This window comes from Dama dama, chromosome X (assembly GCF_033118175.1).
Source record: "Dama dama isolate Ldn47 chromosome X, ASM3311817v1, whole genome shotgun sequence".
NCBI classification, from domain to species: domain Eukaryota; kingdom Metazoa; phylum Chordata; class Mammalia; order Artiodactyla; family Cervidae; genus Dama; species Dama dama.
The window spans coordinates 100,465,560-100,577,101 of record NC_083714.1 but is presented as its reverse complement, the minus strand read 5'-3'; the positions used below and the strand labels follow the sequence as shown (position 1 = coordinate 100,577,101).

Sequence of the window (111,542 nt, the reverse complement as noted above, 5' to 3'; positions counted from 1 at the left end):
AAGTTTTTTGGGTACAGGGAGAGAGCAGCCACAAACGTCTTTTCTTTTCCGTGACATCCTCCATTGGCTTGATAGTCACCAGATCTCAGACGCCCTCCAGCTGTGCTGTGTGTGTGTGTGTGTTAGTCACACAGTTGTGTCTGACTCTTTGCGACCCCACAAACTGTAGCCCGCCAGGCTTCTCTGTCCATGGAATTCTCCAGGCAAGAATACTGGAGTGGATTGCCATTCCCTTCTCTAGAGAATCTTCCCAACCCAGGGATCTAAGCCTGGTCTCTTGCATCACAGGCAGATTCTTTACTGTAGAGGTACAGGGAAGTCTTCCAGCTGTCTGATTTCTGCCCTGATATCCTTATTATTACATAATAACAAAATGCTTACATCTCTGTCCCACATCTGTATCCTCATGCACCAAAAAATATATTTATGCAACAAACGACCTATTCAGAATGCACTCTGCTTAGGGACTAAGAGGGGAATATAAATAGGAGCTGTTGTGCCCTTACAGAGGTGTGAAAATCCAGGTCCAAAAGGATTGAAAATGGGAGGTAAAGAATGGAAAAGATGGTACAGAATCCACCTGCAGGGTTGGAGACCTGGGTTCGATCCCTGGGTCGGGCAGAACCCCTGGAGGAGGGCATAGCAACCCACTCCAGCATTCTTGCCTGAAGAGTCCCCTTGGATAGAGGTGCCTGACGGGCTACAGTCCATGGGTCGCAAGGAGTCGGACACGACTGAGCGACTAGGCACAGCATGTGACATAATTAAGAGTATGGATACTGGCTCTGACACATAGTGTGTGAAGGTGAGAAAGGTATTTACATCCTTTGGATCTGTTTCCCTATTTCTAAAATGGAAATTACAAGTTTACACTAAATATTCATTATGAAGAATAAACAAGATATCATGTGAAATAAGCATTACTTTCCAAATGGATTTGGCTTATTCTACTCCAATTTTCATTTAAACTTTCAAAATTTTAAATTTCATTTATCTTTACAAATACAATTCTCTCAAGTGATACAGATATTGAATTTTAAGCAGACTATAAGACTAACTTTTAAAGTGAATCGCACTTCAGAAACACACTTTGTCTAAATAAATATATTGACTCAATAGCGGTGCAGCTGGTATCAGACATAGTATCCATTCTAAGGTTGGTTTGTAAATGAGGACTGACAAGGCTACCCTAAGTCATAGTATGTAGTGAAAACTATGATCCTTGCTGTGTGTGATGACAAAGAAAATAAGCCGATATTCTGGTCACGCAACATCACACAACTCAACACCAGACTCTGTCACGTAGTCAGGCAGCCAGTCCCTAAGTAACACTGCAGGGGCTACAGGACCACACAGTGTACCAATGAGTTGTTAGTTTGTCACCTTCTAAGGGCTTGGCCAGTAAGGAGACAATGAACCCGAATGGATTCAGATTCTAACTGACAGACAGTGCAGCAGCAATATGCCCCTGGTGTCAGTTGCCGTGCCCCTAGTCCCACGGTTTGACACTGAATTGGAAGGCCTCAGTAACAGGCACTGCAGGTGGTGGGGCTCTGCCGGGAAGGAGCCCACAGCTGTGCCCTATGGACTGAGCAGCTCTGTAGTCCACAGGTGTACTCTCAGCTGGGGCTAGGGAGACCATCCTAGGTTCAACGGAAACCAGAGGTGGGTGAGTAGCAACTTTGTGTCACCTCCAGCTGGAAAAGGAGGCAGGTGAGAAATGGTCTCATAGTAGCTCTTCATCAGGCTGCTTATCTCCTCTTGCTGCAAGAGCAATCAGTAGATTTTCTGTCAAGATTCAAGTCAGCCTGCAGTTTAGCCTTGCCTACGTAGCCTAAGTGGGAACATGCAAGGTCACCAGGCCACCAAGACAGAGCCACACCCCTACAGTGTCTGGAACAAGACACAAGGCTTTATGTATGGTGCTACAAATATGACACCTATATACTGACTCCCACATGGAGGAGATGCTTTTCCTGTCAGTCATTAAAAATATCCCTTCATTTAGTAGACACACATTGATTACTAGCATGTTTCAGGACCTATCTGCAAAGCTTGCAATAACAAGACCAGTGATGTGAGGTGGATGATGGGAATATCACACTGGTGGACCAGACAGACACATAAACAGAAAAGAAGTGCAAAGGAGATACATAGGGAATGGACCTAAGGGGATGGGGGGACACAGTGAGTGGGGTGGCCAAGAAGCAGGAGGAAAGCTAGAAGATAAGGTTCATTGTAAGAGTGAAAGAGGTTATACATAACACAGTCGTGCTTTGACCCAGGCTGTGGATGAGAGTCACAACCTCCCCTGCATCACTGCCCCTTTTGAGGGTGACGTCTGGGAGTCTACAGATTCTGAAGGGAAAGGAGAAAGAAAATACGAAGTGCAGGGGGTACATGCACCCGCCTGATAGAGATGCAGGTGCAGGTTGTTACAGTAACCAGGTGGAGATGAGCAGAGTTGGATTTGGTGACTCAAGGATGAAATGTGGAAGTGAATGTAAAGGGAGAAAACACATTGAGAGGGGTAGATAGCTCCAACTGCCATTTCTGTAGCAGGGGAGGTGCTCCATTACTGTTGTGAGAAGGCTCCCTGGTCTGAGCTCTGGTAGGGAGTGATGAGCATTCTAAGGACCCATATCAAACCTAAGCAGGGGGCGCTGAGTGTGTGAAGACATAAGTCTCAGCCTTCACCACTGACAGACACAGAAAGCTTCTTATCCCTGCTGAGAGTGGGGCAGTGGCACCTTAGGGAAGCTCAAAGGGAAGGTGGAGGTGGTGGTGGTTGTTCAGTCGCTCAGTCGTGTCCTACGATTTACCACCCCATGACCAGCAGCACGCCAGGCTCCTCTGTCCTACACTATCTCCCCGAGTTTGATCAAATTAATGTCCATTGTGTTGGGCGATGGTATCTAATCATCTCACCCTCTGTTGCCCCCTTCTCCTCCTTCCTTCGATCTTTTTGCATCAGGGTCTTTTCCACTGAGTCGGCTATTTGCACCAGGCAGCCAAAGTATTGCAGCTTCAGCATCAGTCCTTCCAGTGAATATTCTAGAGTTCATTTCCTTTAGGATTGGCGGGTTTGTTCTCCTTGCTGTCCAAGGGATTCTCAAGGCTCATCTCTAGCACCACAATTTGAAAGCGTCAATTCTTTGGCACTCAGCCTTCTTCATGATCCAACTCACACATCTGTACATCACTACTGGAAAAACCATAGTTTTGACTCTACAGACCTTTGTCAGCAAAGTGATGTCTCTGCTTTTTAATATGTTGTCTAGGTTTGTCATCAGTCTCCCCAGGGGCTCAGTGGTGAAGAATCTGTCTGTAATGCAGCACACTTAGGAGATATGGGTTCAATCCCTGGGTCAGGAAGATATCCTGGAGGAGGGCATAGCAACCCACTCCAGTATTCTCGTCCAGACAATCCCCTGGACAGAGGAGCCTGGCAGGCCCCAGTCCATGGGGTCGTGAAGAGCCAGACACTACTGAAGTGACTGAGAATGCGTGCAACCTAGGTTTGTCATCGCTTTCCTACCAAAGAGCAAGTGTCTTTTAATTTTGTGGCTGAAATCAGCATCTGCAATGATTTTGGAGATCAAGAAAATGAAATCTGTCACTGCTTCCACTTCCCCCCCTTCTCTTTGCCATGAAGTGATAGGACCAGATGCCATGATCTTAGTTTTCTAAATGTTGAGTTTTAAGCCAGTTTTTTCACTCTCCTCTTTCACCCTTATCTAAAGGTTCTTTAGTTGCTCTTCCCTTTCTGCCATTAGAGTGGTATCATCTGTGTATCTGTGTATCTGAGCTTCTCGATATTTCTCCCAGCAATCTTGACTCCAGTCTGGCATTTTGCATGATGTACTCTGCATATAAGTTAAATAAGCAGCATGCCAATATACAGCCTTGTCATACTCCTTTCCCAATTATAAAGCAGTCAGTTGTTCCAACTCTGGTTCTGTTGCTTCTTGACCCACATACAGGTTTCTCAGGAGACTGGGCGAGTAGTCTGGTACTGTCCTCTGTTTAAGAATTTTGTGTATTTGTTGTGATCCACGCAGTCAGAGGTCTTAGCGTAGTCGATGACACAGAAGCAGATGTTTTTCTGGAATTTCCTTCCTTTCCCCATGACATAAGAGATGTTGGCAATTTGATCTCTGGCTGCTCTGCCTCCTCGAAACCTAAGTATATCTGGAAGTTCTTCGTTCACATACTGTTGAAGCCTAGCTTGGAGGAGTTTTCTAACCAGGAGGCTTCAGAAATTGGGGACAATCTAAGTGGAGAAGCTCAGGAAATTGGATGGTGTGAAGGAAGCCTGATAAGAGAGACAAGAAAAGGAAGATCTCCTTTCAATGTTGGTAGCAAAGTGGCCAGAGGCTAAACTATGCCTTCAAGTTCTTGTGTAGAAGAGTAGCCTTTATCTACAAAATCATAGACAGTTCTGTAAGAGAGGGAGGGAGAGGGCAGGAAGAGGGAGACAGACACCATGAGTGGATGTGAGAGACCCGTTAGAAGGGGGTTGACAATTAAATGGAGGGAGGCTTTGGACTAGAGCAGATGTGGTGGAATTGGGAAAAAGTAGACGCATTAGACATTTATGAAGTAAAATGGACAGAACTCAGCAAGAATTTGGACTTGAGGTGAAGGAGAGGGAATTGTAAACATGTTTTAGACTAAGTTTCTGTTTCCTGTCATAAGAGTACAAAGATGTCATGGGGAATTCTGGAAGTTGGCCAGGTCTGGGCAGAAATCCAAAATGCGATTTTTATGTTTTTCAGCTCATGGTCTACATGGATACAATAACCAGTATTTAAATACTTAAAATTTCCTTTTCCTTTAAAAAAAAGTATTGAGGTTTTTTTATTATTATTACCGTGTAGTGTTCCTTTGTATACTCGTATACTCTTTGGTCTTTCTCTCATGTGTATACCAGTTGTTGAATAGTTGGATTGTTTCTAGGTTTGGCTATTAGGAATACATGTGTGGAATATTTGAGTACAGGTGTTTGTGTGAGCATGTTTTCATTTCTCTTGGGAAAGTTGTCTAGGAGTAGAATTGCTGGGTCATATAAGGCTTCCCAGGTAGCGCTAGTGGTAAAGAACCCATCTGCCAATGCAGGAGACTCAGGTCTGATCCCTTGCTCTGGAAGATCCCCTGGAGTAGGTAATAGCAACCCGCTCCGGTATTCTTGCCTGGAAAATTCCATGAGGAGGGGTCCTGGCAGGTTACAGTCCATGGGGCCCCAGAGAGTTAAACACGACTGAGCAACGGAACACACACGCACACACATACATGGTAATTTATGTATCGTAGAATCTAAACTGTGTCCTCTGTAGACAACATACACATGGATTTTTTTTTTAACTGTTCTCTCAATGTCTGCCTTCTGGTTGGATTGTTTTATCTATTGACATTTAATGTTGATACAGTCTTACATCTGCCAATATATATTTCTGTCTCATGTCATTTTGTTCTATGGTCCTCACTTTACTGCTTTCTTTTGCATTCAATGGATATTTTCTAATGTAGCATTTTAAACTCTTTACTGATTTTTCCACTACTTTTAAGTTATTTCCTTAGCTGTATGCCACCGTAAACATCTTACTTCATCACAATCAGCTTGAAATTTACACAAATTCTAATGAGATACAGAAACATTACTCCCATATCGCTCTATTCGGGTTTCCCTCTTTTCCTGATATTGTAATAATATGTAATATTGTAATAAATCCATAAAGGGTAAGTCCATTAATACACTCTTGTTGTTATTATATATAACATTATATGATGAAAAGCTGATATACGGCAGGATATCAGGTATCTATAGCTTCTGTTATATTCACATTCTTTGTCATGATTTCTGATTCTTTGCATATGTTTGTATGGATTTGACACCATCCAGACTTGTTTCCTTACCTAATACAGCTTTGCTCCCAACCACCTCCTTTGTGCTGTTACAGCGAATATATTACATTCCATGTGTCATTGGCCCAACGACAATTGGGCTTCTATGATGGCTCAGACAGTAAAGAATCTGCCTGCAATGCAGGAGACCCGGGTTCAGTCCCTTGGTGAGGAAGATCCCCTGGAGAAGGGAATGGCTAACCATTCCAGTATTCTCGCCTGGAGAATCCCATGGACAGAGGAGCCTGGCGGGCTACAGTAATGGGGTTGCCAAGAGTCAGACACAACTGAGCAACTACCACTTTCACAAGAATAATTTATGTGATATTGTTTTAGACAGTTGCTTTTTAAACACAGGAAGAAAGGAGTGAACTATGTATCCATAAAGAATTTTTGTTCATATAATTACCTTTACCTGTGCTCTTTGCATTTTCACATGGATTCTGATTAACATCTGAATGCACTTATAGCAGACTGAAGAATTTTTGTAGTTTTTCTTGTAAGCCATTTCTACCAACACATCCCCTGAGTTTTTTTTTAAATTTGGGCATACCTTTACTTTGCTTTCCTTTCTATTTTCTTAAGCCAGTTTATTGTGGTGTGTATGACATGTAAAAAGCTGTGTACACACCCGTGAACTCATCACCAGCTTCAATATACAAAACTGAACTGTATTTCTATACTAGTGGTGAATACTTCTAATAAGTAAGAAAATTCCAGTTAGAATAAAAAGAACTTAGGAATTGGTTTAAGCAAGGAGGTGTAAGATTTGTACATTGAAAATGACAAAACCAGTTGAAAGAAATTAATGAGAATTTAAGTAAATGGTAACTGATTATCAGTGGGCACTAGAGTTTCCTTTACAAATTAGCTGTCATTGTACACACATCTCTGAGCATGTGGGAATATCTCCTTAAGGCACATTCATCGCAGTGAGACTGCTGGATCAAAGACTTCCTTGGCTAAACAGACATATCTGGAGTACCTACTATGTGCACGTGCCTGACACTGTTCTAAACGCCAAGGAGGCATCACAGAATTGGACTAACACATGTCCCTCTTTCATGAAGGCAAATGCTGCTGAGGGTGAGGGCAGGATGGAATGTAAATTCTGATGAGTACTGCCACAGACCCCTGCAAAGGTGTTTTACCAGTTCACACTGGCCTCAGTGGGGCAGGGGAGTGAATATGCCTTTACTGGCATCTTGGCACCATTTGTAGGGTGGGAGGTCTAGGCAGGAGGCTGGACTCCTTATGTCCAGTTCCCTAGAAGAGCTTCAAGTCCACAACTAGGAATGATCCACATAGGGATTTCAGGGGACGTGAACACCCTAGGTGTCCATACCCTCGGTTGTGACATCACAAAGTGTATTTGTCAAAGCATGGGAGGTATCTGACCCTTTGGTGGCACTGCACCCTGAGTGTGCCATCTCTGACCTGGAGATAAGTCTGTGAGCCAGGGACTGAGGGTGCTGAAACCTTGAGAGGTTTACTATGTCTTGGGCTATGAACTTTGGAGATTGGAGAATGTGGGGTACCATGGTCTGAGGTCTCTTTGTGGTGGCTGCAGGAAACATCGTGACAGAGCTGTATGCGTTCACCATACCAGTGCTCTGTGCAGTTGGTGAGACCGTGTCCTATGGTGTGAGCTGTGTGATTGCGACTTCTGTGTCCAGGGTGTGAGGTCTCTGTGCTGTCGGGTTTCTCCATGGCCGCTTATGAAGTTGCTAAAATGCATGTCGGCCTGTATTCGAATTTCATCTCTCTTATTGAGTCTCCAGAGTTTCAGTTTGGTGGATTGTTTGGTGTTGGGTGTCCAGTGCAGTGAGGTTTGCCAGCTGCTATTTCCTTGGTCCATATCTGGTCGAGTGTATCATTGATATTTGGGTTTTGTGACCCATCGCGTGAGGTCCCTTCTTCTCCCTTCCCTAGCCTTTCCCTTCTCCAGGGGAATCTTCCCAACTCAAGGATCGGACCCAGGTCTCCCGCATTGCAGGCGGATTATTTACCAGGTGAGCCACAAGGGAAGCCCAAGAATACTGGAGTGGGTAGCCTATCCCTTCTCGAGCCGATTTTCCCTGCCCAGGATCGAACCAGGGTCTCCTGCATTGCAGGCAGATTCTTTAACAGCTGAGCTAACAGGGATGGAAACATTTCAGGTTGTGGTTGTTCAGTAGCTCAGTCATGTCTGACTCTTTACAACCTCGTGGACTGCACCACGCCAGGCTTCCCTGTCCTTCACTATATCCCGGAGTTTGCTCAAACCCATGTCCATTCAGGCAATGATGCCATCCACCCATCTTATCCTCTGTGGCTCCCGTTTCCTCCTGCCCTCGATCTTCCCCAGCATCAGGGTCTTTTCCAATGAGTCGGCTCTTCACATCAGGAAGCCAAAATATTGGAGTTTAAGCTTCAGCATCAGTCCTTCCAATGGATATTGATGGTTGATTTTCTTTAGGATTGACTTATTTGCTCTCCTTGCTGTCCAAGGGACTCTCCAGAGTCTTCTCCAGCATCATGGTTTCAAAGGATCAATTCTTTGGCACTCAGCCTTCCTTAGGTCCAACTCTCCCATCCATACAGGACTACTGGATAAACCGTAGCTTTGATGATAGGGGCTTTTGTCGGCAATGTAATGTCTCTGCTTTTTAACATGCTGTCTCCGTTTGTCATAGCTATTCTTCCAAGCAGCAAGTGTCTATCAATTTCATGGCTACAATCACAACCTGCAGTGGTTTTGGAGCCCGAGAAAATAAAGCCTGCCAGTGTTTCAATTTTTTCTTCATCTATTTGACATGAAGTGACGGGACCAGATATCATGATCTTACTTTTTGAATGCTGAGTTTTAAGACAGCATTTTTACTCTCCTCTTTCGCCTGCATTGAGAGGCTCTTTAGATCCTCTTCGATTTCTGCCATAAGGGTGGTGTCCTCTGTGCATCTGAAGTTATTGATGTTTCTAAAAGCAACCTTGATTCCAGATTGAGTTTCATCCAGCCCAGCATTTTACATGATGTACTCTGCATGTAAGTTAAACAAGCAGGGTGACAATATACAGCCTTTACATGCTCTTTTCTGAAGCTTGAATCATTCGGTTGTTCCATGTCCAGTTCTAGCTGATGCTTCTTGACCTGCATACAGCTTTCTCAGGAAGCAGGTAAGGTGGTCTGGTAGTCCCATCTCTTGAAGAATTTTCCACAGTTTGTTGTGATCCACACAGTGAAAGGCTTTCAGTTCAGTTCAGTTCAGTCATTCAGTCGTGTCCGACTCTTTGCGACCCCATGAACCGCAGCACGCCAGGCCTCCCTGTCCATCACCACCTCCCAGAATTTACCCAAACTCATGTCCTTTGAGTCGGTGATGTCATATAACCATATTATCCTCTGTTGACCCCTTCTCCCCGTGCCCTCAATCTTTCCCAACATCAGGGTCTTTTCAAAAGGGTCACCTGCTCACACCAGGTGGCCAAAATATTGGAGTTTCAGCTTCAACATCAGTCCTTCCAATGAACACCCAGGAATGATTTCCTTTAGGATGGACAGGTTGGATCTCCTTGTAGTCCACGGGACTCTCAAGAGTCTTCTTCAACACCGCAGCTCAAAAGCATCAATTCGTTGCCACTCAGCTTTCTTTATAGTCCAACTCTCATATCCATACATGACTACTGGAAAAACCATAGACTTGACTAGATGGACTTTTGTTGACATAGTAATGTCTCTGCTTTTTAATATGCTGTCTAGTTTGGTCAAAACTTTCCTTCCAAGGAGTAACTATCTCTTAGTTTCATGGCTGCAATCACCATCTGCAGTCATTTTGGAGCCCCCCCGAAAAAAATAAAATCAGCCACTGTTTCCACTATTTTCCCATCTATTTGCCATGAAGTGATGGGCCCAGATGCCATGATGTTAGTTTTCTGAAGGTTGAGCTTTAAGCCAACTTTTTCACTCTCCTCTTTCAGTTTCATCAAGAGGATCTTTAGTTCTTCTTCGCTTTCGGCCACAAGGGTGGTGTCATCTGCATATCTGAGGTTATTGATATTTCTCCCGGCAATCCTGATTCCAGCTTGTGCTTCTTCCAGCCCAGCGTTTCTCATGATGTACTCTGCATATGAGGTAAATAAGCAGGGTGACAATATACAGCCTTGACATACTCCTTTTCCTATTTGGAACCAATCTGTTGTTCCATGTCCAGTTCTAACTGTTGCTTCCTGACCTGCATACAGGTTTCTCAAGAGGCAGGTCAGGAGGTCTGGTATTCCCATCTCTTGAAGAATTTTCCACAGTTTATTGTGATCCACACAGTCAAATTGTTTGGCATAATCAATAAAGCAGAAATAGATGTTTTCCGGAATTCCCTTGCTTTTTCTCTGATCCAACGGATGTTGGCAGTGGGATCTCTGGTTTCTCTGCCTTTTCTAAATCCATGTTGTATATCTGGTTCTTCTCCATTCACATACTGTTGAATCCTAGCTTGATGGATTTTGAGAATGACCTTGCTAGCATCTGAAATGGGTGGAGTTGTGCAGTAGTTTGAACATTGCTTGGCATTGCCCTTCTTTGGGATTGGAATGAAAACTGACTTTTTCCAGTCCTGTGGCCACTGTGGAGTTTTCCAAATTTGCTGGCATATTGAGTGCAGCACTTTAACAGCATCATCTTTTAGCTTTTGAAACAGCTGGGATTCTATCAACTCCACCAGCTCTGTTCATAGCAATGTTCCTAAGGCCCACTTGACTTCCCACTCCAGTATGTTTCATGTTGTTTCACATTGGCACAACCAAATTCATCAAAAATTGTGAACTTGTGTTTCAGAAGCTTCAAGAATTCATACTCAATGTGGTTGCAAAATACCTTGAGGCCCAAAGTAAAGTCTAAACATTGAAAATACCTACATTCCTTTAGAAACATGTGTTTACAGTTTGAAGTGAAACCGGGGGACTCCTGAGTCCCAGGTCACGGAGCTGCTGGGCTGGAGGTGTGGCTAAAATGAGGCAGCCGCAACTTGAGGCCCTGTCTCTACGTGGAGGGAGGGCCTGCCCCCAGGATGAGAAGAACAGGACCCTCAGGGGTCTCACAGTCTTGCAGAGAGGCAGGCACATTGCTTCAGGCAGCAAATATTCATCGAGGCTTTTCTTGGCTCCCCATGCCAGATACAAGTGGCCAGACCACAGAAATCCCTGTGCTGGACTTGACTCTCCCCAAAGGGGAAGGGCTAGGGGTAGGAGGCACCCAGTAAACCCCCCTGATAACAACCCAGGGCATTCTACAGTGTGTTAGAAGGTGGTGGTGCTGTGATCAGATAAATGTAAGTCCTGTAAGGGACTGGTACTGTGGGCAGCAAGGGGGAAAGCTGCAAGTCACAGTATTGAACAGAGCCACCAGGGTGGGCTTTATTGAGGAGCTGATATTTTAACAAAGACTTGAAGGGGGAAAGGAGTTAGCACAGCAGACATCTGGGGTCAGGATATTGCAGAAGAGCGAACAGTGGGGATAAATGCTGGGGGCAGATACTGCCAGGAGGCCAGGGCAGCTGGGAGCAGGGTGTGAGAGCTGAACAGAAAGCGGGCACTAGATCCTGCAGCACTGGGTCAGCGTCTGCTCTGTCAGCGAAATGACAGGGACCAGCAGGGATCAGAGGTGCTGCTGGACGTGCCTGTGCCAGGCCTGAGAGGGAGGCAGAGGCAGGACAGGGGGAGACAGCTGAGGTGGGGCAACAAGGTGTGAGGAGGACACATGAGGGGCATCTCCGAGTGAGGCTGCCATCCTCCCCTGGACTCGACACGCCCTTCCTACCTGTGCTTGTGTCCCCGACTCCATAGACACCTGTGCTCTGGGCAGTGTCACAGACTCCGCTAACAGCCTGAGTTCATTCAACAGTCCATCGTCTGGACACAGTTGCGGGGCCTACACTGCCACTTGGTCTTTGGGAAACGTTCAGTGACCTGACCGGTGCTCTCAGGATCTTGACCCCAGTTCCATTCTGAGGCTACAACTGTGGCTGATGGGGCAACAGAGTGACCCACATGTGTGAAATGAACCTTGCAGCCTCTTTGATCAGGAGTTTCCAGAATTAGGGGTCATATGCAACATGCAGTCCTCCCCCGTCTCTAAAGGGAAAAGAATTTGATTCCACAGATGTCCTGCTTACTCCATTCTCCTGTGTCATTATTAACACAAAAGTAACTGGTCCATGAAGAGCTACTCTTTATTGACTGAGTATTTACCTTGAGTCCCGGTCCTTCATTTATTGAGGAAGCAATTCTAAGCAGGGACCAGACTCTATGTCTCCTCCTACTGCAACCGGATTGGTTATGGATGTCACCTGCAAGAAGATGACTGCCACGTGCTATGTGAGAAAAGCAACGGCAGGATCTAAATTATAGAACTCTGGGAACACAGAAGAGAGCATCTGACCCCTGCCATATGTCCGGGACTGGGATGTGGTGTGGGTCCCTGGTCAGGACACATTCTCGGGGGGGCGGGGGGTGGTTTCTTGAGGTGGCACTTTGACCTTCCACAGTTTACACACACACGAGCAGAAGGGCACAGAGCTGGACACAAGTGGAGCCAGACAGACTTTCATTCCCAGTTGTCTCCAGACCACCATGGCAGCTGGGTCATCTCCAGTGCTGTCTGCAGCCACTAAAAACACTTCTTGACCTTTGGCATGCCTCCCAATTCCTTATATCTGATAAATAGAGTGAGACTGGTGGAGACATAACTGGGGTGGGGGCTGGTTGCAAAGCCTCTCTGATATGGCAGAGTGTCTCCCTGCAGGGGAAGTTAAAGTCCTTCTTGGTGTTGCCTCTGGAGCAACCATTTCCTACCAGTGGACTCCAGTTTCTTGGCTGCCAGGCAGCTCCTCCTAAGGCACACACACAAAGGGGCTTAGGACCATTCAGAGTGGCTTTGCCCTACTGGGTACCTGAGTTTCGCAAGCGGACAGGAGACTGGGACGATGGGGGCTCTCCTCTCATGGAACAACATCTGCATCTCGGTAACTGAAACACAAGCCACGCGTGTTGTGGTCACTGCAGAGAAGACTGGCTTTGCACTCAAGAACGAGGGCGTGACTCCCAGATCCAGCTTTTACTGCATCAGCCACCTAAGCTCTTTCAGTTTGCTTCCTTGTCTATGAGAAGGCTGGGGTTCATCCTTACTGTCCTGGGTCTATGGGGAATAAAACCCCACATGCCCGGCTCCCACAAGCTCCATAAGCAGGCTCCAGTTGAGTCATTTACACTGTGGCCTGTGTTACGGACACATCAGTGGGGAGGGAGGCTTGCCAAAGCCCTTGAGAGTCTACTCCATCTTCTGGCTGGGGTGGGGGTGGGGGTGGTGGAACTGGTGCTGTGTCCAACTATGTAATTGGCTTTACATACCACAGGCACACACTTCATTTCATATTTAGGTGTGTTCTGCTCTGAGGAGTTATAGTGAATGAAGTCAGTCATCACACGTGAATCTGTAGCAGGTAGAATCAGCAGTGGGTTCGCTCCCGCCACTGGCCATCACAGGAACTGGCAGTTCCCTCCATGGGTTGATGGCACCAGGTGGAGACACCTGAGGAGTTGCAAGAAGGTGCTGTGACATTCCCTAGGAGGCTCCCCGTACTGAGCTGGCAGCTCATCCTTGCCTCCCCGATGACCACAGGGACTAGTAAATCAAACCCCTGCATAGGGAGGACGTGTTAATATACGTCATCTTGTCCTAACAGGAACTCAGACTATAGAGTGAAAAATAGTGAAAATCTCAGCAAACATAGTGCATGGGTGGGGCAGTTCAAGTTCTGTTCCGTGTACTGGGTCACTGACACCGTAAAGTGACATTTGAAATGTCCATGCTTCGGCTTATCCCTCCTCACTGTGAAGCTGGTGGTCACCCTGGATCCCTTTATGCTTCCGACACTGTGACCAAATTCCAAAGGCCACATTCAAACACAACAATGGGCCCATATAAAGCAAGAGGAGAGCTTTTCTGTCTGCATCCTATTCTTAGCAAGGACGCCTTTCCCAGGCAAACTCTGCCATCATTTGCATTTCGCATCAGCTCATTATGCAGCAGGGATTCATAGTGAAACCTCCACCACCTTCCATTTGGTAAAGATATCAAATCTGTTAACTGTGACTTTTCACCCAGGTACTCCCCAGGAAAAATGGAAATTGCTCTACCCAGCCTGACAGCTGAACCTAAGAAGGAATCAGGCAGATGAGGAGGGAGGAAGGGCATGTGAAGATGGAGGCAAAGGCAGGAGTGAGATTGTGAAATCGGTGGGTGTGGAGGGGGCGAGACGGGGCGGAGGGTGGGCTTGGGAGTACGAGTGAGCACACTGGCCATCTGATGACCAGAGAGAGGTCTGGGTGGCTGGAATATCAATTAGGGCATGGAGCAGAAGGAGGGGGTCTGGTGAAGATCAGGCATTTGGGGGCAGACCAGACCTGCTGCGCCTAGTCCAGGAGGCTGGACAGTATCCTAAGAGCAGCAGGCAGCCCTGCAGAGTTTTGAGCAGCGGTTTCATGCCCAGATTGCACTGAAGAAACCTTCCCTTCCTCAGGCAGCAGGACAGACCATGTGTTGGAAAGCATCAGGATTGCTGGTGCTTATCAAGGAGAGAGACGAGGGTGACCTGGCCTAGGGAACTCACTGTGCTGACGGAGAGAAGGAACAGAATCTTACTTAGACTGAGGGGGCAGAGAGGTGAGGGTTGATGACTGAGTGTGGTGAGAGAGAGGCAGCAGGCAAGGATGGCTTTCAGCATCTCTGGCCTAAGCAGCTGGGGAGAAAGCTGCCTTGCACTGACTCAGGTGACAGTAAAGGAGGTGCAGCTGTGTGGGGAGTCGGGGAGATGGGCGCAGTTTAGACATGTTGAATATTCCTTGCCTGTGGGACTCAAACACGTACTATCAGAACGACTTGGGGGAGCTGACCTAACTTCTCTGTGCCCATGATGCCTCATCTGTGATAGGGAGAATGAGACTGATAATTAAGAAAAAGACTCATTTCCTGTTTCATTGCTTTAGTCTAGGAGAATGTTCCCCTTTTACAAAGAAGTGCTGTCTTCCTGTCAGGTATTCTGTCTGTAAAATGGGAATGTATCTACTTATCCATATATCTGCTTGGTTTTACATATCTGCTTTCTGTATTTTCATCATGTGGTATTTATTGTCAACCGTAAAGAAAAATAAACTCAAAGGAACAAGTGTTTCTCGTCACATGCATGCAGATCGGCAGTCCATCCGCCTGTCCTTCAGACAAACAGTCCCCTTTAGAACCTCCAGTCTTCCTCCTGTAGCTCCTCACTCCCTCCAGGGGGTGGGTAGAGGCCTGTGGGAGCCAGTGTGTCTTACACTTCTCTTCCCTGTGAAGGCATCTCTGGTGTCCCAGAAGGTGCCTAGCACCTGATGAGTGCAGTCTCCCTGCAGACCTGTCAGTTGACTAGAGAAGTCTGTAGTCAGGAAGAGAGTGCTGAGCCTAATGTGTGGATCTGTAACCATCACTGTGTGGTGCCGAGCTGGGAGGTGATGAAGCCACAGATAACCTAGATTTGAATCAAGGTCCCACCACTTATTCCTTCTCTGACTTTGGGCAAGTTACTCACACTCTCTGTGACTCAGTTTCCTCAATTAAATAGGATGATGATCCTATTCTGTGATAATGACTCCTTTTTGCTGCCTACATTTAGATTACCAAAAAAAAAAAAAAAAAAAACAAACTTTTGAAAACTATAGAGTGATGTTCAGGTGTTGATTACTTCCAGAGTCAAAACGGAACCTGTCAACAAAGACATGAAAAGATGCTCAACCTCGCTATTCAGGAGAGAAATGCAAATCAGAACCACAAGTAGGTATCTTGTCACAGCGGTCAGAATGGTCAGCATCAGAATTCTACACACGATGCTGGAGTGGATGCGGAGAAAAGGGAATCTTCCTATACTGTTTGTGAGAAGAAAACTGATACAGCCACTATGGAGACCAGTGTGGAGATGTCTTTAAAAACTGGGAATAAAACCACCATGTGCTGTGCTCTGCTTTGTTCCTCCGTTGTGTCCGACTCTCTGCAACCCCATGGGCTGTGGCCCACCTGGCTACTCTGCCCATGGGGATTCCCCAGGCAAGAATACCGAGGTGGGTTGTCATGCCCTCCTCCAGGGGATCTTCCCAACCCAGGGATCAAAGCCGGTCTCCCACATTGCAGGCGGATGTGTTATTGTCTGAGCAACCAGGGAAGCCCATAAATACTGAAGTGGCTAGCCTATCCCTTCTCCAGGGGATCTTCCTGACCCAGGATTTGAACCGGGTTCTCCCACAGTGCACATGGATTCTTTACCAGATAAGCTACCAGGGAAGCCCATAAAACTACCATATGACCCAGAAATCAGACTATTGGGCACACGCCCTGAGAAAACTATAATTCAGAAAGACACATGTACCCAAATGTTCCTTGCACCACTGTCTACAATATCCACTATATGGAAGAAACGTAGATGTCTGTCAATGAATGGATAAAGATGTTGTGGCACATGTACACAATGGAATATTAGTCCGTTATAAAAGGGAATGAATTTGAGTCTTGTGCCCCACGGGTGCTCAGAACACGATCACCATCTTATGAGTGATGACAAGGTGAGGTACACAGAGCAGTGCTGCTGTTGATATGCTGTCGATTTGTTTGCTGCAAACAGCACACAGGAAAAAAGTGGCTAGAGCAAACCTCTCGGCTCAGTTTACATAGGTCCAGGGCTGTTTCTGTCTTTTGTTCCCACATTGTCCAGAACCTTATTGTACCAGAGCAACACTCGCCTTTCCCCTTCCTAGTGCATCACCATCATAGCAGCTGTATCTGAACTGAATTGCCAGTGAGTGAACACTGAAAATTCTAGGCTCAAATCTCTGTTCCTTCGAGCGGGTGTGGGACATCCTGTCTTCAATCCCAACTCGGACAGGAGTGTCTAGTGTCCGTCTCTTCCCAATTGGCTTCCCCTATATTCTATATCTCAGACAGTCCTTTACCTCCTGAGACTGAGTTCTGTCCTAGGCTATAGCTGCTTTCAGCACTGTGCTGAGGGCATTGATGACCAGGTGGGTGCTGGGGGGATACTTGTGGGATGAATACAGTTCGGAGAGCCGGGCTACTTTATTTCACGGGTGAGAGGTGGAACTTCCACTCAGGCTGCCATCAGCAAGATGGACGGTTTGAAGGTGCTGATCAGTGTCCTTGGGAAAGCCCACAGGAGCTCTGTCAACTCTGCTCTCCTCATCTTCCTCTTGCTCCCATAGCTACTTCTACTCCTTGCCCTCCCCCGTGCCCTCCTTTCTTCTCTCACTGCTCTCCATGTACATGTACACTGTGCCTGAGCCTCTCCTGTCTCCTGACTCCATGCTGTGTGATTGTCAGTTACCTTTCTGATTAGGTTCTTTGAGAAGATTTCTCTTTACTCACAATCCAGGGTGGATGCCGCAATACAGTAAACATCATGGGTCTCCTTTTACTCTTTTTCCTTTGTTTTCTCCTTTTGTTTTCTTTCCTTTTTCCCTTTTATGAGGAAACAATACAGTATGTGGGTATGGACACTAGCTCTGATTCTAGACAACGTTTCTTGCACATCTTGAGAAATTAAATTGGCTCACTGTGCGATAAAAGCCTCACCTGAAAATTGGTGAATTATTCTGAATATCGACCTAAACTGTGCAGGCTGTTTTTGTGAGTATGGAATGGGGCTATTAGAGATGTGCTGGCACCTTCCCTGGTGTAACAACTACTGAGTTGCCACAGGGCAGATTACAGGTCAGGCCTTACCTTCAAGCTTCACAAAGCACTTCAAGGTCACATTAGACATCTGTGTCCAGCCCTAGAGTTTCTTCCTCCCAGCCACAGTCCTCGAGCTTTTCCCTCACAGCTAGATGAACCCTCACCAGGAGGCTGGCTTCTCTGTTACACCTCTCCCACCTGGAAACCACTCACAGACTTCATCTTCTCTTGCGTGCATGATGCTGTTCCTGGTGATTTTTGCTTCAGATGGATTGGGGCTGCTCCTATGGCAAGGGAATGCCCAGGACTGATAACAAGGGTGTGATGTTTCCCTGCTCCCCTCTGGCATAAAAACGATCTGGGACCTGTGCCCAAACTCCTCTCCCCATGTCACCTCCCTCCATCCCACAGTTCACAGTTTACACTCAAGCTGGTTTCCAGTGCAGGCCCTACCAGCCCAGTCACTCTTCTTCAGCCTCAAATTCCTTATCTGTAAAATGGCAATAACTCTACCTGTTGGTGAGGTTTATTGGGAGGCCTAGTGGAGATAACAGATATAAAACACCTAGCGCCCGTGCCCTGGCAGGTGGAAGGCACTAAATAAATGGCTGTATCCTCTATCAGCTTCTTTAATGCACAGCATCTGGTGTGGGATGATACAGTGACTCAGTCAGTGTCTTTGGATTGGATTGAGAAAGATGTGACATATTGGGGGTGTATTAGTCAGGCTTCTCCAGAGAAACACAGCCAATAGAGAGAGACTTATTTTAGGGAATTGGATCATGGGCTCGTGGGTGCTGACAGTTCTGATATCCTTAGATATCACTTAGCTGGCTGGAAATCCAGGTTGCAGTCTAGAGGCCCAAATCTGCAGAACAGGCCAGCAACTTTGAGTCTCATGCAAAGTTCCTCAGGCTGTAGTCTTGAGGCTAACCTGTTTCATGCTCAGGAAGCTTCAGTCCCTGCTCTTAAGGTTTTTCAACTGATTGGATGAAGAAACTGCCCCCTACCCCCGTTATGGTGGGTAATACAATTCCCTTAATGTCTACTGGGAGAAAAGTATGACCAACCTAGAAAACATGTTAAAAAGCAGAGACATTGCTTTGCCAACAAAGGCCTGTCAAGTCAAAGCTATGGTTTTCCCAGTAGTCATGTACAGACATGATAGGGAAAGCTGAGCACCAAAGTATTGATGCTTTTGAACTGTGGTGTTGGAGAAGACTCTTGAGAGTCCCTTGGACAGTGAGGAGATTCAACCAGTCTATCCTAAAGGAAATCAGCCGTGAATATTCATTGGAAGGACTGATGCTGAAACTGAAACTGCAATATTTTGAACATCTGATGTGAAGAAGCAACTCATTGGAAAAGACCCTGATGCTGGGAAAGATTGAAGGCGGGAGGAGAAGGGGACAACAGAGGATGAGATGGTTGGATGGCATCACCGACTCAATGGACATGAGTTTGAGTAAGCTTCGGGAGCTGGTGATGGACAGGGAGGCCTGGCCGTGCTGCAGTCCATGGGGTCACAAAGAGTTGGACATGACTGAGCAACTGAACTGAACTGAAAATCTAGTGATAACAACGTGAATCAAGTATTCAAGTACATTTCTAGCCCTCCATCTATTGGCTAACATTTCAAAAACCGGGCACCAGAGCCAAGCCAAGATGAATTTTACTTTATTCATCACAGTGGGTAAGCAGTACACTGAGAAACATCACCTCTCAAACAGAATCTCTAGCCAATGGGCTATCTCTGTAGCTTTACTCCTCAAGGAAATTCTGCTCCCTGGCCTCAGAAGCCACGTGAAATAACGAAGAGACTTTGAAGCAGTTGTGATTTAAGCAGCGATTTGGTGCAATATCTTTATTCATTTGGGCCATGTGACTGCAGGGAATGAAATGGGATGGGGTGGTGAAGGAAAGGAGATGATGAATTTATTGCCCTCGCCACCTTCCTGAGCCCAGGTAGCCAGCTTCAATAGGTCTGACTGGTATCAATGCCTTTGTGTGTAGGCTCACTATTAACATCAGGTGTGTGGTACGAGAAACTTGGTGGGCAAATCAGATAGCATGGCCAAATATTCATTTCTCAGAGTGGATGGAAGGAGAAGAAGAAGAGTAAAGAATGATGAACCACAGGTTAGTTATGAATCAGTTTCTGAAATCTCAGTATTTCCTCACAAGGTGTGTGTGTGAATTCTTTTCTTTATCTGAGAATTGGCTTTCTATATGAAGAAATATCATTGTGAGAGACTCCTTGTGACATGTGAAAAGTGGTTGGGAGTGAATTGGATTAAGGTCACTTTCCAAATGTTTGACACTAAGTGTTTTTTTTTTTGTAAGGGGCCAGCCGTGTCCCTAAAGAACTGAACCGAGTGATTGAAATACAGGTTTCAGTTACTCAAATGTGAAGAGACTCTTTCTGGGATGTGTGTTCATCCTAGCCTGTGGTCGGTCACAGGCAACTCATAGGATTTGAACCGTGTCTTCCTAATGTCATTTCTTTCTTGTCCTTCAACACGCTGGAGGCCGCAGTAACGATCACTAAAATTTTGAAGTAAGTTCTTTGAGAAAAGTAGCTCTCTAGAAAACAGCAGTGCCTGGGAAGCCGATCTAAAGTTTTAACATAGCCTAGCTAAAGTTTTAACATAGAGGTTTAACATAGCCGAGTATTAACATAACATAGATGTAATTTTTGTTAGCTTCACCCAAGATATGATTATTCAAAGAATATAGAGATGCACCCACTTCAGTATCTACCATTGGATTTTCCAAATGAACATACAGTAAGATCGGCCTGGTTTTCTTTCTTATTGATTTCTTTATTGTTGGCTGCACTGAGTCTTTGTTGCTGCATGAGGGCTTTCTCTAGCTGTGGAGAAAGACTACTTTCTATCGGTGGATAGGCTTCTCATTGCAGAGACTTCTCTTGTTGCAGAGCATGAGCTCTAGGCTCATGGCTTCAGTAGTTGGAGCAGGAAGGTTCAGGAGTGTGACACACAGTCCTAGTTGCTCTGCTGCACGTGGAATCTTCCTGGACTAGGGGTTGAATGCTTGCCCGTTTCATTGGCAGGTGGATTCTTTTTTTTTTTTTTAATCATTAATTTATTTTAGTCAGAGAATAATGCTTTACAATATTCTGATGGCTTTTACCATATATCACCACGAATCGGCCACAGCTATACATGTGATCCCCCATTCCTGAATTGGGGGTCCCACCTCCCTCCCCATCCTATCCTTCTGGGTTGTCCCAGAGCAGCAGTTTGGGTGTCCTGCTTCATGCATTGAACTTGCGCTGGTCATCTATTTTACATATGGTAATGTATATGTTTCAGTGCTATTCACTCAAGTCATCCGACCCTCCCCTTCCCCCACCAAGTTGAAAAGTCTGTTGTATAGGTCTTTGTCTTCATTGCTACCCTGCATGCAGATTCATTGCTACCGCCTTTCTAAATTCCATATATATGCCTTAATATAAGTATTTGTCTTTCTCTTTCTGACTTACTTCTCTCTGTATAACAGGATCCAGGTTCATCCACCTCATTAGAACTGATTCCAGTGTGTTCCTTTTTAATAGAATAGTAATATTCCATTGTGTATATGTACCACTACTTCCTTATCCATTCGTCTGCTGATAGACATCTTGGTTGCTCCAATGTCGTAACTATTGTAAACAGTGCTGCAGTGAACATAGGGGTACATGTGTCTCTTTCAAATCGATCTGAAAGAGACATGTGTACCCCAATGTTCATCGAAGCACTGTTTATAATAGCCATGACATGGAAGCAACCTAGATGCCCATCAGCAGATGAATGGATAAGAAAGCTACGGTACAATGGTGAATGGTATTGTTTCCTTAATTTCTCTGTTTTCTCATTGTTAGTGTATAAGAATGCAAGGGATTTCTGTGTGTTAATTTTATATCCTGCAACTTTACTATATTTGTTGATTAGCTCTAGTAATTTTCTGCTAGAGTCTTTAGGGTTTTCTATGTAGATGATCATGTCATCTGCAAACAGCGCGAGTTTCACTTCTTTTCCGATCTGGATTCCTTTCACTTCTTATTCTGCTCTGATTGCTGTGGCCAAAACTGGTCAACCACTTGTAAAAGAATGAAACTAGAACACTTTCTAACACCATACACAAAAATAAATTCAAAATGGATTAGAGATCTAAATGTAAGACCAGAAATGATAAAACTCCTAGAGGAGAACATAGGCAAAACACTCTGTGACATAAATCACAGCAGGATCCTCTATGACCCACCTCCCAGAATATTGGAAATAAAAGCAAAAATAAACAAATGGGACCTAATGAAACTTAAAAGCTTTTGAACAACAAAGGAAACTATAAGCAAGGTGAAAAGACAGTCCTCAAATTGGGAGAAAATAATAGCAAATGAAGCAACAGACAAAGGATTAATCTCAAAAATATTCAAGCAACTCCTGAAGCTCAATTCCAGAAAAATAAATGACCCAATCAAAAAATGGGCCAAAGAACTAAACAGACATTTCTCCAAAGAAGACATACACATGGCTAACAAACACATGAAAAGATGTTCAGCATCACTCATTATCAGAGAAATGCAAATGAAAACCACAATGAGGTATCATTACACACCAGTCAGGATGGCTGTTATCCAAATGTCTACAAGCAATAAATGCTGGAGAGGGTGTCGAGAAAAGGGAACTCTCTTACACTGTTGGTGGGAATGCAAACTAGTACAGCCGCTATGGAAAACAGTGTGGAGATTTCTTAAAAAACTGGAAATAGAACTGCCATATGACCCAGCAATCCCACTCTGGGCATACTCTCCGAGGAAACCAGATCTGAAAGAGACATGTGCACCCCAATGTTCATCGCAGCACTGTTTATAATAGCCAGGACATGGAAGCAACCTAGATGCCCATCAGCAGATGAATGGATAAGGAAGCGGTGGTACATATACACCATGGAATATTACTCAGCCATTAAAAAGAATTCATTTGAATCAGTTCTAATGAGATGGATGAAACTGGAGACCATTATACAGAGCGAAGTTAGCCAGAAAGATAAAGACCATTACAGCATACTAACACATATATGTGGAATTTAGAAAGATGGTAAAGATAACCCTATATGCAAAACAGAAAAATAGACACAGATGTACAAAAGATACACAGAAAAAGATACGCAGACTTTTGGACTCTGTGGGAGAAGGCGAGGGTGGCATGTTTTGAGAGAATAGCATTGAAACATGTATATTATCTAGGGTGAAACAGATCACCAGCCCAGGTTGGATGCATGAGACAAGTGCTCGGGCCTGTTGCACTGGGAAGACCCAGAGGAATCAGGTAGAGAGAGAGGTGGGAGGGGGGATCGGGATGGGGAATACATGTAAATCCATGGCTGATTCATGTCAATTTATGACAAAAGGCACTACAATATTGTAAAGTAATTAGCCTCCAACTAATAAAAATAAATGAAAACAAACAAACAAATCTGGTTTCCTCGGGGTGTATGTCCAGCAGTGAGTCATATGGCAGTTCTATTCCCAGTTTTTTAAGGAATCTGCACACTGTTCTCCATAGTGGCTATACCAGTTTGCATTCCCACCAACCGTGTCAGAAGGTTCCCTTTTCTCCCCACCCTCTCCAGCATTTATTGTTTGTAGACATTTTGATGATGGCCATTCTGACCAGTGTGTGATGATACCTCATTGTGGTTTTCACTTGCATTTTTCTAATAATCTATGATACTGAGCATCTTTTCATGTGTTTATTAGCTATCTGTATGTCTTTGGAGAAATGTCTGCTTAGGTCACTTGCCTACTTTTTATTGGATGTTAGTTTTTTTTTTATATTGAGCCACATGAGCTGTTTGTATATTTTGGAGATTCATTCTTTGTCAGTTGTTTCATTTGCTATTATTTTCTCCTGTTCTGAGCACTGTCTTTTCACCTTGCTTATAGTTTTCTTCGTTGTTCAAAAGCTTTTAAGTTTAATTAGGTCCCATTTGTTTATTTTTGTTTTTTATTTCCATTACTCTGGGAGGTGGATCCTAGAGGATTTTGCTGTGATTTATGTCAGAGAATGTTCTGCCTATGTTTTCCTCTTAAGAGTTCTGTAAGTTCTGGTCTTACACATAGGTCTCTAATCCATTTTGAGTTTATTTTTGCATATGGTATTGGAAAGTGCTCCAGTTTCATTCTCTTATACGTAGTTGACCAGTTTTCCCAGCACCACGAGCTGAAGAGACTGTGGTTTATCTATTGTATATTTGTGCCTCCTTTGTCAAAGATAAGCTGTTCATAGGTGAAGGGATTTTTCATTGAACTTTCTGTTTTGTCCCATTGATTGATATTTCTGTCTTTGTGCTGGTACCATACTATCTTGATGACTATGGCTTTGTAGTATAATCTGAGTCAAGAAGGTGGATTCCTCCAGTTCCATTCTTCTCTCTCAAGATTGTTTTGAGCATTCTGGGTCTTTGGTATTTCCATAGAAACTGTGAAATAATTTGTTCTAGTTCTGTGAAAAATACCATTGATAGTTTGATCAGGATTGTGATGAATCTATAGATTGCTGTGGGTAGTAGAGTCATTTTCACTATATTGATCCTTCACTCGAAGAACATGGTACATTTCTCTACTTGTGCTATCTTTGATGTCTTTCATCAGTTTTATTTTAATAGTTTTCTGTATCCAGGTCTTTTGTTTCTTAGCTAAATTTATTCCTAAGTATTTTATTGTTTTTGTTGCGATGGTGAATGGAATTGTTTCCTTAATTTCTCTGATTTTTCACTGTTAGTGTATAGGAATGCAAAGAATTTCTGTGTATTAATTTTATATGGCAGGCACATTCTTAACCACTGGACCACCAGCGAAGTCCTGGCCTCCTTGTCTTTGGGTGTGAAGCTCTCTGAGATCTGACACACGGTGAGTTCCGGTGATCACTACCATGACCAGGAACAGGCCACGTCCATCACCCTGAAAATGCCCAGGTGCTGCCCCTTTCTGGTTTCTCCTTCCACACCTGAATCCCTGGCAAAAGGATCTGTGCTCCTTTACTACATTTTGGCCTTTGCAAATTTAAAATTCCTTATGTATTCTGAATATAAGACCTTTCTCATACCTGTGATTCACAAATATCTTTCCCCTAATAACAAACGGCTTCACTTTTCATTACAAGAGATGGGACTGAGGAAAACTACTTTTCCTCCCCACACTCAGGGCCCAATATTGTGTAGACAGCAAGTGCCCGTGAGTCTTCAGAAGTGAACATGAATTCTGCTGTCTGTCAGTCTGAGTTCTCAGCTAGTCCCCAGAGCTATATTTCTCATCTCTGATCCCCTACCTGAAGGGAAAATATAATAGAACTGTCTAAGGACAGGTGCTATATTTTTTGCTGTGTTTTTCCTCACACCAATATTTGCAGTATCAACCAAGGAATGACCAGCAGTTTGTTCTCAATATATGTCTGTAGACCAAATGAAAATACCTGATTTGTTCCAGGTGCTTTACTTTATAATTGTGTTGTGTCATAATACTGATACAGTGGATGAATCATTTTCTATGTGATACTCTCCCTTGTCATTTAGCATCTTATTATAAGAACTATATTATACATTTTTTAAAGTTTTCCAGGCTATTTTACATTCATTTGGTCTTCCCTGGAGGCTCAAATGGTAAAGAATCTGCCAGCAATGCGGGAGACCTCAGTACAATCCCTGTGAGACCAAGGGTCAGTACCTCGGTCGGGAAGATCCCCTGGAGAAGATAATTGCAACCCACTCCACTCTTCTTGCCTGGAGAATCCCCATGGACAGAGGAGCCTGGCGGGCTACAGTCAGGGGGTCTCAAAGAGTTAGACAGGGCTGAGCGACTACACTTTGACTTTACCCTCATTCCCATTATTTTATTTCCTTCTCCTATTGGGGATAGGAAAGCATCCTGCAAACCAGTGTGCAGACTACAATCTGACAGACTTGAGACCTGAACGGAGGGACACTCTTGGAGGAACCCGGAGAACCTGGACAGCTGACTCTTCTTCTGTGGGTTACAGTTCCCAAAGGCAAAAATGAGGGCAGTAATACCACCTGCTTCTGGGTGGTGTCCAGCATCAATGAGCCAGCAGGATCTTAGCTTGCCACTTGTCCCTGTCATGTTATTATTGAAGGTGGCTCAGATAGTAAGGAGGCAGCCTGCAATGCAGGACACCCAGGTTCAATCCCTGGGTTGGGAATATCCACTGGAAAAGGAAATGGCAACCCACTCCAATAGCAGTGTCCCATGGGCAGAGGAGCCTGGCAGCCTACACAGTCCAGTTCAGCTCGGTCGTACAGTCGTGTCCGACTCATTGCATCCCCACAAACCGCAGCGCACCAGGCCTCCCTGTCCATCACCAACTCCCGGAGTCCACCCAAACCCATGTCCATCGAGTCGGTGATGCCATCCAACCATCTTATCCTCTGTCGTCCCCTTTTTCTCCTGCCCTCAATCTTTCCCAGCATCAGGGCCTTTTCAAGTGAGTCAGGTCTTCGCATCAGGTGGCCAAAATATTGGAGTTTCAGCTTCAACATCACTACTTCCAATGAACACGCAGGACTGATCCCCTTTAGGATGGACTGGTTGGATCTCCTTGCAGTCTAAGGGACTCTCAAGAGTCTTCTCCAACACCACACTTCAAAAGCATCAATTCTTCGGTGCTCAGCTTTCTTTATAGTCCAACTCTCACATCCATACATGACCACTGGAAAAACCATAGCCTTGACTAGACGGACATTTGTTGACAATGTAATGTCTCTGCTTTATAACATGCAGTCTAGGTTGGTCATAACTCTCCTTCCAAGAGTAAGCATCTTTTAATTTCATGGCTGCAGTCACCATGTGCAGTATTTTGGAGCCCCCCAAAATACAGTCTGTCACTGTTCCCCCATCTATTTGCCATGAACTGATGGGACCAGATACCATGATCTTAGTTTTCTGGATGTTGAGTTTTAAGCCAACTTTTTTACTCTCCTCTTTCACTTTCTTCAAAGGACTCTTTAGTTCTTCTTTGCTTTCTCCCATAAGGGTGGTGTCATCTATTTATGTGAAGTTATTGATATTTCTTCTGGAAATCTTGATTCCAGCTCGTGCTCCCTCCAGCCCAGCGTTTCTCATGATGTACTCTGGTTTTAGGAAAGGCAGAGGAACCAGAGATCAAATTGCCAATATCCCCTGGATCATTGAAAAAGCAAGAGAGGGGGGCTTCTGCCTGAGGCCTCCCTCCCTCTGCCCTCGCCCGCTAGTCTGCCTGTCCCCCAGCTGCGTCGCCCTCGCCTCGCCCTGCCCAGATGTAAGGGGCCAGATGTCATGCTTGGGTGATTGTAGGAACAGAGGCAGCACACGTGGAAGAAGTCTGCAGAGTACTGTGGTCCTGAGAACACAGGCCTTCCTAGTTCATAATATTTTAGGGGAAGGTTCTAAACTCTGTCCAAACAAGGAGGTTATACTGGGAAATGGGAGACTTTATCATCATGTATTTTGAAGTAGAGGCTGGATGAAAATTTTTAATTGGGAATCTGAGGATGTGATGATTAAATTTAGTTTGGAGGTGCCCTCAAATATATCGTTCACCTTGGAGATCCTAGAGCCCTCAAAAGAAACTATTTGATAGTTTTCATGAATTAAAGCAGTGAGAATGAACAAATTCACAAATTAGGGTTTTATTGATACTACATAAAGCTTATGTTTCTTATTACATCTGGCAGAACTCATCAACTGATAGAAAATGTAACACTATTCAAATGTACTTTCTTTTACTTATGCTTACAAATACCCCTAAATTAAATCAAAGCTTCAAACTTCAAACTTGTTTCCAGTCCAAGCTAGAATGCTAAGCCTATATATCTGGTTTGCCCCCTCTACCGATTATTTACTATAACAATCAAGAGAAATTATTTACATCCCTGCTGGAAATTGAGAAGGGTGCTAACAGTATTCATGAAACCTTCCACTTTTCAGAAGCAGGTAATATGATTAAAGCAGAGCCACAAAGCACTTGCTGTTCACTGAACATGGAAAATGTGCCCCTTGGGAGCCAGGGTCTCCCAGGAATGAGGATCAACTCTGGGCCCGTTCAAAGCAAGGATGCTGAGCTACTCAGTGGAATGTGAGGATGCCTCTGCTAAGTGAAGAGAGGGGCGTTTAAGCGTAGGCTGCAGCAAGACATTCATATAAAGGGAAGTATGAAGCCAAAAGGACAATTCCTAGCTCTACTTTTATTACCGAATCCATGTATTTACTGCGAGAGAATGTGCATTCACAAATAAAACATGTATCTTTCACTTTTTATGAAAAATTATTTACATTAATAAATACAAAGTGGTATGAAAAGAACTGAGTCTGAGATTATCGGTACTTTAACTTTTCTTTTGACTGCTTTTTCTGTAATGAATGGCTTTTGTAATAACAAAGTTTTAAAAATTAGCCCCAGCAATAAAACTAGAAACAGATTAAAAAAAAAAAAGAAGGAAAAAACAAGAGAGTTCCAGAAAAACAACTGTTTCTGCTTTATTGACTATGCCAAAGCCTTTGCCTGTGTGGATCACAATAAACTGTGGAAAATTCTGAAAGAGATGGGAATACTTACTTAACTTATATGCAGAGTACATCATGAGAAGAGCTGGGCTGGAAGAAGCACAAGCTGGAATGAAGATTGCGGGGAGAAATATAAATAACCTCAGATATGCAGATGACACCACCCTTATGGCAGAGAGTGAAGAGGAACTAAAAAGCCTCTTGAAGAAAGTGAAAGAGGAGAGTGAAAAAGTTGACTCAAAGCTTAACATTCAGAAAACTAAGATCATGGCATCTGGTCCCATCACCTCATGGGAAATAGATGGGGAGAAAGTGGAAACAGTGTCAGACTTTTTTTTTGGGGGGGGGGGGGCTCCAAAATCACTGCAGATGGTGACTGCAGCCAAGACATTAAAAGACGCTTACTCCTTGGAAGGAAAGTTATGACCAACCAAGATAGCATATTAAAAAGGAGAGACATTACTTTGCCAACAAATGTCCATCTAGTCAATGATATGGTTTCTGCGGTGGTCATGTATGGATGTTAGAGTTGGACTGTGAAGAAACCTGAGCGCTGAAAAATTGATGCTTTTGAACTGTGGTGTTGGAGAAGACTCTTGAGAGTCTCTTAGACTGCAAGGAGATCCAACCAGTCCATCCTAAAGGAGATCAGTCCTGGGTGTTCATTGGAAGGACTGATGCTGAGGCTGAAACTCCAGTACTTTGGCTACCTCATGCGAAGAGCTGACTCACTGGAAAAACCCTGATGCTGAGAGAGATTGAGGGCAGGAGGCTAATGGGACAACAGAGGATATGATGGCTGGATGGCATCACCAACTCGATGGGCATGAGTTTGAGTAAACTCCGAGAGCTGGTGATCGACAGGGAGCCCTGGTGTGCTGCGATTCATGGGGTCACAAAGAGTCGGACACGACTGAGCGACTGAACCAAACTGAATTGAACTCTGCATATAAGTTAAATATGCAGGGTGACAATGTAGAGCCTTGATATACTCCTTTCCCTATTTGGAAACAGTCTGTTCGTCCATGTCCAGTTCTAACTGTTGCTTCCTGACCTGCATACAGGTTTCTCAAGAGGCAGGTCAGGTCGTATGGTATTCCTATCTCTTTCACAATTTTCCACAGTTTATTATGATCCACACAGGCAAAGGCTTTGGCATAAGTCAATAAAGCAGAAATAGATGTTTTTCTGGACGCTATTTTTGATGATCCAGCAGATGTTGGCAATTTGATCTCTGGTTCCTCTGCCTTTTCTAAAACCAGCTTGAACATCTGGAAGTTTGCAGTTCATGTATTGCTGAAGCCGGGCTTGGGGAATTTTAAGCATCACTTTACTAGCGTGTGAGATGAGTGCAATTGTGCGGTAGTTTGAGCGTTCTTTGGGGTTTCCTTTCTTTGGGATTGGAATGAAAACTGACCTTTTCCAGCTCTGTGGTCACTGGTAAGTTTTCCAAATTTGCTGGCGTATTGAGTGGAGCACTTTCACAGCATCGTCTTTCAGGATTTGGAATAGCTCAACCTATTCGATCACCTCCACTAGCTTTGTTCATAGTGATGCTTCCTAAGGCCCACTTGACTTCACATTCCACGATTTCTGGCTCTAGGTGAGTGATCACACCATCGTGATTATCTAGGTCGTGAAGATCTTTTTTGTACAGTTCTTCTGAGTATTCTTGCCACCTCTTCTTATCTTCTGCTACTGTTAGGTCCCTAGCATTTCTGCCCTTTATTGATTCCATATTTGCATGAAATGTTCCCTTGGTATCTCTAATTTTCTTGAAGAGATCTCTAGTCTTTCCCCTTCTATTGTCCAAGGGGTCTTCAAGAACCTGACAGGACCGAGCAACTTTCATTTCCACGTCACTTACACATTTTCAAGTCAAAAATCACTGTCATCATAAAATTCTATTTAAATACAATATTTCCTCTAGGATCAGAAGCAAGACAAGGGAACTCACTCTTTCCACCATTATTAAATACATCAGCTTATATTTTTTTATTGTAATTTTCAGTGTCAAAGGGTTTGTTCAAAGTTTTCACAAAGGGCTCTCTGAAGGGCTCAGTTGCAGTTTGAACCAGCCAAGCTGCCCCAGCAGAGAAAACTATCTGCCGCTTCTAATGGTAAAAAGGTTTCCTTTCGTTTTTTTAAAAGGCAAAGGGCGGAGGAGAAACGGGATGGTGACACTTGGAGCAACACTGCCACCTGCTGACCACAGAAACCAAAACGCCAGAAGCCCAGAAGAAAAGCCGTTTTACTTGGGTTTTCGTGGAGAGGATTGGACACTCTGGATGCGGAAGTTAAGGGGGAATCCCATGAGGACCAGAGAAAGGAAGGCAACCTCTCGAAGTGGCCCGGTTAAACCACCCGTGGACCGCGGACTCCAGCGGCTCGCGAAACCAAGGAAACTCGAGCAGAAAGGCAGAGTCTCACACATCCGGAGCTTGGTGGGCGGTGCTGTGCCGCGATTGGCTGTTTCTGGGCCTGCGCGGAGCAACCCAGTGACGCCCGCGCCAGTCTCCTGGCAGGGGTCAGTTGAGAGTTTTCTCCTGGACCCTGTTTCAAAGTCTTCATTGAGGAACCTGATGGTGCATGTCGCAGTCCTGTCGCCCACTGCCAAAGGCCCACAAGTGCGGAGCCCGTACAAGTCCCCTGTATTTCTCCTTCCGTCCACCCCAGGCCTGTGAACGCGTTCCTCCCGTCGTATACTCACCGTTCCCTCCGCTCTCACTATTCTGATCTGTCCTCAGTGCCCACGAGGCTCACCCGGTCACTCGGGAGTCTCTCCGTCCTCGTCGATGTTCCCCTCCTCCCCACCCGAGCATCCCCCTGCCCCCGGCCTCGGCCCCCAGGAAAGACCGCGCCCCTCATGGTGTCCTGTTTCTAGCCTTCCTCCCTCTCATCACCCTCAACATGATGTCCTGTCCTCCAGCTCCCTAGCTCTAGTGCCAGTGCACAGATACCAGTACATCCTGGAAACCCTCACCTCCACTACAACAAGTCCTTCCATTACCATCCGGCAGGCACCTCCCCGATCAGATCGGCTCCTTGCACACTCCTGACTATGCACTCCCTGCCTGTGTCTGAGCACCTGAGCGTTGAGGAGCAAACTTTACAGAAGTGTTTTTTCTTAAACCCGTGACCAGAGTAAAACTGCTGTTCGTTTTCACTCTCACCTGCCTACACTACTACACTACACAGTAGTAACCTTTCTCCATCCTAATGACCACCAGCCCCACCCGCCAATAATTCGCGGAGTAGCAAGCAGCAACTCAGTGGGATTTCTCAAGTTTCCCAATCCCAAAGTGCATGTTTCTGCCCTGGCAGTCTGTTGCCCGTCTGCCCGAGTCCTACTGACTGCACCCAGCCCCTCACCTCTCCCAGAATCCCATGCCTTGCACCTTCCCAGGGACTTTCAACCTGCAGTTATCACCCCTCTCGCCTGAACCAACACCTGCTCCCGCTATATTGCATCATTCCACAAAAAAGGGGGAAACCCATCCTGTTCTACCACCGTCTTCTGCAGCTACTGGCACATCACCAGTTGCCCTTCAGAACAAAACTGCTTCAAATTCTGCTGAGGTATTCTTTACTCAGCCCCCTTCCATGAAGCTTTTGTCCCAGTCATTCCACTGTAACTGGCCTTGTCAAGACCATCATTAAAATAGATACTTCCTGATACCGCAGATACTCTTCAGTGCTCATCTTAGCCAACATCTCTGGCACCTTTGGCATATTTGATTCTTGTGTTTTTTATCCCTGTGTTTTTATATTTCAGGGGCTTGGGGCTTCTGTGACACCAAAGTATCCTAACTGTACTTGACAAGGGACACATTCTACCCTATGCCCCCTTTGACCAGGATATTGTATGGGAAGTCTTGGGTCAAATGAAAGACAAGCCAAAGAAAACAGCATCCCAGTCACAGTGGGGAACCGCCCACAGAGGTAGCGGCAGGCAGAGGTGAGAGGGCTGAGACAAGGGAGGTGTGACAAGAAATGAAGAGGAAGACCAGGGAAAGGAGGATTCCACCCCATTCCCACTTGGGACTCACAGGGGGCACACTGCTCAATGACACAATGCTGTCTTTGGGCAGATGGGTGGCTGTCGTTTAGGAATTTCGTTCTCTGGAGCTGATCTTGGTGCTTGCTTTGCTGCAGGTGAGATCCAAGGCAGGGCTCTGCATCACCTGAGGGAGAAATGTGGAAAGGACTGAATCCAGACGAAACCGAAGCAGGCAATGGGCTAGGAGACCTTGCAGCTGAGGCTGAGGAGTGGACATCCCTGCCCAGGGATGGGCTGGACGATGAGACCCAGATTCAGAGGGGTCTGCTGATGCCAGCAGAGTGGCTGAGGCTCAGTCAGCCAGGGAGCACTGGATCCACAGCAAGAGGACGGAGACAGAAATGCAAGTTTCACCACCCCCACCCACGGGCAGTGCAGGTCAGCATCAACAGCTGGAGCCAGGAGAGGACAGTCATCTTTCCCTCAGGGACCGCTGAGGCCACTTTGAGGAACAAAGGTATGCCGTGTTATAGACTACCCCTCCCACATTACCACAAGCCTTGTAAGTGACACATACCCCTGCTCCATGGCTGAAAGAAGTACAGAGCATTTTCACCAGAATAGACTGAGCATTTTTATCTTTGGATATTCAGTTTGTTGCATGCAACCACGCTTTCCATGTTAGAAGCAACTTCAATAGGAGTTTTCTGGTGACTAACTAGTATGAACAGTGAACACTCATGAGGAAGATCAGATCAGCCAGGGAAAACAAATACACTAAAGTGTCCATGGAATCTGAGGAGCATACACTGAGACTGTGATCTCAGCAACCCATGCCCCCCACCACCACCCTGGCTCTTCCTGTGACCATGGGTCACAGAGGCAGAGTGGGGCCCAGAGGGAGAGGAAGGTCTTCCTGGAACTCCAATGCTGCTTTGAAACCACCACTCTCCCTTGACCTCAACGTGAATACTCACCTGTGAAGATCATTCCAATTCTCCATTCTGTCTTCTAGTCAACAGTCCTGATGATTCTTTTGGAACTGGCATCCTGGTCTCTTTGGTTTGGAGAACAGAAAATAGCATACCCTGGAAGCACACAGACCTCTACTTCCGATACGCTGCGTCTTTGATTCCTTCCAAGCCATGCTTCTTGAAAGTACAGACCACAGGAGCATCCTTATCTGGTTACCTCTTGATTCCTCCTCTGAGTACCCATCCACAGAACATCCCCTTGCTAACGTATCCCAAGAGCTCCATGGGCCAAACCGTAGTACCTGGTGCTATATTGGCCACAGACACATTCCGTCTTCAAAAACACTTTCCTTGGTCAGAATCCCTGACAGAAGCGCATCCTGGCTTGCCTCCTCCCTCTCAGTCCATTACTGCTAAGGCTCCTTGTGTGTCCATTTACTTTGATCCCCTCCTAAATTTTGGTTTTGCTTTCCTCTGGTTTCCCACCTCTGCCCTGTGCTCTTCCATTCTACACATAATCCTTGGGTGACCACGTCACCCCCGAGAGCTTTTACCCATCTGACTTGTTTTCATTAGTATCCCTCTATGCTGATGGCTTTTCCTATCTCCAGATCTAACTAAGACGTCCCAACTGGGCCCCACTTCCCCCACAGGCTGAGATGTATAGACCATCTGCACTCAGATGTCCCATAAGCACTGCAGACCTGCTAGTAGCCCCAGGCCAATGTTCCCTGGGGTGTCTCATGGATGAGCACAGCCATCCACCCAGTTCCTTCAACCACAATCCCAGACATGCTGCTGGGTGTGATCTTCACCGAGCCATGACTCCCCTGGAGCTGCTCTGGAAAAGGCAGACCCGAGATATTCCTGTTGCCACAGGTGGGGATCCGTTCCTCTCAGAGGCCCTGTTCCTACAGACACGCTCTGAAGGTGTCCTGAGCACAGGCCATCACCCTCTTTTGGATCTCAGAGAGAACCTGGCCACTATAATACATCTGAGAGGATGAAAGCCTTGTCTTTAACAGGACGGTGAGTCAGGACACAGCAGTGTAAGCCCATCATTGGGGAACATGCCAAAGAATGTCCAGAAGAGATTCCTAAAGTAGAACGTTTCGAGAGGTGGGTCTTAAAGGGTGTGCATCAAACAAGGGATTGCTTAACTGTAGTTTTCCCAATAAACGTCCTGTTCTTATTTGGTCTTCATCTGAGCATGGGAGTTAATTTGTTAACACAGGAAACAGTTTAAAACGGCAACTGAGCCCAGGCAGCAGATATGCTGACAGCCGATCCTTCCACATCAACATCAATAGCTACAATTCTCAGCCATCTTGAATCTTTTCTTGAAGCACTCTTTTGATCTGTCCAATGATGTAATCTCCACAGTGTTTTAGAAATGTATTCAACTAACTAGGCACAAGGGATCCTGACAAGAACTAAAACATACTGAGTTTCACTAACAACAGCAGGACTTTAACTGTAAAACTTTGGATTCAGAAACACCCAGCAGAGCAAGCACAAGGTCACTTTTGAAGCAAGTATTTATTTGGGCAAGTTGTCCCTTTCCTCAGCCTAAGGTGCCTGTCAAGCATAGCGGGCCATGATGAAAGCCTGCTTTGCTTGTAGAGAGTTGGAAGTTTTCGATGTTCGATTTCTTCCAGTAAGAATGGGTTCTGTTTCCACAGCTGCAAGCTCGGCTATCATAAGAGAACTTTTTCAGATAATGTTTACGCCAGGGCCACACACCAACCGTACTACATCACACTCTCCTGGGATGTGCTGCCAGCATCAGCTGTTGTAAAGCCTCTCCAGGGGAGATTTGATGCAGTGTTAAGATTGAGAAGCACAATCACATGATGCTTCACCTGTCCTGGTTTTAAATAGAATCCTCAACTTAAGAGCCATGTTTGCTACTAATGAAATTTTTAAAAAATTTGTAATTAAAAATTCCCTTCTGAGGTAAATTCCCTTCTGAGGGATTTTGACATATTTATTCACAGCCATATTTAGAACAATTTCAATGACTCAGAGATGTGTCATGACCCCAAGTCCCCTTCCTTACCAGACACTCAGGTGGATGGAGGGGAGGGAATGCCCCTCAGTCCTGGTGGCAGAAGGAGGATAGATCAAGTTCCATTGTCTTGGTTACTGCTCTGCTGAGCATCCCTCCTGGGTTGCTGAGCTCAGGCAGGGGGCCTCACACCAGGCTACAGGTATTCCTGTGACCAGAGGTTGGAGCTAAGGGCTGAGATCTGTTACCAGGGAAACGGAAGCTGGGTCCACGTGATTGGAGAAGAATGGGAAAACAATGAAGTGGAATTTCAGATGCAGGGTGGGTTCTGGGAGCCTGTCCAGAGCCACTGACTTGTGGTCACACAACGGGCCCCTTGAGTCAACACAGAGACACATTAGACGTGTGTGCTCCCTGGGGATTCTATCCTGATGTGCACAGTGACTGTTTCTGGAGGGAGCATCTAGCACACGTAGAGGAGGCCGGACCCAGAACGTGGAAGGAGCAGGGGCACTCCTCGTTGTTACAAAGCAATGGCATGTCTTTCCCCACATGTCTCACTTGGACATCTGCATTACCTTCCTAAACTGCTTTCCTGAGGTATAATTATGTACCACAAATCACACCCATCACTCCCAGGGCAATGACTTTTAACACCTTCACACAGTGGTGCAACCCCCACCACAGTGCAGGTGTGGAACACCGCCAGCGCCACTAAAGGTTCTGTGTACCCATCAGCAGTGGATCCCCAACAGGACCTGCAAGCCCAGGCATCCTCTCGTCTGATTTCGCTCTCTGTAGATTTGCCCTTTCGGGGCATTTCATATCAACGGACTCCTGCAGGAAGTGGCCTTTTGTGTCTGGGATGTTTCACTTAGCTTAATGCTTTGGAGGCTCACCCATGTGGTAGCAGAAAGCAGAAGTTCATCACTTTTCATCCATTTATGCTATTCCACCGTATGGCGACATACAGAATACTTTGTTTACCACTCTCCAGCTGACTGGAAACTCTCCATGTGTCAGAGACCAGAGAGCTGCACACCCAAGGACAAGCAGGCCAGGAATTCCCACGTGGTCCAGTGGTTAAGAATGTGCCTGCAATATTGTAACGTAGTCTCCAACTAATATAAATAAATTAAAAACATTTTAAAAAGTATGTGCCTGCCATATAAAATGAATGCACAGAAATCCCTTGCATTCCTATAAACTAATAACAAAAAATCAGAAAGAGTAATTAAGAAAACTATCCCATTCACTATTGCAATGAAAAGAATAAAATACTTAGGAATAAATGTACGTAAAGGAACAAGAGACCTGTGTACAGAAAACTATAAAAAAACTGATGAAAGCGATCAAAGATGACACAAAGAGATGGAGAAGTGTACCATGTTCTTGGATTGGAAGAATCAGTATAGTGAAAATGACTCTACTACCCAAAGCAATCTGTAGATTCATCACAATCCAGATCAAACTACCAAAGGTATTTTTCACACAACTAGAACAAATAATTTCTCAGTTTGTATGGAAACACTAAAGACTCTGAATACCCAAAGCAATCTTAAGAAAGAAGAATGGAACTAGAGGAATCAACCTTCCTGACTTCAGACTATACTACAGACTATACTACAAAGCTACAGTCATGAAGACAGTATGGCAGAAAGACAGAAATATAGATCAATGGAACAAAATAGAGAACCCGGAGATAAATCCACATACCTATGCACAGGTTATCTTTGACAAACGAGGCACAAATATACAATGGCGTACACAAAGTCTCTTCAACACGTGATGCTGGGTGAAATGCTCAACTACGTGTAAAAGAATGAACCTGGAGCACTTTCTAACACCACACAACAAAAGAAACTCAAAATGGATTAAAGATCTAAACGTGAGACCAAAAACTATAAAACTCTTAAGAGGAAACCGTACGCAGAACACTCTCTGACATAAATCACAGCAAGATCCTCTATGGCCCACCTCCCAGAGTAATGGAGATAAAAACACAAATAAACAAAAGAGACCAAATTTAACTTAAATGCTTGTGCACAATGAAGGAAACTGTAAGCGAGGTGAAAAGACGGCCCTCAGAATTGGAGAAAATAACAGCAAATGAAACAACTGACAAAGAAGGAATCTCCAAAATATACAAGCAGCCCATGCAGCTCAATACCAGAAAAACAAACAACCCCACAACAAGGGGACAGGAGATCTAAACAGACATTTCTCCAAAGACATAGAGGTGGCTACCAAACACATGAAGAGATGCTCAACATCACTCATTATTAGAAAACTGCAAATCAAAACCACAGTGAGGTATCATCTCACACAGGTCAGAATGGCCATCATCAAAAAGTCTACAAACAATAAATGCTGGAGATGGTGTGGAGAAAAGGGAACCTTCTTCCACTGTTGGTGGGAACGCAAACTGGTACAGCCACTATGGAGAAGAGAGTGGTGATTCCTTAAAACACTGGGAACAGAACTGCCACACGACCCAGCAATCCCACTGCTGGGCATACACCTCGAGGAAACCAGAAGTGAACAGACACATGTACCCCAATGTTCACAGCAGCACTATTTACAACAGCTAGGACATGGAGGGAACCTAGATGTCCATTGGCAGATGAATGGATGAGGAAGTTGTGGTGCATATACACAATGGAATATTACTCAGCTATAAAAAGGAACACATTTTGGAGAAGGAAATGGCAACCCACTCCAGTATTCTTGCCTGGATAATCTCATGGACAGAGGAGCATGGAGGGCTATAGTCCATGGGGTCACAAAAAAAGAAAAAAAAAAAAAAAAGAACACATTTGAATCAGTGCTAATGAGGTGGATGAACCTGGAGCCTGTTATACAGAGAGAAGTAAGTCAGAAAGAGAGAGACAAACACTTCTATTAATGCATATTTATGCAATTTAGAAAGACGGTAGCAACGATTCTACATGCAGGGAAGCAAAGGAGACAGAGACGTACAGAACATACTTTTCGACTCGGTGAAAGAAGGCGAGGGTGGGACCATTTGAGAGAATAATAGTGAAACATACACATTCCCATATGTAAAACAGATGACCAGTGCAAGTTCATTGCATGAAGCAGGGCACCCAAAGCCAGTGCTCTGGGACAACCCAGAGGGATAGGGTGGGGAGGGAGGTGGGACGGGGGTTCAGGAGGGGAGGACACATGTATACCTGTGGCCGATTCATGTTGATATATTGCAGAAACCATCACAATATGGTATAGTAATTGTCCTCCGATTAAACTAAATTAATGATTAAAAAAATAAAACAGAACCCACATGCCAATGCCAACAGGGAAGGCATTCAGTCCCTAGTCCAGGAAGATTCCACATGCCGCAAGCCAACTAAGACTGTGTGTCACTACTGAACCAACCGGCTTCGACTACTGAAGCCCTTGAGCCTAGAGTCCATGCTCTGCAACAAGAGAAGTCTCTAAAATGAGAAGCACATGCACTACCACCAGAGAGTAGTCCTTCTTCTCCACAACTAGAGAAAGCCTGTGCAGCAACAAAGACTCAGTGCAGCCACCAATAAATAGATAAATAATAAGAAAGAAAACCAGGCCAATCTTATTGTATGTTCATTTGAAAAATCCAATAGTAGATACCGAAGTAGGTGCATCTCTCTAGATTCTTTGAATGATCATATCTTGGGTGAAGCTAACAAAAATTACATCACAGGCTATATTAAAATTTTAGATCAGGTTCCCAGGCACTGCTCTTTTCTAGAGAGCTTCTTTTCTCAGAGAACTGTTACTTAGGAACTTTAGTCACTGGAACTGGGGACTCCACCACATACAAAGGCAGAAAGCAAAAGACATTAGAAAGACACGGTTCAAATCCTATGAGTTTATGAGTGGCCTGTGACCACAGGCTAGGATGAACACACATCCCAGAGTCTCTTCACATTTCAAAAACTGAAACCTTTATTCCAACCACTTAGTTCAGTTTTTTAATGCCACTGCTCTCCTCTTAAACAAACGCTTTGTGTGAAACATTTGGAAAATGACCTTAACCCCATTCACTCCCAACCTCTTGTCACATGTCACAAGGAGTCTCTCATGATATTTCCTCACCTAGAAAGCCAATTCTCAGATAAAGAAAAGAATTCACACACACACCCCTCGTGAAGAAATACTGAGATTTTAGAAACTGACTCACAACTAACCCATGGTTCATCATTCTTTCCTCTTGTCTCCCTCAATCCACTCTGAGAAATGAATATTTGGCCATGCTGTCTGATTTGCCCACCAAGTTGCTCATACCACACAAAGGATGTTGTTACAAGTGAGCCTATAAACTCGCCGTTGATACCAGCCAGCCCTACTGAAGTCGGCTACCTGGGGGCAGGGAGGTGGCCGGGGCAATAAATTCATCATCTCATTTCCTTCATCACCCTACCCCATTTCATTCCCTGCAGTCACTTGGCCCAAACAAATTAAGATCTCGCTCCAAATTGTTGCTTAAAGCACAACTGCGTCAACTTTCCTTTGTTATCTCACGTGGCTTCTGAGCCCAGGGAACAGATTTTACTTGAGATGAGTAAAGCTAGAGAGACAGCCCATTGGCCAGAGATTCTGTTTTGGAGGTGATGACTCTCAGCATACTCTTTACGACCCCATGGACCAAGGCCCGCCAGGCTCCTCTGTCCAGGGGATTCTCCAGGCGAGAATACTGGAGTGGGTTGCCATGCCCTCCTCCAGGGAACCTTCCCGACCCAGGGATTGAACCCAGGTGTCCTAATTCCCCTGCACTGCAGACAGATTCTCAACCGCTGAGCCCCCAGGGAAACCCATGATGAACATCGACCGCATATTAAAAAGAAGAGACATCACTTTGCTGACAAAATTCTGCAGAGTCAAAACCATGGTTTTTCCAGTAGCCGTGTACAGATGTATGAGTTGGATCATTAGGAAGGCTGAGTGATGCATTCTAATTGTGGTGCTAGAGAGATGACCCTTTAGAATCCTTCAGACAGTAAGGAGCACAACCCGGCAATCCTAAAGGAAATGAATACTGAATACTCTGAATACTCACTGGAAGCACTGATGCTGAAGCTGCAATACTTTGGCCACCTGATGAGAACAGCTGACTCATTGGAAAACACCCTAGTGCTGGAAAAGATCGAAGGCAGGAGGAGAAGGGGGCGACAGAGGGTGAGATGTTTAGATAGCATCACCAACACATGGACATTAATTTGATCAAACTCAGGGAGATAATGTAGGAGCGAGGAGCCTGGCGTGCTGCAGGCCATGGGCTCGTTAATAGTTGGACACGACTGAGCGACTGAACAACAACCACCACCACTTTCCCCTTGAGCTTCCCTAAGGTGCCACCGCCCCACTCTCAGTAGGGCTAAGAAGCTTAATGTGTGTGTCAGTGGTGAAGGCAGAGATTTATGTCTTCACACACTCAGCGCCCCCTGCTTAGGGTTCATGGCGGGTCCTTAATGCTCATCACTCCCTCCCAGAGCTCAGACCAGGGAGCCTTCTCACAACAGTCATGGAGCACCGTCCCCCGCTACAGAAACGGGAGTTGGAGCTGTTTACCCCTCTCAGTGTGATTTCTCCCTTTACACTCACTTCCACATTTCTTCCTGAGTCACCGAATCCAACTCTGCTCATCCCCACCTGGTCCCCCTAAGAAGCTGCACCTGCATCTCTAGCCCATCTCTATCACCACATGCACGGGGTGGGTGCATGTACGCCGTGTGCTATGTATCTTCCTTCTCCATTCTCTTCGGAAACTGTAGACTCCCAGACATCACAAAAAGCTCTCCAGATCGCCCACAAAGGGGGCGGTGCTGCTGGGGAGGCTCTGATTCTCATCCACAGCCTGGGTCGAAGCAGGACTGTGTTATAAGCACCACAAGCTGCTCCACTGCATCATGGGAGCCAAAGGAGCAAAGGTTTGAAAGTCCTAACACAGACATTTCCATGGACAGAACACCAGTGTCTGCCTTGGGACCTGTGAGCTGTTGTTTGGTTTGGGCCTATGGCATCACTGACCTTTTTCACAACGCTTGCAGGCTTAGCTAGCCTTCCATCAGGACCTCTCTACTCCCCACAGCCCCCCACCTACTGTACCAAAGATATTACCTCTGACTTCAGTGCACCAATTGGGTTTTCACCAGGCAGGGATACAAACACAACTTTTTTATGCTGAAACCTCAAGATACCTGAGGAGAACGAGTCTTCAGAAAGTCCATTTTTCAATTATAATAGAAAAACTGCCTATGTAGCAATGAAGATACAACAAATTACAATACTAATAAAATGTTATTTGGAAATTATTGAGAAAGTCACACTTCAGAGAAAAAAACTTAGTATGTGGTCTATTGCCTTCCAGGTTTTGTTCTCTGCATTTTAGAAAATTACAAGATGGGGGAGGTAATGTCTTCAGGATATTGTATTTGTTGCTCTGTCTGTTTATCATTATATTATATTTTGGTGATGCTACTTTCTATAATGATGAGGGTGCTCCACTAATGTTGGTCAGAGGAATCACTGTTTAGACCTTGGTATGGACCAGGAACTGTTCTCTGTGATGTGTGCCTGTTGACATGACACCCCATGGTCTTTCACGCACTTAGGAGACACTGTGTCCAATCCATACTCAGATCCATAGTAATGTTTCAGGAGGATGGATATGTAGATCTGCCTTTTGATCCAGAGTACACCAGACACTGCACTGCATTCCAGATTGGGGGTCAGATGCCACACCTGGCTGTTTCTCTCTAGCCTGGGTACCAATCTCATGCCGCTCTTGCCAGCTAGGTGACTTTGTGCAGATTCATTCACCCATTAACATGTACAGGTCTCTGCTCCTCAGCTGACGAAAGGGATGATAGCATTACAGATGCTCACTTCAGAGTGTTGCTAAGAGTACTCAAAGACTTCATTATGCGTATATGTACGGAGAGCTACGCACGGTACAAAAGGGGAGCTCTTCCTCCTGTGTCTCTTCACTTCTGTTTCCGCTTGTACTAGTAGCCCCCTGTCCCTGCCCCCACGCGTTCACCTCCCCCACCCCTACTCTGAACTCTCTCCCCTGTGCCCCTGTCCTCAGAGTCTCCATCCCAAAACACAGCTGAACATCTCACGATTTACCCCAGAAAATACCCATACCATCACCCTTGGATTGAAAAATCATGAATATTAGCAGGAAAAATAAGAAACACAATAAATGGGCAATGTAAAAACTACAGAAGAAATAAAGCATTACTGATGAACGTCTGACTGCTAATATTTTCATATCTTCATTAGATTCAGATCTTCAGAATTTGATATACGAGAATTAGATTTGATGAACAATGCCAAAAAAGGTAATGCAGTGTGGTTCCTTAAATAAGACCTAACAAACTGGGGGCACATGGTGTGTTCATGGGTTGAGAAATTCAATATAATTAGGATGTCAGTAGTCCCCAGACACATCTATCAATTTCACACAATTCCAGTCAGAAATTCCAGTAGGACTTTTTTGTAAATATAGACTAATTGATGATAAAATTTCTGTGGTAAGGCAAATGATCTACAATAGATAATGATTTTGAAATACAACATTGGAGGAGTAACACTAACCTGAAATTTACTTTGCAGCTTCAACCAAAAGTTGTAAGCAACCATGTGTCTATGAAGGGATGAATGGATATAGAAAACATGGTGACACCAGTTAGAAGGGCCACCATCAAAAAGCCTACAAACAACAAATGCTGGTTAGGGTGTGGAGGAAAGGGGAACCCTCTTACACAGTGGATGGGAATGCAAACTGGTATAGCCACTATGGAGAACATTGTGGGATTCCTTTAAAAACTGGGAATAGACCTGCCATGTGACCCAGCAATCCCATAGCTGGGCATACACCCCGGGGAAACCAGAAGTGAAACAGACACATGGACCCCGATGTTCACCGCAGCACTGTTTACGATAGCTAGGACATGAAAGCAACCTAGATGCCCACTGGCACACGAACGGATAAGGACGTTGTGGTACATATACAATGGAATATTACTCAAGTATAAAAAGGAACACATTTGAGTCAGTTCTAATGAGGTGGATGAACCTGGAGCCTATGAAACAAACTGAAGTAAGTCAGAAAGAGAATGAGAAATACTATATATTAACACTTACATATGGAATTTAGAAAGACGGTACCAATGACCGTACATGCAGGGCAGCAAAAGAGACAGTGTTCAGCTCCATGCATGAAGCAGGGCACTCAAAGCCAGTACTCTGCAACAACCCAGAGGGATAGAGTGGGGAGGGAGGTGGGAGGGGGGTTCAGGATGGGGGCACACATGAAGCCCTAAGGCCAATTCATGTTGATGTATGACAAAAACATCACAATAATGTAAAGGAATTATCATCCAATTAAAATAAATTTGAAAAGAGAAAATCTGAGATATACAATGGAATATTATTCAGTCACAAAGAAGAAAATTCTGCCTTTTGCAACAACATGAATGGACTTCAAAGGCTTTATGCTAAGTGAAATAAGTGAAAGAGAGAAAGACATATATTGTATGTTCTCACTTATATGCAGAACCTAAAAAAGTCAAACTTACAGAAATTTCCAAGAGTTTAGGATGGTGGTTGCAGGGCCAGCGCAAAATGTTGAATACAGGGTACAAACTTCCAGATATGAGATGAATAATTTGCGTGGATCCAATGCATAGCATGATGAGTATAATTTACAAAACTGTGTAATACAGCAAAAGCTAATGGGGGTAGATCTGAGATTTTATTTCCTCAACAATTTTTAAAAAGGATTATGTGAGGGGATAGAGTGCCAACCCTGCTGTGGGAATCGTTTGCCAAATATATGTGTATCAAATCATCACATTGGCATCTTAAACTTACAGGTTATATGTCAATAATACCTCAAAAAAGGTGGAAAAAATAAGAGAGTCCTAAGTGTGTCTGGTGGGAGAGCCCTCAAGCTGTATTCTGTGTCCCTCTGACATCTCCACATCATTCTTGAACTTTCCCTTGTTACTGACATGACAAGGTGAACCAGGATCATTTCCTTTCCTTCCTCAGCCTGGGAACCCATCATTTAGTGGAGAAAGGTGTTCAAAAGCTAGGATCTGGGGACTGGTGTAACTGTTGCCATTGGAATGTTGCTGTTTTCAGTAACTTGGGAATATATGTGTGTACACAATCACACACACATACACATAGACACACATCTATAGCTATATATCAGTCTACACACATATGCACACCTATCGAATACAAGAAGTTTGTGTGGAGACCTTTAATTCCAGTAGAATTCCTGAGAATTTGTTCTAGTTTACTTCCTTTCTATACTGGAAATTCCCTTTTCCAAAAATGAAAGACGTGGCTCTCAGCATTCTTATGTATTTGCTGAATAGTTGATGAGTTGATGAATCCCAATGCATATAAGTGATCCCTCCTCCACAAAAGGGTCCTCCTCACAATCTATGCAGAACCATCCCTTGTCCTTGACTTCCACACCGCACTCAACCTTGCATCCATGAAGCAGTTAGCCTCCTTCCCACCCAATCCCCAGGGATATCCTTCTTTCCACCTTGGGCTCTGACTTTCAGGCAGGGATGGCCCTTTAGACATACACATGCCTTACCTGGCAACATCTAACGGCTTTAGGACTGACTTGCTCAGGCACAAAAAAGGGAAGGGAAAGAAAGGGTAGGGACAGGAAAAGGTGACCATGTCCTAATACAGTCAATCAACGTGAACTGGGCCAAACCCAAGCAATGTGATGAAGCCAGTCTTTCTGCTTCTTTTTTCTCAATGTCCTCCAACTTCCCTTCCTGCCTCTGTCCTTTGCCCCAGTTCCTTTTTCTTCTTAAGTCCTGCCCTCTATCAAGAGTACCAATGTTACAAGGCATGATTCCCACCTTATAACTGATCTCTGCTGCTTGGCTGACATTCAGTGTGACATCCCTGCAGCTGGGACACTCAAACTCTCTCTTTCTCATGACGGACCAGAAGGTTTCACTTCTAATTTCAGGGATAGGAAGGAGAGAAGGTGCAGGGCACACATTGGAGCCTTCAGTCCTTCATCTGTGAAATGCGGATGATCACAAATTGTGAGAGAAAGAGACAGCAGCAACCAGACCCCTTTTAATGAGTGCTACATGCCAAAGCCAGTGCATCACAGGACTCCTTGACATTCAGGAGCACACCAAGTAGATTTCCATGCCAGGACAGTTGCATTTGTTGTTCCTTCTACCTGGAATGCTCTTCCCTTAGATAAACCCATAGCCTGCTCCCTCACTTCCTCCAGATCTCTGCTTACTTGCCATCTTTCAAGGAGACATTCCCTCCTTACCTTGAATAAAATAATAACATCATACCTACATATACCCTTTCCCCTGATCTAGCATTATCTTTCTTCATAGTGCCTGCCACCCGCGATTTATTTACTGACCACCAAGTCTTTCAAAGGAGAGACTTGGTCAGTTCTGTCCTGTCACAAACTCTTCCGACAGTGCTCAGGTATACGGCAGGTGCTCAGAAAACATTTGCTGAAGGATGGTCTGGAGCCAAGCAACACACATTGCTAACATGCACAGGTACCCTCCAAGACACACACTGACCCCACTCTAATAATTATGAACAACCTGAGATTCCAGGAGACAACTGATACACTCAACAACACACAGTCAGCATGTCAGGTACCAGGCCTCAGAATCATATCTGCCAGCTTCCAAACCCTAAATCCTGAACAAAGAACTCACAGTCAAGAACATAAGAGGTTTTATTTCTGACAAAGAGACTCCAGACAGCTCAGATTGATACCCAGAGACACCAAAAAGAGCTCACTGAATCTCTGCACAGAGAGCACACAACTCGTCTCAGACCCTCAAACACAGCTGAGACCATCATCATAAACGCTGTGACAAAGACCCTCCAAACAGGCCAAAGTCTTAAAGACAGAAACAAATGAGAACTGCACAGATACTTCACACCATGGAGACTGACTCCCAAACCACTCGACATTTATCAACCTAATACAAAAACCCTAAACGGAAAGAGAACCTTTAATAACTCAAGAACATCATACGACCTTTAGATAAAGTTCCCAGACAAATGGAAAACCTGCACCCCGTGCACAGATCCCCAAGCAGCTGAGACTTCACACCTTTAGACAAACCCATCCTTAAAACAGCTCAGAGACATCACAACTTGGGACCAGAATAAAAAACTCAGAGGTTTCACAATCTCAGGTGCACACGCCTACAAAGGGATCTCACACCCAGGGACTGAAAGGCCAGAAAGCTCCAAAAATGCACACCCCGGAATACAGGCACACACATCCTAGGGGCTTTGTACTATGGCTCACAAAATCCACTCAGATCAAATATCCCATCACTCACGACTCCGCCCAAAGGCTCAAGGAGATCATATGTACCCAAACAGCACCTGTGTTGTCACAATTAGCGATACACGAGCCCAGGCTCCCTGGCAAAGGTTACTCTCCAGGGAGAGACAGCTAACTCAGAGACCTCTCCCTGGACATGAATTGCATGCATTTGTGCGAATGACCGAGGGCTGCCACATGCTGCAGACTGAGCGAGAGCAAAACAAGACCGAAACGCCGTCAGCATGCACAGCCAGCGACTGCGCCAAACCTCGCCACTAACCAGGGCAGCTATTCGACCCATTCCGGAAAAGCAATACAACTCGGAGAAAAACTGTATGCTCTAAAAACCCGCGAACGGCAACATGCCTCTCGTCCTCAGGTCCAACTCTGCCATCCCAGTCCTGTAACAGCCAGCCAGCCAACTGGAACTGGGCCGGAGACGAAGCAGGGCGGGACTCGCGGGACTTCCGGCGCCTATGCGCGCCCCGGAAGAGCTCATTCCGGCGACCTCGCGGTGACCAATCAATGCCCAGAACGCTTCCTGACGCCAGACCCCAAAGTGGCAGCCCAGGTCGCTCCGTAGCCGTCCCCCCTTGGATGTAACCATGTAGAAGCGAAGGGGTGGAATTGGAAAGGAGACGAGGACAGCTGCCGCTTATTACCGGTGTCCACTCGGACTCAGATGCAGCGGGAAGCCGGAATGGAGCGAATGGGGATGGAGCCAGTGGTGCCATGGGTGCCTCCGCTGGGAACTCTGGTCGATGCCCGACGCGGTTTAAAGGTACTCACTTTGTTGTCATACGCGCTCTCGAATGGTACCTTCCAGAGTGGGTGGTTCTACCGTTACCCCTCAGTGCTACATCCCAGGACCGAACTGTTTCATGTGGCGCGCCCCTTGGTGGTGAGCCTGGGGAACAGCCGATGTAGATGCCGGTGGACCGTTAGAGGATGGATGATCCTCCAAGGGTGGAAGGGCAACGTGAGGATGAAAACCCCGCGGATTGCTGCAATCTTGGACTCGGAAAAATGTCTCCATAAACTGAAGATTACTTCTCTGTAGTGGCCACTATCATAACAGGAAGCATGGAAAGCATTTTCTTTGTGCTGGGAATTGTGCTTGTTTGTGCTTTCCTGTTTAATACAGAATAGGTCTCAATGGGGAAAGCCAGCCACAGTCCCCCAGCGGGCAGGGGAGAGAAAGCTTCGGACTGGGATCTGAAGGTCTGGAGTGGGGAAGGCCTCTGTCGTTGACTCCGAGTAATATGTGAGATGGACAACAGGACATTCCATTCTGTTAGGAAAGAGGTCAACTCCGAGGAGAACCAAGGATAGTGCATAGGTGAGATAAAGACCATGGCTTTGTCACCATCTTGTCATCCCTGAATTTGTTCACTAGCAGAATCCTCAGCCTGTCTAGCTATGCCTTTGTCAACAAGTTTAATTTGCTTGTTCATGCCTACATTCAATCATCTTCTCCACAGTTTCTGTCAAGCACAACTATGTGTGTAAGGAAAGAGAAAATCAACCTTGCTTAATGGAACTTACATTGTGTTGGGGTTATACAGCCCCAAAAGATAAGTAATTTATCGGGTGTTCATAACTGCTGTGATTAACATTAAACAGGGATAGTGAAATAGAGAGAGGGGATGATATCTAGAAAGAGTAGCCAGGGATGTTCCTTCTAAGATTGTGACATTTGAGCAAAACCTAGAGGAGATGCCTCTCAGGGAGAAAAGTGTCTCAGACTTTAAGATTTAAGGCCAGTGTAAAAACGGGAGTGGAACTCAGTGTAGAGTGTATGAAAAGAATGTTGAGGGCAATGTGACTGTCACAGCATGATGGAGGGAGGGCCGGGAGATCCGATGAGAGCAGTGATGAGGGGCGGGTCCCCTAGGGCCTCTGGCCATAGAGGTGACTTTGGCTTGAGCCACAGGAGGGTTCTTACCAGAGAAGCCCCCAAGGTTCTTTCAGACGCCCAGATCACACAATGTTTGTTGAGGAGCTCTAGATTCATCCCGGGAAATCCACAGAGGCTCTGCAGTTGAACATGCCTTTCCTGGAATCCACTACACTCAAGGAGAATCCCTTCTACTGCTCCCAGTGGACATCCATGTTGATTGATGATACCCTCAGGACAGAGGAAGGACCCTCACGGTATGAGGGAGGTCACAGACAGTCTCATAAAGGCTAAGAGGGAGGATGTAGCAGGCACAGAGTTGGCAGGGAGAAAGACAAAGATAGAACTTTGGACAGGGACAGAGAGACAACTCTGGCAGCAAATGATCCCCAATTAGCACCCACCTATGGGCCCCCAGCCCTGCTACTGGATGAGGTACCTATCTCTACAGGAGAAAATAAGCTGATCCCCCTCCCCGCCCCGCCCCCCACCAGGGACTGTCTCTCGGAAATGAGTCAGTTGCCTGAGGCCTGAGTCTAAATCATGCTCCCTTGGCACACATCAGAGTCCTCTGCCCTGATCAAGACATGGAGATGATCCAGTCATGGGGAGGTTCATGCTGTACACAGGGTCCCTCACAAGCTGTCCAGCCCTGACAGCCCTCCTGCTGACCTCAGTGCCAATGAATGCTTTAGTGGGGGAAAGAGAGGCAGGAATCGCTCCATTTGTGGTGGAGCCTCATGCAAATTGGTGAATGTGATGTTTATCCCCACCTGCTTGGAGGCTCATCTCTGCATTTTCCACCACCACGTCCCCAGGGAATGTGCAGATTACATTCAATACATCTGGTGAGCAGCTGGGTGTATGATGGGGAAGACACCGAGATGTATCCTGACAGTGAGACAGTCACAGGGTCCTTGTAGCCCTGTGCCAATGTCCCCCTCCCCCACTACCTGGCCAGGGTTCTGCTGAGTCTCTCCTGCCTCCTCCAAGGAGCCAAAGCCTGCATCCAGTTCCTCCTTTCCTCATGAGCCGAGACATTCCAACTGCACTGGGCCTTGGACTCCCATCTGCAAATGGTGGCCTCTTTCTGATGGGTTCGGCAGATTGAGTGAGTGCCTGTACACAATTTTTTCACAGGGCCCCTATCAAGGGTGGTAGTCCTGTCAGGAAGTATTCTTCTCTTCAGTATTGTTACTGTGGGCTCCTGTGTACTGCACATGACTTGCCCTCCCTGAGGATGGGGCTACAAGATTTTATCTCTGTAGGGAGGCATGGGAGAAATGATAGCAAATGTGATATCACAGGTCTACTTCTAAGACCCATGAGAGTGGGGTCCATCCAGCCTTCCTCTTAAGACTACTCTCATATGCAGATCCATGAACAGCTCAGAGACCCAACCCTCTGGACAAAACCCTCCCAAATAGTTCAGAGACTTCATGCCTGGGACAGAGATCCACAAACAGTTTAGAGAGCACTCATCCTGGAAAGCAACCCAAAACAGCTCAAATACGTCACACCTGAGGACAGAGACCCTAACCATCTTAGACAATTCCAACTCTCAGTTCAGTTCAGTCATTCAGTCGTGTCCAACTCTCTGAGAGCCCGAGGACTGCAGCATTCCAGGCCTCCCTGTCCATCGCCAACTCCCAAGGTTTATGCAAACTCATGTCCATTGAGTCGGTGATGCCATCCAACCATCTCATCCTCTGTTGTCCCCTTCTCCTCCCACCTTCAATCTTTCCCAGCATCAGGGTCTTTTCAAATGAGTCAGTTTTTTGCATCAGGTGGCCAAAATATTGGAGTTTCAGTTTCAGCATCAGTCCTTCCAATGAATATTCAGGACTGATCTCCTTTAGGATGGACTGGTTGGATCTCCTTGCAGTCTAAGGGACTCTCAGGAGTTTTCTCCAACACCACAGTTTGAAATCATCAATTCTTCGGCACTCAGCTTTCTTTACAGGCCAGCTCTCACATGCATACATGACTACTGGGAAAACCATTGCCTTGACTAGATGGACCTTTCTTGGCATAGTAATGTCTCTGCTTTTTAATATGCTGTCTAGGTTGGTCCTAATTTTTCTTTCAAGAAGCAAGTGTCTTTTCATTTGATGGCTACCGTCACCATGTGCATTGATTTTGGAGCCCCCCAAAATAAAGTCTGTCACTGTTTCCCCATTGATTTGCCATGAAGTGATGGGAGCAGATGCCGTGATCTTAGTTTTCTGGATGTTGAGTTTTAAGACAACTTTTTCACACTTCTCTTTCACTTTCTTCAAAGGACCCTTTAGTTCTTCTTTCCTTTCTCCCATAAGGGTGGTGTCATCTGTATATCTGAGGTTACTGATATTTCTCCTGGCAATGTTGATTCCAGGTTGTGCTTCATCTAGCCCACTGTTTCTCATGATGTACTCTGCATCTAAGTTAAATAAGCGGGGTGACAATATACAGCCTTGAGTTAGGCCTTTTCCTTTTTGGAACCTGTCTGTTGTTCCATGTCCACTTCTGGCTGTTGCTTGCTGACCTGCATACCCATTTCTCAAGAGGCACGTCAGGTGATCTGGTATTCCCATCTCTTTCAGAATTTTCCAGAGTTTGTTGTGGTCCACACAGTCAAAGGCTTTTGCATAGTCATTAAAGCAGAAGGAAATGTTTTTGTGGAACTGTTTTGCTTTTTCTATCACACAGTCAAAGGCTTTATATAGTCATTAAAGCAGATGGAGATATTTTTTGGAACGCTTTTGCTTTGTGTATGATCCAAACGATGTTGGACATTTGATCTCTGGTTCCTCTGCCTTTTCTAAATCTACCTTGAACATCTGGCCTCAGGTAAATTCAGATCCTTAAGACAAACAGCATTACTCTCAGCCAGTACTACAAGTGTTAATTTGTAACCACTGTGATTGCTGACCTAAAGTGCATTCTGAAGGAATTTACGGTGAAAAACAGTATGAGGCACTCTGTGCTTTGGACAAGTTGGCCTTTTTTATTTACCGATACCTCAGGAAAATGTTCAGTGACCCTAGATTCTTGCCTCTTCCCCACACAGAAAAGCATGAAAATAATGTACTTGTGACATCTGATCTCTGTGTTTCACAGCACTCTCTAACCAATGTGCATGCCTGACTGCATGTACTTCCTAGGCAACAATCATACTGACTTCTCCGCTACCTCCTCCAAGCAGTTTCCTCAGAGCTAACGGAGGAGCTGTGTCCTGGGTTATAGTTCCCAGAAGACTCCATATCCAACTTAAACTCACAACTCTCCTGTTATATGCTTTTCTTTAATTAGACACTACTCTAGCTCACAGCTCTCCTTTAGCTCAGAGGCTTCACCCCTTTCCCCCAGAGCCTACAGCCTGCACCCTGGGACACAGAGCCCCACATCTTTCCCTCTGGGCTGCTGTGTTGGCATTTGCACTGAGTCTCTGTTCAGTCAACCCCAAGGGACAGAGGCCTCCAGTCCTGCAGTCCCTGCAGTCTGCATTCACCAGCATGTCATCCTCAGGAAGGCAGATTCATCCCAGGGGTGGGGATTGCCTGAGAGCTGAGGAGTTCTGAAATTGATTTCCCATGTCTGGGTCCTCAGCATGGACTTAACCCACCCTGGTCACCTCTGGATGTGTCGACTTTGTATCCTGCCCCACGGGGATTCAGAGTGAATCCCAGATCCACAGAACGAGTCCGAGGGACCTATTCCTTTCTCTCATGTCTCAGCACATACTGTGGGGTACTGATTTTTGGAGACAGGAAATGTCTCCCCCTTACTGTGCCTATGACAGCTCCCGTACATCCCTCTAGTCATCTGTCATTTTCCAGAGTCCCTCTCCTGGTGACAGCTGCCACAAATTCTCTCTATCCCCAAATCTCACCCTCTCCCCTCACCTTCCACCAGGCCTCCCTCCCACTCCAGGAGCCTCTTTAGCCCCTCTCTAGCCCTGCTCACAGGGCCTCAGTTACACCCTTCACCCCATTTGTGGCCTCTCACCCAGCACCTACAGTGCCTCAGATGATCCCCTGAGGACCTTGCCTGCTCCCTGCATTCTGCAGGACACCTCTCTCCTGCCCACACACAGGTGTCTGTCTTAATGTCCTGGTGAGGGCTGAACTGAAAATCTCTCTAGGATCCAAAGAAAATCCAGACCTAGACCAGGCGTCCAAGTGTCTCAGAGAGAAAGAGCTGGACTCAAGTTCCTGCAGGGGTGACAGGGTTTTCTTCAAGTGAGATGACACCTTAGAAGCGCTTAGGACACTGCAACTCAGATGACTGATTATTTAAGACTCAGAGATGCGCCCACGGATGCCAGCTGCCTCCTAGAGTGACCTCACTAATGCAGCCACTGACTGGGGAAGCGTCTCCAGCCTGTTTACTGGGCAGCGAACACTCCTGGACACTGGGTTCCACTGGTCCTCCAGTGCTCAGGCCCAAGACCCCCACTGTGAACTCTTGCCCATCAACCTCTGCACCTGACTGTGTGAGCCCTGGCCTGATATGGGGTCTCTGTCCCTGTACCCCGTGAGAGCCTGAGCCTGTGTTTTCCACGTGGGGTCCCCAGAGTGGTCTGGGATTCCTTGCCTCCGAATCCCCACAACCAATCACTGCTGCTTGTGTATTCAAATCTGCACGGTGTTGGCATGACCAAAATGGGCCTGGAGTGTCCTCCTGGACATCTGAGAAAGGGGACTGCCCTCGGTCCAGGTTTGAGGCCTGGATCGCCAGGGTGGCATCCTACCCATGTGTGTCAAAGGCTACGGTTTCTCACCGTGGGCAGTGGTGGACAGTTTGTCCATCCATGCACAGTACTTGCATTGTTACCAAATGGAACCCTCTCCCCTGTAGTACCTTCTACTTCCTGTGGTTCCATGGGGAGCCATTTATCACTCAGTCTTGTTGGTCCTGGGTGGGATCGAACTATTTGCATTTCTAACCATGCTCAGCCTCCCTCCTACACAACTGGTGAACTCCGTGATGAGCAAAGGTCTAAGCATCCTGTTCACTGCAGCAGAGTGTCTGCGCCAAGAATGATGTGATGTGGTAGTAAACAAGCTTTCCTTCTCCTGCTTTACTGATGGACATCAGCTTTACTGATGGACAGCATTTTGGCAACATCAATGAAACTGAAAATCCTAAGGAAACAAAAAAAGAAAAAGAAAGATCCTTACAAAATCCTCGTCCTTGTTCATTTACTGTTAACAATCCATTAACTTATTATACCACATCTGTAGAATAAAGGAAAAAAACCACATTATCATCTCAGTAGCTACCTAAAAAAGCATTTGACAAAATTCAGCATCCATTCAAAATAGAAGGACTCAAACTAGAAGCAGAAGGCAACAGTTTAAATGTGATATAAAACATCTATGAAAAACCCATCGCTATCATCATACTTAATGATAAAAGGCAGAAGTACTTCCCCTGAAAATCAAGAACTATAGAAGGATAACATCTCTTACCACTTCTATTCCACATGGTTCTGGAGAGGGTAATAAAGTAAGGGAAAGAAATAAAATGAACCTACATTGGCAAAGAAGTAAAACTATTCTATTTGCAGATGATGTAATCTTTTGTGGGAGCTCTCAATGACCTTTTATCTATTCCCACAGACACAGAGTCTGTCTAGTTGATCGTGTGGATTTAATCTGCAGCTTGTGCAGCTGGTGGGAGGGTTTTGAGTCTTCTTCCTTAGTCACACTGCCCTTGGGTTTCAATTGTGGTTTTATTTCCACCTCTGGATGTGGGCGGTCCACTGGGGTTTGCTCCTGAGGCTGCCTTGGAGGACTTGGGTTTGCCCCTGTGAGGGCCAGGTGTGGAGGTGGTGCAGCTGCTTGAGTCACAGTGGTTTTGGAAACATCAGGTACTCAGGGGAGTTGGCGGCTAGGGCAGCAGGAAGTATAGTGCTCTAGAGGGTTATGGCAACCAGTATTGGCCAATACACTCCAGTATTCTTGCCTGGAGAACCCCTCTCCCTGACAGAGAAGCCTGGCAAGCCACAGTCCACAGGGTTGCAGAGTCGGACACTACCAACGTGACCCTGCATGCATAGACATAAGATTTTTTTGTCTGTGGCAGCTCTGCCCCAGTGCGAGTTGAGTGTGAACGTTGCACAGCAGCTTGGTGTGCGGGGACCCTGGCGGTGCCAAGTGTGCAGGGACATGGACTGCCTCCGCCACAGGAGTTATGGCCCTATCAGAGTCTTTTTTCCAGGCTCTTGTAGCTGGCGATCAGAAGGCCTCTTTGGCCAGTTTTTCTCCATAGCTCCGCCCATTCAGGCACTTAGAGGGCTTCCTTACCTGGGATCCTTCTCTGTTGTTCGAGCATCAGGCACTTAAAGGGGCACCGTGGGTGTGGTCCTACGCTGTAGTTTGGTGCATCAGTCACTTAAAAAAGCACCCTGGGTGTAGTGCTACTCTGTAGTTCAGTGCATCAGGCATTTGATGGGCCCACCTCTCTATTGTTCAGGTGCCAGTGCTGGCATGTGGTGTTTGAGAGGCAATGGTGATGGCTCCACGCCCTACACATGACTCAGCAGTATCACCTTACTTCCATGGCTGCCCGAATTTCCTCCACAGGTATTTCCCACCACAGTCTCCTCCCTTACATCCCCTCCATCAGTCTCTCTGCAGTCAACAGCAGCCCTTGCCCTGGGATTGTTCCACAATCCCTAAACTCCACCTCCCAGCCACTGCACCATCGAGGGTATGTATGGCTGTGGCAAGGATGTCTGATTCGCACTCCATTTAGGGTGCCATAGATGAGCTGTTTCACTCTCAGCCTGAAATGTTTCTCCTCTGACTCAGAGAATTGCCCCATGTGGGGATCAGACCCTTGCTTCAGTTCCCCCACTGACCGAGGGCAGGTCCAGCCCTACTAACACTCCTGTTTTTTCTCCCTAGTTGCCTCATCCTACCGAGTTTTGTGTGGGTCTATATATTCTTTTCCACTGGTCAGGTGCTGCTATCTGTGCTCGGCTGGTGTTCTGCATGCACTTCTGTGTCTGAAGGTATATTCCTGATGTATCCTTGGAGAGAGATGTATTCCCCATCCACCTACTCCTCCACCATCTTGTCAATCCATGATATAATCTTGTGTATAAAAAATCATGAAGAACCACCCTCTCCCCACAGAAACTGTTAGACCTAATATAGGGGCTCGACAGGTTTATAGAATACAAGGTCATATACAAAGAGCAAATAGATTTCTATACACTTTCAGGACTTGTACAATACAAATTACAAAAGATTGCTGAATGAAATGAAAGACACTCTAGATGAGTGGAAGTTTTACTTCAGTTCAGTCGCTCAGTCGTGTCTGACTCTTTGGGATCCCATGGACTGCCGCATGCCAGTCTTCCCTGTCCATCACCAACTCCCAGAGCTTGCTCAGAGTTTTACGGACTTTGGAGATAACATTTGTGGATTGGAAGACTCACTATTGTGTTAAGATGGCAGTACTCCCCTAATAGAGGCCTATCAACGTTCAAAGTGCTCTTTTCCCCTGGAAATCAACAAACTGATCCTAGAATTGTAAGAATTAAAAGGGTCCTGGGATAGCGAAAACAGTGTGGAGAAAGAACAAGTAGTTACACTTCCCAATTTCAAAACCCACTTCAAACCTACAATAATCAAGACATTATGGTACTGACATAATGATTGTATATAGACACATAACGGAATGGAATGGAGAGTCAAGAAACAAGCCCATATCTCTATGGTCAGTTGATTATTGTGAGGGGTGTAGAGGCCATTCAATGGCAAAGAATAATGTTTGAACAAGTCGTCTTGGAATAACTGGATGTTCACATGCAAAAGAATCAATTTCAACCTATACCTCACACTGTATATAACAATTAACTGAAAATTGATAAAACACCTAAATATAAGAGCTAAAACTATAAAGTACTCAGAAGAAAACAGAGATGTAAATGTGAATCTTGGATTAGGCAATGATTTCCTAGGTATGATACAAAAAGCACAAGCACAAAAGGAAACAAAAATAGGCAATTTGGAATCATCAAAATTAAAACTTGTATCCTTCAAATGATACTATCAAGAATGTGAGATATCTAGGGCACCTACTGAATGCTGGCAGGGAGCCTTGAAACCCAGGCGGACCAGAGGAACACCAGAGCAACCCTGTATGATGTGTGGGTGGGGAGCGAGGGGGGAGGAGTTGTGGAGGCTAGTTGGGGTGCGTGTTCCTGAGGGTCAACTAGGGGAGGACAGGTTTTCCTGCACCTGCAGAGTGGGGATGGGGAGAGACCCTTGGGTTCAAAAATGCTCCCTTGGGCTATTTGCCATCAGACTCCTTCCTCCACTCCTATACACTGGCAACCACAGATATATTTCTGTGCCTATACTTGTGGCTTTTCCAGCAATCCATTAACATGAAATCATATAATATAGCTTACTGTGTCTGACATGTCTCATTGGAACAGCTGAGATGCATCCTTGCTGTTACATGCATTAGTAGTTCCTTTTTAAGCGACTGTGTAGTATTATTTTGTATGAGTATACGTTTTTGTTTTTCTTTCCTCTGTATACCAGTTGTTGAATAGTTGGGCTGTTTCTAGCTTTGGCTATTAGGAGTACATGAGTAGAATATTTGAGTAAAGGTCCTTGTGTGAGCATGTTTTCCTTTCTCTTGGGTAAAATTAAAACTCCTAGTAAGTACGAAAATTCCCACTATAATAGAATAAGAAGAAGAATGTGCTACTGGAGAAGAGTGAAGAACTAGCTACAGAAGGAATGAAAAGGATAAGCCAAAGTGGAAACAACACCCAGTTGTGGATGTGTCTGGTGGTGAAAGTAAAGCCCGATGCTAAAAGAACAATATTGTATAGGAACCAGAGGTATATTCAGAGAAATCAGTTACCAGTTCAGAGATTTAAATGTGCAGTGCTCCAAGCAAAAAATGGCAACAGAGGTATGGATTTATGTATTTATTCCATGGAAATCAGTAAAGCCATTGCAAGCATGATGGAAAACCCAGAAGCAGAGAAAGAAATGGTTCATCAAAGCATGTTTAAAAATAGGTATTAAAAACCTTAATATCTATTTCTGTCATGAGTGTCTTCCTGAGACACATTCTCCACTAAGGTAACCTGGGACTACCTATCACCACAGTTTGTGGATGCATAAGCTAGACTGCCCTGGAAGGAAAAACATATAGTCTTCAAGCCCTTTTCTCATCCTCCAGAGACCCTGCGGTTCCAGGACTCTACCTCAGTGGCGGGAAAACCTCAACCTGCACTGCACACGCCCAACTCAGGGAGCATGCGCAGTGCGTGCGCACGCGCCTCTTTCTGCGCATGCGCCTTAGTGCGCATACGCCTTCCTGAGCGCATTCTGTGAGAACCGTTGGGCCTGAGCCGGGTGTGTTTATTCAGTTCCGGTTCATTCTCACTACTTGAGACTCACCCGGTAGGTTCACAAATCTGTCCTGTCTGGAGTTTAAGTGTGCGTGCGTGTCAGCGGGAGCCAGCGAGCTTCACGCGGGTCGGGCAGTGCCATCTGCGGCCTTTGAGGAGGAAGGCCCTCGAGGTCATCATCTTCCTCCTCACAGGTGTCGCGATGCCCTAGTTCTTGTCCTGGTGGCTGGAGAGGAAGGGCGGTGGGCAGAGGAGGGCAGGGGATCAGATGACAGTGGGGGGAGACTTGGGGGTGCTGTTTGAGATATCTGGCTCATTGGAGCCCTGGAAGTGATGACAGAGCACGGAATCTGCGGCCGGGAGTGGGACCTGGGCAGGGGGCAGTGTGGGCGATTAAGGAAAGGCCTAGAAACAGGACCGCGGTGGGTTTGTGACCCTATCACGAGTTTTGTGGTAAGGTGCCAAGAGAGAAGTGGACAGGTATGCTCTGTATGCAGACCCAGCTCAGCCACAGACGCTGAGAAAATCGCCATAGTCAGGCTGTAAAGACTAACCCATTCTTCCTGTTCCCACTGAATTCCAAGGGAGTTGGGGAAAATAGGTCTGGTGAATCGGAGTGTGACAAGAGCAATGGTCCTGAATTATTAAATTCCTAGCAGTATTTCACTAACTATCTTCATGATGGAGAATTCTGTTGTGAAATCTAACTTCCTCACAACAATTCTCTGTCTTCTTGTGTACCTTAAGGTGATTTCTCTGCCAGCTTAGCGAAGATACACATGGCTTTGCAAGCAACTGTATTTGGTGTCATTGGAATGCATATACACCCATACTTTCTTTTGAAAGTATTTTCACAGTTTTAAAACACAGGAAGTCAACATATGGTCATAAAAGTGATCAAATATAGCTGTACACTTAAATACATTTTCTAAATCACAATATTCTACTTTCAGGGAGAAATATGAGTGGGCAAGTGGCATCAACATTGGGACCTACAGGTCAAGATTCTCCCCAGCTGGGTGAACCTGTGGTTGTGAGTACCTTAGCATTTGATATTTTCTATTAGCACAAATTTACTTTTGAGAAAATGATGTTAAGTAATGCAGATGCAGTGATAAAGGTCTTCCGTGCTGATAAAGGGTGACAGTTTGTCTTAGGAATGAACACTGATCCAGATATATTACAGTCTGGCATTGCCTGGATGAGTATACTGTGAAATTCCCTGGAAATGTGCACAGTGACTCCCTCCTCCTGCTTATTAACAACAAATTGCACACTTCCATCCCAGCATAGATTTAAATAGCTTCCAAAGTCTTTCTGGGTAACTCTTATGGGAGCTAACTCTTCCCTGTGGGAAGAGTAACTTTATTAAAAGTAAGTACATAGAATTGTGTTGGGAAAATGTTGTTAGGTTTACTTATGATTAGATATATCTGTGTATTATGTATATTTATGCTGTTAGATGTGTTAACAACAAAAAGTTTTATTTGCATGCACACTCCACTAGGACCAGCAGCCCAGTGTTGAGCAACCTCAACAAGAGGAACCACCAGCTGAGAATCTGGATATCACACCTGGAATGGAGGAAGTCAGTGGAGAGGATCCAGTGAATCATGGTGAAGAGAAGGAGAAGGATGCCCCTGGAGGTAAAGTGTATGTGTGCATCATGTCTTAAGACATAACCAGTAAGAGGAGGAAAGGAATCATTAGAAAAGGGCTTTAGATAGTTCCTAAAAAACTGAGGAGAGTATAGTTTGCAGGTTAGTGTGGTCGCTCAAATGTTGCCTTGTTTTCAAGACAGAGAGAAGGGGACAACTGAGTTGTCTGAGGACAGCCCTGGGAAGGGAAAATGGTCATAACATCTGGAAAATTCTGCTTTCCTTTTTCTCCAGCAAAACATTCCTGGAATAATGCTCCTGAGGTTCTTATTCATCACATTTTTACCAAACTAGTCTAAGGCTTTTAATTCATAACCCCGAGGGGATCAATATTATCATTCCCTTGTTTATAGTGTATGCTTTACAGCTGAATTCATACTTTTTTTTTTCAAAGATTCTGACCTGGAAACTGATCTCCAGGAATTGGCTGTGTCTAAGACTGGGGGTCAAGGCGGAGATGGTCCTGATATCAAGGAGGAGATTGCATCAAATACAGAGACTGTTGAAATGCCAGAGGAGGTATGTCATCCATTCAGAAAGTAATTTATATGGTTTCTGTTTTTCAGAATATTATATCTTTTATAATATAGAGGGAAAATTACTATTATTTTAATAACAGAGTTCACATATTCTTTGAAAGATAGTTCAGACCCCAGATGCCTGAGTGCCTGACTTACAGACTTGCAAATAAAGAAACAGACAGAATCAAAGCCATATCGAATTGAAAATAGGAAACCGTTTCCTTCTCTTGAGTATAAGTACTTTAACCAACAGCTAATAATTTTCAGGTTCTTTTATAATTTCTGCTTCTAAGAAGTATGCAATGCATTTGTCATAAATATCAGTTTATATGAAATATGCTCAGGCATTCAAGTAGGTTCTAGTACCAGCTTTAACATAATGTGTGTGATTATGTGAAATCCCTTAACTTCTAAACTCAACTTTACTCATGTAAGTTGTGAATTCAAAACAGATACACTAAAATGCTCATTTTTCAATGCTAATTTTTGCATTCTCTGGTCATTTTCGATGGCATGCATACAAGAATACTCTGTTTTCCATGATTTATTTATCATAAGATAGCATCTTGAGTCAAATTATAACAGGGAAATTGAGATTTCATTTTCTGTTGGGGAACGCATATACATCTGTGGCTGATTCATGTCGATGTATGGCAAAAAGCACGACAATACTGTAAAGTCATTAGCCTCCAATTAAAATAAATAAATAAACTTTTCTTTAAAAAAGAAAATGAGCCAACATTCTGCTTGATGTTTGTTAAATTCTCTCAAATTCTGAATTCTCTAGCTCTTAAAAAGCAGTTGCATTTTAAATCCTTTCCCCAATGAAGCATGAAATGACTGAACAATGAAATGGCCAAAGATAGTCTAGTTTCCTGTGTCTGTGGCTGATCCAGTTGAGAGAGTGCATGTAGTCAGTGCTATTCAAGGCAGGTGTGAGTAAGATACACATGCTAAGCACACTACCTGCCCCCACATTTGGTCTGTTTTTTTTGAGGGGGCTGCTTATTTTGGAGAAGGAAATGGCAACCCACTCCAGTATTCTTGCCTGGAGAATCCCATGGAAGGAGGTGCCTGGCAGGCTAACATCCAGCTAAAGACTAGCAGGGGGGCACTCTTTCTGCCTCCCTTCTGATGTCTATGTCAGACGCTTTCTCTATCTCTTTTGTACTTTAATGAAACTTTATTACACCAAAGCTCTGAGCGATCAAGCCTTGTCTCTGGCCCTGGATTGAATTCTTCTCCTCCAGAGGACATTCCTGGTGTCTTTCATTGCTCAGCAACAACCTTTCACCGGGAAGGATTGAAGGCAAATGGAGAAGGGGGCAGTAGAGGATGAGATGGTTAGATAGCATCACCGACTCAACGGACATGAATTTGAGCAAACTATGGCAGATAGTGGAGGACAGAGGAGCCTGGGGTGCTACAGTCCACGGGGTCTCGTGAAAAGAGTCAGACACGACTGAGCGATTGAAAAAGAACCACCACCACCTTACCTTTGAGTTTTCCTAAGGTGCCACAGCCCCACTCTCAGCGGGGCTAAGAAACTTTCTGTGTCTGTCAGTGCTAAAGGCTGAGACTTATGTCTTCACACACTCAGCGCCCCCTGCTTAAGGTTGATGGCGGGTCCTTAGAACACTCAACACTCCCTCCCAGAGCTCAGAGCATGGAGCAGTCTCACAACAGTAATGGAGCACCCTGCCCTGCTACAGAAATGGGAGCTGTAGCTGTTTGCTGCTGCTAAGTCACTTCAGTCGTGTCCAACTCTGTGCAACCCCAAAGACTTCAGCCCACCAGGCTCCCCCATCCCTGGGATTCTCCAGGCAAGAACACCGGAGTGGGTTGCCATTTCCTTCTCCAATGCATGAAAGTGAAAAGTAAAGTGAAGTTGCTCAGTCATGTCCGACTCTTAGTGACCCCAAGGACCACAACCTACCAGGCTCCTCCATCCATGGGATTTTCAGGCAAGAGTACTGGAGTGGGGTGCCATTGCCTGTAGCCGTTTACCCCCTCTTAATATGCTTTCTCCCTTTGCATTGAATTCACTTCCACATTTCTTCTTTGAGTCACCAAATGGAACTCTTCTCATCCCCAACTGGTTAGTGTAAGAAGCTGCACCTGCATCTCTATCAAGGATGGTGCATGTACCCCCAGCGCTCTGTATTTTCTTTCTCCTTTCCCGTTGGAATCTGTCGACATCACAAAAAGGGCTCCAGATCACCCACAAAAGGGGCGGTGCTGCAGGGAAGGCTGTGACTCTCATCCACAGCCTGAGTCAAAGCAGGACTGTGTTATAAGTGTCACAAGCTGCCCCACTGCATCATGGGAGCCAAAAGAGCAATGGTCTGAAAGTCCTAACACAGACACTTATGTGGATAGAACACCAGTGTCTTCCTAGGGACCTATAAGTTGTTGTTTGGTTTGGACTTATAGAGGCAGTGACCTTTTTCACAATGCTTGCCTGCTTAGCTAACCTTCCATCAGGACCTCTCTCCTCCCCTACAGCTCCCTACCTACTGTACCAAAAATCATACTTCTGACTTCAGTGCGCTGATTGGGTTTCCACCTGGCAGGGATACCAACACAACTTTTTATGCTGAAACCTCAAGACACCTGAAGAGAACAAGTTTCCAGACAGTCCATCTTTCAATTATAATAGAAAAACTGCCTATGTAACAACGAATATACAGCAAATTAAAATACTAATAAAATGTTATTTGGAAATTATCTAGAATGTCACACTTAAGAGAAAAAAAATTTAGTACGTCGTCTATTGCCTTTCAGGTTGAATTTTCATTTAAGAAAATTACGAGATGGGTGAGGTAATGTCTTCATATTGTATTTGTTGTTCTGTTTATCATTATATTATTTCTATGGTTATGCTACTTTCCAAAATGATGAGGGTGCTCCACTAATGTCTGTCACGGCAAATATTTGTTTAGAGCTTGATATGGACTAGGAACTGTTCTCTGTGATCTTTGCATGTTGACATGACACCCCATGGTCTTTCATGCACTTAGGAGAAACTGTGTTCAATCCATATGCAGATCCATCATAGTGTTTCATGCGGATGGACATGTTGATCTGCCTTCTGATCCACAGAAGACTAGACACTGCACTGTATTCCAGATTGGGAGTCAGATACCACACCTGTCTGTTTCTCTCTGGCCTGGGCAGCCATCTGACTCAGCTCTTGCCAGGTAGGTGACTTTGTGCAAATTCATCCACCCATTAACGTCTAGGTGTCTCTGCTCCTCAACTGCCAAAAGGGACGATAGCATGAAAAATGCTTACCTTACAGTGTTGCTATGAGTACTGAAAGACTTTTGAGTACATATGGAGTACATGTGTACATTGGGTACATATGGAGAGCTAAGCACGATCCAGAAGGGTGAGCTTTCTTTCTTGTCTCTCTTCACTTCTGTTTCTGCTTGTATTCATATCCCCCTGTCCCTGTCCCCATGCTTTTACCTCCCCAATCTCAATTGATCCATGTCATCTCTGATCTGTGCCCCTGTCTTCAGACTCTCCATCCCAAAACACAGCTGAACAACTCCTCATGACTTACCTCAGAAAATATCCATATCATCACCCTTGGATTAAACAATCATGAGTATTAGTGGAAGAAATAAGAAACACAACAAAACTGGAAATGTGAAAACTACACAAGAAATAAAGCATTACTGATGACCGTTTGACTATTAATATCTTCATATCTTCACCAGATTCAGATCTTCAGAATTTGATTGAGAATTAGACTTGATAAAAATAATGGCAAAAAAAGGCCATTTGATGAGATTTCTTTGCCTTTTAATTTCCCTGGACAATGTTTTTAAAAATTTATGTACTCACGTTCCATAACTGTCCATTGACCACTTGCTTTCCCATCATGATGCAAATCCTATGAAAGGCCATTAGACGTCTAACTTCACAGAGAATAGTCACTAAACTTTTTCATATGAGCACATGATGAAACCTAAATATTTCCTTTAAGCTTCACCATATCCCCATAAGAAGAGGGGGATACTCACCGTGCTTAAAAAAAACCCTCCGTCATGCCTCATACACTCCATTCTTGAGGCCCCGAAAGGCCTGAAATGATAGTGCAAGGTCCATGCAGTGGGTCAAAGGTGGTCTTGACATTGTGTCTCTGGAACAATCTCCAGGGAAATGTGGAACAGCAGTAATATTAACAACAGCAATGACAACAGCTAGAATTGGCACGTACTGTCCTGACAATTTCCCATGTCTTAACATGGTCAGTGGTCTACACTGCCCCGTGAAGTAGTTAAATTTACTCCAAGCTGGTGTTCCCATGTGGTGAAAAGAAGAATGAGGCACAGAGGTGCTTCTTAACTAGTTCAGTGTCATCCAGCAGTAAGGGAGCCACAGGTCTGGACGCACTGTGGAAAACTCTGGGTGTTCTGTATTTATTCAGTCAAGGGTAAGATCCAATGGCTATGGCAAAATATGTAGAATAACAGCTACCACATAACAAAAATTGATCTTACATCATAGAAATGCACACAAAATAGATATCCGATTTCTTCAGAAATCTTTCAAATGGAGGCTTGACAAGACTGGCATCAGGATGTTTTGTAGACACGATGGTCTGAGAGCTTCCTCAGAACAGCAAGACAGCATGTCAGTGAGTCTCCTAGACTGGAGGTCTTGAGTTTGTGCATCAGAGAAGGCAAGAAACCCCTGTCACATGCTCACAGAGACATGAGCCTGGCAGTAGGCAAAATAAGACCATGCCTCTGCTCCGGTAGTGCCTAGACAAGTTGTCCATGTCAATCAGAACTGAGGAATTCTTTTTTAAAAGTGAAGATTTCATGATCTACACTCAGTGAATCTCACTCAGTGCGGCTATAACAGTGCCCTAGAATCTGTGAGATTTCACTATACTTGGGAAACTCTCAGGGACTTTATTAAACCCCTTTGGTAGTGAGACTGTCAGGAAAATAAGGAAATTAGAGATCGGAACAGATATTAGGAAAACTGTATAGATAATCAACAAAACCCAAAGCTGGCTCTTTCAAAAGTTCAATATGAATTCATAAATTTCCACCCACAAGAATAAAAAAAAGATAACTAAAGACAAAACTTACCAATATCAGGAAAGAAATAGGTTACAGATCCCACATTTCTTAATTCAATCATTTCATCAAGGTGCATTGGGCCAAATCCAAATAATGTGATGAAACCACTCGTTTTCTTTCTCATTGTCCTCCAGCTTCCCCTTCCTGCCTCTCTCCTTTGCCCCAGTTCCTTTCTCCTTCTTAAGTCCTGCCCTCCATCAAGAGGAGCAATGTTATGACGCATGATTCATGATTATAACTGATGTCTGCTGCTTGGCTGACATTCATCGTGGATGCTACCATCCCTGCAGCTGGTACACTCAAGCTCTCTGTCTCTCATGATGGACCATAAGGTTTCACTCTAATTTCAAGTATAGGTAGGAGAGAAGGTGCAGGGCACATGTTGGAGCCTTGAGTCCTTCATCTGTGAAATGCAGAAGACCACAAACTGTGGGAGAAACAGAAATAGCGGCACGAGGCCCCTTTCAATGAGAGCTACGTGCCAAACCCAGCACATCACACGATTCCTTGACATTCAGGAGCACACCAAGTAGATTTCCATGCCAGGACTGTTTCATTTATTGTTCCTTCTGCCCGGAATGCTCTTCCCTTAGGTAACCCCCCGGACTGCTCCCTTACTTCCTCCAGATCTCTGCTTACTTGCCATCTTTCAGGGAGTCTTTCCCTCATTATCTTGAATAAAATAATGACATCATACCTACATACACCTTTTCCCCTGATCTAGCAATATCTTTCTTCATAGTGCCTGCCACCCTTGATTATTTACTGACCACCAAGTCTATGAAATGAGAGACTTGGTTGGATTTGTCCTGTCCCAAACTCCTCCAATAGTGCTCAGGTCTATGGCAGGTGCTCAAAAAACATTTGCTGAAGGACACTCTGGAGCCAGACCCTTTACACACATTGCTAACATGCACAGGTAACTTCCAAGATGGGCACTGGCCCCATTGTATTAATTATGAACAAACTGAGATTTCAGGAGACAACTGATTCACTCAACAACACACAGTCAGCATGTCAGGTTCCAGGCTTCAGAATCATATCTGCCAGCTTCCAAAACCTCAGTTCCCGGACAGAGACCTCACAGCCAAGAACATAAGAGGTTTTATTTCTAACACAAAGACTCCAAACAGCTCATAGATACCCAGAGACATCAAAAAGAGCTCACTGAATCTCTACACAGAGAGCACGCAGCTCGAGTCTCAGACGCTCAAACACAACAGAAACCATAAGCATGCACACTGTGACAGAGACCCTGCAAACAGCCCAAAGTCTTCCAGACAGAAAGAAATGAGAACTGCACAGATACTTCACATCATGGAGACTGACTCCCAAACCACAGGGACACTGACCGACCTAATACAAAACCCCCTAATCGGAAAGACAGAAGTTTTAATAACTCAAGAACATCATACACTCTTAAGATACAGTACCCAGACAAATGAAAACCTTGCAACCTCTGCATAGATCCCCAAGGAGCTGATAGTTCACACCTTAAGACCGACCCATCCTTAAAGCAGCACAGAGGCATCACAAATATGGATCGGAATTCAAAAGCTCAGTGATCTCACATTCTGGAGTGCATATGCCTACACATAGATCTCTCACCCAGGGACTGAAAAGCCAGAAAGCTCCAAAGATGCACATCACGGTATACAGGCACACATCCTAGAGACTTTGTACTATGGCTCACAAAATCCACTCAGATCAAATATCCTATCACTCACAACCCCGCCCAAAGGCTCAAGGACATCAAATGTACCCCAAACAGCACCTGTGTTGTCACACGTAGCAATACACAATCCCAAGCTGCCAGATACAGGTTACGCTCCAGGGAGAGACACCAAACTCAGAGACCTCTCCCTGGACATGAATTGCAAGCATTTGTGCGAATGACCCTGTGCTGCCACATGATCCAGACTGAGCGAGAGCTAAAGACTGAAACGCCGTCACCATGCACAGCCAGCGACTGCGCCAAACCTCGCCACTAACCAGGACTGGACCCCTTCAAGAAAAGCATGAAAACTGGGAGGAAAATTGTGTGCTCTGAGAAGTCGCACACGCCAACGCGGGCGCACGCGGATACAGGCGCCTCCCGCCGTCAGTTCCAGTTCGGCGACCGCAATGCGGGCAATCACGCGGTGGCCAATCACTGCCCAGAACGCTTCCCGGACGGCAAACCCAAACCGACAGCCAGTCTCTCGCTCCGTAGTCGTCCCACCAACGAAGGGGTGGAGTTGAAAAAGAGACGAAGAAAGTTTCCGCTTAATACCGCTGTCCGTTCGGATTCGAGAGAGGTGGGAAGATGAAGAGGAGCGAATGGGGATGGACCCAGTGACTCCATGAGTGCCGCGGCTGGGAGCGGCGGTCCATGCCCGACGCGGTGTAAGGGGACCCTCCCTGTTGGCACACGCCCTCTCTCAATGGTACCTTTCAGAGTGGGTGGGCTTACCGCTACCCCTCAGTGGTACATCCCAGGACAGAACTGTTTCATCTCGCGCGCCCCTTGCTGGTGGGATTGGGGAACAGCAGATATAGATGCCTGTGGACCATTCCAGGATGATCCCCAAAGGGCGGAAGGGCAAGGTTAGGGTGAAAACCCCACAGATTGCTGCAATTTTGGACTCAGAAGAAAGTCTTCATAAACTAAAGATTGCGTCTCTATGGGGATCACTGTCGTAACAGAGAGCATGGAAAGCATTTTATCTATGCTGGCATTGTGCTTGTTTGTGCATTCCTGTTCAATACAGAATAGGTCTCATGGGGGAAAGTCAGCCGCAGTCCCCCAAGGGGCAGGATAGAAAAAGCTTCCGACTGGGATCTGAAGGCCTGGCGAGGGAAAGCCCTCTGTCGTTGACTGCGAGTAATATGTGAAAGAGACAACAGGACCTTCCATTCTGTTAGGAAAGGGGTCAACTCCGAGGGGACCCAAGGACACCACCACGTAGGTGAGATAAAGACCATGTCTTTGTCACCATCTTGTCATCCCTGAATATGTTCCCTAGCAGGGTCCTCAGCCTGTCTAGCTATGCCTCTCTCAACAAGTTTAAATTTGTTCACTCATTCCATCATTCATTCATTCATTCTCCCCAAAGTATGTGTCAAGCACAACTCTGTGTGTTAGGAAAGAGAAAAATCAACCTTTTCCTCATGGAGCTTACATTCTGTTGGGATCATGCGGTCCCCAAATACAAGTAGTTTATCAGGTGTCTGTAACTGCCATGATTTAAATTAAATCGGGATAGTGAAATAGAGGGGATGATATCTAGAAAGAGTGGTCAGGGAAGTTCTAAGACTGTGACATTTGAGCAAAGGCCTAGAGGAGATATGCCTATCTTTGAGAAAAGTATCCTAGACAGAGGTAAGGCCAGTGGAAAAACTGGGGAGTAGAATCCTGTGTTGTGTGTATGAAATCAGTGAGGAGGGCAATGTGACAGGCACAGCATGATGGAGGGAGAGTGAGGAGATTGGTGCCAGAAGTGATGAAGGCCAGGTCCCTTGGGCCTTCTGGCCATTGGGAGGATTTTGACTTGATCCACAGGAGGGTTCTTATCAGAGAAGTCCCCATTTCCTTCTGAGGCCCAGATCGCACATGATTGTCGAGGAGTTCTTGGTTTATTTGAAGAAAAACCCTTCCCCACCCCTTCTGCAGCTGAGCATGCCTTTCCTGGAATCCCCTACACTCAAGGGGAATGCCTCCTACTGCTCCCAGTGAACATTCATGTCAACTGATGATACCCTCAGGAGAGACAGGGCAAGGACCCTCTTGGTGTGAGTGAGGTCACATTGAGTCTTGCAAAGGCAAAGAAGGATGATATCACAGGCACAGAGATGGCAGGGAGAAAGACAAAGCTAGAGCATTAGACAGGGACATAGAGACTACTTCTGGCACCAAACTGTCCTCACTTAGTTAGCACTCAACTACGGGCTCCCAGCCCTGCTGCTGGATGATGTACAGTACATTGTCTCTATAGGAGAAAAGAAGCCCCTCCCCAGGGACTGTCTGTAGGGAATGATTCAGTTGCCCATGGCCTGGGCCTTAATCATGCTCCCTTCATACACATAAGGGGCCTCTGCCCATCAAGACAAGGACATGCTCCATTCCTGGGGAGGCTCATGCTGTACACAGGGTCCCTCACAACCTGTCCTGCCCAGACTGCCCTCCTGCTGATCTCACTGCCAATGACTGATTTAATGGGGGAAAGAGAGGCAGGGATCTCTGCATTTGTGGTGGAGCTTCATGCAAATTGGTGAATGTGAGATTTCTCCCCAGCTGCTTGGAGGCTCACCTCTGTACCTTCCCCCACCACCTCCCCAGGGAATGTGAAGATTACATTTCACACATCAGGTAAGAAGCTGGGTGTGTGATGGGGAGACACAGAGACATATCCTGACAGTAGGTCAGTCATAGGGTCCTTGTGGCCCTGTGCAAAGGCCCCCCTCTGCCACTACCTGGCCAGGGTTGTGCTGAGTCTTCCTTGCCTCCTCCAAGGAGCCCAAGCTTACATCCAGTTCCTCCCCTCCTCATGACCTCAGACCTTTCATCTGCACAGGGCCTTGGGCGCCCATCTGCTAACGGTGCCCTCCTTGTTGTGGGTTGGGCAGATGGACTGAGGGACTGTGTGGACACAGTGTTTGTCACAGGGCCCCTATCAAGGGTGCTAGTCATATCAGCAAGTATTGTTCTTAACAGGATTATTACCTGGGCTTCTGTGAACTGGGCATTATTACCCTCTCTGAGGATAGGGCCCCAAGCTTTTATCTCTGTAAGGAGGCATGGTAGAAATCTTAGCAAATGTGACATCACAGGCCTACTTCTAAGACCTGCGAGAGTGGGGTCCATCCACCCTTCCTCTTAAAGCTATTCTCATATGCAGATACATGAACAGCTGAGAGGCCCAACCCTCTGGACAAAGGCCCCCCAAATAGTTCTGAGATTTCATGCCCTGGGACAGATATCTGTTAAGTGTTCAGACTGCTCATCCTGGACACCAACCCAAAACAGCTCTAACAGGTCACACCTGAGGACACAGATGCACCCCAGCTCAGAAGTGCCAGCTGTGGCCTGGAATGAATTAGGATCCCTAAGAGAAACAGCGTTGCTCACAACAAGTTCTACAGGGTTAAGTTGTAACCTCTGTGGTTCCTGAATGACACTGCATTCTGAAGGAATTCTGGGTGACAAACAGGAAGAGGCACACTGTACTTTGGACAAACTTGCCCTTATTTAGTCACTCACCTACCTCAGGAAAAGGTTCAGTGACCCCAGATTCTGGCATCTTCCCACATACACAAAAGCATGAAAATGATTATCTTGCAATGTCTGATCTCTGTGCTTCACAGTAATCTTTTACCAGTATTCATGCTAGACTCCTTGTATTTCCTAGGCAAAAATCATATTGTCTTCACTGCTACCTCCTCAGAGCAGTGTTCTCAGAGCTATGGGAAGAGCTGTGTCCCGGGCTATAGTCCCCAGGAGACCCCAAATCCAACTTAAACTCACAACTCTTCTGTTGTATGTTTTTCTTTAAGTGGACGCTACTCTGGCTTACAGCTCCCATTTACCTCAGAGGCTTCTCACCCCTCCCCCAGAGCCTACACTCCACACCCTGGGACACAGAGTCCCACATCTTTGCCTCTGGGCTACTGAGTGGACATTTGCACTGAGTCTCTGTTCAGTCAACCCCAAGGGGGAGAGGCCTGCAGTCTTGCACTTCCTGCAGGCTGCAGTCTCCAGCATGTCACCCTGAGGTAGGCAGGTGCATTCCAGGGGCGTGCTGTGCCTTAGACCCATGTCTGCGTCCTGAGAATGGCCCCAACCCCACCCTGGTCAACTCTGGTCGTGGTAACTTTGTATCCTGCCCCGTGGGAGGTTCAGAGTGAATGCCAGATCCACAGAAGAAGCCCCGGGGACCTGGTCCTCTCTATCGCAGCACCCACTCTGGGCTACTGAATTCTGGAGATAGGAGAGGGTGTCCCCTCACTGTGCCTATGACAACTCCCTTACATCCCTCTAGTCACCTCTGTCATTTTCCAGATTCTATCTCCTGGTGACAGCTGCTTCAATTCCTCTCTCTCCCCAAATTCCCACCCCTCCCCTCCCTTTCCACCAGGCCTCCCCTCCCCTCTCAGGGGCCTCTTTAGCCCCTCCCCCAGCCCTTCTCACAGGGCTTCACCCCATTTTTGTTCTCTCACCCAGCAGCCACACTCCCTCAGAAGATCCCCTGAAGACCCTCCTTTTTCCCAGGATTCTGCCGGACACCTGTCTCCTGCCCACACACAGGGTCTGTCATAAAGTTCCTGTGAGGGCCGAACTGAAAAACTTGTTCAGGATCCAGATAAAATTCAGACCCAGACCAGGATTCCGGAGCAGTTCCTGTGGGGATGGAAGGAAAAGGAGAGGGTCTCTGAGAGGAGCATCTGTTCTCAGAGTCCTGCAGGGGTGAAAGGGTTTTCTTCAAGGGTCCTAGTGAGGATGAAGTGAAATGGCACCTTATAAGTGCTTATGCATACATGCCAAGTGTGTGCAATTCTCTTGAGTCATGTCCGCCAGGGTTCTCTGTTGCTGGGATTCTCCTGCGAGAATACTGGAATGGGTTGCCATTTCCTCCTCTAGGGTATCTTGCCGTTCCAGGGATCAAACCCCCATTTCCTTCATCTCCTGTACTGGCAGGTGAATACTTTACCACTGAGCCACCTGGGTAGCCCCAACATCTGTTGAGAGTTAATCTAATATTGTGTTCTCACCACACACACACACACAGTCTAACATAAAACAAAGCTAAAGAGACACAAGGAAAGTTTAGGAGGTGTTGGATATGTCTTTATTTTGATTGTGGTGATAATAGTATCACTGTTTGCATATGACCAAGCTCATCAAATTGTACACATTAAATATATACAATTTGCTGTATATCAATTCTATTTCAATAAAGATGTTTTAAAAAGGAGAGCAGAAAAACGTTCTCCAAAAAATTGATACTTAGATAAAATGAGAACATTTCTTGAAAAATACTGACAAGCAAAGTTTACTTAAAATGTAATGAAGATGAATACCTTTATGTTTATTAAGTAAGTTCATGTGTGTGCAAGCTAAGTCACTTCCATCGTGTCTGACTCTTTACGGTCTTATGGACCATAGCCTGTAAGGTCCTCTATCCCTGGGATTCTCCAGGTAAAAATACTGGAGTGGGTTGCCAGGGCCTCCTCCAGGGGATCTTTCTGACCCAGGGATTGAACCTGACTCTCTCATGCATTGGCAGGCAGGTTCTTCACCTCTAGTGCCACTTGGGAAGTCCTAAGGAAGTTAGTTCCTTTGTCTCATATTATGAGGCCATTGTTACCTGATAACACACAGTTGTGTCATACTCCTTTCCCAATTTTGAAGCAGTCACCTCTTCCATCTTTTGTTCTAACTTGCTTCTTGACCTGCATACAGATTTCTCAGGAGACAGGTCAGGTAGTCTGGTACTCTGCTCTGTTTAAGAATTTTCTACAGTTTGTTGTGATCCATGCAGTCAGAGGTCTTAGCATAGTCAGTGATGCAGAAGTAGATGTTTTTCTCGAATTCCCCTTGCTTTCTCCATGATCTAGTGGATGCTGGCAACTTGATCTCTGGTTCCTCTGCCTCCTCAAAACCTAAGTTGTATATCTGGAAGTTCTCGGTTCACATACTGTTGAAGCCTAGCTTGAAGGAGTTTACTAACCATGAGGCTTCAGAAACTGGGGACAATCTAAGTTAAGGAGCTTAGGAAATTGGATGGTGTGAAGGAAGCCTCATAAGAGAGACAAGAAGAGGAAGCTCTACTTCCGTTGTTGCTAGTAAGGTGCACAGGGGCTAGACCATGCCTTCAAGTCCTTGTGTAGGAGAGGAGCCTTTATCTAGAGAGACATAGACAGTTATGCAACTATAAGAGAGTGAGGGAGAGGGAGGGAAGAGGGAGACAGATACCCTTAGTGGATGTAAGAGACCAGTTAGAAGGGGAGATGACAATTAAATGGAGGGAGGCTTTGGACTAGAGCAGATGTGTTGGATGTGGGTAAAAGTAGACACATTAGATGTTTACGAAGTAAAATGGACAGAACTCAGCAAGAATTTGGACTTGAGGTGAAGGAGAGGGAGTTGTAAACATGGTTAAGAACAATTTTGTGTGTCCTGTCAAAAGAGTACAAAAGTGTCATGGGGAATCCTAGAAGTTGGCCAGATCTGGAAAGAATTCCAAATAAGATTTTTATGTTTTTGAGTTCATGGTCTACATGGATACAATAACCAATATTAAAATACTTAAATGTTCCCTTTCCTTTAAAAAAAAAGTATTGTGGTATAATTTGTATACAATAAAAGCCAGCACTTTAAAGCACTGCAGTTTGTAGGGTTTTGACAAATGTATACTGTGGTGTAAATGCTACCACATTAAAATGTAGAAAACAGCCCATCGTTCAAAAATGCTCCCTTGGGCTATTTGCCATCAGATTCCTTCCTCCACTCCCATACCCTTGCAACCACAGATACTCTTCTGTCTGAATAGCTGTGCCTTTTCCAGAAATCCATTGACATGAAATCACATGATATGTAGCCTTCTGTGTTTGGTTTCTCACAGTTTTTGCACAGTTGAGACACATCCTTGCTGTTACATGCATTAGTAGTTCTTTTTTTAATTACCATGTAGTATTGCTTTGTATGGGTATACTCTTTTGTTCTTCTTTCATCCGTATACCGGCTGTTGAATATTTGGGTTGTTCCTACGTGTGGTTATTAGGAATACATGTGTGGAATATTTGAGTAAAGGCCACTGTGTGAACATGTTTTCATTTCTCTTGGGTAAAGTTGTGTAGGAGTAGATTTGCTGGGTCATATAAGGCTTCCCAGGTGGTGCTAGTTGTAAGGGACCCACCTGCCAGTTCAGGTTTGATCCCTCGGTCTGGAAGATCCCCTGGAGTAGGAAATAGCAACTCGCTCCAGTATTCTTGCCTGGAAAATTCCATGAAGAGGGGTCCTTGCAGGTTACAGTCCGTGGGGCCCCAGAGACTTGAACATGACTGAGTGACTGAACACACACACACACACACATACAGTAATTTATGTATCTTAGAATCTAAACTGTGTCGTCTGTAGACAACATATAGTTGGATCTTGGTTTTTTTTTTTTAAACTGGTCTCTCAATGTCTGCCTTTGATTGTATTGTTTTATCTATTCACATTTAATGTTGATACAGACTTACATCTGCCAATATATATTTCAGTCTCATGTCATTTTATTCTATGGTCCTCATATTACTGCTTTCTTTTGCATTAAATGGGTATTTTCTAATGTACTATTTTAAATTCTTTACTGATTTTTTTTTTTTTTTTTACTATTTTAAGTTATTTCCTGAGCTATAGGCTACCATAAACAACTTCAGTTCAGTTCAGTCACTAAGTCCTGTCCAACTCTTTGTGACCCCATGGCATGCAGCATGCCAGGGCTCCCTGTCCATCACCAACTCCCGGAGCTCGCTCAAACTCATGTCCAACAAGTTGGTGATGTCATCCAACCATCTCATCCTCTGTCATCCCCTTATCCTCCTGCCTTCAATCTTTCCCATCATCAGGGACTTTCCCAATGAGTCAGTTTTTCACATCAGGTGGCCAAATTATTGGAGCTTCAGCTTCAGCATCAGTCCTTCCAATGAATATTCAGGACTGATTTCCCTTAGGATGGACTGGTTTGATCCCCTTGCAGTCCAAGGGACTCTTAAGAGTCTTCTCCAACACCACAGTTCAAAACCATCAATTCTTTGGCACTCAGCTTTCTTTATAGTCCACCTCTCACATCCATACCTGACTACTGGAAAAACCATAGCTTTGACTAGGTGGACCTTTGTCGGCAATGTCTCTGCTTTTTAATATACTTGTCTAGGTTTGTCATAGCTTTTCTTCCAACTAGCATGTGTCATTTAATTTCATGGCTGTAGTCGCCATCGGCAGTGATTTTGGAGCCCAAGAAAACAAAGTCTGTCACTGTTTCCGTTGTTTCCCCATTTGTTTGCCATGAAGTGATGGGACGGGATGCCATGATCTTACTTTATAAATGTTGAGTTTAAGCCAGTTTTTTCACTCCCCTCTTTCAGTTTCATCAAGAGGGTCTTCAACTCCTCTTCGCTTTCTGCCATAAGGATGTTGTCATCTGTATATCTGAACTTGCTGATATTTATCCCAGCAATCTTGATTCCAGCTTGTGCTTAATCCAGCATGGCATTTTACATGATGTTCTCTGCATATAAGTTAAATAAGCAGAGTGACAATATACAGCCTTGACGTACTCCTTCCCCAATTTGGAACCAGTCCATTGTTCCATGTCCAGTTCTAACTGTTGTTTCTTGACCTGCATGCAGATTTCTAAGGAGGCAGGTAAGGTGGTCTGGTAGTCCCATCTATTTAAGAATTTTCCACAGTTTGTTGTGATCCACACAGTCAAAGGCTTTGGCATAGTCAACAAAGCAGAGGTAGGTATTTTTCTGGAAATCTCTTCCTTTTCCATCATCCAACAGATGTTGGCAATTTGATCTCTGGTTCCTCTGCTTTTTCTAAATCCAGCATGAACATCTGAAAGTTCTCAGTTCACATGCTGTTGAAGCCTTGCTTGGAGAATTTTGAGCATTATTTTGCTAGTGTGTGAGATGAGTTCAATTATGCCATAGTCTGAACATTCTTTGGCATGGGCATTCTTTGGGATTGGAATGAAAACTGACCTTTTCAAGTCCTGTGGCCACTGCTGAGTTTTCCAAATTTGCTGGCATATTGAGTGAAACACTTTAATAGCATCAACTTCTAGGACTTAAAATAGCTCAGCTGGAATTCCATCACCTCCACTAGCTTTGTTCATACTGATGATTCCTAAGGCCGACTTGACTTCATACTCCAGGATGTCTGACTAGTTGAGTGATCACACCATCGTGGTTATCTGGGTCATTACGATCTTTTTTTGTATGGTTCTTCTGTGTATTCTAGCCACCTCTTCTTAATATTTTCTGTCTCTGTTAGGTCCATACTGTTTTTGTCCATCTTTGTTTTTGTGTCCATCTTTGCATGAAATGTTCCTTTGGTATCACTCCCATTCTATTTTTTCCTCTATTTCTTTACAACAATCACTGAGGAATGCTTTCTTATCTCTCCTTTCTATTCTTTGGAACTCTCCATTCAGATGGGTGTACCTTTCCTTTTCTAAAGTAAGATGTTTATTACTAATGCCACAAATAAACATCTTACTCTATCACAATCAGCTTAAAATTTATCTAATCCTAATGATATATACAAACATTACTCCTATATCACTCTATTCCATTTTCCCCCCTTTCCTCATATTGTCACAAATACTAGAAGGGAACATCCCATTAATACATTCTTATCATTATTATATTACTATAATATTATGTCTATGAAAAGCTGATATAAGGCAGGATATCAGGAATATATTTACAACTTCTGTTATATTAAACTTCTTTGTCATGATTTCTGATACTTTGCATATGTTCCTGTGGATCTGACACCATCCTGACTTGTTTCCTTACCTAATACAGCCTTGCTCCCAACCACCTCCTTTGTGCTGTTACAGCAAATATATTACATTCCATGTGTTATTGGCCCAACAATAATTGGGCTTCTCTGGTGGCTCGGACAATAAAGAATCTGCCTGCAATGCAGGAGACCTGGGTTCAATCCCTTGTTCAGGGAGATCCCCTGGAGAAGGGAATGGCTAACCACTCCAGTATTCTTGCCTAGAGAATTCCATGGACAAGTGGCCTGGCGGGCTACGGTAATGGGGTCGCCGAGAGTCAGACATGATTGAGCAACTATCTCTTTCACAACAATAATTTATGTGGTATTGTTTTAGACAGTTGCTTTTTAAATACAGGAAGAAAGGAGTGAAATGTGTATCCATAAAGTATTTTTGTTCATATAATTACCTTTACCTGTGCTCTTTGCTTTTTCACATGGATTCTAATTAACATCTGAATTCACTTATTGCAGCCTGAAGAATTTCCTTTAGTTTTACTTGTCAGCCAGCTCTACCAACAAATTTCCTGATTTTTTTTTTAATTTGAGAATGCCTTTATTTTGCTTTCATTTCTGTTTTTCAACCTACTATATTCTTATATGTGTAACATGTAAAAAGCTGTGTACACTCCGTGAAATCATCACCAGCTTCAATATACAAAACTGAACTGTATTTCTATACTAGTGGTGAATACTCCTAATAAGTAAGAAAATTCCAGTTAGAATAGAATAAAAAGAACTTAGGAATTGGTTTAACCAAGGAGGTGTAAGATTTGTACATTGAAAATGACAAAACCAGTTGAAAGAAATTAATGAGAATTTAAGTAAATGGTAACTTATTATCAATGGGCATTAGAGTTTCCCCTAGAAATTTGCTGTCATTGTACACACATCTCTGAGCATGTGGGAATATCTCCTTAAGGCACATTCATAGCAGTGTGACTGCTGGATCAAACACTTCCTTCGCTAAACAGACATCTGTGGAGTACCTACTATGTGCATGTGCCTGACACTGTTCTAAACGCCAAGGAGGCATCACAGAATTGGACTAACACATGTCCCTCTTTCATGAAGGCAAATGCTGCTGAGGGTGAGGGCAGGATGGAATGTAAATTCTGATGAGTGCTGCCACAGACCCCTGCAAAGGTGTTTTACCAGTTCACACTGGCCTCAGTGGGGCAGGGGAGTGAATGTGCCTTTACTGGCATCTTGGCACCATTTGTAGGGTGGGAGGTCTAGGCAGGAGGCTGGACTCCTTATGTCCAGTTCCCTAGAAGACCTTCAAGTCCACAACTAGGAATGATCCACATAGGGATTTCAGGGGACGTGAATACCCTAGGTGTCCATACCCTTGGTTGTGACATCACAAAGTGTATTTGTCAAAGCATGGGAGGTATCTGACCCTTTGGTGGCACTGCACCCTGAGTGTGCCATCTCTGACCTGGAGATAAGTCTGTGAGCCAGGGACTGAGGGTGCTGAAACCTTGAGGGGTTTACTATGTCTTGGGCTATGAACTTTGGAGTTTGGAGGATGTGGGGTACCATGGTCTGAGGTCTCTTTGTGGTGGCTGCATGAAACATCGTGAAACGGCTGTATGCGTTCAGCATACCAGTGCTCTGTGCAGTTGGTGAGACCGTGTCCTATGGTGTGAGCTGTGTGATTGTGACTTCTGTGTCCAGGGTGTGAGGTCTCTGTGCTGTCGGGTTTCTCCGTGGCCGCTTATGAAGTTGCTAAAATGCATGTCGGTCTGTGTTCGAATTTCATCTCACTTATTGAGTCTCTAGAGTTTCAGTTTGGTGGATTGTTTGGTGTTGGGTGTCCAGTGAAGTGAGGTCTGCCAGCTGCTGTTTCCTTGGTCCATATCTGGTCAAGTGTATCATTGATATTTGGGTTTTGTGACCCATCGTGTGAGGTCCCTGGGGTATTTGTGAGTCTGGATCCAGGCTCTGATGCTGCACAGCTGGCGGGAGACCAGAGTCCCAGAGGGAGGTTGCTCTGTCTTTGCGCCTGTGCTGCAGGGATTGAAACCTCTGAGCCACTTGGGCATTTATGTCTCGATTGAGATATTTTGTCACTTGCCAGGCTTCAGACATGAGGTGTTTGTGACCTCCTGATGTCTCCGTCTGACATCTGTCTATAAAGAAAGTGAGAGGTTGATTGATCTGAGTTGACTGTGAACTCGGCCACTGCCGCTTCCGTCAACCAGGCTTCCTTGTCTAGACCGTTGAGGTATGGGGTTGCCTTCCTTGAGACCCTCCCTGGGCGTCATTTTCTTGCTACTGTTTTGAAAGTCTCCCTCAGTCACAGTGGTGGAAATGCCATTGCGGAGGATGAGTTTTTTTCTGTGACTCTGACAAAATGCAGCAGGGACACCATGCTCTTTTCTAATATATCCTCTGTGTAATGTAAAGCTGTCTCCCTCTCCATCTTCACTTATTCCCAAAGTGCAGAATGTCATCACCTCCACAGCAAAGCTGTCAGCCAGGAACACCACTGTACACCCAGCCCTGGGAAACCTTCCTTGTCATGAACATGTCTGCTTTCCCCAAACCTGCCTCCTGTCTCTGATCCCTGCTCTCTGGTGCAGCCCCTCAGCTCAGCTGTCTGGTGGCCTGAAGTCTGGGGAAGCCTTCCAACCTGAGAAGGGCAGGGGAACTGGAGGTCACACCCCAAGGGGAAAACGACAAGGCAATTCTAACTTTGCCCAACATTTCCTGTCATTCCAAAATATAAACAGGTGCCTGTTAGCCTCTCCTTTGCAAAAGTAATCGAAATCTTCCTGCAGTTGTGTGTCAGGCAGGAGTGCATTGAACACACTGGGAGCAAGTCACCTGAATGCTGGAGGAGGGGGAGTGCATGGGTGATCAGTCTGGTCTGATTCTTTGTGACACCATGGTCTTCAGCCTTTTGGGCTCTTCTGTCCATGGGATTTTCCAGGCAAGAATACAGGAGTGGGTTACCATTTCCTCTACCTGGGGATCTTCTCAATCTAACCCCTGTCCTCCTGTCTCCTACATTGACAGGCAAGTTATTTACCACTCTGCCACCTGGGAAGCCCTTGTTGGGCTGTGGGTAGGGAGGGGGGTTGTGGAAAACTTTCTATTGTTTTTTGAAATTGAAAGCTCAACAAGTGAGAATAAGAAAAGAGGAAAAAGAACTACCACACCTGCTGAAAGTGAAAGTCACTCAGTCATGTCTGACTCTTTGCAAACCCATGATCTATACAGTCCATGGTCTATACAATCTGTGGTCTGTACATTCCATGGAATTCTCCAGTCCAGAACACTGGAGTGGGTAGCCTTTCCCTTCTCCAGTGGACCTTCCCAACCCAGGGATCAAACCCAGATCTCCCGCGTGGCAGGAGGATCTTTACCAGGTGAGCCACAAGGGAAGGCCAAGAATACTGGAGTGGGTAGCCTATCCCTTCTCCAGCAGATCTGTCCGACCCAGCATCGAACCAGGGTGTTCAGTGTTGCAGGTGAATTCTTTACCAGCTGAGTTATCAGGGATTGAAACATTTCACATTGTTATTCAGTAGCTCAGTGGTGTCCAACTCGTTACAACCTCATGGACTGCAGCATGCTAGGCTTCCCTGTCCTTCACTATATCCTGGAGTTTGCTCAAACCCATGTCCATTGAGGCAATGATGCCATCCAACCATCTCATCCTCTGTCGCTCCGTATTCCTCCCGCCCTCAATCTTCCATAGCCTCGGGGGCTTTTACATTGAGTCAACACTTCGCATCAAGTAGCCAAAGTATTGGAGCTTCAGCTTCTGCATCAGTACTTCCAATGAATATCCAGGACTGATTTCCTTTAGGATTGACTGGTTTCATCTCCTTGCAGTCCAAGGGACTGTGAAGAGTCATCTCCAACACCTCAGTTCCAAAGCATCAATTCTTCAGCGCTCAGCTTTCTTTATAGTCCACTTCTCACATCCATACATGACTACTGGAGAAACCATAGCTTTAACTAGATGGACCTTTGGTGACAAAGTAATGTCTTTGCTTTTTAATATGCTTTCTATGTTGGTCATAGCTTTTCTTCCAAGAATCAAGCGTCTTTTAATTTCACCACTGTAGTCACCATCTGCAGTGATTTTGGAGCCCAAAAAGATAAAGTCTCTTATGTTTTCCATTGTTTCCCCATCTATTTGTCATGAAGTGATGGGATCAGATGCCATGATATTAGTTTTCTGAATGTTGAGTTTGAAGCCAACTTTTTCACTCTCCTCTTTGATCTTCATCAAGAGGTTCTTTGCTTTCTGGATAAAGGTGGTATCATCTGGGTGTCTGAGGTTATTGAGATTTCTCCTGGCACTCTTGATTCCAGTTTGTGCTTCATCCAGCCCAGCATTTCACATGATATACTCTGCATATATGTTAAATAAGCACGGGGACCATATACAGCCTTGACGTACTCCTTCCCCTCTTTGGAACCAGTCTGTTGTTCCCTGTCCGGTTCTAAGTGTTGCTTCTTGACCTGCATACAGATTTCTCAGGAGGCAGGTAAGGTGGTCTGGGAGTCCCATCTATTTAAGAATTTTCCACAGTTTGTTGTGATCCACACAGTCAAAGGATTTGGCGTAGTCAATAAAGCAGAAGTAGATGTTTTCCTGGAATTCTCATGCTTTTTCCATGATCCAGCGAATGTTGGCAATTTGATCTCTGGTTCCTCTGACTTTTCTAAATTCACTTTGAATATCTGGAATTTCACGGTTCACATTGTGTTGAAGCCTTGCTTGGAGAATTTTGAGCATTAGTTTGCTAGAGTGTGAGATCAGTGAAACAGTGAGGTAGTCTGAACATTCTTTGGCATGGGCATTCTTTGGGATTGGAATGAAAACTGACCTCTTCCAGTACTCTGGCCACTGCTGAGTTTTCCAAATTTGCTGGAATACTGAGTGCAGCTCTTTAACCACATCATCTTTTATGGTTTGAAATAGCTCAACTGGAATTCCGTCACCTCCACTAGCTTTCTTTGTAGCGATGCTTTCTAAGGCTTGACTTTGCATTCCAGGATGTCTGGCTCTAGGGAAGTGATCACACCATCGTGGTTATCTGGGTCGTGAGAATCCTTTTTGTATAGCTCTTCTGTGTATTCTTGCCACCTCTTCTTAATATTGTCTGCTTCTGTTAGGTCCGTACCATTTCTGTCCTTTATTATTCCCATCTATGCATGAAATATTCCCTTGGTATCACTAATTTTCTTGAAGAGATCTCTAGTCTTTCCCATTCTATTGTTTGCCTCTATTTCTTTGCATTGGTCACTGAGGAAAGCTTTCTCATGTCCCCGTGCTCTTCTTCGGAGCTATGCGTTCAAATGGTTATATCTTTCCTTTTCTCCTTTGCCTTTAGCTTCTCTTCTTTTCTCAGCTATTTTTTTCATTTATTTTTATTAATTGGGGGCTAATTACTTTACAGTATTGTAGTGGTTTTTGCCATACATTGACATGAATCAGCCATGGATTTACATGTGTTCCCCATCCCGATCCCCCCTCCTGCCTCCGTCCCCATCTGATCCCTCTGGGTCTTCCCAGTGCACCAGCCCTGAGCACTTGTCTCATGCATCCAACCTGGGCTGGTTTGTAAGGCCTCCTCAGACAACCATTTTGCCTTTTTGTACTTCTTTTTCTTGGGGACGATCTTGATCAGTGCCTCCTGTACAATGTCATGAACCTCTGTCCATAGTTCTTCAGGCACTCTGTCTATCAGATCTAACCCCTTGAATCTATTTGTCACTTTCACTGCATAATCATAAGGGATTTGATTTAGGTCATACCTGAATGGTCTAATGGTTTCTCCTACTTTCTTCAGTTTAAGTCTGACATTTACAATAAGGTATTCATGATCTGAGCCACAGTCAGCTCCCAGTCTTGTTCTTGCTGACTGTACAGAGCTTCTCTATCTTTGGCTGGAAAGAATATAATCAATCTGATTTTGGTATTGACCATCTGGTGAAGTCCATGTGTACAGTCTTCTCTTGTTTTGTTGGAAGAGGGTGTTTGCTATGACCAGTGCGTCCTCTTGGTAAAACTCTGTTAGCCTTTGCCCTGCTTCATTTAGTACTCCAAGGCCAGATTTGCCGGTTACTCCAGGTATCTCTTGACTTCCTCCTTTTGCATTCCAGTCCTGTATAATGAAAAGGACATCTTTATTGGGTGTTAGTTCTAGAAGGTCATGTAGGTCTTCATAGAACCATTTAACTTCAGCTTCTTCAACATCCCTGGTTGGGGCATAGACTTGGATTAATGTGATATTGAATGGTTTGCCTTGGAAATGAACAGAGATCATCCTGTCATCTTTCAGATTGCACCCAAGTACTGCATTTCAGACTCTTTTGTTGACTATGATGGCTACTCCATTTCTTCTAAGGGATTCTTGCCCACAGTAGTAGATATAATGGTCATCTGAATTAAATTCACCCATTCCAGTCCATTTTATTTCACTGATTACTAAAATATCAATGTTTATTCTTACCATCTCCTGTTTGACCACTTCCAATTTACCATAATTCATGGAATTAACATTCCAGTTTCCTATGCAATGTTATTCTTTACAGCATCAGACTTTACTTCCATCACCAGTCACAGCCACAACTGGGTGTTTTTTTCACTTTGGCTCTGTCCCTTCATTCTTTCTGGTGTTATTTCTTCACTCCTCGCTAGTAGCATATTGGGCACCTACCAACCTGGGGAGTTCATCTTTCAGTGTCATATCTTTTTGCCTTTTCATACAGTTCATGGGATTCTCAGGGCAAGAATACTGAAGTGGTTTACCAGTGTCTCCTTCAGTGGACCACGTTTTGTCTGAACTCTCCACCAGGACCCATCCGTCTTGGGTGGCCCTACGAGGCATGGCTCATAGTTTCACTGAGATAGACACATTTGTGATCAGTTTGATTAGAAGTGCTTAGGACACTGCAGTTCAGGAGAATGATTACCTAAAACTCAGAGAGGGGTCCACGAATGCCAGCTGACCCCTGGAGTGACCTCACTAAAGCAACCACTGACTGGGGATGTGTCTCCAGCCTGTTGACTGGCAGCAAACACTCCTGGAGACTGGGCTACACGGGTCCTCCAGTGCTCAGGCCCAAGACCCCCACTGCGATCTCTTGTCCATCAACCTCAGTGCCTGAGTCAGACCCCTGTGTGGTCTGTGGTCTCTGTCCCTGTACCCCATGAGAGCCTGAGCCTTCATTTTCCACGTGGGCTCCCCAGAGTGGTCTAGGATTCCTTGCCTCCCAAGGCCCACACCCAATCACTGCTGCTGGTGTATTCAAATCTGCAGGGGATGGGCGTGGCCAAAATGGGGCTGTAGTGGCCTCTTGGACATTTGAGAAAGGGAATTGCCCTTGGTCCAGATTTGAGGCCTGAGTTGCCAAGATAGCATTCTCCCCATCTGTGTCGAAGGCTGTGGTTGGCCACCCTGGACAGTGGTGGACGTTTTGTCCTTCCATACACAGTGCTTACATTGTTATCAAATGGAACCCTCTCCCCTGTAGTATTTTCTACCTCCTGTGGTGGTGCTTCCCATCTCTGCAGGCACAATGGAGCGTTCCAGTCTCACACCTCATTCTTCAGCACCTCCAGGAGGTGAGACCCCATGGGGAGCCATTTTTCACTCAGGCTTGTTGGCCCTGGCTGGGACCCGACTATTTGCATTTCTAACCCTGCTCAATCTCCCTCTTACACAACTGGTGAACTCTATGATGAGCAAAGGTCTAAGCATCTTGTTAACTGCAGCAGAGTGTCTGTTCCAAGAATGATGTGAGGAGATAGTAAACAAGCTTTGTTTCTCCTGCACCACTGATGGACAGCTTTGTGATAACATCTATCAAAGTGAAGAAATCCTTACAAAATCCTTGTCCTGTCTCAGAGGGAACTTCTTCAGGACGTGTTGTTAATATTTGAGGGAGGGGAAGCAAAAGCACTTTGATGCCCAAAGTGGGGCCTCTTCTGTGTGTGTGTGTGGTTTAAATACAGAGATACCTGTTTGAAAGGAACAAGGAGGAACCAATAACTAACCCCAGTGGTAGGCCCTGGAAGCAGAGAATGTGGAGTGTGATGACATGTGTAGTCCATGTACTGATACACTAATGGAATCTTTCTTCAGCCCCGTACTCATGCAATATTTGAGTAACCAAAGGGACTACAACAGGGCTGTCTGCTGTCACCCGGTTTGTTTAATCTATATGCTGAGTACATCATGAGAAATGCTGGGCTGGATGAGTTACAAGCTAGAATCAAGATAGGCGGGAGAAACATCAACAACCTCAGATATGCAGATGATACAACTCTAATGGCCGAAAGCAAAGAGGAGCTAAGGAGTCTCTTGAAGAGGGTAAAGGAGGAGAGTGAAAGAGCCGGCTTAAAACTAAATATTAAAAACTAAGATCATGGGGTCTGGCCCCATGGCTTCATGGCAGATGGGGAGGGGGGAAAGGTGGAAGTAGTGGCAGATTTTCTCTTCTTGGGCTCTAAAATCACTGCGGATGGTGACCGCAGCCATGAAATCAGAAGACATTGGCTTTCTGGCAGGAAAGCTATGACAAACTCAGTGTGTTGAAAAGCAGAGACATTACTCTGCTGACAAAGGTCCATATAGTCAAGGCTATGGTTTTCCCAGTGGTTACATATAGTTGCGAGAGCTGGAAGGTAAAGAAGGCAGACTGCTGAAGAATTGATGCCTACAAACTTTGGTTCTGGAGAAGACTCCTGAGAGTCCCTTGGGCAGCAAGGAGATCAATCTTAAGGGAAATCAACCCTGAATGATCGTTGGAAGGACTGATGTTGAAGCTGAAATTCCAGTATTTTGGTCATCTGATGCAAACAGCTGACTCATTGGAAAACTCTCTGGTGCTGGGAAAAATTGAGGGCAGAAGGAGAGGAGGGCATCAGAGGATGAGATGGCTGGATGGCATCACCGATACAATGGACATGAACTTGGCCAAACTTTGGGAGATGGTGAGGGACAGAAAGGCCTGGCATGCTGCAGTCCATGGGGTCGCAAAGAGTTGGACACAACTGAACAACTGAGCACATTCTAGAATTCCTCTAACACAGGATAAGAGAAAGCAGAGTTGCAGAGAGGTGGGGAGGACTGCAGAGAGAGAAAGAGAAAGAGAGAGCACAGGAGCGAGCGCTATGAATATTTGCATAAGGTTCCCTGGGAGTCCCCCACACATTCTGATCAGCTCACGTGTGTGCAGGATGCACCTAAGGCCAAGAAAAGAACCGCAGAATAGGATTGGGTGGAGCGATCCCAGAGCTCACAGAGGGATGGAGATAGTTCTTCTTACTTGCTGGAGGGAAGAAAACACTCATAATATGCAGTTGTCTTGTACATTACTCAGCAAGATATTACCTAAGTAGTGGGGCAAATTAGCCCTAGATTAGTGACTGCTCTTGTCCAATCTAACAACGGTTGAAAGCAAGCCTGAAAAGGATAAATCTCCTTTTAAGCATCTGAAATGCATCACAGGATCAACCTCAACATCACTGAAAGGAATTATTATTACTGCTATTACTCTTATCCTAAAATCCAGAACCCAACAAGGTAAAATTCTCCATGTCTAGCATATAGTAAAAAATTGTATTGGATTGAAAATAGCTATAGCCAGAAAACAACTGAAGGCCAGCTCAACAACTGAGAAGACTGACTCAAACATCAGCAGTGATTCTGACGTGACATCGGCAGTTGCAGAAAGAGAATCAAACGGACACATTTCGTACACAGGAACAAAATTAAGAAAGGCAGAAAAATTCTCATAAAAATTTATGCCACCTAAAATTGTCTAATTAGTGGAAATGCTTTTTTAAAAATGAAGATAAAATTGAAATATTTAAACCAATGATTATCAAACTAAACATCAGAGAATATTCATTGCTAACAGATATGCCCTACAAAGTTTGTTAATAAAATTCTTAAGGGAGAAGGAAGATGATATCAGAAGCAAATTTGTATCTACACAATGAAATGAATAATATTGGAAATTTTGAAAACCTTTTTATAAATACACATTTTAAAAATATTTAATCTCTTTAAAGGATAATCATCTAAAGTAAAATATTAATAGTGTAATGTGGTATCTGTTACATATATAAAAATAAAATGTAAGAAAACAATAGCACAAAGGATAGCAGGAAGGAAAGGGAAATACACAGTTGTAAGGTTCTTATATATGAAGTGGGTATAATATTAATTGAAAGCATATTGTAAGAAGTATAAAATGTATATTGTAAATTCTAGAACTAACCCTAGAAAGGTTCTTTTGGCTATGCATGCAGCTCACAGGACCTTAGTTCCCTGACCAAGGACTGGACCTGTGGCCATGGCAGTGAAAGCACCAAGTCCTAATCATTGGACCACCAGGCAATTCCCTAGAAAGATTTTTTTTTCCATTTAATTTTATTAGTTGGAGGCTAATTACTTTACAATATTGTAGTGGTTTTTGTCACACATTGACATGAATCAGCCATGGATTTACATGTATTCCCCATCCCAATCCCCCTTCCCACCTCCCTCTCCACTCGATTCCTCTGGGTCTTCCCTGTGCACCAGGCCCAAGCACTTGTCTCATGCATCCAGCCTAGGCTGGTGATCTCTTTCACCCTAGATAATATACATGTTTCGATGCTGTTCTCTCGAAACAACCCACCCTTGCCTTCTCCCACAGAATCCAAAAGTCTGTTCTGTACATCTGTGTCTCATTTCCTAGAAAGATTTTGAATAAGATGTATATCTAGAAAGCTAATAGTGGCAATAAAATGGACTATAGCCTCCAATTATAATAAATAAATTTTAAAGAAGAAGCAAGCAATCTAAATGAAGAGAAGAAATGGAAAATTGGTCACTAAAAAACACATGATATAAAGAAAAGCATATCCAGATGGTATATTTAAAACTGAACTGTTTACCCATTAATTGTAAGTTGCCTACACACGTCAATTAAAAGATCTACTTTGGAGGACTTCGCCAGTGGTCTAGTGGTTAAGGATCTGCTTTCCAATGCAGGGGAACAGGTTTGATCCCTGATCTGGGAGCTAAGATCCCACACGTTGTGAGGCAACTAGGCCCTTGTGCCACAACAAGAGAAGCCCACACACTGCAACTAGGGAGAAGTCTACTTGCAGCAGCAAAGGCCCATGAAGCCAGATAAATAAATAAAGCCCTAGTTTGTCAAATCATATTATGTTTGGTAAGAAAATATTCTCACCTTAAATGAGTCAATAATTTAAAATTAAATGGGTGGAAATACTTATACCTCCTAATCCTAAAGCAAATGAAAGCTAGAGAGGCTGAATTCATGTCACAAAAGTATACTTCAGAATGAGGATTTTTAATAAAGATAAAGGACAGTACATAATGATAGAGAATTCAATTCACTGAGAAGACATAACAATCATGAATGTACACGCAATTTCAAAGTACAGGAGCCAAGAGCTGATAGAATAGAAAGGAGAAACAGACAAATCCACAGTTGTAGTTGGAGACATTAACTTTTCACTCTCGGTCATTAATACAATAAGTGAGGAACACAATGATAAACTATACAGAAGACTTGAATAATACTATTAACCAATTTGGCCTAACTGATATTTATAGAATGTGCTCAGTTGCTCAGTTGTGGCCTGAGCCCACCAGGCTCCTCTGTCCATGGAATTTTTCAGGGAAGAATACTGGAGTGGGTTGCCATTTCTTACACCAGGGGACCTTTCAGACCTACAAACTGAACCCGCATTTCTTGCTTCTCCTGCACTGGCAGGCAGATTCTTTACCACTGCATCACCTGGGAAGTGCATTTATTGAACAACAGCAACCAAATACATATTCTTCTAAAGTGAATATGGAAGCTCAACAAAATATGCCATTTAAAAAACACAATAAGTTCAAAAGGACTGAAATGATACAAAATATATTTCCAGACCCAAGAATAATTAACATAAAGATTAGCTATGGAAAGTTAGCTGGAAAATCACAAACTGTTTGTAAATTGAACAAAACTTCAAATTAATGCAGGGATCAAAGGAGAAAAAGGAAAATATATCAAAACTTATGAGGTGATGCTAAGTTTCACAGAGGGATATTTACAGTATTAAATATAACATTATAAATTATAGCATTATAAATTTATAGCATTAAATATTTACATTAGAAAAGGGAAAAGGCCAATGATCATTGGAAGATCAACCATCTTCTTTAAGCAACTAGAAAGGTACAGTAAAATCTAACCCAAATCCTGCAAAAGAAAAGAATAACAAACATCTGAGCAGAAATCAATTAAAGAAAAACCAGAAATTCAGTAGTACCAAAAAATTCAGTGAAACCAATGGTTGATACTGTGAATAGATTAATATAATAAACCTATAGCCTGATTGATTAAAAAAGGAGAGAAGGAAGGAGGAGTGACAGTAATTACCAATTTCAGTAATATAATAGGGGACATCAATACAGAACTCTAACATATTAAATGCACAATGAAGGAAGATTTTAAAAATGTTATTCAAAATTTGTTGCATGGTCAGTCGTATCAGACTCTTTGTGACCCTGTGGACTGTAGCCCACCAACCTCCTCTCTCCATGGGATTTTCCAGGCAAGAATACTGGAATGGGTTGCCATTTCCTCCTCCAGGGGATCTCCTGATCCAGGAATTGAACCTCCTTCTCTTATGTCTCCTGAATTGGCAGGTGGATTCTTTACCATTGAGCCATCTGGGAAACCCCAAAATTTGTTGATGTAAATCTGATATTGTGTTCTCACTACACACACACACACACACACACACACACACACACACACACACACACACACGATTTAACAACAACAACAACAACGAAAAGGACGGAAAGAAATTTTAGGAGGTGTTGGATAGGTCTATTATCTTGATTCTGGTGATGATATTATCATTGTTTCCGTTCAGTTCAGTCTCTCAGTTGTGTCCAACTCTTTGCAACCCCATGGACTGCAGCACACTAGGCCTCCCTGTCCATCACCAACTCCCAGAGTTTACCCAGAGTCATGTCCATTGAGTCGGTGATGCCATTCAACCATCTCATCCTCTGTCGACCCCTTCTCCTCCTGCCCTCAATCTTTGCCAGCATCAGGGTCTTTTCAAATGAGTCAGCTCTTTGCATCAGGTGGCCAAAGTATCAGAGTTTCAGCTTCAACATCAGTCCTTCCAATGAACATTTAGGACTCAGGACTGATCTCCCCCAGGATGGACTGGTTGGATCTCCTTGAAGTCCAAAGGACTCTCAAGAGTCTGCTTCAACACCACAGTTCAAAAGCATCAATTCTTCAGAGCTCAGCTTTCTTTATAGTCCAACTCTCACATCCATACATGACTACTGTAAAAACCATAGCCTTGACTAGACGGACCTTTGTTGGCAAAGTAATGTCTCTGTTTTTAAATATGCTGTCTAGGTTGGTCAAAACTTTCCTTCCAAGGAGTAAGCGTCTTTTAATTTTATGGCTGTAGTCATTGTCTGCAGTGATTTTGGGGCCCAGAAAAATAAAGTCAGCCACTGTTTCCACTGTTTCCCCATCTTTTTGCCAGGAAGTGATGGGACCGGATGCCATGATCTTAGTTTTCTGAATGTTGAGCGTGATTCCAGCTTGTGCTTCTTCCAGCCCAGCATTTCCCATGATGTACTCTGCATATAAGTTAAATAAGTAGGGTGACAATATACAGCCTTGACATACTCCTTTTCCTATTTGGAACCAGTCTGTTGCTCCATGCCCAGTTCTAACTGTTGCTTCCTGACCTGCATACAGATTTCACAAGAGGCAAGTCAGGTGGTCTGGTATTCCCATCTCTCAGAATTTTCCACAGTTTATTGTGATCCCCACAGGCTTTGGCATAGTCAATAAAGCAGTTCCAGAGTTTTTCTGGAACTCTCTTATTTTTTTGAGGATCCAGGAGATGTTGGCAATTTGATCTCTGGTTCCTCTGCCTTTTCTAAAACCAGCTTAAACATCTGGAAGTTCACGGTTCATGTATTGTTGAAGCTTGGCTTGGAGAATTTTGAGCATTACTTTGCTAGCGTGTGAGATGAGTGCAATTGTGCAGTATCATTGTTTGCATATGCCCAAACACATCAAACTGTACACATAAAATATATGCAATTTGTTGTATATCAATTATACTTCAATTGAGCTCTTTAGGAAAGGAGAGCAGAAAAATGTTATCCAAAAAATTGATACTTAGATAAAATTAGAACATTTCTTGAAAAATGCTAACCGAGGACACTCAAAAAGAAATAAGGCTGAGTAACTTTAATAAGGAAGTTATGTGCATGCATGCTATGTTGCTTCCGTCATGTCTGACTCTTTGTGATTCTACGGACTATAGGCCACCAGGCTCCTCTGTTCATGTGATTCTTCAGGCAAAAATAGTGGAGTGGGTTGCCAGGCCCTCCTCCAGGGGATCTACCTGACCCAGGGATTGAACCTGCATCTCTTACCTCTCCTGCATTGGCAGCCACTAGGGCAACCCCGGAAGCCCCAAGAAAGTTAATTCCTCTGCTTCATTTTATGAGGCCATTGTTACCCTGATACCAAACCAAACCAAACCAAACAAAGACAACACAAGAAAACCACAGACCAATATTTTTATGAGTATAGACACAAAGATTCTTAGTAAAATACTAGCAAACCAAATTATATAGCATGAGCAAGTAGGATTTATCCCAGGAATGCAACATTGATTTAATACTAAGAATCAATTAAGTTAATATACCACATCAATAGAATAAAGGACAAAAACCACATTATCATTTCAGTACCTACATAAAAAGCATTGGACAAAATTCAGCATCCCTTCAAGATAAAGACTCAAACTAGGAGTAGACTGCAATATTTTCAGTCTGATATAAAACATCTATGAAAAACCCACAGCTATCATCATACTTAATGAAGAAAGGCTGAAATACTTCCCCTGAAAATTAGGAACAATAGAAGGATATCATCTCTTACCACTTCTATACCACATTGTTCTGGAGGTCCTGACAGGGTAATTAAGCAAGGGAAAGAAATAAAATGAATTTACATCGGAAAAGAAGTAAAACTTTTCTATTTGTAGATGACATAATCTTGTGTATAGAAAATCCTAAAGAACAACCCTCTCCCCACAGAAACTATTAGCCCTAATACAGGGGCTCAACAGGTTTACAGAATACAAGGTCATATACAAAGAGCAGATATATTTCTATACTTGTTCACATTCAAGACTTGTACAATAAAAACTACAAAACATTGCTGGGTGAAATGAAAGACAGTCTAGATAAGTGGAAAGCCATCTCACATTCGTGGACTAGGAGACTTATTCTTGTGTGAAGATGGCAGTACTCCCCTAATAGAGCCCCATCAAAATCAAACTGCTCTTTCCCCCAACAAATCAATAAACTGATCCTAAAATTGTAAGAATTAAAAGGGTCCTGGGATAGCCAAAACAGTGTGGAGAAAGAACAGGTACTTACACTTCCGAATTACAAAACCCACTTCAAAGCTAAAATAATCAAGACATTATATGGGACTGACATAAGGATTGTATATAGACAGATAACAGAATAGAATGGAGATGCAAGAAATAACCCCATATCTCTATGGTCAATTGATTACTGTGAGGGGTGCATAGGCCATTCAATGGCAAAGAATAATGTTTCCACAAATGGTCTTGGGATAACTGGATGTTCACAAGCAAATGAATGAATTTAGACCCATACCTCTCACTGTATATAACAATTAACTAAAAAGTGATCAAAAACCTAAATATAAGAGCTGAAACTATAAAGCACTCAGAAGAAAACAGATGTAAATGTTAATGTTGGATTAGGCAATGATTTCCTAGATATGATACAAAAACACAAGCACCGAAAGAAACAAAAATAGGCAATTTGGAATCATCAAAATTAAAACTTTTATCCTTCAAAGGACACTATCAAGAAAGTGAAACATCCTTGGCACCTACTGGGTGCTGGCAGGGAGCCTTGAATCCCAGATAGACCAGAGGAACACCTGAGCATCCCTGTATGATGTGTGGGGTGAGCGAGGGGAAGGAGATATTCAGGCTAGTTGGGGTCAGTGCTACTGACAGGCAGCTAGGGAAGGAAAGGTTTTCCCACACCTGGAGAGGCACTCATACCTCGAGGAGATCAGTGGGGATGGGGAGGGAGCCTTGTGGTTTTGGGAGAATGCACCTTGTGTTTCTGTCCCCCCTGCCCCGACTCATCCTCTAGGAGCCTGCTGAGGCCTGGGGCCACTCCTCTGTTCTCTGAAGCTGAAGGCACTCTGGGAACCATCCAGACCACACTTAGCATAGGCCCCACCCCTGCATAAGCCCGGCATGCCTGAGCTGCACCCTACCTATGCCCAGCCCCTACAGCAAAGGCTTTTTCTACCTTTTTATAAATTTCCCCATTTTGTTATTGTAGTTGTGTCTTACCTTCCAGTGATTGTTTCGTTTAAATGTTTAATTTTTCTAATTTATCTGTTTCTTATTTATTTTATTTTTTATTATTTGTCATTTTCCTCCACCTTTTAAAAAATTTTTCTTTATTTTTTGGTGTGCCATGCAGCTTGCAGGATCTTGATTCATGGGCCAGAGATCAGGCTTGAGCTCCTGTGGGGGGAGCACCGAGTCCAGATTGCTGGACTAACAGAGACACTCAGACCCCACTGAGTGAGGTCCCCTGGAGGTCCACATCTCAACACCTCGACCTGGCTCTACCAAACTGCCTGCAAACTCCAGTGCTAGAAATCTCAGGCCAAACAATCAGTGAGAGAGGAGCAGAGTCCCATCCATCAGCAGAAAATGATATGACCAAAAATATGTTACAGACAAAGGAGCAAGGTCATAAACCACAAAACCACGTAAATGAGGAGGAAATAGGGAAAATACCTGAAAAGCAATTTAGAGTAAAGATATTAAAAGTGATTAAAAATCTTCAAAACAGAATGGAGGTATGGATTTTAAAAATACAAGAAATGTTTAACAAAGATTTAGAAGAAATAAGGAACAAGCAAACAAAGATGAAAACACAATAACTGTGGTACATATACACCATGGAATATTACTCAGCCATTAAAAAGAATTCATTTGACTCAGTTCTAATGAGATGGATGAAACTGGAGCCCATTATACAGAGTGAAGTAAGCCAGAAAGATAAAGAACATTATAGCATACTAACACATATATATGGGATTTAGAAAGATGGTAATGATAACCCTATATGCAAAACAGAAAAAGAGACACAGATGTACAGAACAGACTTTTGGACTCTGTGGGAGAAGGCGAGGGTGGGATGTTCTGAGAGAACAGCATCGAAACATGTATATTATCTATAGCGAAACAGATCACCAGCCCAGGTTGGATGCATGAGACAAGTGCTCGGGCCTGGTGCACTGGGAAGACCCAGAGGGATCGGGTAGAGAGGGAGGTGGGAGGGGGGATCAGGATGGGGAACACATGTAAATCCATGGCTGATTCATGTCAATGTATGACAAAACCCACTACAATATTGTAAAGTAATTAGCCTCTAACTAATAAAAATAAATGAAAAAAAAAAAAAAAGAAAAATTCACTAGAAGAAATCAATATGAGACTAACTAAAGCAGGAGAACAAATAAAGTGAGGTGGAAGACAGAATGGTGGAAATAACTGCTGAGGAGCAGAATAAAGAAAGAAGAATGAAAAGAATTGAAGACAGTCTTAGAGACCTCTGGGACAACATGAAACACAAGAACATTCAAATTAAAAAAGAGCCAAAAAAAAAAAAAAAAAGAACATTCAAATTTTAGGCATCCTAGAAGAAGAAGAGAAAAAGAAAGGGTTTGAGAAAATATTCAAAGAGTTTTTTGTCAAAAATTTCCCTAACACAAGAAAGGAAATAGCCACTTAAGTCCAGGAAGTGCAGAGAGTCCCATGTGGGATAAATACTAGAAGAAACATGCTAAGACATTTACTAATCAAAGTAACAAAAATTAAACAAAAACAAATATTAAAAGCAGCAAGGGGAAAGCAGAAGATTACATAGAAGGGAATCCCATAAAGCTATCAGCTGATTTTTCAGCAGAAATTCTGCAGGCCAGAAGGGAGTGGCAGGATATATTTAACGTGATGAAAGGGGAAAACCTACAACCAAGATGACTCTACCCAGTAAGGGTCTCATTCAAATTCAAAGGGGAAATCAAAAACTTTAGAGACAAGCAAAAGCTAAGAGGATTCAGCACCAGCAAACCAGCATTACAACAAATGCTAAAGAAAATTTCAAGGCAGGGAGCACAAGAGAAGTAAAAGACCTACAAAAATGAACCAAAAGCAGCTATGAAAATGGTAATGAGAACATATATATCAGCAATTATCTTAAATTTAAATGTATTAAATGCCCCAAGCAAAAGACACAGACTGCCTGGATGGACACAAAAACAAGACTGGTGTATATGCTGCCTACAACAAACCCACTGCAACTGAAGGACACACACAGACTGAAAGTGAGGGCTTGGAAAAAGATATTCCATGCAAATGGAAATCAAACGAAAGCTGGAGTAGCAATGCTCATATCAGATAAAATAGACTTTAAAATAAAAACGGTTTCAAGGGATAAAGAAGGAAACTACATAATGATCAAGGGATCAATCCAAGAAGGAGATGTAGTAGTTTTAAATATTTATGCACCCAATATAGGAGTACCTCAATATATGAGGCAAATGGTAACAACTATTAAAGAGGAAATCAACAGTAATGCAATAATAGTGGGGAACTTTAACAGCCCACTTACACTAATGAGCATATCATTCATGCAGAAAATTAATACAGAAATTCAATCTTTAAATGAAACAATAGACCAGATTGAATTAATTGATATTTAAAGGACATTCCACCTGAAAGCAGCAGAGTACCCTTTCTTCTCAAGTGCACATGGAACATTCTCCAGGAGAGACCACATATCGTGGTCACAAGTGAAGCCTCAGAACATTTAAGAAAATTGAAATTGTATCAAGCATCTTTCCCAACCACAGTATCATGATATTAGAAAATAATTACAGGGAAAAAACTATAGAAACACAAGCACATGGAAGATAAACAGTGCACTTGCTAAATAACCAAGTGATCACTGGAGAAATTAAAGAGAAAATTTAAAAATACACAGAAAAAATGGCAATAAAAACACAAAGACTGCAAACCTGTGAAACTCACCAAAACCTGTTCTAAGAGAGTTTAGAGCAATTCAATCTCACCTCAAGAAACAAGAAAAATCTCAGATAAACAACCTAACCTTACCCCTAAAGCAACTAGAGGAAGGAGAACAAAGAAAATGCAATGTCAGTAGAAAGAAAGAAATCATAAAGATCATAGCAGACATAAATGAACTATAAATGAAGTAAACAATAGCAAGGCTCATTAAAAGTAAAAGTTGGTTGTTTGAGAAGATAAGCAATACTGAAAAATCTTTCAGCATTCAGGCAGACTGCTCACACAAAAAAAGGAGAGGACTCAAATTAATAAAATGAGAAATGAAGAAGGGGAAGTTATGACTGACACCACAGAAATACAAAGATCATAAGAGAATACTACAAGCAACTGCATGCCAATAAAATGGACCACCTGGAAGAAATGGACATATTCTTAGAAAGATACAGTATATACTATCTATAAGTAAGGTGAAAAGACAGCCCTCAGATTGGGGGAAAATAATAGCAAATGAAGAAACAGACAAAGGATTAATCTCAAAAATATACAAGCAACTCTTGAAGCTCAATCCCAGAAAAATAAATGACCCAATCAAAAAATGGGCCAAAGAACTAAACAGACATTTCTCCAAAGAAGACATACAGATGGCTAACAAACACATGAAAAGATGCTCAACATCACTCATTATTAGAGAAATGCAAATCAAAACCACAATGAGGTACCATTACACGCCAGTCAGGATGGCTGCTATCCAAAAGTCTACAAGCAATAAATGCTGGAGAGGGTGTGGAGAAAAGGGAAACCTCTTACACTGTTGGTGGGAATGCAAACTAGTACAGCCGCTATGGAAAACAGTGTGGAGATTTCTTAAAAAACTGGAAATAGAACTGCCATATGACCCAGCAATCCCACTTCTGGGCATACACACTGAGGAAACCAGATCTGAAAGAGACACGTGCACCCCAATGTTCGTCGCAGCACTGTTTATAATAGCCAGGACATGGAAGCAACCTAGATGCCCATCAGCAGATGAATGGATAAGGAAGCTGTGGTACATATACACCATGGAATATTACTCAGCCATTAAAAAGAATTCATTTGAATCAGTCCTAATGAGATGGATGAAACTGGAGCCCATTATACAGAGTGAAGTAAGCCAGAAAGATAAAGAACATTACAGCATACTAACACATATATATGGAATCTAGAAAGATGGCAATGATAACCCTATATGCAAAACAGAAAGAGACACCGAAGTACAGAACAGACTTTTGAACTCTGTGCGAGAAGGTGAGGGTGGGATGTTTCAAAAGAACAGCATGTATACTATCTATGGTGAAACAGATCACCAGCCCAGGTAGGATGCATGAGACAAGAGCTTGGGCCTGGTGCACTGGGAAGACCCAGAGGAATCGGGTGGAGAGGGAGGTGGGAGGGGGGATCGGGATGGGGAATACGTGTAACTCTATGGCTGATTCATATCAATGTATGACAAAACCCACTGAAATGTTGTGAAGTAATTAGCCTCCAACTAATAAAAAAAAATTAAAAAAAAAAAAGAAAGATACAACTGTCTAAGACTGAACCAGGAAGAATTAGAAAATATAAACAATTCAATCACGAGTAAGGAATGTGAGGGTATGAGTCACTCAGTCTTGTCCAACTCTTTGCCACCCCAGTCATGTACTTTAGCCTGCCAGGCTCCTCTTTCCATGGAATTCTCCAGTCACAAATACTGGTGTGGGTAGCCATTCTCTTCTCCAGGGGATCTTCCTGACCCAGAAATTGAACCTGGGTCTTGGGCATTGCAAGTGTATTCTGTACCATCTGAGCCACCAGGCAATCCCAAAAGTAAGACTGGACACTATAAAACTCTTAGAGGAAAACATAGGAAAAACACACTTTGACATAAACCATGTCAAGTGTGTTAGTCGCTCAGTCATGCCTGACTCTTCGCAATCCCATGGACTGCAGCCCACCAGGCTCCTCTGTCCATGAGATTTTCCAGGCAAGGATACTGGAGTGGGTTGCCATTTCCTTCTCCAGGGGATCTTTCCAATCCAGGGATTGAACCTGGGTCTCCTGCACTGCAGGCAGATTCTTTACCAACTGAGCTACAAGGGAAGTCCTGACATAAACCATAGCAAGACCTTTTTTTCTCACATTCTGGAGTAATTAAAATGAAAGCAAAAACAAACAAATGGGAAACAAGTTGAACTTAAAAGCTTTTGCACAGCAAACTGAACCATAAACAAGATGAAAAGACAACCCTCAGAATGGCAGAAAATATTTGCAAATGAAGCAACTGAAAAGGGACTAATCCCACAAATATACCAGCATCTCATGGGGCTTAAGATCAAAAGAACAAGCAACCCAGTCAAAAAATGAACAGAAGGCCTAAATAAACACTTCACCAAAGAAGACTTACTGATGGCCCACAAACGCATGGGAAGATACTCAATCTCTTTCCTTATGAGAAAAATACAAATCAAAAGTACAATGAGGTATCACCTCACACTAATCAGAATGATCAGCATGAAAAAGTCTACAAACAGTAACTGCTGAAGAGGATGTGCAGAAAAGGGAACCCTCCTGCACTATTGGTTAGAGTGTAAACTGACACAGCCACTATGGAAAAGAGTAAAGAGTTTCCTTTAAAAACTAGGCATAAAGTTAAAATATGACCCAACAATGCCATTATTGGGCCCATACCCTGTAATCATAACTGCAAAAGACACATGTACCCCAATGTTCATTGCAGCACTATTTATAATAGCCAGCACATGGAAGCAACTTATATGTCTCTCAACAGATGAATTGGTAAAGAAGATGTGGTATATATATACAATGAAATATTACTCAGCCAAAAAAAGGAACGAAATTGAGTCATTTGTTTGATTTGTAAAGTAAATGTAATTTGTAACAACTTATTTATAACAATAAAGCTGTTACAGTTTATATAAGTAAATAAACTAAGTAAATAACATTTCAGTCCATATCATATATTCCAATAATCCCAAAGCTTCTCTGGAAATGACTGAGTCCTATAAATGCAGGTATGTCATGCAATGGGATTATAACTGTGTTACTTGTGTGATAACACAGGAAAATAAGTCAAAGTTCTATTCCTGCAACAACTCGCAGCTGAGTACAAGAGGTTGTCCAATGATTGCTTATACTTTGTAAATGGGTGACTTCACAAATATCTTCTCCATACAGACTCAAGGATTGAGGGAGTGTTGTTTCAGTCAGGAGCACGAAAAGATTATTCAACTCAATAAACACTCGGTAAGCTCACAATGTTTCATGCAATATCTTGAATCAGCATCCTGCATGGCATGTTCCAGCCATTCTGAACCCCTTTCTAGTCATCACATCCCCCATACTCTCTCTGATTTCCACAGCTTCATTATCTTCTGTCAGGGATGATTCCCTCCATCTTCATCTGGCTGAAACTGCTGACCTTCAACTCTCAGGTTACACTTATCTTTCTCTCTGTCCATCTGAAGTTAGATTATTTCCTGGTATGTACAGACAAGTCCATGCCTTCTCTCTGATAGAAAGCACTTACCAAGTTCCTTGTCAGTGCTTGTTTTATTGAATGTCTCCCAACAGACTAGGAGTCACTGAGGGTGGAGACTGTGTGTGTCTTTTCCACCCTTGAATCCCAGAGCCTAACATAGTCTAGGAGACACTGTTTAACATATTCAGAGTCATAGTTCAGTATCAAATGTTAGAATGGGGAAATAATTAATTATGAAATCATGCATCAAATTCCTGTTCATCCAACACAGGTTCAATCTGAATGGAGGCAGAAGCCCTAAATAGACATTTCTCCAAAGAAGACATACAGATGGTCAACAAACACATAAAAAGATGCTCAATGTCATTAATTATTAGAAAAATGCAAATCAAAACTACAGTGAGGTATTATCTCACACTGGTCAGAATGGCCATCACCAAGACAGAAAGAAATCTACAAACATAAGTGCTAGAGAGGTTGTTGTAAAAAGGCAACCCTGCTGCACTGTTGGTGGGAATGTACATTGGTACAGTCACTATGGAGAACACTATGGAGGTTCCTTAAAAAACTAAAACTACCACATGGCCCAGCAATCCCACAACTGGGCATATATCCAGAGAAAACCATAATTCAAAAAAGACACATGTACGCCAATGTTCATTGCAGCACTGCTTATAATAGCTAGGATATGAAAGCATCCTAGATGTCCATCGAAAGATGAGTGGACAAATAAGCTGTGGTACATATATACAATGGAATTTTACTCAGCCATGAAAAGGAATGAAATTGTGTCATTTGTAGAAATGTGGATGGAACTAGAGACTGTCATACGGAATGAATTTAGTCAGAAAGAGAAAAGCAAATACTGTATGTGAATGCAAATATGTAGAACATAAAAAAAATGGTATAGATGACCTTAGTTTCAAAGCAGAAATTGAGATGCAGATGTTGAGAACAAATGTATATATACCAAGGGAGAAGGGGCAGTGAGATGAATTGGGAGATAGGGGTTGACACATATACAAGATTACCGCTATTTGTAATATATATAACCTACCACATAGCCCAGGGAACTCTACTCTGTGCTCTGTGGGGACCTAAATGTAAAGGAAATCCAGCAAAGATGGGATATATGTACAGGTATACCTGAATGACTTTGCCATACAACAGAAACTAACACAATATTGCAGAGAATCTGTACTTCAATAAAAATTTGAATGAAAGAGTTCAGTTAATAATTCAATATTTTAAATTTTAATAGTTGAAATGTGACAGAATTTCATTATAAAATTGGCAAATATGTCAATATTTATTCAAGTTCAGAATGGGCTAAGTGCAAATGCAGTCTGAGGTCTGGGTGGCTTGGGAAAAGGTTTCTTTGGTCAGAATAGGATACACACAGCAAGGGTCAAGTCCTTGTTTTCCATTGAAGGTTACTATGCCTGAATATGGTGCATGGAACTTTGGGGACAATGTTTGATACCAAAAGGGTATCTGGGCCTAGGAGAAGCCCATCCAGTAATGATGGAAACACAGAAATATGAAAGTTGGTTACTTTATGGCATCATTGAGATACTAAATTGGCCATGCCTGGAACCACTCTGTCCAAGGCCTTTTTGTTAAATAGATAATTTTCATCATAACTTAAACCAATTTATTCACGTTTTCTGCCATCTCAAGACTGTGTCTTGACTAAGTTATCCTAGCTCTGTCTAGTGGTTCATTCCTGGTCCCACTCTGCCACCAGAGAGACAAGAATGAGTCCTCTGCTGGCTCCTGGATACACTCTCAGGGACTTTGACAAACCTTATCCATCCCCTTGGACTCCGCTAAAACCCACTCTGGCTGTGCCCATGCCTACAATGGCCACATAGAAGCTGGGACCCCACAGTTGGTACCCTTGACTATAGAGCAAACTATGAGAGCTAGTTCCATATCTTTACAACACATAATTTTTATCTCCCCTTACACAACCCATGAGAAATCTGTATGCGGTCAAGAAGCAACAGTTAGAACTGGACATGGAAGAACTGACTGGTTCAAAATTGGGAAAGGAGTGTGACAAGGGTTTATATTGTCACCCCTCTTATTTATCTTATTTGAAGAGTATGTCACAAAATGCTAGACTGGATGAATCACAAGCTGGAATCAAAATTGCCCTGAGAAATATCAACAACTTCTGATGGCAAATACCCCAAGGGAGCATTTTCAAACGATGGGCCATTTCCTACATTTTTATTGTAGTCGCATTTATACCACAGTATACATTTGTCAAAACTCTACAAACTGTAATGCTTTAAAGTATTGGCTTTTATTGTACACAAATTATATCTCAATATTTTTTTAAAGGAAAAGGAACATTTAAGTATTTAAATATTGGTTATTGCATCCATCTAGACCATGTGCTCAAAAACATAAAAATCGTATTTTGGAATTCTTCCCAGACCTGGCCAACTTCTAGGATTCCCCATGACAGTTTCGTACTCTTATGACAGAACACACAAACTTGTTCTTAACCATGTTTACAATTCCCTCTCCTTCACCTCAAGTCCAAATTCTTGCTGAGTTCTGTCCATTTTGCTTAGTAAACGTCTAATGCGTCTACTTTTACCCATGTCCACCACATCTGCTCTAGTCCAAAGCCTCCTTCCATTTAATTCTCGACGCCCCTTGTAACTGGTCTCTTACATCAACTCAGGGTGTCTGTCTCCCTCTTCCCTCCCTCTCCCTCCTTCTCTTACACTTGCAGAACTTTCTGTGTCTTTCTAGATAATGCTACTCTCCTACACAAGGACTTGAAGGCATGGTCTAGCCCCTGTCCAACTTGCTAGCAACAACGAAAGTAGAGCTTCCTCTTCTTGTCTCTCTTATCAGGCTTCCTTCACACCGTCTAATTTCCTAAGCTTCTCCACTTAGATTGTCCCTAATTTCTGAAGCCTCATGGTTAGAAAACTCCTTCAAGCTAGGCTTCAACAGTACGTAAACTGAGAACTTCCAGATATAGAGCTTAGGTTTCGAGGAGGCAGAGGAACCAAAGATCAAATTGCCAACATTCGTTAGATCATGGAGAAAGCAAGGGGATTTTGAGAAAAACATCTACTTCTGCATCATTGACTTCGCCAAGACCTCTGACTGAGTGGATCACAACAAACTGTAGAAACTTCTTAAGCAGAGCGGAGTACCAGACTACTCGACCTGTCTCCTGAGAAACCTGTATGTGGGACAAGAAGCAAGTTAGAACCAAAGATGGAAGAGGTGACTGCTTCAAAACTGGGAAAGGAGTATGACACGGCTGTGCGTTATCAGGTAACAATGGCCTCATAGTATGAGACAAAGGAATTCACTTCCTTGGGACTTCCCAGGTGGTGCTAGAGGTGAAGAACCTGCCTGCCAATGCATGAGAGTCAGGTTCAATCCCTGGGTCAGAAAGATCCCCTGGAGGAGGCCCTGGCAACCCACTCCAGTATTCTTACCTGGAGAATCCCAGGGACGGAAAAGTCTTGTGGGCTATGGTCCATAAAATCGTAGAGTCAGACATGATGGAAGTGAATTAGCATGCACACACATGAACTTCCTTAATAGATATAAAGGTATTCATCTTCATTACTTCTTAAGTGAACTTTGCTCATCAGGATTTTTCAAGAAATGTTCTCATTTTATGTAAGTATCAATTTTCTGGAGAACATTTTCCTGCTCTCCTTTTTAAAACATCTTTATTGAAATAGAATTGATATATAGCAAATTGTATATATTTAATGTGTACAATTTGATGAGTTTGGACATATGCAAACAATGATACTATCATCACCACAATCAATGTAATAGACATATCCAACACCTCCTAAAATTTCCTTGTGTCCCTTTAGTTTTGTTTTATGTTAGACTCTGTGTGTGTGTGTGCGTGTCTGTGTGTGTGTGTGTGTGTGTGTAGTGAGAAGACAATATTAGATTAACTCTCAACAGATGTTGGGGCTACCCAACAGGCTCAGTGGTAAAGTATTCACCTGCCAGTGCAGGCGATGCAGGAAATGGGGGTTTGATGCCTGGATCGGCAAGATCCCCTGGAGGAGGAAATGGCAACCCATTCCAGTATTCTTGCTGGAGAATGCCATGGACAGAGGAGCCTGGTAGTCATGACTCAAGAGAATTGGCACACACTTGGCATGTATGCATATGCACTTACAAGGTGTCGTTTCACTTCTTCCTCACTAGGACCCTTGAAGAAAACCCTTCGACCCCTGCAGGACTCTGAGACCAGATGCATCTCTTGGAGACCCTCTCCGTTTCCTTCCAGCCCCACAGGAACTGCCCTGGGCTCCTGGTCTGGGTCTGAATTTTATCTGGATCCCAAACAGATTTTTCAGTTCGGCCCTCACAGGGACTTTATGACAGACCCTGTGTGTGGGCAGAAGACAGGTGTCCGGCAGAATCTCGGAAAAAAGCAGGGTCTTGAGGGGATCTTGTGAGGGAGCGTGGGTGCTGGGTGAGAGGAACAAATGCGGTGAGGCCCTGTGAGTAGGGCTGGGGGAGGGGCTAAAGAGGCCCCTGAGAGGGGAGGGGAGACCTGGTGGAAAGGGAGGGGAGGGGTGGGAATTTGGGGAGAGAGAGGAATTGAAGCAGCTGTCACCAGGAGATAGAATCTGGAAAATGACAGAGGTGACTAGAGGGATGTAAGGGAGTTGTCATAGGCACAGTGAGGGGACACCCTCTCCTATCTCCAGAATTCAGTAGCCCAGAGTGGGTGCTGCGATAGAGAGGACCAGGTCCCCGGGGCTTCTTCTGTGGATCTGGCATTCACTCTGAACCTCCCACGGGGCAGGATACAAAGTTACCACGACCAGAGTTGACCAGGGTGGGGTTGGGGCCATTCTCAGGACGCAGACATGGGTCTAAGGCACAGCACGCCCCTGGAATGCACCTGCCTACCTCAGGGTGACATGCTGGAGACTGCAGCCTGCAGGAAGTGCAAGACTGCAGGCCTCTCCCCCTTGGGGTTGACTGAACAGAGACTCAGTGCAAATGTCCACTCAGTAGCCCAGAGGCAAAGATGTGGGACTCTGTGTCCCAGGGTGTGGAGTGTAGGCTCTGGGGGAGGGGTGAGAAGCCTCTGAGGTAAATGGGAGCTGTAAGCCAGAGTAGCGTCCACTTAAAGAAAAACATACAACAGAAGAGTTGTGAGTTTAAGTTGGATTTGGGGTCTCCTGGGGACTATAGCCCGGGACACAGCTCTTCCCATAGCTCTGAGAACACTGCTCTGAGGAGGTAGCAGTGAAGACAATATGATTTTTGCCTAGGAAATACAAGGAGTCTAGCATGAATACTGGTAAAAGATTACTGTGAAGCACAGAGATCAGACATTGCAAGATAATCATTTTCATGCTTTTGTGTATGTGGGAAGATGCCAGAATCTGGGGTCACTGAACCTTTTCCTGAGGTAGGTGAGTGACTAAATAAGGGCAAGTTTGTCCAAAGTACAGTGTGCCTCTTCCTGTTTGTCACCCAGAATTCCTTCAGAATGCAGTGTCATTCAGGAACCACAGAGGTTACAACTTAACCCTGTAGAACTTGTTGTGAGCAACGCTGTTTCTCTTAGGGATCCTAATTCATTCCAGGCCACAGCTGGCACTTCTGAGCTGGGGTGCATCTGTGTCCTCAGGTGTGACCTGTTAGAGCTGTTTTGGGTTGGTGTCCAGGATGAGCAGTCTGAACACTTAACAGATATCTGTCCCAGGGCATGAAATCTCAGAACTATTTGGGGGGCCTTTGTCCAGAGGGTTGGGCCTCTCAGCTGTTCATGTATCTGCATATGAGAATAGCTTTAAGAGGAAGGGTGGATGGACCCCACTCTCGCAGGTCTTAGAAGTAGGCCTGTGATGTCACATTTGCTAAGATTTCTACCATGCCTCCTTACAGAGATAAAAGCTTGGGGCCCTATCCTCAGAGAGGGTAATAATGCCCAGTTCACAGAAGCCCAGGTAATAATCCTGTTAAGAACAATACTTGCTGATATGACTAGCACCCTTGATAGGGGCCCTGTGACAAACACTGTGTCCACACAGTCCCTCAGTCCATCTGCCCAACCCACAACAAGGAGGGCACCGTTAGCAGATGGGCGCCCAAGGCCCTGTGCAGATGAAAGGTCTGAGGTCATGAGGAGGGGAGGAACTGGATGTAAGCTTGGGCTCCTTGGAGGAGGCAAGGAAGACTCAGCACAACCCTGGCCAGGTAGTGGCAGAGGGGGGCCTTTGCACAGGGCCACAAGGACCCTATGACTGACCTACTGTCAGGATATGTCTCTGTGTCTCCCCATCACACACCCAGCTTCTTACCTGATGTGTGAAATGTAATCTTCACATTCCCTGGGGAGGTGGTGGGGGAAGGTACAGAGGTGAGCCTCCAAGCAGCTGGGGAGAAATCTCACATTCACCAATTTGCATGAAGCTCCACCACAAATGCAGAGATCCCTGCCTCTCTTTCCCCCATTAAATCAGTCATTGGCAGTGAGATCAGCAGGAGGGCAGTCTGGGCAGGACAGGTTGTGAGGGACCCTGTGTACAGCATGAGCCTCCCCAGGAATGGAGCATGTCCTTGTCTTGATGGGCAGAGGCCCCTTATGTGTATGAAGGGAGCATGATTAAGGCCCAGGCCATGGGCAACTGAATCATTCCCTACAGACAGTCCCTGGGGAGGGGCTTCTTTTCTCCTATAGAGACAATGTACTGTACATCATCCAGCAGCAGGGCTGGGAGCCCGTAGTTGGGTGCTAACTAAGTGAGGAGAGTTTCCTGCCAGAAGTAGTCTCTCTGTCCCTGTCTAATGCTCTAGCTTTGTCTTTCTCCCTGCCATCTCTGTGCCTGTGATATTATCCTTCTTTGCCTTTGCAAGACTCAATGTGACCTCACTCACACCAAGAGGGTCCTTGCCCTGTCTCTCCTGAGGGTATCATCAGTTGACATGAATGTTCACTGGGAGCAGTAGGAGGCATTCCCCTTGAGTGTAGGGGATTCCAGGAAAGGCATGCTCAGCTGCAGAAGGGGTGGGGAAGGGTTTTTCTTCAAATAAACCAAGAACTCCTCGACAATCATGTGCGATCTGGGCCTCAGAAGGAAATGGGGACTTCTCTGATAAGAACCCTCCTGTGGATCAAGTCAAAATCCTCCCAATGGCCAGAAGGCCCAAGGGACCTGGCCTTCATCACTTCTGGCACCAATCTCCTCACTCTCCCTCCATCATGCTGTGCCTGTCACATTGCCCTCCTCACTGATTTCATACACACAACACAGGATTCTACTCCCCAGTTTTTCCACTGGCCTTACCTCTGTCTAGGATACTTTTCTCAAAGATAGGCATATCTCCTCTAGGCCTTTGCTCAAATGTCACAGTCTTAGAACTTCCCTGACCACTCTTTCTAGATATCATCCCCTCTATTTCACTATCCCGATTTAATTTAAATCATGGCAGTTACAGACACCTGATAAACTACTTGTATTTGGGGACCGCATGATCCCAACAGAATGTAAGCTCCATGAGGAAAAGGTTGATTTTTCTCTTTCCTAACACACAGAGTTGTGCTTGACACATACTTTGGGGAGAATGAATGAATGAATGATGGAATGAGTGAACAAATTTAAACTTGTTGAGAGAGGCATAGCTAGACAGGCTGAGGACCCTGCTAGGGAACATATTCAGGGATGACAAGATGGTGACAAAGACATGGTCTTTATCTCACCTACGTGGTGGTGTCCTTGGGTCCCCTCGGAGTTGACCCCTTTCCTAACAGAATGGAAGGTCCTGTTGTCTCTTTCACATATTACTCGCAGTCAACGACAGAGGGCTTTCCCTCGCCAGGCCTTCAGATCCCAGTCGGAAGCTTTTTCTATCCTGCCCCTTGGGGGACTGCGGCTGACTTTCCCCCATGAGACCTATTCTGTATTGAACAGGAATGCACAAACAAGCACAATGCCAGCATAGATAAAATGCTTTCCATGCTCTCTGTTACGACAGTGATCCCCATAGAGACGCAATCTTTAGTTTATGAAGACTTTCTTCTGAGTCCAAAATTGCAGCAATCTGTGGGGTTTTCACCCTAACCTTGCCCTTCCGCCCTTTGGGGATCATCCTGGAATGGTCCACAGGCATCTATATCTGCTGTTCCCCAATCCCACCAGCAAGGGGCGCGCGAGATGAAACAGTTCTGTCCTGGGATGTACCACTGAGGGGTAGCGGTAAGCCCACCCACTCTGAAAGGTACCATTGAGAGAGGGCGTGTGCCAACAGGGAGGGTCCCCTTACACCGCGTCGGGCATGGACCGCCGCTCCCAGCCGCGGCACTCATGGAGCCACTGGGTCCATCCCCATTCGCTCCTCTTCATCTTCCCACCTCTCTCGAATCCGAACGGACAGCGGTATTAAGCGGAAACTTTCTTCGTCTCTTTTTCAACTCCACCCCTTCGTTGGTGGGACGACTACGGAGCGAGAGACTGGCTGTCGGTTTGGGTTTGCCGTCCGGGAAGCGTTCTGGGCAGTGATTGGCCACCGCGTGATTGCCCGCATTGCGGTCGCCGAACTGGAACTGACGGCGGGAGGCGCCTGTATCCGCGTGCGCCCGCGTTGGCGTGTGCGACTTCTCAGAGCACACAATTTTCCTCCCAGTTTTCATGCTTTTCTTGAAGGGGTCCAGTCCTGGTTAGTGGCGAGGTTTGGCGCAGTCGCTGGCTGTGCATGGTGACGGCGTTTCAGTCTTTAGCTCTCGCTCAGTCTGGATCGTGTGGCAGCACAGGGTCATTCGCACAAATGCTTGCAATTCATGTCCAGGGAGTGGTCTCTGAGTTTGGTGTCTCTCCCTGGAGCGTAACCTGTATCTGGCAGCTTGGGATTGTGTATTGCTACGTGTGACAACGCAAGTGCTCTTTGGGTACATTTGATCTCCTTGAGCCTTTGGGCGGGGTTGTGAGTGATGGGATATTTGATCTGGGTGGATTTTGTGAGCCTCTAGGATGTGTGCCTGTATACCGTGATGTCCGTCTTTGGAGCTTTCTGGCTTTTCAGTCCCTGGGTGAGAGATCTATGTGTAGGCATATGCACTCCAGAATGTGAGATCACTGAGCTTTTGAATTCTGATCCATATTTGTGATGCCTCTGTGCTGCTTTAAGGATGGGTCGGTCTTAAGGTGTGAACTATCAGCTCCTTGGGGATCTATGCAGAGGTTGCAAGGTTTTCATTTGTCTGGGTACTGTATCTTAAGAGTGTATGATGTTCTTGAGTTATTAAAACTTCTGTCTTTCCGATTAGGGGGTTTTGTATTAGGTCGGTCAGTGTCCCTGTGGTTTGGGAGTCAGTCTCCATGATGTGAAGTATCTGTGCAGTTCTCATTTCTTTCTGTCTGGAAGACTTTGGGCTGTTTGCAGGGTCTCTGTCACAGTGTGCATGCTTATGGTCTCCGTTCTGTTTCACCGTCTGAGTCTCGAGCTGTGCGCTCTCTGTGCAGAGGTTCAGTGAGCTCTTTTTGGTGTCTCTGGGTATCTATGAGCTGTTTGGAGTCTTTGTGTTAGAAGTTAAACCTCTTATGTTCTTGGCTGTGAGGTCTCTGTCCGGGAACTGAGGTTTTGGAAGCTGGCAGATATGATTCTGAAGCCTGGAACCTGACATGCTGACTGTGTGTTGTTGAGTGAATCAGTTGTCTCCTGAAATCTCAGTTTGTTCATAATTAATACAGTGGGGCCAGTGCCCATCTTGGAGGGTTTCTGTGGGTGTTAGCAATGTGTGTAAAGGGCCTGGCACCAGACTGTCCCTCAGCAAATGTTTTCTGAGCACCTGCCATAGACTTGAGCACTGTTGGAGGAGTTTGGGAGAAGACAAAACTAACCAAGTCTCTCATTTCATAGACTTGGTGGTCAGTAAATAATCAAGGGTGGCAGGCACTATGAAGAAAGATATTGCTAGATCAGGGGAAAAGGTGTATGTAGGCATGATGTTATTATTTTATTCAAGATAATGAGGGAAAGACTCCCTGAAAGATGGCAAGTAGGCAGAGATCTGGAGGAAGTGAGGGAGCAGGCTGTGGGGTTATCTAAGGGAAGAGCATTCCGGGCAGAAGGAACAATAAATGCAACAGTCCTGGCATGGAAATCTACTTGGCTTGCTCCTGAATGTCAAGGAATCCTGTGATGCGCTGGTTTGGCACGTAGCTCTCATTGAAAGGGGCCTGGTGCTGCTTTTTCTGTTTCTCTCCCAGTTTGTGGTCATCGGCACTTCACAGATGAAGGACTGAGGGCTCCAACATATGGCTGCACCTTCTCTCCTACCTATCCCTGAAATTAGGAGTGAAACCTTCTGGTCCATCATGAGAGACAGAGAGCTTGAGTGTACCAGCTGCAGGGATGATAGCATCCACGATGAATGTCAGCCAAGCAGTGGACATCAGTTATAATCATGGGTCGCTCCTCTTGATGGAGGGCAGGACTTTAGAAAGAGAAAGGAACTGGGACAAAGGAGAGAGGCAGGAAGGGGAAGCTGGAGGACAATGAGAAAAAAAATGAGTGGTTTCATCACTTTGCTTGGATTTGGCCCAATTCATCTTGATTAAATGATTGGATTAGGATATGTGTGTGTGTGTGTGTGTGTGTGTGTGTGTGTGTGTATTCACCTTTTCCCTGTCCCTACCCTTTCTTTCCCTCCCCTTCTCTTTTGTGCCTGGGATACTATCTGGGGCTGGAGATTTCTTTTCTGTAAATTTTTCAACCATAAGCTCGGTTTTAATATAGATTTTATGTTTCTTTTTCACTGAACTTTGATAGTTTGTTCCACTTCACCTAAATTGCCAGATGAAGTTATGTAGAATTATTCATAAAATCCTTTTAATTTCTGTGGGATCTGTAACCTATTTCTTTCCTGATATTGGTAAGTTTTGTCTTTAGTTATCTTTTTTTTTATTCTTGTGGATGGAAATTTATGAATTCATACTGACCTTTTGAAAGAGCCAGCTTTGGGTTCTGTTGATTATCTATATATTTTTTCTAATATCTGTTCCAATCTCTATTTCCTTTATTTTGCTGACAGTCTCACTCCAAAGGGGTTTAATAAAGTCCCTGAGAGTTTCCCAAGTGTAGTGAAATCTCACAGATTCTACGGCACTGTTGTAGCCGCACTGAGTGAGATTCACTGAGTGTAGATCATGGAATCTGCACTTTTTAAAAGAATTCCTCAGTTATGATTGACATGGACAACTTGTCTAGGCACTACCGGAGCAGAGGCATGGTCTTATTTTGCCTACTGCCAGGCTCATGTCTCTGCGAGCATGTGACAGGGGTTTCCTGCCTTCTCTGATGCACAAACTCAAGACCTCCAGTCTAGGAGACTCACTGACATGCTGTCTGTTGTTCTGAGGAGGCTCTCAGACCATCATTTCCACAAAACATCCTGTCAGGCCTCCATTTGAAAGATTTCTGAAGAAATTGGATATCTATTTAGTGTGCATTTCTATGATGTAAGATCAATTTGTCTTATGTGGTTGCTGTTATTCTACATATTTTGCTCTAGCTGTTGGATTCTACCCTTGACTGAGTAAATACAGAACACACAGATTTCTACAGTGTGTCCAGACCTGTGGCTCCCTTACTGCTGGATGACACTGAACTAGTTACGTCGCACCTCTGTGCCTCATTCCTCTTTTCACCACATGGGAACACTAGCTTGGAGTAAATTTAACTACTTCATGGGGCAGTGTAGATAAGACATGGGAAATTGTCAGGACAGTATGTGCCGTATGGTATGTTCCAAGTCAATTCTAGCTGTTGTCATTACTGTTAATATTATTGCTGCTCCACATTTCCCTGGAGATTGTTCCAGAGACACAATGTCAAGACCACCTTTGACCCACTGCATGGACCTTGCACTATCATTTTGGGCCTTTCAGGGCCTAAAGATTGGAGTGTATGAGGCATGAGGGAGGAATTTTTTTAGCATAATGCATATCCCTCTCTTCTTATTGGGATATTGTGAAGCTTAAATGAAATATTTAGGTTTCATCATGTGCTCGTATGAAAAAGTTTAGTGAATTTTCTCTATGAAGTTAGAAGTTAATGACCTCTTCATAGGATTTGCACCATGACCGGAAAGCAAGTGGTCACTGAACAGTTATAGAACATGAGTATACAAATTTTAAAAAACATTGTCCAGGGAA

At 44.4% G+C, this 111,542-nt stretch overlaps 1 protein-coding gene and 1 long non-coding RNA gene across 3 annotated transcripts; one reads left to right on the top strand and one right to left on the bottom strand.

Annotated features, from left to right (window-relative positions):
* Nucleotides 1-29,467: 29,467 nt before the first annotated feature.
* LOC133051653 (uncharacterized) lies at nt 29,468-41,339 on the bottom strand. Of its 2 annotated transcripts, none has more exons than XR_009691913.1 (3): nt 40,253-41,339; nt 33,189-33,299; nt 29,468-32,395 (listed from the first exon to the last, which is right to left on the bottom strand). It is a non-coding gene; the product is annotated as an uncharacterized LOC133051653 (long non-coding RNA). The 2 variants fall into 2 exon arrangements; XR_009691912.1 differs by lacking the exon at nt 40,253-41,339 and adding an exon at nt 35,245-40,246.
* Nucleotides 41,340-47,124: 5,785 nt separating this feature from the next.
* Nucleotides 47,125-93,567, top strand: LOC133052508 (X antigen family member 5-like). The gene is made up of 6 exons (XM_061137449.1): nt 47,125-47,345; nt 58,782-58,861; nt 59,336-59,474; nt 59,881-60,005; nt 63,055-63,207; nt 93,223-93,567. Exons 1-5 carry the CDS (start codon nt 47,297-47,299, stop codon nt 63,088-63,090), a joined length of 429 nt encoding a protein of 142 aa, XP_060993432.1. The 5' UTR covers nt 47,125-47,296; the 3' UTR covers nt 63,091-63,207; nt 93,223-93,567.
* The last annotated feature ends 17,975 nt before the right edge of the window (nt 93,568-111,542 follow it).

Bases quoted from the DNA above. Each gene is read 5' to 3' on its own strand.
- LOC133052508 (XM_061137449.1), top strand. From the start codon at position 47,297: ATGGGTGCCTCCGCTGGGAACTCTGGTCGATGCCCGACGCGGTTTAAA. The intron at 47,346-58,781 runs GTACTCACTTTG...TTCTACTTTCAG, and splicing joins ATGCCCGACGCGGTTTAAAG to GGAGAAATATGAGTGGGCAA. The intron at 59,475-59,880 runs GTAAAGTGTATG...TTTTTTTCAAAG, and splicing joins GGAGAAGGATGCCCCTGGAG to ATTCTGACCTGGAAACTGAT.